Source organism: Brachypodium distachyon, chromosome 2 (assembly GCF_000005505.3).
Source record: "Brachypodium distachyon strain Bd21 chromosome 2, Brachypodium_distachyon_v3.0, whole genome shotgun sequence".
Taxonomy (NCBI): domain Eukaryota; kingdom Viridiplantae; phylum Streptophyta; class Magnoliopsida; order Poales; family Poaceae; genus Brachypodium; species Brachypodium distachyon.
Window position 1 is genome coordinate 22583203 of NC_016132.3, and position 121896 is coordinate 22705098.

The 121896-nt window shown below is 47.6% G+C and overlaps 14 protein-coding genes, 1 long non-coding RNA gene and 1 pseudogene across 25 annotated transcripts; 5 read left to right on the forward strand and 11 right to left on the reverse strand.

Annotated features, from left to right (window-relative positions):
- Positions 1-3483: 3483 nt before the first annotated feature.
- Positions 3484-4145, reverse strand: LOC104583157 (protein ALP1-like). The gene is made up of 2 exons (XM_010234915.1): positions 4016-4145; positions 3484-3935 (listed from the first exon to the last, which is right to left on the reverse strand). The coding sequence occupies exons 1-2, from the start codon at positions 4143-4145 to the stop codon at positions 3484-3486; spliced, it is 582 nt and encodes a 193-aa protein (XP_010233217.1).
- Positions 4146-4878: 733 nt separating this feature from the next.
- LOC104582654 (L10-interacting MYB domain-containing protein-like) lies at positions 4879-12959 on the reverse strand. 2 transcript variants are annotated; one of them, XM_024458972.1, is made up of 4 exons: positions 12513-12959; positions 6151-6227; positions 5618-5948; positions 4879-5539 (listed from the first exon to the last, which is right to left on the reverse strand). In XM_024458972.1, the coding sequence occupies exons 1-4, from the start codon at positions 12759-12761 to the stop codon at positions 4997-4999; spliced, it is 1200 nt and encodes a 399-aa protein (XP_024314740.1). In that variant the 5' UTR covers positions 12762-12959; the 3' UTR covers positions 4879-4996. The 2 variants fall into 2 exon arrangements, 1 of the variants encoding a protein (XP_024314740.1); XR_730515.3 differs by lacking the exons at positions 4879-5539; positions 5618-5948; positions 6151-6227 and adding an exon at positions 12103-12365 and having other exon boundaries at positions 12513-12947.
- Positions 7367-11555, forward strand: LOC100821002 (NAC domain-containing protein 74). The gene is made up of 6 exons (XM_003568359.4): positions 7367-7522; positions 8330-9150; positions 9322-9599; positions 10031-10525; positions 10662-11128; positions 11231-11555. Exons 2-5 carry the CDS (start codon positions 8994-8996, stop codon positions 11124-11126), a joined length of 1395 nt encoding a protein of 464 aa, XP_003568407.1. The 5' UTR covers positions 7367-7522; positions 8330-8993; the 3' UTR covers positions 11127-11128; positions 11231-11555.
- Positions 12960-23248: 10289 nt separating the features above from the next.
- Positions 23249-25157, reverse strand: LOC100828279 (putative clathrin assembly protein At1g03050). The gene is made up of 2 exons (XM_003566170.3): positions 24440-25157; positions 23249-24357 (listed from the first exon to the last, which is right to left on the reverse strand). The coding sequence occupies exons 1-2, from the start codon at positions 25155-25157 to the stop codon at positions 23249-23251; spliced, it is 1827 nt and encodes a 608-aa protein (XP_003566218.1).
- Positions 25158-31652: 6495 nt separating this feature from the next.
- Positions 31653-32436, reverse strand: LOC100822227. The gene is made up of 2 exons (XM_003568363.4): positions 32268-32436; positions 31653-32127 (listed from the first exon to the last, which is right to left on the reverse strand). Exons 1-2 carry the CDS (start codon positions 32341-32343, stop codon positions 31928-31930), a joined length of 276 nt encoding a protein of 91 aa, XP_003568411.1. The 5' UTR covers positions 32344-32436; the 3' UTR covers positions 31653-31927.
- Positions 32437-33706: 1270 nt separating this feature from the next.
- On the reverse strand, positions 33707-34529 carry LOC100821918. The gene is made up of 2 exons (XM_003568362.4): positions 34346-34529; positions 33707-34186 (listed from the first exon to the last, which is right to left on the reverse strand). The coding sequence occupies exons 1-2, from the start codon at positions 34419-34421 to the stop codon at positions 33987-33989; spliced, it is 276 nt and encodes a 91-aa protein (XP_003568410.1). The 5' UTR covers positions 34422-34529; the 3' UTR covers positions 33707-33986.
- Positions 34530-34900: 371 nt separating this feature from the next.
- LOC106866040 (heat stress transcription factor A-2a) lies at positions 34901-36528 on the reverse strand. Its single transcript, XM_014898564.2, has 2 exons — positions 35539-36528; positions 34901-35373 (listed from the first exon to the last, which is right to left on the reverse strand). Exons 1-2 carry the CDS (start codon positions 35944-35946, stop codon positions 35350-35352), a joined length of 432 nt encoding a protein of 143 aa, XP_014754050.2. The 5' UTR covers positions 35947-36528; the 3' UTR covers positions 34901-35349.
- Positions 36529-40907: 4379 nt separating this feature from the next.
- LOC112270723 lies at positions 40908-41526 on the reverse strand (annotated as a pseudogene).
- Positions 41527-42875: 1349 nt separating this feature from the next.
- LOC100823259 lies at positions 42876-43736 on the reverse strand. Its single transcript, XM_003568367.3, has 2 exons — positions 43571-43736; positions 42876-43414 (listed from the first exon to the last, which is right to left on the reverse strand). Exons 1-2 carry the CDS (start codon positions 43644-43646, stop codon positions 43215-43217), a joined length of 276 nt encoding a protein of 91 aa, XP_003568415.1. The 5' UTR covers positions 43647-43736; the 3' UTR covers positions 42876-43214.
- A 7969-nt stretch (positions 43737-51705) lies between these two features.
- Positions 51706-54303, forward strand: LOC100821302 (bidirectional sugar transporter SWEET1b). The gene is made up of 6 exons (XM_003568360.4): positions 51706-51995; positions 52149-52185; positions 52831-52926; positions 53035-53317; positions 53428-53547; positions 53874-54303. Exons 1-6 carry the CDS (start codon positions 51959-51961, stop codon positions 54069-54071), a joined length of 771 nt encoding a protein of 256 aa, XP_003568408.1. The 5' UTR covers positions 51706-51958; the 3' UTR covers positions 54072-54303.
- A 1886-nt stretch (positions 54304-56189) lies between these two features.
- Positions 56190-60730, reverse strand: LOC100821602 (F-box protein SKP2A). Of its 8 annotated transcripts, none has more exons than XM_010233048.3 (6): positions 60483-60729; positions 59324-59329; positions 59038-59250; positions 57636-57984; positions 57420-57561; positions 56190-56912 (listed from the first exon to the last, which is right to left on the reverse strand). In XM_010233048.3, exons 3-6 carry the CDS (start codon positions 59241-59243, stop codon positions 56530-56532), a joined length of 1080 nt encoding a protein of 359 aa, XP_010231350.1. In that variant the 5' UTR covers positions 59244-59250; positions 59324-59329; positions 60483-60729; the 3' UTR covers positions 56190-56529. The 8 variants fall into 8 exon arrangements, with proteins under 8 accessions (XP_010231350.1, XP_024315541.1, XP_010231351.1 ...); XM_024459773.1 differs by lacking the exon at positions 60483-60729 and adding an exon at positions 60333-60476; XM_010233049.3 differs by lacking the exon at positions 60483-60729 and adding an exon at positions 60025-60283.
- Positions 60731-72144: 11414 nt separating this feature from the next.
- LOC100823571 (nitrate regulatory gene2 protein) lies at positions 72145-77270 on the forward strand. The gene is made up of 4 exons (XM_003568368.4): positions 72145-74109; positions 74393-74589; positions 74879-75102; positions 75974-77270. The coding sequence occupies exons 1-4, from the start codon at positions 72732-72734 to the stop codon at positions 76749-76751; spliced, it is 2577 nt and encodes an 858-aa protein (XP_003568416.1). The 5' UTR covers positions 72145-72731; the 3' UTR covers positions 76752-77270.
- On the reverse strand, positions 74117-79472 carry LOC104582655. Its single transcript, XR_730516.2, has 2 exons — positions 79178-79472; positions 74117-74452 (listed from the first exon to the last, which is right to left on the reverse strand). It is a non-coding gene; the product is annotated as an uncharacterized LOC104582655 (long non-coding RNA).
- Positions 79473-83597: 4125 nt separating this feature from the next.
- Positions 83598-87953, forward strand: LOC100823878 (probable magnesium transporter NIPA4). Its single transcript, XM_003568369.4, has 9 exons — positions 83598-84213; positions 84899-84955; positions 85053-85143; positions 85243-85403; positions 85503-85630; positions 85763-85900; positions 86059-86151; positions 87238-87343; positions 87426-87953. Exons 1-9 carry the CDS (start codon positions 84048-84050, stop codon positions 87566-87568), a joined length of 1083 nt encoding a protein of 360 aa, XP_003568417.1. The 5' UTR covers positions 83598-84047; the 3' UTR covers positions 87569-87953.
- A 4616-nt stretch (positions 87954-92569) lies between these two features.
- LOC100829179 (cytochrome P450 71A1) lies at positions 92570-110819 on the forward strand. The gene is made up of 3 exons (XM_003566172.4): positions 92570-93711; positions 109787-110163; positions 110257-110819. The coding sequence occupies exons 1-3, from the start codon at positions 92797-92799 to the stop codon at positions 110525-110527; spliced, it is 1563 nt and encodes a 520-aa protein (XP_003566220.1). The 5' UTR covers positions 92570-92796; the 3' UTR covers positions 110528-110819.
- A 6621-nt stretch (positions 110820-117440) lies between these two features.
- LOC100824189 (amino acid permease 3) lies at positions 117441-120705 on the reverse strand. 3 transcript variants are annotated; one of them, XM_010233053.3, is made up of 5 exons: positions 120555-120705; positions 119431-119553; positions 119104-119337; positions 118903-118996; positions 117441-118810 (listed from the first exon to the last, which is right to left on the reverse strand). In XM_010233053.3, exons 2-5 carry the CDS (start codon positions 119549-119551, stop codon positions 117811-117813), a joined length of 1449 nt encoding a protein of 482 aa, XP_010231355.1. In that variant the 5' UTR covers positions 119552-119553; positions 120555-120705; the 3' UTR covers positions 117441-117810. The 3 variants fall into 3 exon arrangements, with proteins under 3 accessions (XP_010231355.1, XP_010231354.1, XP_003568418.2); XM_010233052.3 differs by lacking the exon at positions 120555-120705 and adding an exon at positions 119703-120122; XM_003568370.4 differs by lacking the exon at positions 120555-120705 and having other exon boundaries at positions 119431-120122.
- Positions 120706-121896: the final 1191 nt, after the last annotated feature.

Sequence of the window (121896 nt, forward strand, 5' to 3'; positions counted from 1 at the left end):
GTGCCAAACGAATCACTGTCAGATTCAAGTCTTTAAGATACTCTATGAGAAAATGGACTAAGATACAATCTGATATTGAATCTCTGATTGAAGATCTGAATGCTCTCATCTTTCTCCTAGATGGCATTGAAGACTCACGTGGACTATCGGATAAGGTGGGGTATCTTAGGAACAAATGCAAAGAAATGATTTCAACAAAGCTTAATGAACAAAAGACTTTCTGGAAACAAAGAGGAAAAATCAAGTGGGTGAAACTGGGAGATGAAAACTCAAAGTTTTTTCATTCTTTGGCCACCATTCAACACAGAAAGAACAAAATTTCATGTGTGAAAAGGGATGATGGTTCACTGGAGTTTGAACATGAAGGAAAAGCTGCCCTTTTCTGGCATGCATTTAAGGATAGACTGGGAAAAACAGAAGGCCACTTGGATGACCTTAACCTTAAGGATCTCCTCACTCACCACCAGGATCTCTCATCTCTGGAGGCTCCTTTTACAACTGAAGAAATTGACCAAGTTGTCAAAGACTTGCCATCCAACAAATCCCCTGGGCCAGATGGTTTTAATACTGACTTTATCAAGAAATGTTGGAGTATTATAAAGGAAGACTTTTATGAACTCTGCTTCCAAGTCCACACTGGACAGATCTCACTTTCAAGCATTAACAGCTGCTTCATAGCTCTCATCTCCAAGATTGAAAATGCTGAATCAGTAAATGAGTACAGACCAATCTCACTCCTTAATTGCACCTTGAAGATAATCACAAAATTATTGGCCAATAGATTGCAGAATGTTATCAGAGACATTGTCCACCAAAACCAATATGATTTCATCAAAACTAGGACTATTCAGGACTGCCTTGCTTGGGCACATGAATATTTGAATGCTTGTCAGAGAACAAAAGAGGAAATTATTCTGTTGAAACTGGATTTTGAAAAGGCATTTGACATGGTGGAACATGGTACTGTGATGAAAATGCTTCAGCACAGGGGCTTTGGACAAAAATGGTGCAATGGATTAATATGATTCTTTCCACTGCCACCTCACAAGTTCTCCTCAATGGGGTACCTGGGAAGATCATCCACTGTAAGAGGGGGCTTAGACAAGGAGACCCACTTTCACCCCTTCTCTTTGTTATGATGGCAGACATTCTTCAATCATGCATCAACATGGCACTGCATGCTGGGCATTTGAATCTTCCCATTGAATTGACATCAGATGCTGAATTCCCCATCATTCAATATGCAGATGACACCCTCATCATTATGAAAGCTGACTTCCATCAGATCCAATGCATCAAAGATTTTCTCTTCAAATTTCATAGAACTACTGGTCTGAAGGTTAATTTTCACAAATCCAATTTGATCCCCTTGAACATTGATCCTATTCATGCACTAAACCTGGCTGAGTGGCTGGGTTGCAAGCTTGGAACACAGCCCTTCACATACTTGGGTCTCCCCCTTGGTACCAATAGGCCCAAGATTTAGGATTACCTCACACTCATCACGAGAGTGGAAAATAGGCTCACCTGCTTTTCTAGCATGCTCTCTTATGGTGGAAAACTGCAGCCGGTTAACTTTGTTTTGTCAGCTCTGCCATCTTTCTACATGAGCACCTTTCTTCTTCCTAAAGGTGTCATTGAACGGATTGACAAACTCAGAAGACATTGCTTATGGAGAGGACAAGACCTCATCAGAAAGAATCCACCTCTTGCTGCCTGGGAGATGGTTTGCAGACCTAAAAAAGAAGGTGGACTAGGTGTCATTAACATCAGCATACAAAATCAGGCACTCCGTATGAAGAATCTGCACAAATTCTATAACAGGCTGGACATCTCATGGGTCCAATTTGTCTGGGAAAAACACTACCACAATGGTCTTCCTCCCAAAAAAACAACCACCGCATCTTTCTGGTGGCTAGACATTCTCAAGCTGATTGACACTTTCAAGCGACTCGCTGTGGCTAAGATTAGCAATGGGGTCTCGACCTTTTTTTGGACTGATCATTGGCAAGGGAACACCCTAGAATATGGATGCCAGTGTCCAAGACTTCGTGCAGAATGAACAAAAGGAAACACTCTTTCATCTCCCCTTGTCACTTACTGCTTTTGACCAATTCACCCAGCTCCTTGTTATGCTGGATAATGTTGCCCAAACTGATGGTCATGACATATGGACTTACATTTGGAACAAGGGCTCATTCATCCCAGCAGAGGCTTATAAGGCTCAAATTAATCACCTGGATTTGCCATCTGATTTTGGATGGCTCTAGGAATCCTACTGCCAGCTGAAGCACAAATTCTTCTTCTGGATGCTCCTCATTAATCGTCTCAATACTCGAGCAATGCTTCAAAAGAGGTCATTTCAGCTCCCATCATATGATTGTGTCTTATGTGGTGTTCCACATTTAGAAACAAGAGATCACCTGTTCTTTCACTGTGCATTTGCAAAAACTTGCTGGGCCTACCTATGTGACAGCTTCACTCCAGTTGCAAATGTTCATTTAAATGTGGAATCACTCAAACGCAAGCTCAAGGTTCCTTTCTTCATGGAGATTATCATCTTGGGTGCTCGGAGCATTTGGAAAGTTCGAAATGACTTCATCTTCAACCAGTGAACCCCCAGCCTCTACAGATGCAGGCAGCTTTTCAAAGAAGAGATGAATTTGGTCTTTCATAGAGCTAAAAGAAAGAAATACTCCAACATTGCCGCTTGGCTGGCTAGCTTCAGATAGCTCTTTCTTGTTTGTTTCATTTTTCATCTGTACAGTTACTCTTTTTTATATATATGACTGTAGGCATTTTTTGCCTACAGTCTTTACCTATAAAAAAAACACGCGGAGCATCATTAGTTCTCAGTCAGGCCAAGTCGAACCGACAAGCTGCCTGGCCGAGCCCTCGTCTCTATCCCCAATCCATAATCTACGTTAGTTTAAGTGCGTTAGCTGTTGTGCTGGTCCTAGCGACGTGTGTAGGACTATGTGTGGAGATGAAGAAGGGAGAGTGACTTGCATGCACGGTGACTTTGGTAAAGGGAATTCAGCCCTCGACAAGGAACGAGCCTGCGGCAGAGCATAGCGACGGGGACAAACATCGTGCCGAGGCTGCCTTTGTTTAGGCTGGAGCTGAACTCAAGCTAGCTGGAGCTGAAAAGGCTAATTTTCTGCTGGAGCAGGAAGGCTGGAGCTGAACCTGACTTGCTGTTCGTTTAGCATGACACTGAAACTGTGGCTGCTCCTGTGTGTAAGTGGAATGTCTGTAATGCCCCTGTTTGCTGCAATTTTTTATTAAACGCTGAGTTTGATGATGTAAGCGAAAATGACGAGTTTAAGAGTTAGTTTTGGCATAAAATAGTATTATTTAACTTTACCAATGAGAAAGATACTACTAATGGATCCATTGTCATAATTAATCGTAGTCTAAAAGTTAACCATACAATGTCATAACAGATAATACTAATATTAAGTACATTTTTCCATATCCTCATTATTCCCTATCGGCCATCAATCCGTTCGCAATAGCTTCACGAGTGGCATTCATGTTCACATTGCCTTGTCCCTCATGGTTCCACCCATTTGTGACAACCACATGCCCTGGTGGCATGTAGTCCTCATCACGGTCACACTTATCAAAATTCTCATCGAATATCTCACTCTCTCTAATGAAGTTATGAAGTGCCATGCAAGCGATGATAATCTTGGTTTGCTTCTTTACTGGATAACTCGGGATATCCAATAAGATGCGCCACTTTTGCTTCAACACACCAAATGAGCGCTCATTTACATTACGGAGTGAGGAATGAGCAAAGTTGAACAACTCTTCTTTACCACTTGGTGGTCGCCCCATGCGGAACTCAGGTAGATGATATTTTTGTCCTCTGTATGGTGCAAGATAGCCGGTGTCATTGGGATAGCCAGAATCGACAAGATAATATTTGCCTGCACCATGATGTATGTATTAGTACGAAAACGCATACATACAAGAATGGTATATGTGTGATGCATCAAATAAATTGTACCTGCTGGAGGGTGTGGAAATCTCTTCTTGTACTTGTCAAGTGTGTCTCTGAATATCCTTGTGTCATGTGCAGAACCTGGCCACCCGACTACTACAGAGGTGAATCGCATGTCGAAGTCACATACTGCCATGACATTCTGAGTAGCATACCCATGGCAACCAATATGGTTAATCATCTCATCAGCTGGCACAACAACTAGTATATGCGTACCATCGATTGCACCAATGCAATTATTGAAGTGTGGATAAAACCTAGAGTCACGAAGGCTGTCATGCATGGTTCTGAATTTGCGATCGAAGGGCCTTATGATGTCTCCTGCCATTCTATTCAAGCATGCCAACACATGGTTGAACTTCCTGTGGATAGTGTCAGTTGATCTATGAAAGCGATTGTGCACTTGGCTCACAGATTGGGGGCCACCAACAGTCCATAGAAACATTGCACGAGCCTCTTCAGAACACATAAACTTTGTCCCCTTCAATCCATAATGTTCTACCAGCCTGTCATGCAAAGCATCAAAACAAGGCCTGGTCATCCTATACATTTCATAACAGTCTTCTGTAGAGCCCAAAGTATCATAGGTCCACTGTTGACCGGTGCACCTATGCTCCCTCCTCTTCCTCTTGTTAAAATATTTTCTAGCATGCAGGTAGAAACCAAAAAGAACAGCCACATTTCGGTTGCGTCTCTTTTTCCTTAACTTCCTCTTCTCGGTAGCAACATTAATATCTCCATCACTTGAGTCACTTGAGTCACTCTCAGCCTCTGTTGATGAACTCATCTAAAAACAGCAGCAAGTAAAATATGTGAGCAGCAGCAGCAACTATACAACAACAGCAAGAAAACAGCAGCAGCAACAAATCTGAAATAAATTGAAGGATACAAATACATTTTTCAGGTCACACACAATATTACGAAACAGTAGCAGCACACACAAGTCTGAAATAAATTGAAGGATACAACACACAAGTGAATGAATTTCTAATGCCTCTTCCTGTCCGCGTACTGCCTCTTCAACCACTGGAGCCTCCCCTCACTAGTCTTCATAGCATAGAAGAAACACCTATTTTCAAGTTTACCAAACAACTTTGTTGCAATATAGTACTCATCACTTGTTTCAGGTGCCCCACACTTGACAACTTCCTCCATGATGGCATCAATATCATTTGCAACGGACACATTGCTTGATGCCTCTGATTTCTCCTCACTAATGACATGATCAACAAATCTTTTGAAATCCTTTCCATAAGGATCTTTCTTGGGCCTCTTTGGACTGCAAGGTATGGCACTTGCCCCCCCACGCTTCATTTTTGGCATAGGCAGAGGACTAGGCTGAGGGGTTCCTTCATCATCAGCCTCCAAGTCAACAATACCATCGACGTCTTGGCGTTCTTCAATGTCATCTTCTTCAGCACCGGGCATCACCGAAGAATTGCCGGTTACACTAGCTTTTTGGAACATTTTCTCTAGCCATTTCAAGTTGTCCGAGGGCCCTTTTCGAAAACGTTTAATATCCTTATGGACCTGCATATACCATTATGTTTTGTTAGTACATAAAAACAGCATAGGAATAAAATGGAAAATTAATCAAAACACAAATACCTTGATCAGGTCCGCCCACTGCTCTTCACTAGCTGTTATAGTTCTCTTCACAGGATCCCATCCAAGTCCAGTAGCTTTTGTCATGTAATAAACCCATGCTGTCCATATGCTTTTCAATTCATCCCAACAGTTTTTGAATTGCTTACGGGTATACAGCCTACCAGTTTGTTTATGAAATTCTTCACTTAAATTTTTATAACCCGTAACGCTCAGAGTCTTGGTAGGCCTATTTCCCTCGTTGACCTCTTTGCAAGCAATCCCACAAAAAATCCGGGCTACATCGGTATCCCACATTGCCTTTTGACTTGTTTTATCACCATCTGTTGTTTCACTTATGAAAGAAACACAAAAAGAAGTCACAAACATGTGTACTGGACATGGATAGAACCTAAAGTCATCTAAACATGTACTGGACATGGACTGATCATATGATAGAATGGAAACAACACAAACAACAATCTAGCCATGGACAAAAAAGACTAAAAATAGGAATACAAGGGGAAATAGAAGGGAAATCGTAGGGAGATGCTCACCTTGGTGCTGAACCGCTTGCTGGTTGGAGTTGGGAATCGGCAAGATAGAAGCTGCAGGCGTCCCTGGGTGTGCTCACCTACGAAGGAAAATCTCAATAAATATGAACACAAAAGGGAAATCGGAGGGAAATCGAAGGGGAGCTACTCACCTTGCTGCTTCGAGAAGGGAACAGAGGAGACCGGCGGAGCTTGGTCGGGCGGACGGAGTAGGAGACAGAGGAGAAGGAGGGAGTGGACGAAATGGCGGAGATCGACGGGAACGGGAGGACCCGACGGTGGACGACGCGGATCCGGCGGAACTCGGTCGGTCGGCCGTCAATGGTTCCCAGCACAGAGGAGGGGGTCGTTGGTGGGGGCAGAGCGGTGGAGGAGAAGGAGGGGAACGGGGGAGGACGAGGTCACGGGCGGACGAGGCCGTTCCGGTGAGGGCAAGCCGACGGCGCGCCGGACGGCGCTGGATCTAGGTCGGGCCGCCGCCTCTGTTTCTCGTTCACGAGGAGTGGGGGTGAGGGAGAGTCGGGGTGAGGGAGAGAAGAGCACAGCAAGAAAACGTTTCGTTTCTTTTTTCATCCTAGCGGCAGTTTCGCCGTAAATATTGATTAAGTGACAAGGGTAAAGAGGCGTGGGATTTTATCTCCAGATCCAGCCAGAACATGCTTCTGCTCGGTAGTACAAAATTGGTCTGAACTGAGCTGGAACTTGTTGTTTGCAGCTAGCTTAGTTTTTACTGTTTGTTTTGGCTTGTTACCTTGTTGACCCTAGAAACCAAATAAACACAAGCCTCGACCTAAACAAAGGCACCCTGAGTCTCCTCCACTACCATCAAAGGATGAACGGACGTTTCCGTGGAGGCACTCGTCGGACGACTGGCTCCACACACACGGACACACCATCGTCCCCACACGTCAGCAACATGCGCCTTCGTGACACCGGTACAAGCAAACCAAGAAAAGAAATCGCATCGCAACTACCCAAACATGGAAACATTACGCATTTAACCCCCAATCGCCAAATTCTCTCCTTTTCTCCATAAAATAAGCCTTTCAGCCAACGGGAGAGGAGTCAAATACCGGGCTTGGACTATGGAGGCTGGAAAATTTTGGCATCGTCGCTTGCAGATGAAGCTTCCTGGAAGCACACGACGCGGGGAAGGATTAAAAAAACTCCAAACTGACCGGACCGAGGGGCCCTATAGTCAGTGGCCCGGCCCAGCACCACGCCCTCGTCGATATAAAAGAGCCCCAGCCCCCAGCATCGGTTTCCTTCCTCCAAAACCTCCCCACCTTCTCGCTCCCCATTGACCAAACGGCGGCGCTCACCTCCTCCCCCTCGGTCTCCCCAATCGTCCTGCTGGCTTCCCTCCGTCCTCCTCGTAAGCGTCCCCGATCTCTGCATGTCTTCGTGCGATCAATCTGATTTGTTGCGGTCTAGGTAGATCGGATCGATTAGGCGTGTTTCGGGATCGAGGATTCGTGTCGATCCGATGTTTGATTTGGGTGCGTACGAATAATTGTCGTCTGATCCGTCGAATAGGCCACGGGAGGCGTCGAATTGCGAAGCGGATCGGTCTGGTCTCCCATCGATCATGATTTCCCGCTGGGTGTGCGCGAATTAGGGTTTCTGTTCGATCTATTTAGGCGACGATCTGGGGGTTGTGGGTTCTCGGTTGTCGATATTCAAGTGGTTCGCAATAGTTCCTTTGATTGGTTTGTGTAGCGTTGTCCTGGGTCTGACGTTCCATTCTTTGGGGACGATTTGGGATAGTTTGGGAATAAAGTTAGATCGTTGAATTAGTGTGGTTGAGCTGATACGTGATATTTTTCTGTGAATTTTCTCGTAGCGAGTTATTTTAGACCGCTGGATTGGTGAGTTAGAGCCGATCTGTGATATGGTTGTGTAGGAAGTATTTGTTCCAAAGGATTGCATTGTTTTTTCACGAATTTCATCCGACCCTACGAAATAACTTAACATTGTTTAGATTTCTTTGTAGAATTTTATAAAGGTTGGTTCTATGGTAGGTTTAGATGCATCACCTGATGGTGTGCTAATTGTATATCTGCTTTTTGTTGCACTATTGTGGGTTCCTTTAGCTGTACTGCATATAGGTAAGTCGTGTTTCAGAAACTAATTGAACAATCTTGATTCATCCCTTCTGATGATGTTTTATTTTTCCATGCAGGTTTTTGATCTTAATCACTCATGTCTCTTGAAGTCAGCGAGGGATCTCCTTATTTCCTCTCGTGCTACTTCTGGTTCATATATTGCATAAAATTCCGAGATTTCACTTGATACAAGTGGATCATCTTGAGTTTTGTGCAAATACTTCCTATCATGTGAATCAGTGGTAGTCGGTGTAATTGGCAAGACTCAGCTTTCTCTCATCTGTGTTCAGAACATTTGTTGGTTGAGTCCTTGGCGTGCTGCTTTCCTTGAGTCTTGCCAAGTGTCGTTTCTCATCAATTGTGTTCCCCGCACTTGCTTTCATTGGGCCAAATATCTCTTTTGGTCTACTCCCATCCAAATCTTCTGATCCTCTCTTCAGAATAGTTGTCATAACGTGAGCTGTCCTACTCTGAGCTCACACTGCAATCTTCTGAAGCCTTCCTGAATTCTTCTGTTCTCAAAGCATTTGAGAGCTGCTCTCTCCTTCCTTTGTTGCGTTGATTTGTGGCCCTGAGTTCTCATATCAGGACTGACCAACATCCCCTTTCTGGTCGAACTTGATATTTCCCTGATTACTGGTATAGATATTGTCTAATCTGGTGAAACATTTCTGCTTGTGTTTCACGTTAAGATCTCTCTGTTCTCTTGTTGGCACTGAGTGCAAGGCACACACTACGGTGATGGCTCAAACTTGCCTGCCACCTGGCTTTCGTTTCCATCCAACAGATGTCGAGCTCGTTTCATACTACCTAAAAAGGAAGATTATGGGGAAGAAACTTTGTGTTCATGCTATATCAGAACTTGAGCTGTACAAATTTGCTCCCTGGGACCTTCCTGGTAATTTTTGTATAATGTTGTTTAAACTTCTGTTGGTATAGGAATGATACACAAACAAGTTGGCTACAAATATAAAATGTCACAAATGTAATAATACTAGCCAAATTTTCTCTCGGTCTTAGTTAAAGTTTTGCTATTAATTGTGGAACATTCTTCTTTCTATACATGCAGAAAAATCCTGTCTTCGAAGCAAAGATCTTGAGTGGTTCTTTTTTTGCCCTCGTGACAAAAAATATCCTAAAGGGTCTAGGACAAACCGTGCCACACCCAATGGTTACTGGAAAACAAGTGGAAAAGATAGAACAATTGAGCTGAACTCTCGAACTGTTGGGTTGAAAAAAACTTTGATATTTCATGAAGGCAAGGCTCCTAAAGGCAACAGGACTGACTGGGTGATGTATGAATATAGAATGGAGGATGACAATTTGGTTTCTGCTGGTTTCTCAAAGGTACTTCTATTGACTTCTAATGCTAACTAGATTACAGAGTAAGATTGTGACAACGCAGTTAACATTTGTGTTTATAATCTTGTTAATGTTTCCCACTCTGCCATGTGTACTTATCTGACTGCTCCTGTTTTCACCTGTTGAATAGATTATATTTGCTCCTGTTTTCACCTGTTGAATATATGATATTTGGTTCTGTTTTCACCTGTTGAATAGAGCAGATCTCTTTGGAAGTACATTTATTTTTTGTTTGGGAGATATCTATTGAGCTGTAATATAGTATTTTAGTTAGTGCACACCCTTCGCCTGGTAACATAGTTAATGCATGATAACAGTTTGCTTCTTAAGATTTAAAAAGCTGCTATTTATTTTAGTAACTCCCTTGTGTGCCCTGCGAGTGGTTCTCATTGGTCTTTATGTTTTTGAACTTTCAGGATGAGTATGTTCTCTGCAAAATATTTAAGAAAAGTGGTCTTGGCCCAAGGATAGGGGAGCAATACGGTGCTCCATTCGATGAAGATGATTGGGAGAATTTGAGTTTTGAAACTTCTGCGTTTGGTTTAGTGTCCTCAGAAATAGAAGACCCCCAGGCCGAGACCTCCGTGATTGCTACTGCCACAGTAACTCAGGAACCTCCTCACCAGCTTGTTCGATTTTCTGGAGATGTAAACATCTGTACGAATGAAGTCAATACTGCTTCAGTGTCCTTGTCTGATTTAGAAGGCCCACATGTTGAGGCGTCTGTGTTGGCTACCGCTGCAGTTTTTGAGGAACAACCTATTCATTCTCAGCAGTCTGCTCAATGTTCTGAACATGTTGACACCAGTTCTAGTGAGTTCAATAATGCACCTCCAGAAGATGGAATTTTTTGGGACGAACTGTCAAAGTTTTTGGATAATTCTCCTCATCGTGACATTCCTTTTGGAGAGGTATTAGCCTTGACATTTCGTAGTTCACTTCTGTATGCTTCTGCTGAAGTAATTCATATCTTCTCATTTTGTAGTTCACTTCTGTATGCTTCTGCATAAGTAACTCATGGCTAAATACTTCTATGTTTTGTCGCAGGAATCTGGTCTCCCTCCAATGTCTGAACTTGAGGCTCAAGCTTTTGAGATAAACACTGCTGATCTCTACAACGAATTGGCAGGACTTGCTGGGTCAGGTGGATTGCCAATTGTGGATTTTGGCGCTATCGATGTTGGTTTTTCTTTAAACAATTTCCAGCACACATCCTCTGAACAAGCTGTTGGTGATGATTATTTAGAGCTGGACGATCTCCTTGCTCGTGACGCAACCCTCTCCTATGAGTTGCCAACACCAAACAATGAATTTTTGCAGTATCCCTTGAATCAGTCGTCTTACGGCGGACACTATCATGATGGTGCTACTTTATCTTCTGCCTTTGCTGCAAGTGGGTCAATTCCACCAATGCCCTGCTTTTTTGGGGATGTGCCTGCTGTTCCAAATAACCTTGTGAATCCCAACTATTCTGACTCAAGTCACTCAACCTTGAAGGATTCGTTCTTTTAGAGGTACAAGTTTGTTATCTTTGTGGTTATTGCTGTTGGAACTCCTGCCATGTCTGATTTGGTTGTTTGAAATCTCTGGTGCAACTATTCTTCATGAATCTTCAGAGTTGGCCCTACCCATAGATCACAGCACTCATCATGGCTTGGAGAAGGCAGACCTGTTTTGGCCCTCGCAAGCACAACACTGGACTCGCTTGCACAGGCGAGCTGTTTCCTACCAGTCTTGGAAGTTCTCTGGATGTTAGAACTAAAATCCATCAGTGTTTTGTTCCTGTAATGACTGCCAAGCTTAGTTTAATATTACTTGTCATCTTGGTAGCTCCATTTGTGTGTACTTTCTTCCCGTCTTATTTACTGTATCAGAATCGTTATATTATGATGATGTATGGCTCTGCCTTATTTCAATTACTTGATGCTTTTCCCTACATAATGGTACATTGTATGGTAGTACTTCGTATTAAAATTATTTCCTTGGTTTTGTGTTGTCGCTGGCTCGAGCTGAAATCATCTTTGTAACAACAGAACGATATGTGACGTCCAAATCCAGTTAACAGGAGTCAGGAGGTCAATTCGAATACCAAACCAATCTAGTACAGACAGGAGCGCTGTGTACCAACTCTTAAAATTTTGAATTTTGTGCTTCTTTTCTCTTTGCCGGACACAGTATTTCCATTTCCTGACTAGTTTGTTCTCCTTTCGTAAACGTGAACTTTGAAGGATTTGAAAACAGAAGGTTCGGTCACCGCGACAGCCCGTAATGGAATTTTGGCCTCCTTTTCGGCAGGTGCTTCTCCAGAAACCTTCTGGGGGAAGCTGCTGCCACAAAGAAGCTTGAGAAGCTGTTATAGTCCCTTTCTTTTCAGCTTCTTGAAATGCAACTTTTTGTCTGGTTTGGAAAAGAATAGTGTAATGTCCCTTAGACATTGACACCAACTGTGTTATTTCGTTCTTAATATCATTATTTTGGACCTTGTTCATATACTTCCACAGAAAATCTTCCCACATGGATTATTACACTTTGTGAACGTAAGAATCGTTTCTGTGCAAATACACAAAGAACTGAAATCTTGGTCTCCAAACAAGCATCTCTGAATACACAAGGAAACTGTTTACTCATTTCTGAACTCATGGAAACAACTTATTCATTTCCATGATTTATGCATTTCTAACTCATGAAAAAAATTATCTCCATAATCTGTCTACACATCGATCTTGCTCATGCATACACACAGCAACCAATCTACACATACAACACAGGAAACATCAAATGTATAAGTTGGGGACGAACACCTCGGCCGCTGGACTGGTGGGCTGAAAAAAGGGGGAGCAGGGTTCTCTGGAAGGGAAGATTTGGGGAGAAGAAGAAGCGATCCGTGTGCTCTCGTACCTGTTGCTGCCTGAAGAAGATGTTGTTGCATCTGCCGACTCCGGCCGGCGCCGTCGGGGTGCACTCGCACGCGAGGAGCTCGGTGCCAGAGGCCACGGCAACGGTCGGCGATGGCGGTGGATACCGGGCGAATCTGTCGAGTCGAGGTGGAGAGCGGTGTGACGGGGAGTGCAACGACGACCGGAGGGAAGAGGGAGGGCCGTGGATCTGGGGAGATGCGAGGGGTGGGGGGGGGGGGGGGTAGCGCATCAATTGCGGGGGAGATGATGGGGGCGGCGCCCAGAGAGGAGATGAGGGGCGGTGGCCGGAGATGAGATGAGGGGCGGTGGCCGGAGATGAGATGGGGGGCGGCCGGAGCCCCAACCCTAGCGGAGTAGCGCAAGCGGGCGGGGGATAGGTGCGGAGAGGGAGTCGGGGCAGGGGGAGGGTGTTGGCTTGGGCGCGATGGCATTTCACGCGTAATAACGGTTCGCTGTAGTGGTATTTTCATAAATGCCATGTGGAGAAGCTCGGGAAGCTGGTCTCGAGCAGTTTCTGGTGGCAGCTCCGTTTACACGTGATTTCAAATGGACTTCTCCGGGCAACTCGTGGGAAATTTTCCCTTCTTTTGGGTTTCACCTTTCTGGAACCTATAAGCTGACCTGGAAGTCCAAAAGAAAGGGGCCTTTATCACCTCGCTGCAGCCGGACTTGGACTGGGGAGGTCCATTCCTCGCCGGACGCCTAAATCCAGGAGCACCATCACCAGGCAACCGATCAAAGAAGATTTGCCAGAAAACCATGAACCCCCAGGCGAGCACCATATGCATCGGCAGAAAAAATGCGTTGAAGGCGTCCACGCTCGTCGCTATGATCTGGACTTGTGGAGAAAAAAGAGACGAGAGAAGGCAAAAAGTAGGGGCAGATGGCTGAAAAGGCTGTGCCGTCGCCGCTCACCCGCTGGTTGGCGGTAGTGGCACCGGCCAGAGCGTAGGTATGGCATGCTCACGCTACACCCAACACTTTTTAGTATTTGTGTACTCACAAACATGTCAATCTTATTTCGTGGATTCCGTTTCGAAAAAAAAAATCTTACTCCGTAGATACCCCAAGAAAGATATACCTATCCCATATCTGATATGCAGGCAACGTATATAAATTTTATTTGTTGCTACAATTTCCCATGTCAATTATATATCGAGTTGTGTGAATGTTCAATTAGTTACCACTAGATGTGCAAATACATGTTTTACCCATATATACGAAATACATATGATCTGTAACGCGGGCGAAGCTGTCATACCCTGTGACTGGTATCCAACAGAAAACTTATTTAAATAAAATGAATTAAGAGGCATTCCCAAAAATCTCCCTAAATGCATTTTGAATTCTCTTATATTTATTGGATTTAAAAAAAATTATTGGACTTTCATTGTTATTCTCTCTAGCTATGAAATTGGCCAAAATCATATAACCAAATAAAACTACTCGACAATGTTTCTCTAATCTTTTGGACTCGAAAATCGAACCAATTATGAATAAACTTTTTTTGTGAAAACAATTATTAGTAAATTGAGAACATTAAACTCTAAAATTTTCTTGCCCCTCCCGACTGCAAAACCTACTTTTTGTATCAAATAAAATAAAATAAAAAGGTTAATTTGATATAAGCTATCGCAATTTTTGCATATTCGAAACATGCCATTTCAATTCTCATATTTCGAAAAATACCACTGCAGTGGCATGTTTGATCTGTAGTGGTATTTTCGAAGAATCTGTAGAGTTGCAGTGGCATGTTGCTATGGATAAAACAAATTAGACTACTGACTAAATAAGACTAAAATCACAATTATATAATGGCACTATCTGATCTGATATCATTCCAAATTAGTGACGAACATCATCACCCTATCAGTCTTTTGCAACAGATTTAATTGTTTGCATTACAAGGAGATGGAGAGTTTTTTCTTTTTTGAAAATAGAAGGCGAGGAGGTGATTTTGACAACAAAAAGAGGTGACGGACCGCCACCACGATCTCTTTTATAAGAGTAAAGATTAGTTCAACTATGTTTACATTGAGTTTGTAGCAGCAGTAAGTTTTTTTTTCCTTTGATCCGAATATTCAGCAGGTTTGGGCATGGATAGTAATTGACTAATTGTGCCCCCATGGATATTCTCTCAGCCGGGCATGCAGCCGGATTTGGGTATGCATTTGCGGAGTTCTGTCAGGACAAACCTGACCCCGTCTCTGTTAGCAGCCCTGTTCACCATCCGACAATAGGCGCGAATGAAGCCCACGAGCCGGCCCACCTCCTAAGGCCCAAGAGGGTCCGCAAGCCCAATACACGCTACATCGGTGGCGACTGGAGAATCTCCACCAAGCTAGTACTTAAGTAGCGATCTTCTTCTTCGACAAAGCATCTGTTTAGATCACGGCTTTGAACTTGGCGTTGGCGTTGTTCCAACTGGCTTTTTTCTTTTTGTTCTTGTATCGGATCTGGATTGTAGTTCCTAAACTCCACCGAATCCTAAAGTAATCATAGTGCATCCCTATCAATTGGTATCAGTCGCCACTCACCACCCTTCCAATTCCCTCTGTGATGGAAACTTGTCGACTTGCGAAGAAGCGTGCGGAGAAGCAGGTTGCGTCGCTGGATCTGGCGATTCAGGCCGGCATCGAGCTCGGTTTGGAGGCAACAACCGAGACCATGACTGCCAGCATCACGTTGGCGGTGAAGGAGTCACTCGGTGCTACGATTGCTGCGGCGGTGCGCGATTCGCTCGGCCCGACGCAGAAGCGTTTCGATAAATTGCCTTCCTGGAAGTCCAATCTTGAATCCCGTGTGACCGATCTACACACGGTGGTGCTCAACATCCAGAAGGCGGGCGCGCCTTCGAGTTTGGGTGAGGTTGCGACCGATCCAGCAGGGTCTCCTCACGGCACATTAGCCGGAGTGGAAGGCGAGCTGGCGCATCTCGCGGGCCTGGTGGCCATGGCTTTGTCTTCATGCAACGGGCTGTGTCATTAGGGGATCAAACTCCTCGTCACACCCGGCCAGTGTACTTCTGAGCTGTGGAATTGTTCTTGGTTTACTCATGGTCATGAGTTTACAACCATTTTCAAGGTTCTGCCTCTTGGTCACTATGATGTGATTCTTGGCTATGATCGGCTTAAAGCTCACAGTCTTATGGAAGTGGATTGGGCCACTAAAACTATGGTGGTCAATGATAATGGCTGGCGTGTCCATTTGCAAGGCATTGTCTCAGCTCGTTCCACTTGCTATGCTATATCTCTGCTACAATGATGTTCTTTACTGCAACATGGTTCCCTTACTGAAGTTGTTCATGTCTATGAGCTCGCACATTCCACTGATGTGGGTGAGGAAGCTTTGCCTGTCAGTATTTCTGCGGTCCTTCAACAGTTTACTGATGTGTTTGCTGAACGTACCATCTTACCTCCTCGCCGAGCCTGCGATCATCGCAACGAGCTGGTTCCAGGCGTTCAGCCTGTCAACATCAAACCATACAACATTCTCCTGAGCTGAAAACTGAGATTGAATGTCAAGTCAGGAGATGTTGTACAATGGTATTATTCAACCTAGTAAAAGTTCTTTTTCTTCCCCTGCAATCTTGGTCAAGAAGAAGGATGGCACTTGGCGCATGTGTATTGATTTTCGTCAGCTGAATGCATTAACAGTGCCTGTCAAGTTCCCTATTCCCATCATTGATGAGTTACTGGAAGAACTTCATGGAGCTGTCTGGTTTTCCAAGTTGGATTTGCGTGCTGGCTATCATCAGATTCATTTAGCTACTGGTGAAGAGTAAAAGACTGCATTTCAAACCCATAATGGCCAATATGAATATAAAGTGATGACTTTTGGTTTAACTGGAGCCCCAGCAACCTTCCAAGGTGCTATGAATGTCACCTTGAAGTCTTGTTTGCGCAGCTGTGTGATTGTATTCTTTGATGACATCTTTGTTTATAGCAGAACTTTGGATCAACATGCTCTTGACCTTACTGAAGTCCTGCAGTTACTGCGCCAAGATCAGTGGTTAGTGAAACGCTCCAAGTGTTCTTTTGCTCAGACTCACATTGCTTATTTGGGCCATGTCGTGAGCTCTGCTGGAGTAGCAACTGATAGTGACAAGATCAAGGATGTTGCAGATTGGGCCTCTCCTTCCACTGTTAAGGAATTACGTCAGTTTCTTGGTCTAGCAGGGTACTACAGAAAATTTGTCAGACAATTTGGTATCATTGCGAAGCCCCTGACCAATTTACTGAAGAAACATGTGCCATTTCAGTGGACACCTCAAGCTGAGCAAGCTTTTCAACTTCTGGAATCAGGTCTTATCACAGCTCCAGTTCTAGCCTTACCTGATTTTTCTGTGCCTTTTGTCCTTGATACTGATGCCGCTGGTACTAGGATAGGAGCTGTGTTACAGCAGCAGAGTCATCCTATTGCATTCCTGAGCAAAGCCCTTGGTCCCAAAATGCAAGGCTTGTCTACTTATGAGAAAGAGTTTTTGGCCATTATTATGGTAGTGGATCATTGGCGTCTCTATTTACAATATGCTGAATTTACTATTCGTACTGATCATCGCAGCCTAGTGCACTTAGAAGACCGGCGTTTGCATACTCCTTGGCAGAAGAAGGCATTTACCAAGTTGCTAGGATTGCAATACAAGATCTGTTACAAAAGGGGCGTGGGTAATGGAGCCGCAGATGCTTTGTCTCGCAAGGAACATGATCTTGTCTTGCACCTTTGTAACATCCCAAAATTTCAAACCTTTACATGTGCATCGCATCCATGAGCATCATGCCACAATTGCATGTTTAAATTCAAATTTGAATCACAAAAAGGCTTTAAAAGATTTTGTTTACACCTATTTGAGCTTTGGATCTTCAAACCATTAAGATTTATATATAAAAATGGTTTATTGCACCTATGAGCTATCCCATAATTCTTGGATAATTATTTGGTGTTGAAAAAAAAAATATTTTACTTAAATAGATATATGGCCCTAAAGGCATTTATAGGGCAAATGTATTTTTTATATATTTTATTTTGAAGAGAAACTACTTCCAAAAGTTGTATCATGGTAGAATATGATTTTAGAAATTTTCTGGGATTTATTTGGAGCAAATTGGAGTTCAAATTCAAAAGATATCAAAGAAATGAGAAAAACAGAAAAAGAAAAGGTCTAAAAGAAAAAAAAGGGGTAAACCGGACCGGCCCGGCCATTTTGGGCCGAATTGGCCCAGTCCGACCTCGCCCGACCGGCCCAGCCTTCCCGGCCGCTCGCGCGCGCCCGCACCCGCTGACAGGTGGGGCCCACCTATCAGGGGCTTCTTCCCTGGAAGGAAAGCCCCGCGCTGCCGCCGCGATTTCCGGCCGCCGTCCCCGCGCGCTCGCCGCCGCAATCTCCTCCTCCAACCTTCCTTTTGCAGCCCCGAGCACGTCGTTTTAATCCCCGCGACCCCCTCTCTCTTTCCCCCTTGTTTCCCCATCCAATCGCGCCGCCAGGCTGCCCCGATTTCTCGCCGGAGTCCGTCCCTGACCGCGCCCGTCTCCGCCATGCCGCGCCGCGTCTCCCCGTGAACTCCCCGCGTCACAGCCTCGTCGGAGCACCCCGCGCGCCGCCATCCGCCGACCGCGCCGCCCGCCCGTCTCGTCCTAGGCGCCGACCCGCGTCGCCCGAGCCCACGCCGACCGCGGCCCCGTCTCCGCCGTGCCGCGCCGCCCTTGCCCGTCGCTTCCCCGACGCCGGAGCACCCCGCGCCGCCACGCCCGTGCCCGCGCCACCGTCTCCTCCAACTCCGGCAGCCCGCGCCGCCCGGTAAAACCCTAGAACCCCCTCGTCCGTCCGATCCGGATCCGAGGGCTAAGATTAGATCCCGTTTTAATTTTTAACCGAACCGGTATGCACCAATTAGATGCTGACACGTGGCACCCGGTTTTATAAAATAAAAATGTAATTTTAATCCCCCGGAATTAATAAAAGGCACTTTTGCAGATAGGCCCCTGTAACTTCAAATGATCATAACTTTAAGTCTGTTTGGCCAAATTTAGTGATCCACACCTTTTTGGAATCCTTAGGAAATTTAGAATCTTTTGGCACTGTCCAATTTCAAATTTTAATACTTGAATCACATTCAAATTACAGATTAGGATTTAATGCTTTTTAAATCATAACTAATTATCTAAAAGTCCTTTTTGAATGAAACCAGTGCCCAAAATTTAATTTTATTGTCCTCTGTCCAATGGGACAGAGAAATAAATATTTTGGATTAATCTATTTGGCTGATGCCAATAAAACCTCATTTTAGGGTTTAAACCCTAGCCATTGCAATTTATTTAAAAATTCTAATTACATGTGCTTAATTATCAATGCCTTGGACCAGTAGATCACCCAAATAAAACCAACCCACTCATGTCACATGTTTTGCATCGCATCATGGCATACATATTCTTTTGTCATGTTTGTATTGTGTGTTTATGTGTGTGTATATGTTTGTTGTTTGTATAGTATTCTCGGAGAGCGAACCTTGCGATTGTGACGAGTGTTTGAACTCCAACTACTATCAATGAAAGTTCACTTTGACCATCATCCCATTATTTTATTATGCACTAGAATTTATTAGTTGCATTGTTAGGATTATTACTGTATCTATGCTAGCTATGATCTGTCCTACTAGTATACGATACCCTTTGTCATGACTTCACCACCAATTGCCATCGTAGTAGTAAAATGCTATGCTATGCTAATATATGAGGGTGGTATTATTACAAGGTGATACTATTGAATTACAATATGATTTTCCTAGTGTATGACAAAACAAGTAATTCAATGAATCGTCCTGTGTGGGCTGCTTTGCGTTTTCGGATGTAGTGACGTTAGGTCCATTTCTATGGGGCCTGCTGAGTCATCTCTCTATGTGATTCGGGAGCGTCCATGGTCGTCTCCCCGTGCGATTCGGAGAGCGCCTGCGTCACAATGTGGGATGCCACTCGAGATAACCAGAGACTGGACTAGTTTACTGTTTAGTAGCTTCTAGTACAACCACATGGTATTATGGGCTCTGCCAGGATGGATGTAAGAAATATGAACCTGGATCCGAGGTGACATCGGTATGTAGCAGTGTAGGTTGGAACGCGTCCCTCAGGTGGTTTGGAGGAATATGTTCTGAAAATTCCTGTAATCGATGCCGTTGCTACTCTACCCTGAGGACAGCAAGGGATTAACACGTCGATTTCTTGTGGGTAAAGTGTACCACCTCTCGAGAGTGTCAAACTAAGTACTTAGCCGTGTCCCCGGTTACGGACATTTTTGAGCAACTAGATATTGGAGCTGTAAGGAAGGTCTCACTCATTCCAATTTCCTAATAAAATGAATGGTTTGAACTAGGTAGAAGCATTGATGTTTCTACTCAATGTGCCTAGGTTAATAGGAGCATGGGTGTTTCTACCCCGTGTCCAATAGAATTCAAAACTATTTGTCTAAAAATGATGGGATTTGAATAATGATGCTTTTATGCTAAATAGCCAAACCCCACTTAGCTAAACTATGCATGTACTTGGTAGGTCCTTTATAACTCTAGTGAGCTTGCCAATACATTCAAATGTATTGACCACGTAGTGGCTGCAATTAATAATGCAGGTAGAACTGACGAAGAGTGAGGTTCGTCGATATTTCTTTGGGTCATGTGCTTACATTCCAACATGCTCTCTCCTCTGGGAGTAGATGAGGCCCTTTTACTCTACCTTTCAGCTGTAGCTTCATGATACATTGTTATCATGGTTTTGAACATTATTTGTTTATGCTGGCCTAGGAGGTCATGCAAGTTTGTAAGTACAATTTAAGTTCTGGATGATACGATGTAATAAAGTACTTTTGATCTTTGTATCTTGGTATTACATCTTGAACTGTGTGTGCTAGTGAGTCGATCTAGCGACTAGCACAAGTAAGCACAGAGATCGAACCCTTGGTGAAGGGGGATCGCTTCAACCTTTCTGTGGTATCAGTGTGCCAGCCTACTTGGCTAGAGGAAATCCAGTTGGGCTATCAACACGATACAGTAGCTACTAACTACTAAGCTGTTATCTGAACTAGCTGTCAGTCCTTCTTCTCATGCTCATTATACTTTGGATCAAGGTATCATTCATTTCAAGGGCAAGTTGTGGTTAGGAAACAATGAAGCTTTACAACTGAAGGTTATTCAAGCCTTACATGACAGTTCTTTTGGTGGCCATTCTAGTTTTCCAGTCACCTATCAACGTGTGCGCCGTTTGTTCCATTAGGCTGGCCTTAAAAAACAAGTGAAAGCTTATGTTCAAGGTTATCAGATCTGTCAGCAAGCTAAACCTGAGCGAGTTAAATACCCTGGTTTGCTCCAACCTCTTCCTATTCCACCTCAGGCTTGGCATACTATCACTATGGATTTTATTTCCGGGCTTCCCTTATCTGATCGCTTCAATTGTATTTTGGTGGTGGTTGATAAGTTTACCAAGTTTGCTCACTTCTTGCCATTGTGTCACCCATTCACGGCTGCTCATGTCGCGCGAGTGCTCTTTGATTGTGTGTATATACTTCACGGGTTGCTTGCCATTATTGTTTCGGACAGGGATCCTTTGTTTACAAGTCATTTTTGGCAGAATCTGTTCAAGTTTGTCGGCACCAACTTGAACATGAGTACTGCTAATCATCCTCAATCTGATGGCCGGACAGAGCGTGTGAATCAGTGCTTGGAAATCTATCTTCGTTGCTTTGTTCATGCCTGCCCAAGGAAATGGTCTCAATGGATTTCTGGAGCTGAATACTGGTATAACACTTCTCCTCGTTCTGCTATTGGTGTTACTCTTTTTCAAGCACTCTATGGCTATGAGCCGTGACAGTGGGGTGTTGACTCTACCGATGCTTCTTCTCGCACTGATGTTCAGCAATGGATCAGTGAGCGATCTCTAATGAATGACATGCTGAAGCAGCATTTGAATCATGCTCGACAGACTATGAAGAGTCAAGCTGATAAGCATCTTATTGCCCGTGAATTCCCTGTTGGTGATCAGGTTTTCCTTCGCCTGCAGCCTTATGCTTAGAGTTCAGTGGCAAATCGTTCCAACCATAAGCTCTGTTTCCGGGTTTTTGGTCCTTATACCATTCTGGCTCGCGTGGGTCCTCTCAATTATCATCTGGACCTTCCTGCTGCTGCTAAAGTGCATCCGGTGTTTCATGTCTCTCAGTTGCGTCGTGCTATTCCTCCATACAGTCAGGTATCTTCTCACCTGCCTTCTGTCACTGATCACTTGTCAGTTCCTATGCATGTGGTGGAGACACGTTGGTGCAAGCGTGGCAATGCTTTGAGGGAGCACGGTCTGGTGCAATGGTCTGGTTCTATGGCTGCTACACTAACCTGGGAAGATCTAGCCGAGCTGCGTACTCGGTTTCCTGCTTCCACCGCTTGGGGGCAAGCGGTGTTTCAAGGGGAAGGGAGTGTTAGCAGCCCTGTTCACCATCCGACAACAGGCGCGCATGAAGCCCACGAGCCGGCCCACCTCCTAAGGCCCAAGAGGCTCCGCAAGCCCAATACACGCTACATCGGTGGTGACTGGGTGAATCTCCACCAAGCCGGTACTTAAGTAGTCATCTTCTTCTTCGACAAGGCATCTGTTTAGATCACGGGTTTGAACTTGGCGTTGGCGTTGTTCCAACTGGCCTTTTCCTTTTTGTTCTTGTATCGGATCTGGATTGTAGTTGCTAAACTTCACCGAATCCTGAAATAATCATAGTGCATCTTGAGTCTCCAACCTAGCGTTTCTTTCAAAGTTCTCGACAAATTGACTACCTGATCTCCGAATTTTTTTTCTAAAGCTCTTTTACGGTACCCGAGTTTAACATGGATCGTTCATTTGTCCTGATCTAGTGGCCCGTATGATTTGGTACTCCATTGCTGATCCTACGGAGTACCGAGTTGAAAACGGATGGAGTGCCCTGATTTGGAGGGCAAAGTAGTAATCTCGTCAGTGTATTTTGTGCCTAAAAAAACTGAATCGTTGCTTTCAATAATAAAAATCATGCTTTGACCTGACCCACCCGGCCGCCGCGGCAGAGAAGACGAAGGATGCGCTAGATGGAGCAGCAACCGACCTCTCCGACCTTGGTCATACGGCTGAACCCATAGTTGTAGTACCGAGGTCACCTAAGTCCTGACACCGGCAATCGTTGCGTGCCCCTTTTGCGGGAGGAGCCGCCGCCACCCACCGATAGAAATCTGGGCTGATTCAGCCTGTTTGCTCTGGTTGATTCGTTGGTCATCTTGATCTTGCTCTGCGTGCGTGACTGTGAACAAATTCAGTTCAATTGCCCATATGTTGATGGATTATTTGCCCCGTGGATGCGATTGATCTGTAGGAAATCGTTGGCATTCTAACATGCATTGATTCAGCTAATTTGATTCCTTAATCATATGAGCTAGTTAGGCTCCCTAGCTATAGCTTTGAACAAATCCGAGCATGACCTTCGTCGTTCAGTCCATGGCGACGAGGGATGAGACGGTTGTATTAACAGGGATTACCGGAATAGTTTAAGATGGGGTATTACTACTAAATTAATTAGCAAAAGATAATGACTAAAATAGCCTTTAGAATGGACGTCCAGATTTACTTGGTACTTCCAACTCTAACTTCGGAGTATCAGGTACGGTAAAAATTACCTTTCTAAAAATAAACACGAGGAACATGAAACAGAGCAAGAACATCTATCTAAGAAGGATGATGATACGCTGCGTAATTGCAAACGCTAGGAGGCATAAACTGCTGCGGCCGCTGCTGCGGCGGCTGTAGCATTGCCAGGCCCCTCTGCCCCTGCATGCCGTTCTTGCCGTACTGCTGCCACGCCATCTGCTCCTCCGTCAGAAGCCGCTGCTTCGTCTGCATGTCGGACATCTGCACGAAGGCCGGCGGCGGCACCGCCATCGACGCCGCGAAGGGGTCCGCTGCCGCGCCGCTGCACATCCCTGGGGGCGCAGGCAGCGCCAGCAGCATGGGAGCCACGGGCGGCCGCAGAGTCACGCTGCTCGCGCTCCCGGAGAACGCCTGCGCGTTCGTGGATGCCGTCGCGTGGCTGTACATGCCGTCGAGGACAAGCATGTCGAGGCCGCCGCCGAGTACCGCCTGCTGGCTGGCCAGCGCGCTCGCTGACTCGACCAGGGCTGTCTCCCAGTCCGCTGACGATGAGGGGTCGAAGAGTTCGCTTGTTGGCGGTTTGCCGTCGAACAGAGCCAAGGCAAGCTGCTGGCCGTGCTCTTCCCCGGACATGGCGTCCGCCTTCAGGTTCAAGAAGTCTGCCTCCTCCTCGACTGTTTCCGTGGTGAGCAGCGGAAGCAAATCCACTTCTTCCTGCTCCCTTTGCACCGCAACGGGTGGCGGAAGGGCCTTGGTGGCGTTCATGGCGTGCTCTTCCTCTTCCTCGGCAGGTGGCTCCTCGGGCTCTGGGCTTGGCGGCTCTGGCGATGGGGAATACGACGGCGGCAGCAGCGTCTGCTGGGACAGCTCTGCGGCGCGCCTGTCGCGGACGAACTCGTCCATGAGCTCGAGCTTCTTATGCGTGACAGGCTCCACCTCGGGGACGTCGGACTGGCGGCAGACGTAGGCGTCCTTGCACCAGGCGTAGAAGGCGTCGAGCTCTTCGATCTGCTTGGCGAGGCCGCAGAAGACGCCGTGCACGCGCTCGCAGTCGTCCGCCGCCTCCATGTCCGGGAACCGCTCGATGAGCGCCGCCCTGGCCTCCGTCAGCTCGAGGTAGAGCTGCGCGCTCTCCTTCACCAGCGGGTACAGCGACACGGTCACCACTCGGTTTGTCCTCGCCGCGCCTGCGTTCCATGAATTTCAAGTTTCAACGCGTGTGCTCGATCCAAGAATCGGTGACGTGCGTGCGCTGCGGGCTCGGCTCACCTACGGGGCGGCAGGCGATGAAGCGGTCCAGGAGTTGCTGCAGCTGCTGGACCTTGGCGAGGAGCTGCTCCAGCGTCATCTCGCTCGCCGGCTTGTCCCTCAGCACCAGCGCCACGGCCTTGCCGGCTTGATCGCCATGATCGGCATCCTCCTCCCGTGGTCTCCCGGGGGACTGGCTGTAGAGCTCGTCCTTGAGAAGCTTGCAGAAGCGGTTGCTGCCGTTGGGGCCCTGCCTGGCCTGCATCCGGTACTCGAGGCGGTCGTCGAGGTAGGCGGCGTAGGTGCGCACGAAGGCCGAGAAGTCCCAGGCGTCGCGGCGGGAGCGGTCGCAGAAGTCGGACATGTTGAGCATGCGCGTGCCCCGGCGCGTGGCGTAGAAGAGCTCCTGCTCGAACGCCGGCCCGCCGTCCGCCAGGAGCCGGTGCACGATCACCAGCGCCTTGAGCGCCACGTCCCAGCTCCGGGTGCGGCCCAGGCGCCTGGACAGGGCCGCCACGCACGCGCCGACTTGAAACGACGCGCCGGAGGTGGAAGAGTGGTGCTGAGTGAGCGCGAGGACGTCGCGGATGTGGCGCTCGTCGGCGGGGAAGCTCTCGCAGTGCTTGCTGGCCTTGACGATGGCCACGTCCAGCTCCGAGGAGGACGCGACCTTCGCGAGCCCGATGCTCGTCTGGTCCTTCACCGCGCCCAGCGCCTTCCGGAGCTTGCTCGGCGCCATTGCGTTTGTTCGTCGTCCGGACGACCGGGAGGGGCTAGCAATTGCCAATTGGTCGATCGATTTGGGAAATGTGGGGAGGGGAGCGTTGCGTTGGTGTTTGAGGCGAAGAGAGGATGGTGATGATGGGAAATTCGCGCGCGTGGGAGCTGGTGGCGGAGAGGAGGCCCGAGGAAGGTGGGCGCCATGGACGGTACAGAGAGACCATCGACTCCAAGGCCCAGGGATAGTTCGTCTCTTCGGCTTTCATGGCTCAAGGAAAAGTCATTACTGCGGAGCAAGTGGGCTGTGGGCTTCGGGTTTACCTTAAGGCTAGATTCTTTTTGCTCCTGATAGCTTACATGGGCCTCAGGTTAATGCATAGCTGCCGCAATCGGAACTTTTATATGGGTGTGGCTATCGTTTAAATCCCCTGATTTTTATGCTCTAAATTTTTATACGGCTGTGGCTATCTTTTAAATCGCCTGACTCTTATGCAAAGGACGTTAAATCTCAGTTGATGTATCAAACACACTGGATTAAGATCTGAGGATCATCCTCACTCTTCCTTCTCTCATGTGTTACTGTTGGATTAAGATCGTCAGCCAAGCACGTCATCAGATCTCTAATTTAAAAACACGCGACTTCTCAATAGACAAATCATTTTATATAGTCGCACACATGCGTCAGTTGCGCGATGATCTGATTTAAGTCATGTTTTTAAACCTGGAATCCTTGCGGTAAAATAATAACAATCCACACTCAATATTCTTTTTAGCCCCCATTTGATATCTTGGTATTTTCAAAGTATTGTGAGAATACCACAATTTTAAAAAAGGGAACAAATAGGGTGCGAACGTTCGCTCCCTAGCTATTTGGCTTGACGGTTGAAGTTGACACTCTCACAGAACTAAAATTGACATCTTCACGAACTAAAGTTCCACCTCCGCAGACTAAATTGCCATTTATGCAGAACAAGCTGCTAGCCGGGAGAGTCAAGAGTTGGAGCTGCAGGGCATCTTCTGCGTCACGACGGCGTGGTGCAGCGGGGTCTCGGTGACGGGCACATGCTGATGGGCGTGTGTAGGGTGGTGTCACTGTCTGGAATCGTGGCGACGTTGATAGTAGGTCTGACAAGGTCACTGCTTTGATCCATGTCTGGGTCAGAGAAATTAGACGGCGGCGGCTAATTTTAAAATGTGCGATGCGGTGTGCGTTGAGAATCTGTTGTGTCCTGATGCGGCTTCCGATTTTAGATGATGTTTGTTTGTGTGGACCTAGGGCTTTCGAGTTTGTAAGTTCGTTTTGTGAGTTTGTTGAATAATAAAAAAAAATTGTGTGCATTATCTTTAAAAAAAGAAAGAAAAATTGCCACGACAAGATGCCACAGGACACGTGGCTCAGTTACAACCACGCGTTTTCCGTTTGGACGATCAACAGAACATTCCATAAGATAGATTAATCAACCACAGGTACTTTATTCATATGGAGTGCTACAGCACCGGCGAGCTTATTATTGCGTGGATCCAAGCAACAGCGGCATTTTCTCGAGGAAGAAACAAGAGCTGCTGCTGGATGCCTGGATCAATTCTTGCACGGCGGGCCGCAGGAGGCGGGGCCGGTGTCGGTGTGCATGTCGTCGCACCGGAACTTCTTGACGGGGGTGCTCTGGACCTGGACGCACTTGACGCAGTCGCGCTCGCACTTGCTCACGGTGTCCTTGCAGGTGAAGACCCCCGCGAAGAAGTTGCAGAAGGAAGCGACATTCTTGAAACCCCGCCGCCACCCCTAGTCCTCCCTCTCCCCGCGCCCCCCCCCCCCCCCCCCCCCCCCCCCCCCATCTCCTCCTCTCCCCTCGCGCGGCACAATTGCGGCGGCGGGACGCAAGGCCCGCGACGGAGTGACTCCGGCAGTGGTGGCTCCTCCTGTAGCTGCGCTGGCGCTTGGGCAGGCACGTGGTGGCTCGCGTGCGGCGGCGCTGGCGCGCAGTGGGGCGTGCGGATCTGTGCAGGCACGATTCCGGCGGCGGTGGCGCGCAGACGTGGGGCGGAGAGCCACGCGGTGGGCTTGCTGCTCGTTGGCGGGCCTCGAGCTGCTCCCTGGTGGACCTGTATGGCAGAGCGCCGCTGCTGCAGGTGATGCGCTATTGATTGGACAGTGCGCTCTGCGGCAGGGCACTGCGGTTCTCCGGCCGCGGCCGCTGTTGCTGTGATGCTGCTGAGATGGTGCCTGCGCCCCAGGGGCCGCGGGGGGTGTGGAGGCCTAGAGGGTGCTCGGCCACCGGTGTGTTGGGTGGTTCGGGAGGTGACTCAAGAGACGTGCTTGGGACGTGTTGGCCGGCTTGGCTGGCCACTCGCGGGTGGCCGACGCTCGAAGGGAGGCGGGCATGGGCGTGTGGCCTGTTGGGGTCATTAGTGTTGTGCGGCTGGTTTGCGGCACGCTCCTTTGCACCCCTCCGGTGGCACCCCGTGGCTTGGCGCTTGTTGGACTCTAGCTTTGGAGGTTGTTGTGTGCACTGGTGCCTGACCGCAGATCAGGACGTCCTCGCCGTTGGTCTGGGTTTGCCAGTGCACAGGTCGGTTGGGCCACGCGCCAATGCCTCATGAGGTTGGTATTATGGCTGGCGTGTGCACCTTGATGCGTGGCGAGTGGTGGCCTTTGATGACAGTGTGACGGGCTATCTAGGTCCTCGGACTAGTACGGCTGTCGATGGTGCTAGGACTTGGTTGCTGTTCCTTTGCGAGGTTGTCGCGGTTGCATGAGTGTTGATCGTGGCACTCCGGGCAAAAGCCTTGCCTGTCGGTGCCGGCGGCGACGACGCTCTCGAACGTCGTTTCCTCCTTGGTAGCGTCGTGGAGGAGATTTGATCCACCTCCGTGCCTTGTGTTCTAATTCCTCGGGTGAAAACCAAGATTTGGCTTGCCAGATCGGACGACGGTGGCGTTGTTGATGTTGCTTCCTTGTTGGAGGTGTTGTTTTTGGAGGGTAAACCCTTGACTGGAGCATCTTCCTGCGACATACGCCTTGGCTTTAGTGGCCGGGTCTTGGGCACGCTGACATCGTGATAGTGAGCGACCTTGGATGGCATGGGTAGTCGCCAGCAGAGGATCCTTTGCCGCGGCATCTTGATCGCATGGGTGCACTCGATGGGTATCCGGCGGTTGTGAATGTTCGTTGCGACCAGCAGGGGAGCGGTGAGATATGGTGGCGCAATGTTCGGGACGAGCGCGGCGATCGGCGGCATGAGGCTTCTGCAGTTGACGAGACGCCTCACGGGCTTGTCTTCGAGTTCTGCAAGACCAGCGGGCCGCGACGCTTTCTTCGCTATCCTGTACTTTTGTGTTTTTGGCATTTAGACATGCGGTTGTTTGGTGGCGTTGGTTGTAGAGATAGTTTTGCGGCCGTTGGTCGTGTTCTTGTTTCGAATGTTCGGTTATGTTGGTCTGTTTTTGGGTTTGTAAATATATTTTTTCTATCAATGCATCGAGATACAAGTTTTGCGTTTTCTCGAGAGAAAAAAAAGCTGCAGAAGATCTTAAAAGAAAGAGAAAGCTTTTCTCCAAACGGAGATGAAATCAAATGGCCGCAAGCATCCGCAACGTACCGCTTTCCTCGACAACGCCGCGAAGGTCCCCATGACCAGGATGGCCTGGAGAACCAGGATCACCAGGAGCGTGCTCGTGTCCTCGTGGCGGGAGGGAGGGAGTATTATTCTGGGCGCGTGAGTTGGTTGGGGCAAGGTTCGTTGGAGATTTAAAGCTGTCATGACCCCTGTCTTGGACTCTCCTAGCATATCGTCTCCATTCTTCTGTGTCAACACTGTGGTGGCGAGCTCGTGTCCTCGTGGCGGGTCCTCTCCGAAACAGGCGGCGCTGCCCTTTCTGTGCTACGTGCTGACCCGACGACGATGCCTTCTTGCACCATCCTGATCTTTTTAAAAGAGGCGTGCATCAATTTGATCAGCTCCTAACGTCTGGACTGTAGAATCGGAAAGTTGTCCCTGCGCGGGATGAAACAATGCCCATTACATTAAGCTCTGTTCGGTTAAGCCCATTCCGTCTAGTTCGGTTTCGGTGAACCATCCTAGCCAGAAATTAATCTCGACCTCTGCAAATTTTGAAATCGAAGAAACTGCATCTATAAACTCTATAAAATTGAAGAACACTAAATACAATAAATGTAGCAAGCTGCACATGCAGCCTATCCACGTCAACATTTCATTTAATTCTAATTTTCATCTAATTCATGTTCTAATTTCCAAATTTAATTTCCGTGTCCCGTTCCGTCCCCGCGACGCCGGTGTTTCCCGCAGCAGTGCCTTCATCTGGGCTTCGCATGGGTCTTCGCAGCCCACCAGAAGAAGGGGAAAACACGTCCTCAGTGTTGTGGCCTGTGCGGGAGGGGGGAAATCCCTGGCGCGGCGCTCGCTGCTTCGCCTGCGCCGCTTACGAGGCGGACCCCCTTGCACGTGCGTTAGGCCAGGGAGCCGGAGGAGGACGTGACGAGGTCACCGACGGCCAGGAGGTGGGGCCTGTCCACCTCGGAGGGGTGAAGCCGAGAAGGTTCCCGCGGGACAATTGAAGAGAGACCAAGAGGGAATTTAATTGGATCAGTTAGCTTTCTCCTTAATTGATTCTTCAGTTTTTCTCTTTATTGCTCCACAATTCCTCTATGTTGGATCCACTTCTCTGCCAGTCTATTTGCCCCTTCTCCTCTGCCTCGAGCTCGATCATGGCCGAGCCCCTCATCCATCCACTCCTATTCCACTTCGGTGTTATGGAGTTCATTTGAGAGAGATTGGGAATTAGGACTCTCAAGTATTTGAAAATTCTCATGAAGATTGGACATAGGGACTCTCTCCCTCTCTCATAATTGGAATTTCTCATGGATATTGGGAATTGGAATTTCACTCTCTCAAGTTATTGGAATTCTAATGCAGATTGTGAGATGATTCATGATGGAACCACGTCAATTTTCATGGCGGTATTTTATTTTCAGGTATGTAATATGCTTCTTCATTACTACCTCCGTTTCTAAATTCTTGTCGCTGTTTTAGTACAAATTTGAATTAAAACAATGACAAGAATTTATGAACGGAGGGAGTAGATCCCTAAAATTGTACATTTTAATATGCCTAGAATTCCTTTTGGTAGTTTGTTCGATCAACAGCTAATGAATTGCTAATTGCTCATTTGATAAAAATTGTAGGAGAGGCTCACACCGTACAAAACTGATTGCTAATTGTTAAACTTGAAGATCCATAATTAGCTACAAGAACAAATTATGAAAAAGAGGGTTCTGGTGACCACTTTGTATCACCTTCACTAATCCTAGATTTTCTTAGCCTGATAAGTCCTCTGAGTTTTTCACAAATGCGTAGGTTTATTATATTAGTGTGTTCTGGTGAGTCAAGCTACATAGTAGGAACCATGAAAATAGAAACAGGTACTTATCCAATCAGGCACTCAAGTACCCGATGTCTGATAATTTCTTACACTTGCGTTAAAAAATATATTTTTTGTTCTTTAAAGATGTTGTTCCATTCAGAATCTAATATATATAAAAGCAAAACAAATAATTTAGCAAAGATCATCAGTAGGCTTAGCAAAATAAAAATACAAACGGATTAATAGAGGTAAACATCATTCTTAACAAGAATTTCCGCAGCAACACGCGGGTATCATCTAGTTAGATATATTATACAGACCACAGCTCGCGTGGTCAGTGCCAAACTACTGGTAGCTTCATGATCTCGTGCTGATTAGCTAAAAAATCAGTTATACTTCATTAAAAAAAATCAGTTATACATGAAAAATGAAATTTTCAATTCGCGGTGCCAGAGCGTACAAACATGGATCAGATCGTCAAAGTTGCATGTGCCTCGTTTCGCGTGATATTATTCACTGGGTGTGACAACGTGGTACTACACGTCTATACTAGCCCAGGTATCTTCAAGCAGTTTTCTAATTTTTGTTCTTCGTCTCTCTCTCTGTATAATTAAGAAATCTCCTTAAAAGGTCCCTCCTAAAATCCTATTCCTCTCTGACAGATTTTCAAATTTTATTTCTTATATTTTCACTCTTCATTATTTTGTTAATATCATGTATACTAAACGGCAATTTGTAACATAATTAAGTATTCTCTCCGTCCCATATTAACTGACTTTCTATTATATGTATCTAGACGTTTTTTAATCATAGATACATCCATATTTAGACAAATTTGAGTCAACTTAATATGAGACGGGGGAGTATATACTAATGACACTGACCCAAGCAACCAATCGACACCATATTACTAGTTACAACTAACATAAGTTTGAGAAAAGAAGGATTGGCCCGATCGAATAAATTGCATGGATTGGATTAGCAACAATTGCAATCGACATTAACTATCATACCAGGCTAAGATGGATGCCAATGATGCTAGGAGAATTGAGTAATCAATATACTTTGTATAAGGGAATGGAGGGAATACTTCAACACAGGTAAAACGTGTAAAGCAATTAAACATGCTTAATGTGAAAATAACGATGCCGCCGCACCACAGAACAACATTCCACATGTGCACCGATTTTTATTTAACTGGGCAGAGACGCATACATTATTATTTATTAAGACATATGTTTATTCACTGAGGTTACGACATGCAACACCGACCAGCTGATCGGCCATCGGCAGGCAACAACAGTTTTTTCTCTGGCAGAAAAGGACAGCAGTAACAAAGGCGACGATGATGGCAATTTATATATTTTGTGGTCTGCATCTCGTTGGGCCATCTCATCTGAGATCTGATCAGTGGTGCTTGCAGGGCTTGCGACCGCAGGTTTGGTCTTCGGTGAATTGGTCGGCGCACCGGAACGTCTTGACGGGCTTCTCCTGCACCACGCGGCAGGCCAAGCAGTTGGGGTGGCACTTGGCCATGGCGTCGTCGCAGACCATGACCCCCGAGAAGGTCCTGCAGTTGTCGCAGCACTTCGGCCAATACCCCACGGCTGAAATCACATATCGGTTAATTAATCAAATCACTTGCTTACAAAGACATCGTTATCTTCCTAATTGCATCAGTTAATCATTCAAACTCTGTCCTGGAACAGATAAAGAGTGGCATCAAGCATCAGCATCGTATACGTACCATTCACCTCTGCAAGGATTCCCATGACCAGGATGGCCTGGAGAACTAGGATCGCCGTGAGCGTGCTGCTCTTCATCGTTGCTTCTTAGATTTCCGCGCAAAGCTGCCGCGCCTTGTCCGGTCTACTTGGGGAATGCTTTTAAGTTGTAGCTAGGTGCTTCTGGCCAGAGTTGCAAGGAACTCTTTATATAGACATCCATTTGGTGACGTGGCAGTTTGAGATATGCTTGAGATCAATTATGTTTTGGATGGGTGGGTAGGCGGGGATGAACTTGTTTGACTCCTCTCTTGGACTTGGACTTCTCTTTCTGGGACGTGTTAGGCGTGAGATTATCTCCTATCATCAGATATTCAGATGAACTTACTACTTGTAGTATTCACATGAACTTTCAGATATATATTCTTGGTCAAAGCTCAGCCAAATGATATATAATATACGTCCTAATTTAAGAAACTTGGGGAGTATGGCTATTATTTTCTTTTGTCTTTAGGAAAGGCAGCGGGTTAAAAAACTTAACCTCAAAATCTATCATCTATCATATACTAAAAGCAATATAAGGAGTAACGAGGGGAGGCTCCACGTTGATCCACATCACCTCAATTATTCAGGACGTTAGATCTGAGATCTAACGATGATTTAATGAGTGTGGTATACTAGATGGGCTATGGATAAAACATCGAATTAGTTTAAGGCCCACATAGGCCCATATGTTATGATTAATGGTAATCAAGTTAATAGTTATTTTCATTGTTTTTAAGGCCCACATAGGTCCAATATGTTACGATTAAAGGTAATTAAGTTAATATTTATTTTTACTGTGCCAAACGAGTTAGTTGATCAATATATTACCGACCTTTCGATTTTATTTTCCATTATTTTTCTGCACACGTCATGTAAATATTAATTACTACTCCCTAAGACAGCGCGTTAAGAAACCATGCATTGTGAGTGACCTCAGGTTCTTAAAATTTGTACATGAAGTAGGACCAATACACCCTTTTAGGAAAAAAAACAAATAAGTTGGAGGAGCAAATTGATGCTTGGTTTTCCCTCAAAAAAAATTTGATGCTTGGACTTTTCTTTTACATTCTCAATACCGTTAATTTTACGGTTTTGCTATATCTAAATTGACTGATTTTTAGATATGATTTGTACTTTAAGATTTGAAACAGATGACGAAAAAAGAAGTGTAAAATGAGATCTAGATACTAATTCAACAGTTCGGATTCGTCAACTTAGATTTAAGCTTTTGCTTAAAAATTAGGCAATTTAAATATAGCCACACCATTAATGTTATCAACCATTGAATTCTCCTCCTCATCATATCTTGCCTCACCCAATAGGATGATAGTGTATTAAAATTGTTTGACTAAAAAATACACATGGTTAGTTATACCATGACTAATTATGCTTTGGAAATCCAAAGAAGCAGAAAAGGTATTCCACAAGTGCACTGGTTTTTATTCCATTGTTGGGCCCGCCAAAAATAATCCCCACAAGATTATTCGAGTTTGCGCCGGCGAGAGACGCATACATTGATGTGTTTATTCATGGATGCTAGGACATGCAGCACCGACCAGCCGATCGGCACTGATTTTTATTTTGTCGAAGAAAAGTACGACAATAGCAAACACGGTGACAATACAACGATTGCAGTGCACATATTTTTTGTTGGTGTGCATCTCGTTGGGTCATCTCGTCTGAGCTCGATCGATGGTTCAGTGGTGCTTGCAGGGCTTGCGACCGCAGGTGCCGTCGTCGGCGATCCCATCGGCGCACCGGTACGTCTTGGCAGGCTTTTCCTGCACCACGCGGCAGTTCACGCAGTCCGGGTGGCACTTGGTCATGGGATCGTCGCAGACCTGGGCTCCCGAGAAGGACCTGCAGTTGTCGCAGCACTTTGGCCAGTACCCCACGGCTGCAATTAGAAACAGTTCATAAATCAAATCACTCGCTTCCAAGTTCCAAGTCACATCGTTCATTCATGTTGCTAATTGCATCAGTTAGCAGTCACTCAACCGCGAGGACTCTGTTATGGAACAAATAGAATGGAAATAAGCATCTACCGTATACGTACCGTTCACGTCTGCAAGGATTCCCATGACCAGGACGGCCTGGAGAACTAGGATCGCCTTGAGGGTGCTACTCTTCATCTTTGCTTGATTGCTTCTATTAGACTTTCCGAACAAAGCTCTCGGCTTGTCCCGTCTCTACTTGTAGAATTGCTTTAAGTGACGTTGTTGCTGGCCAAAGCTGCAAGGAACTCTTTATATAGATGTCCATAAGTCGACTTGGTAACATGGCAATTTGAGATGTGCTTCATATCAATTATGTTTTGGGATGGGTGGGTGGTGGGTCAGGGATGAACTTCTTTGACTCCTGTCTTGGAGTTGGACTTGGCCTTTTGAGATCAAAGGTGGCTGGGACGTGTTAGGCGAGCGAGCATCTCCGTCGTCAGACGAACCCACTACACGTGATATGCCAGCAAGGAAGCAAGACTATTATTTTGTGAGGATAGAGTTGTCTGACTCCAGAGATTGTGACATGTGACCGCCGCCTCCGAGCTTCGACGGTGGCTTCAACCATCACGGCGTGTCTGCGTCCTATGAGCATTTTCAATGGATCCCTCAAATTTCGTCCCAAATGTTCTATTTTTGTTCGTCTGGAACAGCGTTTTCCAAATTTTTCTCCCAGACACTTTTATTTTTGCATTTTCTCCTTTTCCCTTTTCACATCTCCCTCGTAGTTTCTAAACTGAAGATGAGGTTTCTGAACTTAACGATCTCACTTCTGATCTGAAGCTATGCTGCAGTGATACGAGTGATACAAAATAGAAAATCTCATCCCAAGCCTCCACCTCCCACGCGTTGTTCTTCGTCTTCCACCCGAAGATGAACCCCACAGTCGCGCCCCGCACAAGCCGCAGAAGGAAATGGACTGGAGATGCCCTGTAGTTTCTGAATTGAAGATGCTGGTTCTGAACTGAAGTAATAACTAGCAAATCTTCTGCTTGAGGCTTGATCCATCTCCCTTGCTGCAGCCAGGAACGAGGTTCTGCAGTCCTACAGAAGCTTAATCCTCTTAACTGATCTTCTCCCTTCTCAGCTGCACAAAAAAATTGAAAAACATCCGGAGTTTCAACACCACTCCTGCACTCGATTGCACATTTGCATCCGCACCAAATTCATACTAGTAATAAAAGAGAACGGTGGCATGTCGATCAAGTAAGCAAGGAGATGGAGCAGCCACAACAAGCACGAGCACGTCCACCTCCTTGTCCGTCTCGGCGCCGCTCCCTTCCTCGCTGCCGCCACCGCCCCCTGCTCCTCGTCCCTGCTTCTCCTCCAAACCGAGGCTCAGCAGCTTCATCCAGAACCTCTCGGTGTCCTCGCTGCTGCCGTCGCCGCTTCGGCCATCCGCGCGCCTGCTTCCGCCGCCGGCAAGCCCGGGCGCGTAATCGTGCGCTGCAGTCGCCGCGGGAGAGCTGGTTTGGCCATTGCAGCGAAGGAGGTAGTCGATGGGGCGGCGGCGACCAGGGCACGGCTCGGCCTGCACTTTCCGTCCATGGTGGCTAGGTGGGACGTGGGGGATGGAGGCCACGGGGGACGAGGGCATGGAGGTGACGGGGAGGAGGAGATTCGTTGATTTTTTTTCTTTTCGAGAGGACCACTGTTGCATTTCATTAAGCTGAAATGCTGGACAAATCGTCAGCACACAGCTTCAGTACAAACTGAGTTAAATGGCCAACCCAAATAGTGCGCTCCCATTCCTAACAGAGCGCGTGCGCAACACCATTACAAACTCATGAATATACAGAAATTTCTACATTGTCAAAAGCACTAAATAACATGGCATTAATTTTCTGGAAAAAGACACCAAGCAGTGACGATCGTAGTCATTTGACGTTATAGCCGGCTTCAGTATAGTGGCATCCGCCTCCAGCATCACTAGGCTGCATCGCATGGAAGAAGTGATATGCACAGCTAAAATGCAAGAGCTTCGACATGAAGAGCACTGCTAACCTGCTACTGCCTCTTCGCAATCATTCCTGACGATGAATCCCTATAGAGATTTTACTGTCGGCGATCCTAACACCCACTTTTGAGGATCTTTGCACACCACACTACTTGGAATATCAAACTTGTGGGAACTCAACACTTTATTCATTATTTCAATGTTGGTACAACACTCTCTTTAGTGGCTACCCTACATACAACTCTACCATGATAGCTCACTTCTCTACTTGGTATGGTGATACACTACTTGTGACGATTGTGGTACACCTATGAGGTGGGGGCACCCCTATTTATACTTTGTACAAGACCATGTGGTATATCCACTACAATTCTCTAAAATACTCTACATGTATCCTAGTTCTAGAGAATTCTCACTTATTCTTAAAACTTACCCTAACTATGTCCTTCTATGGTAAATTGCAACACTCTTCAAGTAACCTCTCCAGCCTTCTAGAATATTCATATCCTCTCTCATGACACTAGATGGCTCCTTGTAAATATCTTCTTCTCTAATAATCCAAACTATTCTAGAATCTTCTCAAATATGCATAATTAATTCCCAACATTCTCCAATTATCCAGAATGTTCCAGAATATTCTCAAGGATGTATTGCTATTTCTCAACAATCCCCAACCTCCTGAACCTGAAGCTTCCAAAAAAAAGCGTCATCGGTGTTTATTTTCAAGTTGTTATGCATTGGCAACATCCACTTCTGAGCATGTATTTCCTCTTAATGACAAGTACTCCATGACATGCACAATAATAGATGAAACAATTTCATCCGATGTCCTTTTCTTCTCTCCTACATTTGCCTTGTTTCTTTCAGCCCACCAAATCCAGAGAAGACAACAAATAGTAATTTTCTTCTCTTCTTCCAAGTTAAAGACTATATCAAGAAGGGAGAGAGCACTTGGGAAATCAGCAATCAGAATTCTAGTTTCTTCTAAGTTTAGTAATCTCCAGATGGGTTTTACCATCTTCATCGAATCTGAAACAGACAGGGCATCTGGTATCAACATCCATTCCTCTTTGCTTATGTTTCATTCGCATAGGTAGATTGTCAGTTGCCACTCTCCATAGGAAATGTAAAATTTTATTTGGTAGTGGAAGGGACCACAGCTTCTTCCAATCGAATTCCCTTTGAGAGCTATTCATGTATGAGCTTGCTGGGAGACCTTCAAGTGATTCTTGGGTTTCAAAATCTCTAGCAATTTGATATGCAGACTTAACTGAGAATAAGCCCTTCTTGTCAAAGTGCCAGGCGGAGAAGTCCTCAACTTGATCATGAATTGGAATCTGCAAAATAACGTGTACATCTTCTTGAACCAAAGATTGATTTAAGAGTTGCACATCCCAGCTGCTGGTTGTAGGATCTATAAGCTATTCGACCCAAGTGATTAAATTTCTCCCTTGTCTCGATATGACACGCCTTGATAGTCCGCTTGGGATCCAAGGATCTCTCCATATATTAATGTGTCTTCCATTTCCCACTCTCCAAATTATCCCCTTGTTCAAAAAGTTCACACCCTTCAGTATACTTCTCCACTCATAGGACATACCTCTAGTGGGTTTAGCTTCCAAGATGTTTCCTTGTGGATAATATTTTGCTGCAAACACTCGGGCATATAGAGCATGGGGATTCTGAAAAAGTCTCCAAGCTTGTCTTGCCAGCATTCCTATATTGAATGAGTGGAGGTTTCTGAACCCCAAACCACCATCTCGCTTTGGTAATGTCATCTTCTCCCAGCTTATCCAGTGTATTTTATTGTCTTGATCTATCTGACTCCATCAGTACCTGCAAATCATTGAGCTCAGCTGATCGCAAAAGGTCTTGGTGAGGTCGAAACACGCCATGGCATAAACTGAAGTTGCCTGAGCTACAGCTTTGATTAAGATTTCCTTCCTTGCCTTAGATAATATTTTTTTCTTTCCAACCTTGGATTCTTCTCCAAATTCTTTCCTTCAGATATGCAAAGGTTTTTATTTTTTATTTACCAATATATACTGGAAGCCCAAGATATTTTTCTCAATGTCCTTCCTTGTTGATGTTTAGGAAAGATTTTACTATGTCTTTGTTCCGTTGAATAGTGTTCTTGCTGAAAAGGACAGATGACATCAAGGATACATTGGATCTCCTTTGCGCTCCTCTCCTCGGCTTCAATAGCTAACAAAGAATCATCAGCAAACAATAAATGGTTGATACTAGGTGCATTATTCCAGATTTTAATACCTTTCAGCCTCCTTTTTCCAGAAGAGAGCAATACCTCCACTTTTACCATTACAGTTTCGAACCACCATTCCTGTCATTCCTAACTTCCACCTAAATTTACAAATATTAGCCTCCACCATTTTGGTCTCCGACAAAAATAAAACATTTGGGTCCTCCCGCTTCTGGAGATCCAGAAGCCCTCGATCTGCCAGGCCATTTCCCAATCCCCGGCAGTTCCAAGCCACTAGCCTCATTGGGGCCCGCCAAGCTATCCCTGCAGCCCAGCGTTCTCATGAGGTGATTTGGGGGAGGCTTGTTTGGTAAAAGCCATGTCGTTTGCCTCTGTTTCTTTGTCTATTTCCATTTTGGACTTCTTCACAAATTCAAAGTCCCCATCAATTTCCATGTCACTAGCCCCTCTTTTCTGTCCTGACAGGTTACCAACAGATTTTGCTCTTTCCACTTTGTTTCTTGCGAACCTCTTGAAAGTGCCATGTTTGCCATTTTTAGAAGCTTTCTTAGCAACATCTTGACTCTTTTTTTTAGTCTCCTTAGCTTTCTTGTTGCTTGACAAATTAGTTGCGTTCGCTTCCCCACCTTCTTCATGTTTTTCAGTTGTTCAGATGTCATTCTAGTTTGTGTTGGTGGTGTCTTTGTCTCTAGATTATTATCTTCTCTAACATTCTGCTCCGTTGTCACCTTTGGGTCTAGCGACATAGGTGTTGATTTGGAGGTATCTTCTTCCACAGGTTTGGGTTGAGGCTCTGACAAACTATTCCTTACGTTTCCACCATTTTCCTCGCTACTAATCAGCTTCCTGCCATCTGCATTTAGTTTTTCTTCTCTGCAAGCAGACGTCGTGCCTTCATTTTCAGAAGAGGTTTTTCTCCAGGAACCAGCATCACTTCCTTTACTTCCCCCAGTAATACTCCTTCCAACGTCCCATCTTTCTTGTGACCCTCTGCCTCTATCTTCTTCACTTGAAGATTTTCTCCACACATCTGCTCTTAACGGCGGGCCAAACTCTTGCTTAGTTCCTAGCTTTTCTTTATTTGGACATGCTTTATGGCTGTGTCCAATCATCCCACAAATGTAACAAAAATCTAGGAGATGCACATATTTAAAAACCAGAGGCCGTCCTTTTTTTTCATTTTCTCCTTCCTCCCCTATAATATTGTGTTGGTCAGCCTCTACATGCTCTTCCTCATCTTCCTTCACAAGGATAGTGAGTCCCCTCATTAGTGGTTTTTTTATATCCATCCTTACTTTAACTCTCATGTATTCTCCCATAGCCATTTCACAATCATCAACATCTCCATCTAAAACTTCCCCAATTTCCTTTCATACGTCCTCAGTTGATTCCGTATTCATATCCCCCCATAAGAATGCCATACACCCTTACCCAGATTAGTATGAGCCTAAATTCATATCCGTCTAAGGTTTTGGCAGGATTGAAATTCACTAAAACCAACAAACACTTATTGAGCATCCATGGCCCATCATTGAGAGATCTCCTCTTTCCTGCTACTTCACGAAAGGTAAAACGGAACCTGTTCATACCTAGCTCCTTGCAATCGATTCCCTTGAAAGGGCACCAGATCCTGTCGAGGGTGTTTATCAAAGCATCCACCCTCCTGGGCTTGTCAGACTTCAGCTTTCCAACGTCTTGGAGCTTTCCAAATTCTAGTTGGCTTGGATTCCTTCTCCCTAGCTTCGCTTCTTTCTTCTCTGCGTCTGAGAGACGCATAGAAACTAGTTTCTTCTCAACACCCTCCATTGTACCAGACCACCTCCGGAGCTGACCCCGCAGGGCGCCGCCCACAACGCCCGGGCGTCACCCTATTGGCACCTCTCTCCTTCTCCTGCCTCCTTGCTAGGGTTTGGTGCTTTAGGGCATCTCCAGCCACGCGACCCAAACGAACGACTATTTGTGGTCGTTTGGGTCGCGGGACGTACAGAATCCGGCCTCTAGTCCGTTTAGGTCGGGCGGTGCGGCCAGCGGGACGACCCATTTTGGTCCGGCAAACACATGAACTCCAAAATAGTGCCCATTTCAGATACAAACATAAAGTAAACAAAATTCAAACAAATGTGCCGAATTATTACAAATCATACAATACAAATAGTACAATTAAACAAATATTGTTTCAAATATAGTTGAAACACTCAAATAAATAGGAAAAATCCCTATTGATTTCCTACATGTTGCCACATATGCTCAACCAAATCATTCTGGAGTTGGTTGTGGGCTGCCCGGTCTCGAATTTCATGATGCGTGTGGAGGAACTGCTCGAATGAAGTCAGTCCATGTTGGGGCTCAACCAAATCCCCACGGAAATCCCACTCCTTATCAAAGATGGAATCATCTCGCTCGTCCTCAACAATCATGTTATGCATGATCACGCAAGCAGTCATCACATTGGCCATGATCTCCACATCCCATGTTCTTGCAGGATGTCGAACAATGGCCCAACGAGCTTGCAGCACCCCAAATGCCCCTCCACATCCTTCCTAGCACTCTCTTGCTCTTTGGCAAACCTGCACCTCTTCTCTCCTTGAGGCCTGCGGATGGTCTTCACAAATGTCGACCACTCAGGATAAATGTCGTCGGCCAGGTAGTACCCCTTGTTGTACTGGTGCCATTGATCTCATAGTTGACCACCGGAGCTTGGCCTTCGGCAAGCTTAGAAAACACCGGGAAACGTTGAAGCACGTTGATGTCATTGTGAGAGCCCACCATCCCGAAGAAAGAGTGCCAAATCCAAAGATCCTGAAATGCAACCGCCTCTAGATCACGGTGCACCCACCGGCATGTCCTTTGTATGCACCCTGCCAGCCGAATGGACAGTTCTTCCACTCCCAATGCATACAATCGATGCTTTCAAGCATCCCTGGGAACCCCCGGGACTCATTGATAGACAACAAGCGGGCTGTGTCCGTGGCTGTCGGTGCTCTTAGGTATTCAGAGCCAAAAACTTGAACCATCGCGGTGCAGAATCTATACATTGATTCAAGGCAGGTGGTCTCGCTCATTCGCAAATACTCATCGAAACTGTCGCTGGCAACCCCATATATGACAGCATCTGAATTGCCACCGTGCATTTCTGATAACTGGAAAACCCAATCCTACCGCAGGCATCCGGCTTGCAAATGAAGTAAACGTCGTATCCGGCCACGCCTTGCATGATACGCTTGAACAGCGGCCGCCCCATCCGGTACTGGCATCGGAACAGGTGGGCAGGAAACACAGGATTTGTGCGATGAAAGTAATCATTGAAAAGAAGAAGATGGCCGGCTTGTTTGTTGCGGGCCAACGCGTAAGCACGGCCCCTAATCGACCCCCGACGAATTGGACGCCGGATCTGATTATGCTGACGGCACCAGAGAGCAGCACTCACCAGCAACTCGGTGTCACCGTCGGAGTCCTTGCCGTCGCTGTCCATGAAGTGCTTGAAGAAGAACTCGGAGTCGTTTTCGGCCATGGCGTAGCGGCGGCCGGCGGTGGCGACTGCTATCCCCGTTGCCCGCCGAAGGGCGGCGAGAAGAGATGGTTGTGGAGGAGAAATCGGGCGGCGGCAACAGCAACAACGAGGGCGGTGGCGACGGGGTCGAGAGCAGGGGTCTGGGGATGGAAATGGGGATGGGGCGTGGGAATGTGCTCTGTGGCTGACGGGCAGGCCACTATGACGCTAGGGCGGAAGAGACGACGCTCCGTCCGCGGTCCGGGTCAACGCAAACCCGGACCAAATTAGGGACGAAAATGGGTCAATCAGGACGAAAATGCGGATGCCAGTCCAAATGCGTCGCCCCGCAGGACCACGCTTCTGGTCCGTTTCCGGCAAATGGACCGCGCCGGCCCAAATGGGTCGCCCCGCTGGAGGTGACCTTACGATCGTGAGCCCTAGCTGCACACGAAAGTCTGCGAAATGGATGGGGAATGGAAATAAAATGGATGGGAATGGAAAAGGATGGTGGATTTGAGCGAGATTCAGTAGGAGATTCGTGGATTCGGGAGAAGGTGGACGTTGCGCGTGGGGGGAAAAAGGTGGGCCTGGGCCGGACAAGAGGACACCGGACACCCCAAACCACTCCCAAATTTGAGGGAGCTTTGGGGGTGTGGCCGGACAAACAGGATGAAATGTCTGTTTGGGGTAGCCCATTGGAAGGTGTTTTTCTGACCAAGATGTCCGTTTGGGCTAAAGTGGACATTTGAAATAGCTTTGGAGAATTCCATTGGAGATGCTCAGCCACGCCTAAGCTCGCGACTAGCGTGGTGGTAATACAAAACACGCGTATATTTTTCTAGATAACTCCAGCTAGGATTAGCTGCACACACAAAAAAAACTCCAGCAGGTTGATTGGTATCGAAAAGAGACTCCTCATTGATCACATCAACTTAATTATTTTAACCGTTGGATTTAATACCTAAAAAGTAATTCATGGCTTAGTGCAAGTGCATAGGGCAGTTTAGTTAAATCAGAATTAACCGGCAAGTGCCTTATTAATTGCGCACATAGGAGTTGACAGTTGTGCGCCATACATTTTCAACATCACGGAGGCTACGACACGCAACATGCACCGACCAGCCGATCGGCATCGATTTTTATTTGTGGAAGAAAATTAGAACGACAATAACAAAGACGATGAGAATGATGATGACACTGCACATATTCGTTGGTGTGCATCTCGTTTGGTCACCTCATCTGAGCTCGGTCGATCGATCAGTGGTGCTTGCAGGGCTTGCGACCGCATGTGCCGTCGACGGTGATTGCATCGGCGCACCGGAACGTCTTGACAGGCTTCTCCTGCACCACGCGGCACTTCACGCAGTGAGGGTGGCACCTGGCCATGTTGTCATCGCAGACCTGGACCCCCGAGAAGGACGTACAGTTGTCGCAGCACTTCGGCCAATACCCCACGGCTGCAATCATATCAGTTAATTTAATCAAATCATTGACTTCCAAGACCGTACATAATTAATTCATGTTGCTAATTGCATCAGCTAGCTAATCACTCAATCGAATAGTCTGTTCTGGAACAGATAGAATGCCAATAAGCATCAGCGTCGTATACTTACCATTCACCTCTGCAAGGATTCCCATGACCAGGACGGCCTGCAGAACTAGGATCGCAGTGAGCGTGCTGCTCTTCATCGTTGCTTCTAAGCTCAACCACCTTTTCGGAAAAGAAAAAAAGTTGCTTCTAAGCTTTCCGCGCGAAGGACCTATACTTGTAGAATGCTTTAAGCTGTAGTTGCTGCCGGCCAAAGTTGCAAGGAACTCTTTATATAGATGTCCATAAGTCCATTTGGTGACATGGCAATATGCTTGAGATCAATAAACGTTTTGGGGTGGGGTGGGGTCGGCAGGAGATGAACTTGTTTTTTACTCTTATAATGTTGGATCCGGACTTGGTTTTTTGTTTTCTCCAAAGGTGACTTGGACATGTTAGCCGTGCCAGCATCTCCTTCCCCATCGTCAGATGAACCTACTACTTGTGGTATTGGAGTACATGACTACCTTATTTTGTGGGGATAGAGTTGTTTGACTCTCAGAGATTGTGACATGACCGCCGCCGCGAGCTTCGACCGTGGTTTCAACCATCACGGCGTGTCTGCGTCCTAAACCACGCTAAGATCTCGCGACTCGTGTAGTGGCAAACACGCGTATAATTTTTTAAGACAACTATAGAGCTAGGATGATCTTCCTCCCTGCAAGTCTGCATCACAGGGTGCACACATTTAAACTTTATATCCCACCGAGGCACAAATTGATCGTTCATCATAAATCAGGGCCGCTAGGGAAACAACGGGCCTCTCGTTTGTCCCGCTACCTGTTTGCTAACAAAAGGCCCACAATATTTTTGTGGCTAGCCCATTTATCCCACGTGAGCTTAACTAGGAGAAAAAAGGGCTCCCTCCATAAAATTTAGTGGGGCTGCCGGCCGGTTAGGCCATCTGCAATAAGCAGTTACGTGAGTCATTACGTAGAAGAGAGAGAATACACCATTCCATACGGAGTATCGATCACTCCAATAAATGATTTCTTAGGCTCAGTATTCCGTGATGCCCTTGCATTGTTTGTGATGATATATAATTTAGTGGGGCTGCCGGCCCGTTAGGGCATCCGCAATAAGCTGTTACGTACTTACGTAGGTTGTTACGTAGAAGAGAGAAAACACACTATTTCATGCGAAGTATCGATCACTCCAATATACAATTTCTTAGGCTCAGTTCTCCGTGATGCCCTTGCATTGTTTGTGATAATCTAAAATGGAGTTTAACTCTGTGGCCTTGCTCTATCTGACAAAAGAGTGGCTGAGAGAAGATGTGAGGTGGAGGAGAGAAAAAAGGACAGCACAATTGATCCCATTCATTTTGGTGGGTCCCGCATCAACGAATGAGCAAGTTTTCTTCAGCCTACCTTTTTCTTGGTTCCCGAGCTGACGGCGTCTCTTCTGCAACATACGGTTTCTTCCCTTCTCGTGTGCTTTTGCTTGCCACGTCATACTTTTGCTGATGTGTACTTGCATAGTAACGGTTAAGTTTTGTTCCTGGAGATGCCCTTAGACGGCGGGTCGTGCCGGCATGTGCGGAAAAAAATAGCCAGAGTATACCCAGCATCGATGGATGTCGGGCCCTGTTTTGGCATGATAGCTGGCTCCATGGGAGGCGTCGATGGATGTCACACCGTTGATTTTTGAGATCTCTCGCCGGAAGAACCGTTTGGTGAAGGATGCGATGCTTGAATTTCGATAGGTGCGATGCGGGAGTTTGTGAACCTTTTTGGCATGATTTGCGATGTTCGCTTAGTTCCCGACACCCCTGATCTTACGCGGCGGCCTCGGCGTACATGGCCCAATTCCAGGACATGATTAGGCAGCCGTTCGGGGAAATCTTTTTGGAAGTGCTGGGCACCGGAAAAATGCAAGTTTTTCGGTTGGTTGCTGATTCAAAATAGGATTCTGACGGCTAATCTGCTCGAGAAGAAGGGCATCCCTGCGATCCTATTTGCTCCTTATGCTCAAGATCGCCGGAGTGTGCACACCACTTGCTAATCCAGTGCGACGTCGTCAGGAAGATCTGGGCTGGGGTTGCTGCCTGGTCGGGCTGCACTCTGTTTTCGTCGGCTACTTGGACCCCTTCGACCAGTGTTTGGCAGTGGTGGCTGGACAGATGGGAGGTGTCTCGCTCGTCGCTCTGCAAGCTGGCTTGTCGCGGCGCCTCCTCCCTCTTCTTGCTCTCGTTGTGGTCCGCTTGGAAGGAGAGAAATGCTAGAGTTTTCCAGAGAAAGTTCTCCCCGCCTGGCGATGTGAGGCGGTGTGGTGGTGCAGGGCCGGGAACATTGGGTTAGGGAAGCTCCTGTCCGGTGTTGATGATGTTCCTTGATTTTTTTTCTTTCAGAATTATATGCCTTAGGGCAGTCTCCTCCCCCGTAACTTCCCTTTTCTTTTTGCACTCTTTTGTATTCTGGCAATATAATGGCACGCTGTGTCATTTCGTCAAAAAAAAAACCAGCACCGATGACTATCGAGACTCAAATGACATGATACCCAATTGCACAATTGCACGGAACATCATTCTAGTCAGTGCTCAAAGTGAGGACCACCAGTTGCGCTGCGCAGGATGCTTTGACAAATCACGTATACGCACACGGCCATTTTATCCATTTTAGTACCGCGCGCGTGTGCGCAGAGATTAAGTTAGCATGGCCGTCGTCAATGGATCGTGTAGCTTCCCGAGCTTATATGTTACTGTGTGTACCGTATAAATATAACCCTCCGGACAACAAACAGCCGTTTATGATAATCACATTTTTAGGTTTTTAGCCTCTTGCAGAATATGTTAGATTTAACAGATCATGGCCAACTTGCCGTCTTCCTCCATCGTGTGGCGATCGCTTGTGTGCAGTTCCCTTTCAGCCCAAACAACAACTAAACCCGGAAACGCACGAAAGCGATTTGCACAATGCGAGCGTGCGATGGCAAGAGATAACACGTACGTATATTCTCGCCTTAATTAATTTGACGACATAATTACGTGCGCGACGCGGCTAGGAAAAGAAGATTTGGACGCATGCAACATGCGGCAATGCCTATTTGGCTAGTACCGTAGTACGTCGATCGGTAGAGTTAGCTAGAGCCCCTTCATGCATGGCAATATCCAACTCAAATTAACTAGCTTCATCTGTATCCACAAAACAAAATATTGAGAGTAATATATATGCTTTTCTGACCAGGATCAACCGTATGAATCAGGGTGCATTTATGTATCCTTTGCTTATGTAGTCCACCAGGATAACTCAACCTTGTTCGTTGCCATAAAGGGGAGGGAACTGGTGAATTAGCTTTGGAAAGAAATGGATTCAGTCAAGGGCCTATGTGGCTTCATTCAGGCTTTGTTTTCCACTGATTCATGCATGCTCGCATGTACCAGCAAGAGCAGCTAGTGGAGGAGCTTGACAGGAATGTCTGCTGCAACGAAATAGCTCGTACTCCTTCCGTTTCATATTAATTGTCGTTAATTTAATATAAAGTTGTACTAAATCAGCGACAATTAATATGGAACGGAGGGAATATATTTTTTCTAAAAATGAGGAAAAACTTCTGATCTCTGCATCGATCAATGCACGCAAACTTTATATTATTAAAGTCTCAAACATTGTGCACGGTAACAAATAAGTTTGCATCTCATAAGTCAATAAGCTGGAAAATATTACGCCCTTCCAAGCCTATTGCTGGCGCGTCACGCCCAAACCTGTTGAAGAAGCCTATTGCCGGCGCGTCACCCAAACCGGTTGAAGAATTCTAAGCCTATTGCCGGCGCGTCACCCAAACTGGTTGAAGAATTCTCATGCGATCGTATCCAATCAGTTGCACCCAATGACCCAAACTCCAAAAAATCCCTTCCATCCGTCTGATGCAGTAGGGAGACCAAGTACGAATCTAATGCACCACCGCTCTGAGAATAACCTGCCAAAAATAGAAAACTTTTTCTTGTTAAAAAAAACAAATCGTTCCTGCAATGCCAAATTGCGAAACAAATCACACCAGCACCCACAAGGATAAGCGATTGGGGAGATTTTCCCATCCCTAAGCCATTGAACAAACAAATTGGTTATAGAACTAACAGGTACTAGGAGATTGAAAGTCACAAAATCGACTCTCCATACTAAGCTTTCCATGTGACAATCTAAGAAGAAATGCTGGATAGATTCATTATGCTCAAAGAAAACATATTTCTTACAACTATTTCAATTTCATTTAGCCAAATTATCATTTGTGAGCACCGCGCATCGGCAAAGATACTAGGGCAAAAAATATTTTAAGAGGAACTTTAACAGCCCGTTTGGCTCACATCCTTTCATTTCATTTCGTAGAAATGATATTAAATCCAATTTTTGATAGGATTTCATTTGGTTGAATTTGAATTCCGGGTTCAAAAAGCAAGTTTCACTACACGACGTCCCAGTTTTGGAGACAGACAAACTGCCGGGAAAAGTCACTTTTGCTGGCAGATTGCCTGCCAGGATCTACCACTTGGGTTTGTAGAGTGAGAGGCAATTCCAAAAAAATGATGGCTTTTAGAGAGAAATTGGTGTTAGTTATAATGTGATTCCATGGTATGTGAAATTGAATTCATATGACCAAAATAGAATTCAAAATGAATTACAGAATTCTAGGCCCAAATGATGATCGCCAAACAGGTGTACGTAAGCAGTTTTCGAATGACTTTGCGATGAAAATTGCTGCTTTTCAATTTTTTGTTTTGGCATGCCACGTTAACAAGTCGAGGAGACACCAAGCTACTCCCTCTGATTTTAAATTTTTGACTCAAATTTGTTTAAATATGGATGTATTTGTTCTTAAAGAGCGTCTAAATACATGTAATATTTCGACAACAATTTGGGATTGGAGGGAGTAGATGCCAAAATTGCTGCTCAAACACTTTATGCGTGCAAGGATCGCCTGTCACGTACCAGCAGGCTGACCCGGATTGCTTTCCACCTCCCCGCGCCCGTTTGTCTTACTTCACGGCCGAATGCGATCGGAATCTCAGCCGTGTCCCAATTGGGAAGCAGACCGTCGATGCTGGTGATCCAGACGATGCTGATTGCAGTTGGGTGTGTTGCTTACCTGCATATATACCTGCACTGATCGATCAATTCGCTCAAGTGATTGAGTGATGATTGTTCTATCTGGATTCGATTTTCTTGGTGCGGTTGTGCACGTTTCAATTGCGATGGCGAAGGAGGAAACTGTGTTGGAGTGGCCGGACGGGAGAATATTCTGACATTGCCATCACGAATGCAGGTGGTAGATACGTGCATCAATAGAGATTGGAGAGTACCGCTTGGCTTCGACAGGACAGGGTTCGACACAGAGTCGGACGATGTCAGAACTGCTGCAGCTTCAGCCAAAAATCATCTAGTTTTTGATGGATGAACGGATCCAGCTTCTGTTAAGACTGCGAAGAAACTGGTGGCGACGAAATGGCAGCAATTCATTCTCTAGACTTGCATATATGGAGGTCCATCGATTGAGTCAGTTTTCGACGTGACCGGATAAAATTGCCAACTCCTCGCAAAAAGAAAAATGCCACCTGGGCTAGAGAAGACACGTTAAGCCGTTTATGCCGGCATTGGGAAGCTCGGAGTTGCGACGTTACGTGCATATATCCTCACATATTTGACATTGCAAAACGCCAAGAACAGCTAGCTAGCTGACTAGCGGCTTATAATTTGTAGCCTGATCCTTCTGATAATTAAGTTCCAGTGTTCCACCATAGCTTCCTGGCCTTCCTCGATGTCTGACAGCTTTGCAAACATGGGACACGGGCATGGAGTATTTGACGATTTGTTCGTGCTTCGACGAACATCAGTCGTCACTGACGTTATCCGCTGGCGATTCTTGGTGGCTAAGTGTACTTCCGTAGCGCTTATATATAAAACAATTTCATACGTCTTACATACGCGACATACACGCATACGGTATATCTTTACATGTTTCAAAGTTCGATACATGCTCTCAGCCAAAAAGAACTTCGATGACGGACAAGCACATTGTCTGCATTCATGCATGGCTACGTACTAGGCACCCACGTACGTACACGGACGGTAGCTAAACGTGTGAAGCCTGGTGTAAACATAAGTACGTCTTGTCGCTGTCAAACAGTCTGAGCAGTCAGCGCTCGAGTAAAACGCACACACCTCATCCTCATGACAGGCGCATATACTCCTAGAAATAGCGTATGGTCGAAATACCGTCGAAACCTAAAAAGTAGATGAGCTTTTTTTTACCCGAGGCGGGCAAAGGATGAGTTTATTCTCGTTTAACTCATGTATTAATTCTAGCATGCACGGTGATACCTTGAATCACATTTTAATTATTGCAACATTTTAAACAACATTTTGCACACATACTTTTATCTTGAAGACTTGAAGCACGTTTTAGTAATCGATATAGGAATGCAAGCAGGATCCCACTTAACTAATTTGTTAGTTAAAACATGCTCAAAATTTGACTAGAATATTTAGAGTTCGGTCTAGAACCGAGATATAGGCGAAATCTCACTTTCATCCCAAGAAATCGAGGCGATTTGGTGTATTACTCATTAGGATGGACCACATATGCCACGCCTAAGATGTACTGGAGAAAGGTGTATTCCACATGGCAAGTGGACCTAATATATATGTCGAATATCCTCAGTTCATAATTTAGCGTCTTTTATATTTCCCGTTTTCGTGCCATGGATGAAATAGTGTGATGAAAACAATTACTTCCCTTGAATGAAAATAAGTAAAAAGAAGAACGAAACTACAACTAAAGTACTGCTATTTCCCTCGTGTTTAATCGTAAACTAACAACTCGTTGGCACCCATATTTGGGCCTAGAATTCTAGAATTCATTTTGAATTTTAGACCAACTTGTTTGATTGGCACCGAACTGGCCACATGAATTCAGTCTCAAATTCTATGGAATCGCACTATAACTATCCCCAATTCCTCTCTAAAGCCATAATTTCTCAGCAATTGGCTCTCACTCTACAAATCTATGTGGTAGACAAACATGATTTTTGAACCCTGAATTAAAATTCAACCAAATGAAATTCTATGAAAAATGAATTTCATTTCATTTACCAAACGAAATGAAAAAAGATGGATGCCAAACGAGCTGTAAGGGATGTCTTGCCCTATATATGATTAATTACTTTGTTGATAGAACTAATTAAGCTCCCAATTGGAATGCAATTCTTGTAGTTTGAGCAACAAAGTAATTAATCAAGGCCTTTCTGATACTAATAAAAAAAGGCACAAGTAAATTCTCTAGTCTTTTTATGCTCGTAAACTGTGGAAAAAGTATTATTTTTTATTCTAGCTTGAGAAAAAAGATCATTTTTTAGCAGTTCTTTCATCTTGCCCACTGGGAGTTTTATTTTAATTAGGGTAAAAAATGATTTATTTTTACAAAAAAATTATAGGTATTGCTCTGTGAAAAAGGTGCGTTGAATGTCCAAAAACATGTTTGGTGCATATAATTTTGCCATTTAAAGCACATAAAGTTGCTTACTGTCGGCCCTAAGTTCTCTTTTGTGTGAAAATTTACAAGCAATTTCAGACATGGAGTCCTGTCAAGTTTTGTTTGGAATTTTTTACACTTCAATTTTGTTTTGAATATACTGTGTATCTGAGGGAGCAGGTGTTTCTGGGACCATCTAGCATCTCTCCCTTAGCTAGCTATATTCTTCACTCTTCTTTTCTTTCCAAAAGTAAGCATTGGAAAAATATGTTAGATCCTTCCAAACACAAAAGGCAGACCATCTCTACACAACAAGCAAAAAGATACTAGCACCGCAAATATAATCTGTCAACCGTGTCCACTTATCTACTGGACCCCGAGTACCGTCTGGTCCAATGGCAGAAGCGAAATTCTGAATTTGTGTGATGACAATCAAAACAAGATCGTTCTCACATATCGTAGTGCTAGAAAACGTTACTCCTCCATTTCGAAATACTTATCGTGGTTTTAGTACAAATCAACAAGTATTTAAAAACGGAAGGATTACTGTTTGCTGCCCCGGAACTCCACGTCTAACAGGGGCACTGGTGTTCAGGGAGAAGCCAAGATAAGAACGTAATCAATAGGCCGTCACACTCTCCGGTCTCCTCAAGCCCTTACCCTCCTCTCCCTCCAACTCTGGGTTATATATACATACCAAACGACCCTTTAATGTATCCATCCATCCACACACACACAAACACGCACAGCATTGTCTCATTAAGCTGTGCTAGCTTCTTGCTTGTTTGTTGCTGAGGCGTTGAGCACTTGCACGCTAGCTTCACATCCTGAAGAAACAGAGGCCTGGAGGCTGGAGCAGCTCTGTCTTTTCAGCTTGGTTCTGGTTCGGGTTGGTTGGAGGAGAAGCCACTTTCAGAAGTGCAGCCAAGGAGCTGAGAAGGAGTAGGAGATGGAGGATGTGGCCAAGTTCTTGTTTGGGATTTCGGGTGAGTGTTGCTGATCTTCAGTTTTGTGTGGTAGTGATCAGCTACCATATGTTTAATTCTTGTAAGTTTGTTAGTTTTGCTTTGCCTTACTAGTGAATGTTCCCTGATGGGAAGTCCCTTCAACCTAATTACTGCTCGGTTTTGTTGTTTCAGGCAATGTCATTGCTCTATTTCTCTTCCTATCGCCGGTGTAAGTCTTTCATGTATCAGCATCTTTTTTGTGCTCAGTGAATAGTTATGTTCTTAAAAAGAGAGGATGAAAATGGAGGTGCAAAGATAGTAGCATGGTGTTGCTCGATTACACTCCTTTTTTTTCCTTTTGCGGCAGACAAATGCATTTTTTTCCTCTCTTTCTCTTCTCCAGTGAGTCCAGAAATATATTATTTCCGAGGTGAAATTGTAGACTGATCCAAATGCACAGAAACCCATATGAAAGACATGTGTCATCCTTTGTCTCAGGTTCTCTACTAAAGCGGCTATTCACATGGACTACTTCATACATATAATATGATATGATCATAGAAAACAGTCAAGCTAAAATTTGTCTGGCATCTCTTATATATCTTACTCTACTTTTATAATCTATCAACCTAGACTAGAAACTTCCAGCGTCCACCTACGTATATTGCCACCTCCAGTTAATTCCACACGAGTCCTTTTCTTTGTCCGACTCCGGACAATATTTTATCCCTGCTGAGGAAAACACAAGTGCAATTCCACTATTGCTGCCTGAAACTGTCTCACTGATCAACATTCAGGCATGCATGCATGCATAGCTGCTTTCAGCACACATCTAATTGGTTTCTAAAAAAAGCAATATCTTTCTTCTTCACAGGCCAACTTTCTGGAGGATCATCCGGAAGAAATCGACGGAGGAGTTCTCCGGTGTGCCATACAACATGACGCTCCTCAACTGCCTCCTCTCCGCATGGTGAAATTAACCTCTCAAACAAAAGATTCAGACAAAGTTAATAACGGGAGGACAAGCTAATTAAGCACGGTGGGTTGATTGTTAATTATTGTTGTTGTGAATCTGAAGGTACGGGCTGCCGTTCGTGTCGCCCAACAACATCCTGGTGTCGACGATCAACGGCGCGGGCGCGGCCATTGAAGCGTGCTACGTGGTGATCTTCCTGTGCTTCGCGTCGAGCAAGAAGGCGCGGCTCCGGACGCTGGGCCTGGCGTCGGCCGTGGTGGCGGTGTTCGCGGCCGTGGCGCTGGTGTCGATGCTCGCCCTGCATGGGCCGGGCCGCAAGCTCCTCTCCGGCCTCGCCATGGCCGTCTTCTCCATCTGCATGTATGCCTCGCCCCTCTCCATCATGGTACGTATATTAATCTCTCTAGCTTGTTTGCTTGGCTTACAACTCGATTTGTACGTACTCCGTAATTAGTAGTCAATGGATTGGTTTACTTTAATTTTGTATGCATGCAGAGGCTGGTGATCAGGACGAAGAGCGTGGAGTACATGCCGTTCCTGCTGTCGCTGGCGGTGTTCCTGTGCGGCACGTCGTGGTTCGTCTACGGCCTGCTCGGCCGCGACCCCTTCGTCGCGGTAACTACTTCTTCCACGTATACCAGTCAAAGAACTGCACAAGAAGGAAAACTTGTCACTGCACTTTCTGCGCTATGATGCCCTTGCCGGCCGGAAGGTGCACGATATGCATGGACGGTATGCGATCCATGCATGAGTAATGGCGCTGACGGCCACATGCACGCAACGTGTTCGAGTAAATGGGCCGTGCCGAAGAGGCCGGGCAGCGCCCAAGCACGCACGCCGCCCTCGCGTTTTTTGCCCGCCTATAGCTATGTGCTAAAATAAACGTAGTACTACGTGCCTAGCTTGACCGATGCTCTATCTGTTTCTTCTTTGCGTGGCAGGTACCCAACGGGTGTGGGAGCGTCCTGGGCGCCGCACAGCTGATCCTCTACGCCGTTTACCGGAACAACAAGGGCAAATCCAGCGACGGCAAGCTGCAGGGATCAGACGACGTGGAGATGTCCGTGGACGCGAGGAACAACAAGGTCGCCCATGGGGACGACGCCGGTGGCTCCCAAGACGTCCAGCAAGATTCCTAGCTCTAGCTAGATCAAGATGATCCAAGAGACTTGTATACGTTTTTTATGCCATATATCCATATAGTTTCCCATATATTTTTGTACTGTAAGACCCGTGTCCACCCTGTATAATTAGCTAATAGGGGCTTGCCTTTTCCCCCGCCTTCCCCTGTCTGTTTGTAACCTAATGCTGCAACACATGCGTACTGGAGCTACCTTCACAATGGAAATACCGTGGCCTTGTTTTTCTACAGCTGGCGCCTAAGACTGGATCAGTACTAATCAACTTGGTTTTTTGTGAATGCCCAAGAGAGACGAAGCAATGGCACGGTGAATTTGTTATATATTAGCTAATGATTTTATTTTTTTGCTATATAGTGGTACTATCTGTCTATCTCCGCTTCTAAATAACTTTAGCTTTGTCATAAGCCAAACTTCTTAAATTTTAATCAAATTTATAGAAAAATATACTAAGTAACTAGTGGCCGAGCTAGGTTGAACCTCCGTGTTAAGTTATCCGAAAAATAGATAAAAGTTGATAAAAACAACGTACACTAGTGCAAGTATAAATAAACATTCCCTAGTATAAAATCATTGGTCTACTTGATCAGAGCCACCCATGATGAACACATCACCAAATATAAAGCAATGATTTGTATATTAGTGAAGTACCTAACGATTTAACATATCTTTATTGAAGCGCATAAGTGAAAATGCTTACCAAAAGGAAGAGTATAACTTGATACATAAGTTCATCATTGAACAGCAGAGCATTCCGCGCCAGGCCATCAATTCCAAAACAAATGCAACTATAAAAATTTCTTTCAGAAATTCCAATGTAAATCTCCACTTCGCGTTCCATGTCAAATTAATTTATCTATCCAGTCATCAATACAATTTGAAACCCTAGAATTAGTACGGGTGCCCTGCGTGCTGATATGTAGTTTGAGAAATTGAAGAGGTAAGATGAATAATTTGAGAACCATTGGAGAATCATTGGCCGTGCCTAACATAATCCCTTTTTTATGGGAAAAATACCAGTTTTGCCAAGGATCCGAGTGATCCGGCGCGCAAGAGTACTCTTTCCGATTCATATTACTTGTCGAAATATTAGATGTATTTAAACACTTTTTAAACATAAATATATCTATATTTGTGCAAATTTGAGACAATTAATATGGATGGGAGTCAGCAGCAAACAGAGGGGCGCTGGGGAACGCGCTCGTGTTCGAGAGATAGATGGATGGATGGATCGATTCTCCAGAAGTCCAGAACGACCGATATCCTGTCCCCGCGTGGGCTGCCTCGCCTCAGGCCTGCTCGCCACTGGGCTGCGCGTGGACGGAAGGAGGAGAAGCCCGGAAGTAGTTTTGTAGTTGGGCTGTTGGCTGTGGGCTGTAAATGTGGGGTGTCCACCTAAAATATTTGAGTGTGCATACCTTTTTTTAGAGGAACATGATCTTTTCACCCTGTGTCTTGTGCATCATGTTTTGCCAATTCTTCACTTGACTCCTCATGCTAAACCGTCTATGGTGTGCCGACTGCCGACTGCCTCTAGCGAAGAGACTGGCCGAACTGCTACTTCTGCCGTCTCTGCAGGCGGAACGTGGAACCTAGAGACGCCGGTGCATTTGTTGATTTGTTCGTCGCGTGCCCCGTTACTCGTTGGCTCTGGTACCGTGGTGCGAGGCGTCTGCTTGGAAGAACTATGTTGGGTTGGTGATCGCCCATCGAGCGGACGCCAGCTCCATTGCCTCCCGTCTGTTTCTTCAAAGATGGAGCTCAAGAATGGGCTTTTGTCGGTGCACAGGCTCTCAGAAAGCTTCTTTCCCTGAGCTTTCATCTTTTCTCTATCTGGCGGCCCTGCACATTGTTTCTCCCTGCTAATACATGAAAGCCAGCTTTTGCTGGATCTTTCAGGGGGGAAAAAAGAGCCGAACCCTCACACCAGAGATACTACAAAGATTAAGCAGAAAACACTCTGCCTAAAATGTATGCTTGCCTCGCAACCACATTCCATGTTTTACCGCCAGCAGCAAACTATGACCAATAGATTTCAAAGTACTACTCCCTCGGTCCCATATTAAGTGACTTTCTGTTACATGTATTTAGACGCTTTTAAACATAGATACATCCATATTTAGGCAAATTCGAGTCACTTAATATGAGACGGAGGGAGTACATGAAATAAGAAAAAGTCCATAAAATGTTTGCACGAGCTTCTTTAGAGATATCCACTACATAACATACACCATTTTTTCTTGCCAGACTTCCTGAGTAGCATGGGAGAGAAACTCCTCCGGACATTTTGGACTCCATGATCATCAGTTCATCACAAAGAATCCTACTGATACAACAGTCCTACTACATTACATTACCAAGTTCCGAGTTTATGCGCATGTCTTCCTCGAGGTTGGAAATGAACTTCCCTCACCAGGCAGACTGACGTTTACCAGAACAAAGAGCGTGAACACCACGATCAGTAGGCATGGTTGGGCTGTAGGGCTCTTCCAGCACTGCGGAGTCGTTGGATGCCGCAGGCGCAGTGGACAGACGTCAGGCTGAGGCAGCCACTTATGATGAGAGAATGCCTCTCAGGACACGTGTGGAGTGACGGGAAGGAGTCGCAGACCGCCTGAACAGCTGGAGGTGTCAAGGCCGTGCATTGGCTGATGTTCAGGTTTGCCAGCCCCACAATGTCCTTTGAGCTGCTGGTCCTCACTGAATCCCACTTCCCAGGTTTGCGCTTCACGCAGCTGTTTGCAAGGGAATACATGGCACGGTCGGTGATGTTCTGGCAGTAGTACAGGCCCAAAGATCGCAGATGCCGGCACCCACTGGCAAGAGCAACAACACTCTCGTCTGCAGTGAAGGATTAGGTACAATCAGCATTCAATATACTTGGGGAACACTAGGAGAAGTACGACTTGTCAGAATTCTGAAACAGTGACAACAACCATTGCTATCTTTAGGTCCCATAGGTGTTACATTGGATTTTCAAAAGGACTTACTTATTTCTGTTTCAGTGTTTTGTATGTAATAGTTAGTTGAGAACCTATCAAAAACATGTACAAGATGTAATAGCAAAATTTACTATTAGTAGCAATGATTGTCCTGGTTGATTGAATTCCACAACACCGCACAAACAACCGCAAGTTGCTCCTACTATGAGTAAATTAAACTGTAGTGTACATACTGTAAAGCAACCAAGTGCCTCAAAATGTTATTTTCATGACCTAAAATGGCTATCTAGAACATTATCACATCATAATACAAACAAACACACTAACAGCTTTGTTAATTCTCATCAATCAATGAAGAACAAATGGTTATCTAGAGAATCAGCTCATAAACTGATGTGGTAAATACCTGTTATAAGAACACAGCCACACAAATCCAGGGCCCTGAGATCAGGGCAACCTGATGCCAAGCTGGTAACTCCCTCATCTGTGATGTCCTCACACCAACCTAGGTTTAGAGATTGCAGCTGCACGCAGTTACGGGCTATGGCCTGCATCAAGATATCAAGGAATAAATAGAAAAACATGAAAACACTCTAACGAAATCATGAGATCAGAAAAATACCTGCAAAGCTCCGTCGGTCGCTGCCTTCACACACCCACACAGATTTAAGCACTTCAGATTTTGACAGTGGCAACTAAGGTAGATTAAGGCACTGTCACTGAAGCTGGAACATCCACTAATGTTCAGTCTTGTAAGCCGGGGACAACCTTGGGCCAATGCATACAAGGAGCGGTCAGTAAGCCTAAAGCTTCTGCTCAGGTCTAGCTCACGTAGATCATAACAGTAGTTGGAAACAGCCTCTACTGCACTGTCTTCGAGCTGAGGTTTGATTTGGCGAAGAGTGAGAACTTGAAGCTTCGTAAACTTGTGAGCAAGTGATATCATTAAGCTATTCATGTTCTGCTGGCACCTGCAGTTGATACAATTTTTAGTTCCAAAACTACAAATCACCAAAATTATAACTCATTTGTAAGTCTCAGCTGAGCCTGTTAAGTGAAAATAGCAGAAAATAATATCTGAAGAGATACCAAGTTCTAAAAGATATATTACCAATCAAACCAGTAGGAAGTTCGAGAAGGAAAATAAAGTGTTTTTATGGGAAATATCAAAAGTAGACACTGATTGACTAGGACTAAATATGACAAAGAAAGTCACTTATTGGTGTTTGACAGCAAAAAAATATGCAGTCTTTGTAAAATTTACTGACCAATCATCATTCATGATGTTCTACTCTGTTTCACTTGTTTTCTGGTATAGCTAGTGTTATACTCCCTCCTTCTCAGTTTGTAAGGCATGTCTCAAAAATTATAAAGAACCAAGGAGCAGTGGAGCACCTAAGTGCTAGGCCAAGTAGTAATGCAACATGCATTGCCACATCTCTCTTTCATGCATTGGTTGGTTGCACATTGGGAACAAATATTACAAAGAAAATAGTGTAGATGTAATTAAATTTTCTTATTGCCAAAGCAAATGGGCCTACAAACTGAAATTTTTGGATATGATAACTTCCATAAACATAAATTAGCTCCAGAGGGCCAGCAGTTGATTCATACACACAACTGATAAAATGGACAAGTTGCTTTCAGAACTGATAATAACAAAAAAGGATTAGGTGAGAACTTTTCCTCTTTCCAATGACAATCAAACATAGGGCTTCCAGCATCATGGTGCATAAAGAGTTTGCCCATATGGGATTGATTACTTTTTCTAGTGCAAAAATGTGATTGAATAACAGGAAACTGAGTTGAAGACATTGTCGTATCCAAATTTCACTGGTTGAAGAGCTACTCCACCAACGCTTAATAACCAGAGTCAGATTGAAGTATTTCAACCAATTTAACTAAGGGATCTCCTTTTACCTAATGGCTGCAACTGTTGTGTTGAGCAAATTCAGCCCTCTTTACACACAACGAAAGAAAATACTTGTCGGCCTGTACAACTAGACTGAAGGATACAAACTTACCATGAGAGGGAAAGATTAGTGACCCCCCATCCCAATGCATCACGCCAGCCAGTGCAAACACCAGATGCCACAACAATCATCTGATCATCTCCGGCTACAGATATAATCCGCATTAGGAGCTCCATTGGGAGGTCCTTCCAACCTGACAACGTAGGCATAGCGCCACCAATTTCAGCCTGCTCCCTTCCACTGCCTGTAGACACCATGAGGTTCCTGAAGCATGCATCCAATTCCCCATTTAGTGGCTTTCCACTAACCATTTTAAAATATTACTTCAAGCACCAACCTAGTCCTGCAATTACCGGCCATCAAATCAATTGAGTGTAAGCTTATACAAAATTGCAAAATATGGTAAGATTTCTACTTATAGCTTCTTCAGATAAATGGCAATCAAGAAAACCTTATAAGGACCGTGCTAGATTGTTTTGTCGTGCTAGTTTATTGGAAAGGCACATATAAGACCAAAATAGTTGCACGGGAAGGAACCAAAGGTGAGACCTGAAACAGCACGAATCTAGCAAAACTTGTTTCAACACACGAAATTCATTAGACTCAAATTCAATTGCGGTAACGAACCGCCAGATGACCAGGAATCGACATGAGACGATGAGATTGCATATGTACCCCTGTCTTAGGAAAAAAAATAACAGAAAACTTCTCCAAGATAACATGAATGAGGGTCCAAAACAAAGTTACACAGCCGCAACTACGCGAAGAACACGCGAGATTTTCGTCTAGAAAAGAGCACGCGAGGTACTATGAATGGAGATTCTTTTCGTCGAATGGAAGAAAATTCGACGGACATCACGGACAGAGAACCTGAAGACACGGGCGGAGGACCCGGTAGGGCAAGGTAGGGCGGCCGCCCTACCTTGATTTTTGCCTCAGTTACGAATTGGGGAAGATTATGACGGGGAACTAAAGGGTTCGTGCCCTCGTGGGGTGATGGGAGGTCGGGACCGAGAGAATCGAATGGGAGATAGATACCTGCGGTGGAGGAGACGAGGCAAGGGTCTGCGGCGCCCGGCAACGGGATGGGGAGGGAGGGGCGGCGGCGGTCGCGCGAGGAGGAAGATGAGGGATGGAGCGAGCCAGCGAGGGGGGGCGTCAGGGCCAAAGCAATAAGCCGGATGAGCTCAATTGCAGAAATCGAGGCCCTGCGAGGCTAATCCGTGAAAGGGCGGCGAAAAGGGGCACATTGGGGAAGAAAGCCGAAACTTCGGGGGGTGGGAAACAATCCGGCAAACAAGTTCCTTGAAAGTCCAACCAGCTGAAGAAAAAGAAAACAACCCGACCCGGTGGTAGCAGGCGAGGAACGATCCGAAAGAGGCCAGCTAGCTTCTTGCCGCAAGATGCGCAGGGTAATGATCCTCCAAAGTCCAAAACACTCAATTCGGAAGGCACTAACAAAGAAATCCGCCAAAAGAAGAAGAGCCGCGACTCACCCAGCCGAAGGCGGAAAAGCACACGCCGAAAACGGAGCACACGAGGGCCTCTCTCACCGGACCCGGAGCCAAACAGGAGACGCTGCTGGGGTTTTTTAAACAGCGACGCTTGTGGCCAGGACAGCGCCCGAGGCGGAGGGGGAGGCTACGAGGTGGCGAGGAGGAGGAAGAAGAAGGACCAGAAGCAGTGGCGTGGCGTGGCGCGGTCCCGGGTGATCCGGGTCAGCCGGTCAGGACTCAGGAGGCGGCCCTGAACGTGACCGGCCGAGTTTATCTTATACGGACACGGGCGCCGAAGGGTGTGAGCGTGACTCGCTGATGACGATACGGAGCGTGCCAGGCGGATAGGGGATGCCGGCTGGGCGCGACGGCGCGGCCCGGCGCTTTTCCTTCTTTCGCTAGGACAACTCAGCGGGGCGATCCGGACTGGTCCGTTCGTGTTGAAAGGACACGCATTTCCGCCAGCGCCCGCACTTTTAGGTCTGGCTGGAACCATGTCTCTCTTAAATTTGGACCGGTTTTGCGTCTATCTGGACCGAACATGAATCGTACATCTCGTTCTTCCTAACTTCATAGTGGCTCGCCTGTCAGCGACTAGAACAAAGTCGTCCCCTCCCCATTCCTATCTCCCGACTCAGACTCCTGCCCCAGAGCCGTTGTCTATCTAACCACCCAGTCTCGCCGCCGCCTGCCGACATTCGAGTTGTCCCGGTGCGCACCATGGATTCTACGCCGCCGAAGCCGTGCCCGAGTTAAACTTTGGGCTGCCCGCGGCGCCCGCCATGGCCAGCTACGAGGAGTTCTTCTTTCACCATTTCATCGACACATGGTCCAATGAGCTCCGACGACGAAACCGAATTGCTGGTGACTGCGGCTCTTCTCATCCATCAGCACAACCAGAACCAATGTCCAATTCGTAGGGGTTCGATTAATAGCCGTGTGACGGCACTAGACCGCAACAGACAGGCCGACTATTTTCTTCTTTTCAGTGACTACTTCCATCGTGCCAACCCGTATTTCCTGCCCATCTATTCGGGCGACGGTATTGGATGAGGAGGCCGCTGTTCAGGAATCTCATGAAAGGGGTGTCTAGATATGACGATTGCTTCATATGCAAGGCGGTCGCCTGCAGGAGGATTGGCTTCTCCACATATTAGAAATGCACGGCAATGATTTTTGGATGTTGTTTTATGGAGTTGTCGGTGACGCTCTTGATGAGTATTTGTGCATGAGCAAGTTGACATGCCTTGAATCAATGTATAGATTCTGCACTGCGTGGTGGTTCAAGTGTTTGGTCCACAATATCTGAGAGCACTGACAGCCGCAGACACAGCCCGTTTGTTGTCGATCAATGAGTCCAGGGGTTCCCTGAGATGCTTGGAAGCATCGATTCTATGCACTAGGAGTGGAAGACATGTCCATTCGGCTGGGAGGATGCATATATGCAATGGACATGGCGGAGGGTGCATCGTGATTCTTGAGGCGGTTGCATCGCATGTTCTTTGGATTTGACACTTTTTCTTCAGAAGGGCAGGCTTTCACAATGACAAACGTGCTTCAGCGCTCCCCGGCATTCTCTAAGCTTGCAAAAGGCGAAACTCCTGTGGTCAACTATGAGATCAATGGCCACCAGTACAACAAGGGGTGCAACCTAGCCGACGGTGTCTATCATGAGTGATAAACATTTGTGAAGACCATCTGCAGGCCTCAAGGAGAAAAAAGATGCAGATTTGCTAAAAAAAACAGGAGAGTGCTAGGAAGGATGTGAGCGGGCATTTGGAGTGCTGCAAGCTTGTTGGGTCATTGTTCGGCATCCTGCAAGAACATGGGAAGTGGAGATCACCCTGAGGTGATGACTGATTATGTGATCATGCACAATATGATTGTTAAGGATAAGCGGGATAAATCTATCTATGATAAAGAGTGGGATTTCCGTGGAGAGTTAGTTGAACCTCAACCTGAACTTGCATCCTTCCAACAGTTTCTCCATACGCATCTTGAAATTCGGGATCGGACAGCTCACAACCAACTACAAAATGATTTGGTTAAGCATATGTGGCAACATGTAGAAAATCGGTAGAGGATTTTCCATTTGTTTCAATGTTTGAACTATATTTATTTATTTGTACTATTTTGTATTGGATGATTCGTAATAATTCGAAACAGTTGCTTGAAGTTTATTTGCTTATGTGAGTTTGTATCGAATGGCCACAATTGCGAAATGCTTCTCTATTGTCGAACCGAATGGGTGGTCACGTTTAGGGGCACTGTCCGACCCCGACGAATTCAGGCTAGACTCGCTCGGCCGTTTTTCTGTCCGACCTGTGATTCAAACGGACCCAAACAAAAACTTTTGGACACCAATTTGGGTCTCCGTGATGGAGTTGCCCTTGAAAGACAAATCAGGGCGGCTGCTGCCGTGCCGTCCGTGGAATCGGTCGCCGAACGGATGAGTTCCCTGGCTAGCATTCGCCCTCGTTTTCCTCATGTGGCGCGCGCGTCTCCAATGTTCACGTCTCATTGGTCCATGCTCTGTTACGGCTGAAGATACTCGGCCGTATGTCATGTTTGATGATGTAAGATAAGCTTGTGCAGTGGTGATCGAAATGTGGCTGTGGCCTGTGCTCTTGTCACTGTGTGTCGTCGTGGCAAGGCTCGGCAGCCAGCTGCTTTGTCCATGGTGAGTATACAGGCACACTTGCGTGGTCCGATCGCTAGTAAGACGACAGGAAGATGCACCAAACAGAAGTATGGGTCAAGAATTGCAAACAATCGTACTACCAAAATACTCTTCACTCTGAAAGTGTATCTCAGGAAAAAAAATTCTAGGACTGGGTACAGTTTCTCTAAAACGGAAGTACACTAAAAGTCAGCATCCGTGATGTGGGAAACGAAGAGGACGTATGATCCAAACTTCAAAAAGTGCTATCAGGAGGTAACTAAAAGTTGTTCGTTAGTGATTGTAGTTTGGGCAACATATACACGAGCCAAGGCAGATAATCACTAGGAGATCAGACGGATACGACACATCGTCCGTGACGGCCTGACGGCTTGTCTCGGTTCTTCGCAGCGAGCATGCGGATCGTGAATTCGTGAGTTGGATCAGGACGCCCCATTGACTGATCGACGAGGTAGAAGCCAGAAATAAGCACGGCCTTTTTCTTTTTTGGCGTGTCTATATCTAAGTTGTTAAACTTTTAAGCAAAATGCTTAAATCTAAGTTGACAAATTAAAACCATTGAATTAGTATCTAGATTTCATTTTATTTTATTTTTTTCATCATCCGTTTCGAATATTAAAATATAAATCATATCTGACAGCTGAAAAATCAACTTATCGCTAACAAAATATCTGACAAATTAGGTATAGCAAAAACCTTTTCTTTTTCCCACAGAAAAAGAAATCTTCAAGGACTTTCCGATGGAGCAAGCAAAATTATGAAACGCCTTCTGTCTCGGAATGACCCACTTTCCATGCTTTTCGTAATAAATGAATGAAAGGAATACTGCCGTGCAAGAATAAATACTTTACGTGTCATGCTTGAATGCCAAGAGAACCAGAGAAGTGACTATTGCCGTTCTTCGCCCAGCTGTCTTCGGTTTCTGTCTTTTTCATTAGTGCTGTGCATGACGAACTCAGATGGTTTACTAATAACTGCGGTTTCATACGCATCTAACAAGACACATTCGCCAGGCAATTTGTCAATATAAACCAATCGGATTATTATTCAGGCTGAAGCTATCAAGCATGGCTCCGACTGGCGGGAGCTATATTTTGATGCCCGATGGCTGAGATGACACAGTTTGATAGCTGAGATGACACAGTTTGATAGTGATATTTTTTTTTAGTAAATTTCGCAAAACCACACCTTTGGGTAGTCGTGTCGCTGAATCATAGTTAACGAAAAATCTTTCACAGAATCACACGTTTTGAGTCAAATTGTATCAGTCAGCCCGAAACCGCGCAGTTTTGCTTGATTTTTCAGCGGTGGGGCCCACCCGTCAGACGCCACGTCGGCCCCGAAAACTTGCGGGAGTGAGAAAGAGGCTGGGGTTTTAATCACGGGCTAACGGGTTAGGTCAGGTTGGGGCCGATGTGGCGTACAACAGGTGGGCTCACGTGTAAGAAATCAAGCGAAACCGCCAAATCACTCACTTTGGAGCTGACTGAGACAACTTGATTTAAAATGTGTGGTTCTGTGAACGATTTCCATTAACTGTGATTCAGCGACACGACTGCCACAAAAAATATGGTTTTGTGAAAAAAAAATCCAGGTAGTTTGACAGTGATCTTTGTTTCGCTCTTCCGTGTCCGAAGCGGCCGATGGTCCGTTCAACTGACTTTCTTTTGTTAGGGGTAACTGACAATTCTTAATCCATCGACGGAAGTAAAGTTCCTAATCTGCCCACGATGACAGTACGGTCAAGCTTTGGCTAGTGGAGTATCGTCCAGAGGAATTTAGTTCTCCTGGGGCGGCCGGATGGTGGTCGATTAATAAATTTCCGAGTACTAATCTGTACTGTAACTTGTACTCCTCATTCTTGTTCTTTGCACGCAATCGCTTTTTCTCTTTCTTTATGCTTATGCTCGGATGTATTCTGTTCGGTCAAAATAAGTGACGTGGATTTGTATGGACTAGAAAGAGTATCACGACTGTTGCGAGTGTTTGCGTACGATCGGATATGAATGTTAGAGAGCAACCCATTCGTATTATACGTGTTTTGACTTGTCGCTCCATTAGGCTTATGTAACTCGCGCCAATCCATGCCGAAGAAGTGTTTTTAATTTGCAAGAATTCTTGAGATATCCTTGGTAGATTTCGCAAGGCTACCTTGCTTAAATGAAGATTTCATCCCGTGAGGTAGACCGACGCCTGACGGCTCCATAGCCAACGTGTTATGACTTAGAATGGGCACCGGCCACCGGAAGAGAAAAGGTGGCTTAGTTCAGCTAACCGGTCAACCTCGGCCTACAGTTGCGGGCGTGTCCTTGATTTCGGTAATTTTTTTTTGGACATAGTCATGTCGAAATTAAAAAAAGAAATGGTCGAAATGGACCTTGTGCGCAGCAGGTGCAGATACTCGAGAGAATCCATGGGATCAGACGAGCATCCGGTTCGATCTCTGTTACGGTTTAGGGACTCCTCTCTTATCTTCGGTTCATGTTTGCTGTTCGTTCGCTAGCCTTGATTCATCTATCATTTTCTTTCTCAATGGTGTCTGCGTGCCAGCCCACAGGCTCGGCTTGTCCCAACAACGGGCTGCAATAGGCCCATCCAGAATTCTAGGCCGAGTCCATGGTCCGCAAAACAGAACATCTCGATGCCACAGCCTCCTCCATCCCCAACGAGGCTGCTCAAAGCGAGCGCACAGCTCCGTCTACAGTAGTACATTTCCGTTCCGGAAGTTGCCCCGTCAATAGAATTGTCAGAAATGGCCCCTCATGATAAAAGTGGCCTGGCGGAAACGTCCGGAAGGCGTCACGTCCAATTTCATTGGTGGAAGGTAGTTAACTCCAATTGCATTGAAGAAAGGACCTTAAGTCCAATTTCATTGACGGAAACCCTATGCATGGACATTTTAGGACAGCGGGCATGTCCGATTGATTTTCTTTTTCGTTTTCTTCTTATGTTTACTGATCTGGTTCTGATATTTGTAAAATTTATTTGAAGATCCAAACAACTCCAATCTTTATGAAATTTTGATGATAAGTTTAAAAATGTTATTATCCACTTACAGTAATAGTTTCAATTATTTTGGAGCAAATTTGACTCTGCGATTTATTTGAATTCAAAACTTGTTTAATTCAAAGTTGCTCCAAAATAATCGAAAATTTTATTGTAGGTGGGTAACACCATTTTAAACTTACCTTCAAAGTTCTGTATAGATCAGAGTTCGTTTGAATTTTCAAATAAATTTATAAATATCAAAAGAAGTAGGTGTAAGAAAAAAAAAGGTATAACAATCTTGCGGGCTCATCTCCTCTAAAGTGTCCATGTATAAGCTTTCCGCCAATGCAATTGGATATAAGACCCTTCCTTCAATGCAATTGGATTTAAGTACATTACTCCAATGACATTGGCAAGAAGTGCATCGTGGCGTCTTCCGGACGTTCTGACAGGCCACTTTTTTTGTTTGTTCGGCAGGTGGCATTTCCTGACATTTCCGTTTGGCACGAGGGCCAATGGTGCAAAAATTTCTCCGTCCCGTGACCGTGAACAGTAAAACTACCTGCAAACCTCAATTTACCGAGAAACCAAACGTACGCACCAGCTGTCCAGCTTCAGTAGGCGCGGCAACTACCCCCATCATCGGAAAGAGGCAATTTGCTCATGCCGCACAAAGGCTTCGTACACCGCAGCCCACTCCGTGATGCCGGCCTGCGCTTATTAGACAGGCCTGCGACTGCGAGTACGTGGTACCGGAAAAGTGCATTAATAATAGAGCGAATGTACCTGCTGTCAAAATAAATAAATAGAGCGAATGTACCCACGGTGCGGTTCGGCTCGGCACTGCACGCCGCCATGCTTTGCCCTCCGTAACGCTGTCGGTGCAGCAACACAGCACCGGCTAGTCTGAGCCAGTGATGAGGGATACGAGTAGTACAAATAATGGCTTGCGGGGGGTCCCACCTGTCACAGGTCCGATCAGTCAATGCCTGCTTTGACCTGTCCCCAGTCCTTTGGGATCTATCCTCGCCACAAAGCTCGATCCGCCTTGGAACTTGGTCCGAGCAGCAGTATAACTAGTCCTCGTCCATCCAATATACAGTATGAGGTATGCAGGTATGACAAGATTGTAAATTTAACTAACAAAATATAAGTTATACTATTTCATAAAAAAATAATTAGATTTTTAATCAAATGAACATTCCAATGATATGTTTTTTACGTCATATAATTTATATTTATATTGGGAGGGAGGGAGTACGGTCCTCTTGTCTTTGGAAGGGCTAAACAACGTGTTCCGAGCACTCCGAGCGGCGAGGAGAGATGGACAAAAGGTCCTCCCTTTCGACCCGGCTCACATGCCCCCTCGTTGTTCTCCAAGCGCCAGTACGTAGTACTACATCTCTTGTGCATTGCTCTCGGGACCCTGATTAATCTAATCCTAAACCCCGTAACGCTGTGCCGTAACAGCAGTGTTTATACTAGTAGTACTCCTACTCAATTTAATTAATTCTAAACACCTTGATGCCTACTCCTCGATCTTGTGCGTGCGACATGAGCCATGAGCTAGGCTTCTTCCTGTTGTCTCTGTTCCCCCCATGGCCAGATCTGAATCGCGAGCAGATGCAGCTTGCACAAACCGCAATGGCCTGGCCCTGGCCGCCGGCATGATGAGATGCGAGCTAGTAGCGATCGAGCCCTATTCGATTTGGAAAACGTTATCTCACCATGTGTTCGTTGTTGCTGGCTCACTCTTGTCTTGGCTGCCTTTTGCTGGTAAGGATCGAGGAGCCATGAGTGAATTAGCGTGACACGCACATGCGTGCCCGGTGCCCCACCTTCCAGATTAGCCGAAAGGTAAAAAAAGCACCGGGAATTGCAATGCAGCGAAGAGCGAGAGCATCAGATCAGCGCGTGCCTACGGTCTGGAGTACTAGCGGCTGGCCACCTACGGCCATCTCTGCGAGTCTCTCGTCTAGAATCTAGAACAGTGCCCTTGGATTTACTGCAGGGTGCAGTGCACGGAGATGGCGCCCTCGATGCGCTCTAATTAACGGGCCACGTGATCCCGTTTAGCAAGATGTGCGTGCGCGTGCGTGAGAGAAAGAGTGTTTGTGCGTGAGAGAGAGGCAGAATCTTTGACCATCCAGTGCCACGGGCCACACAGCGGCCTTGCACGATGAAGACTTGTAAATGCTGCCTCTGTGACTGTGAGGAGTAAAATTAGACGAGGGGCAACATGAATGGATGATCGTATCAATTACGCGGGATTACATGCACGTACTAAAGCTGGTTAACCTGGATCTGCTCGTTTGACAGTCGAGTCGAGCAGTGTTTGTTTGGTTCTCGGCCGAACCTAACTTTAGTTTCAGTCGTGCTAAGAAAATTTAATTTATTAGTATTGCTAAATTAAATTAATTAGTATTGCTATGCAACGCTTGGACAGGGTGTTTTCTACGGTGGATTGGGAGATGATGCTTCCTAATGCTTATCTCTCGGCGTTCAGCACGGCCACCTCCGATCATAGCCCCTTGATCCTTGACTTGGCGGCTGATCTGAGGGTGAGCAGGAGATTTCATTTTGAAACTTTTTGGCCCAAGGTTCCGGGCTTTTTGGAGGTGGTGACCACGGCGTGGTCTGAGCTGGCTCACATTGTCAAACCCTTGCAGCGGATCGCTGCGAGACTTCGGTTGACCGCTAAGCGCCTCAAGAGTTGGAGCGACAAATTTGTGGGCAACACTAAGTTGCAGATTCTGGTCGCGACCGAGATTATCATGCGCTTCGATGTGGCTATGGAGGAGAGAGCGTTGTCTGCTCAGGAACGGCAACTCGGCTCGCTTCTGAAGAAGAAGCTTCTTGTCCTTTGTTAGCTGGAGAGGACGATTGCACGCCAACAGTCTCGCTTGCTGTGGATCAAGGAGGGTGACGCCAACACTAAGTTCTTCCATCTTCACGCCAACCAATGGAGGCGCAAGAATTTTATTGCGTCTCTCCAGGTGGACGGGCGGCTAGTCTCAGACCATGATGGGCTTTCCTCGGCGGCTGATGCTTTCTTTGGCAACCTTTTGGGCTCTGTGGAGGACCGGGAGTTTGCCTTGAACTCCCAATTCTTGGGCCTTGTCCCGGGCCAGCCTCTGGGCCTCGATGAGGATTTCTCTGAGGAGGAGGTGTGGCGGGCGGTGAGGGAGCTACCGCCCGATAAGTGCCCCGGGCCGGATGGGTTCACAGGCCGGTTCTTCATCTCTTGTTGGGGGATTATTAAGGCGGATGTTTTGGCCTGTTTCCGGTCCTTCTCCTCCCTAGATCGCAGGGGCTTGGAGGCGGTCAATCAAGCCTACATCCGCCTGCTCCCCAAACATCAAGTTGCGGAATCTATTCGGGACTTTTGTCCGATTAGTCTTATCCATGCGATTGGGAAACTGATTGCTAAGGTTTTAGCTAATCGTCTTGGGCCGGAGCTTCCTCGTCTGGTGGGGCCACACCAGGGAGCTTTCGTGAGGGGGCGTTGTCTACATGACAACTTCCAGTTGGTGCAAGGCACGGCGCGGTGGTTACACAGCGCGAGGCAACCGGCGATTCTCCTAAAGCTCGACATCACTAAGGCCTTTGACTCTCTCAATTGGTCCTTTTTGTTTGATGTCTTGCGCTGGCTCGGCTTTGGGAGAAGGTGGATTGGCTGGGTTGGTGCGCTGCTCGGAACGTCCTCTACCCGTGTGTTGATCAATGGGATACCCGGGGGTGATATTCTGCACCAACGTGGTCTGCGCCACGGGGACCCACTTTCTCCTATGCTTTTCATTTTGGCCATGGATGTCCTCAATGATTTGCTGAGGAAGGCGGAGGACTGTGGGTTGTTTTGGCCTCTGGTTCGTCGGGGGCTCAGACAAAGATCTTCTTTCTTTGCGGATGATGCGGTCATCTTCCTCAAGCCGACCGACCTGGAGTTGATGTCCTGTGTGACCATCCTTGAGGACTTCGGGAGTGCTTCCGGGCTGCGTGTTAACTTTGGCAAGATATCTGCCCATCCCATCCGTTGCACGGCCGATCAGATGTCGCTTGTGGCGCAACGGCTTGGTTGCGTGGTCCAAGGTTTTCCTTGTTGTTATCTAGGCATTCCTCTTGGTTTGCAAAAGCCTTCGGCTGCCTAGTTGCACACCTTGATCGACAAGGTTTCGGGCAAGTCGAAGATGTGGTCGGCCCCAATGCTCTCCTCCGGGGGACGACTAACTCTTGTTCAGTCGACGCTTTGCGCTATGCCGGTGTATGCGATGCTCTCCATTGACCTCTCGGTGAAGATCATCACGGACATTGAGAAGATTTGCCGTGGGTTCCTATGGAAGGGTAGGAAGGAGGTCCGTGGGGGTCACTGCCCGGTGGCTTGGGACGTTGTTTGCTCGCCAAAGGCCGTTGGTGGTCTCGGGCTACCAAATTTGAGACTACTCAACGCCGCTCTGCGTGCCCGATGGTGCTGGCTCCAAAGAACCGATGGTGGGAGGCCCTGGGTTGATCTCAATCTCCAGGTTTCCGACTTGTCTACCCAGCTGTTTCACGCAGCGGTCACGGTCTTCCTCGGTGATGGGCGAAGCACTCTCTTCTGGAGTGATCGCTGGGTTGATGGGGCCAGTCTTGAGCAGATTGCCCCTAACCTTGTGGCTAGGTTAAACGGCAGGGCACGATCGATTTCGGTGGCCGACGCTCTTGATGACAATGCATGGGTGCACGGTGTGGGCGCGACCATGGTGGTGCAGTTCTTCAACGAATTCTTTGCGGTCTGGGAGGTGGCCCAATCGGTGGTGCTTGGTGATTGTGCCGACCGCTTCCGTTGGAACTGGGGTGGCTTTGGTGTCTACTCGGCTTCTTCCACCTATGGAGCCTTCTTCTCTGGGAGAGAGATGGCGCCCTGCGCCGATGAGCTTTGGTGCTCCAGAGCACCTAGCCGTTGCAAGGTGTTTGTGTGGCTTGCGCTCCGAGACAGATGTTGGACGGCTGACCGTCTGAGTCGGCGTGGTCTGCCGCACCCTGCACGGTTTCCCTTCTGTGATCAGGCGCCAGAGACTATCTCCCATCTCTTGATCAGTTGTGTTTTTGCAAGGCAGGTCTGGACCGTGTTCTTGGGAAGGTGGCAGCGCCTGGACTTGATGCCGGTCGGAGAGTGTCTCTGAAACGGTGGTGGTCTGGACTTTCGTTGGCCAATAGGAAGGTGCGCAGGGACTTCGCTACCGGAGCCATTCTCCTTTGCTGGTGCCTTTGGAGACATAGGAACTCGATTGTGTTCGATGGAGAGAGGCCTAGCGTGCACTTGGTGACGCAATCTATCGTGCAGGAGGGCGCGGCATGGATGAGTGCGGGGCTCTTTAAGCATGAGATCATGAGCTCATTTGTAGGTGTGCGTGAGTTGTGGACTGTAAGTGAGTAATTCGTGAAGCGTTGGCCTAGGGCCGTGTAACCGCATCGCGGTAACTCTTCTTCAATATATGATACACCTGCTCCGGTGTATTCTAGAAAAAAAAGAATTGCTATGCTCCGTGCGTCCCGTTTTCTCTCAGCCATGCTTTGCGACGAACCACGTCTTACCTAAGCTTAGCCTTACTTTCAACGGAAATACGGAAAAAAAAGAAGTTTATCCAGCTTTGTTGCGACAAAAGTAGCTATGAAACAAAGAAGCTCCAAGTCTGAAGTAATTTTTTTACATTCAGTAGGATGAAAGCACTTACGGAGTACAGTATCTGATTAAATATGACTGCAGCAAGATCGCCACAATGTGCAATCAGGGTAGATTAATGCGTGAGTTTACTACCATTCAGGGCGAATTATCACGAGACAAACTTAAACGCATATAGGAGTACTCTGTCACAGACTCACAGGCACGCACAGAGACGGACAGTAAGAAAACCCAACGATTTACTCCTGCCAGGCCGAAAACTTACCTGGCGTCCTCCTCTCCTCCGTGTGAGTCCCCTCGCCACCGTAAAACACGATCTGCCAGTTTTACTTTTACCAAATCGCCAACCCGCAGTTGAAGTCTACGGGGCTGTTTGGTTCTTACCAAATCGCCAACACTCTCAGGCTCCTCCCTCTTCTCATTCCATTCACCATGACCCCAACACAGGACTGAGCAGCGCCCCTCGCAAATCCATGGCCCCCCTCGTGTTCCGCATCCCCGGAACATCTTTCCGGTGATGTGAGCGAAGCGCAAGCAGCTTTTGCACATACTGGACTGAGTGAGCAGTGCATTGCATCCGCTTTATCTCCCAGCTAGCAGCTCCACTGCTGCCATTTGCCACTGCCAGTGTCAGTCTCAATAATAAACGTACCTCCACGCAGCTCGTCCACGTGCCCCGCGCCCGTGTCACGCTCCCGCGCGGGCACCGCTCCGCCTGCCTCCGTCGTCGCCATTCGCCTCGCTCACGAGTCCACGCCACCTTTAGCTCCCGCCCCGTTTGTTTTCTTGCTCGTCATCCTTCTTTCCGGTGGACACAACAGTGGCTAGTGGCTAGGCGGCGTCGGGGCTAGCCGGGCAATGCCGACGACGTCGCGGGCGTAGGGTGGCGCGCCGCAGCCTGCAGTGCTAGCTGCAGGGGATGGGGTGCCGGAGCTCGCGGCTGGACGCGGCGGACGTGTCCCCGGCGGCCGCGCTCTGCCGGGAGCGGCGCGACCTGATGCGCGCGGCGGGGGACCGCCGCGCCGCGCTGGCGGCCGCGCACGCCGCCTACTTCCGCGCGCTCCCCCGCGTGGCCGACGCGCTGGCCCGGTTCGCGCACGAGCACCACGCCGCCTCGCCGCCCGGGTCGCCCGTGCTCACGCTTCCCCCCTCCGACCCGGACGACGAGCACGAGCCCGCCACCAAGAAGCGGAGCGCGTCCACCACCCCGCACACGGAATCCGGCCACTCCCACCTCCACTTCCGCTCCGACTCCTCCGACTCCGATCCCGACTACTCCCACGACGCCTGCTCCTGCTGCGACGGCCCCGGGCACGCCGAGATCCCGCCGCCTGCCCAGGAGCAGCGCCGGTTCCCAGACCCAGAGCCTGGTGGCGGAGCGGCAGCTAGGCCGCCGCCCGAAATGCCATGGGGGGAGTACGCTTCCTACCCTTCTTCGTTCCCAAACGTCGCATTCCCCAATTACTACTACATGAAGGCCAGTTCGGCCCCGCCCAACACGGTGTACCAAGAACCGTACGGCTACAGCAGCTTCGCCGCCGGCAATGTGCCGCCTTACATGGGGTACGAGTACGGGTACAGCAACCCGATGTACGGCGTCCCGGTGGCGCCTCCGGAGGGGATCGACCGTGGCCAGGAGGCGGCGGCGGCTCCGGCACCGCCGCCGCCGATGCCGGTGACGGAGGCGTCGCCGTGGGATTTTTTCAACCCGTTCGACTCCTACGAACAGGAGCTGCCGCGCTATGAGGGGAAAGGGTACGCTTTGAATGGGTCCTTCTCGAGCAGTCCCAACTCCAGCGAGGTGAGGGAAAGGGAAGGGATCCCGGAGCTGGAGGAGGAGACGGAACTCGAGTCGATGAGGGAGTCGGCCAAGGCAAGGAAGGCGGTGGAGAGCACTGCGTCCAACCGGATTGACAATGTGGATGTCGGTGCCAAGGTGAAGGTGTCGATGGAGCACAAGGAGTGCGAGATTGAGAGCTTGGATAGTTCTTCGGTTCTAGGGTCCGGGGAGGAGAGCGTGTGTAGCTGTGACTGTGACAATGCCAATGCTGGGGAAGACAGGGCTGTCCCGGTAGGTGATGATCCAGGGAAGGTGAAGAGGGTAAGCTCAGAGGAGCACTCCTCCATAGTAGTCAGTGAGAATGTGCATCCGCCGAGCTTTGGGACAAGGGATGTTGCAGAGGTTGTGGATGAGATCAAGGAGCAGTTCAACTCGTTGGTCGCCTGCGGAGAGGATGTGGCTAGGATCCTTGAGGTGGGGAGTATTCGCTATAGATCGCGGAATAGAATCTTAAAATGTGAGTATGCATCTCTTTTCATTTGATTACACGGACATGTTCAATTCCTATCACACTGCAAGCATACTCTGAATTTCTAACAGTGTCAGGCTCTAAAGCAACCACAAGTCAGCTTAGCGTTAATTAGCACGAATGAATCAGTAAGGTTGATATAGTATTATGTGGTTTCTTCTAATCAATCATGTTGGTCTATGAACAAGAATTCGTCCTCACCTTCCTTGCTCTTTTCCAGAGATATTTCTTACTCCACACTAGGTTTAATCCGGACTTACCCTTCATGCAGTGATATTTTCGCGGATGATGGGGACCTTTGCCATGCTATTTTCTTCCATATCTGAGCCGCCTGTGAAGAACATGGAACAATCAGCAATAAGCACATCCAAAAGAATCGATAGTGCTAGTGATGTTGAGATTAATACCCTTTCTTCAATAATGGATAGGTTGCATGTGTGGGAGAGAAGACTTCATAAGGAAATTACGGTATGCTACATTTTGTTATAAGAAGTGTCTTTATTCCTGTCCTGGTCTGAATTCTGGTATTGATCTACTCTCATAGTAATATGCAAGCCTGACAATGCTCTCAAGACGACGTAATGTTTTCCATCCGTCAAACTTGTATGCTAAAATGCATTTGGTTGACTCGATATGATTAAACCAGGGCCATACGGTGGTGCTAAATTTAATTTTGTCCCTTTCTATGGAGCGACTTTACATGTTGCATGCCTTCTTTTGTGAGCATCTTATTAGCATATTTCCTTTTTTTTGTTAGGAGGAAGAAAGGTTGAGGATTACATATGATAAAGAATGGAAGCGCCTAAAAGAGTTGGATGAGGCTGGTGCAGAGCCATATAAAATTGATTCTACACGGGCTTCAATCAGAACACTGCTCACCAGAATCAATGTTGCCATTAGATCAGCTAAAGTCATTTCTAGGAGGATCCACATCCTAAGAGATGGCGAGCTACATCCACACCTCGTTAAGCTTATTCAAGGGTAAGTGAAGTCAAGTTGTACCCTTTTATCCCATTGAGTGAATCTTGAAAGGTAGTAGAAATTTTCAAGCAATCATTCTGTCTGTGAAATTCATTGAACCAAGTTTTTCTTTATTTAATCCCAGAGAGTTCGCCTCTAGAAATATTAGAGATTTTTTTTGGTTTGCTAAAGTACATGTGGGATTCTTGTTAACAAATCTTTGGAATGCTAACTTGGATTACTAATTTCATGAATTCATTAAAAAACTCGAGTTCTTCGATTGAAATATTGCATCTTTTGTCAGCACATGATAATAAAAGATGAAAATCGTTGACAGACAATCAATCAAATCATGAATTCCTAGCAAGTAGCAATTCAAAATGAATCTATAAATTAGCAGCTGACCAGCTGTTATATAGTCTCTTTGTGTAAGAGAAAATTAGCTGTGCACAGTTGCAAAGAGTATTAGAGAATACATTCATTGTGAGGATGACATCCAATTAGATGATCTTTGTAATGGTACGGAGGAATGTTGCTCTAATGTAAAATACACAACAGTGTGCAGTACAGCATGTTTTTATTGCAATATGCTGAATGTTGCAATAGCCTAAGATTAGCTTATAATCATGAGTAAATAAAATTGCTATCGCACCACTACATATGCCAATGTTAGAAAATCCTAAGTTTAGGTTACCTTAGTTTCTTCCACACAGGTCTTGCCAGCAAATAAATATGGTCTCGATGTGTCCTTTGTTGTTGCTTTCTTAAATAAAGTTTGTCTTGCTAAGCATTTTAGTTCATTTATTTTTGAGAATCCCTAATTCTATTAGATCTATATTGCAAAATATATTTCCGGGTGTACAGACTGTAAATTGTTGTCATTATGGTGCAGTCATGTTCGAATGTGGAAATTCATTCTCGAGTGCCACAGGAAACAATTTCGTGCCATACTGGAAACTAAATCTCATATTCTCATCCCTAAGAATGGACCTGAAAGGAACTCCTCCAAGGTTACACTGGAACTAGAAATGGAACTTTTGAACTGGTGTTCCTGTTTCAGAAATTGGATCATATCTCAAAAGGCATATATTGAAACCCTCAATGGCTGGTTAGTCAAATGGCTTCCTCAGGAAAAGGAGGAAACATCGGATGGCATCGCACCATTCTCTCCTGGTAGACTTGGAGCTCCTGGTGTGTTCATCACAGCCAATGATTGGTGTCAAACGATGAAAAGGATACCAGAAGGTGCTGTTGTAGATGCAATGGAAGCTTTTGCTGTTAATGTGCACATATTATGGGAGCGACAAGACGAAGAGCAGCAGCAGAAGATGAAAGCTGACTATTTATCTAGAGATTTTTCAAAGAGGATCAAATCTCTCCATAAGGATCACGGCTTGCCTGGACATCCTGAAGCTGGTAAGTCAGTGTTACCCAACGCTGACAATGGCAGAGCAGTTGACAACCGCATGGTTTCTTTGGATGCATTGCATACAAGGTTGGATGAACAAAGAGCTAGGCATGAGGAAACCGTGAAACAAATCCAAGAGTCAAGCGCAACTGATCTGAAAGCAGGTCTGGCTCCAATATTTGAAGCATTGGAATCTTTTACTCAAGAGACACTGAATGGTTATGAAAATGTAAGAATTCCAATAGACAGTAGTAGAGTTTGATACAAGGTCTTCTCGTTTTGCTTCTGAATTCTGATGGGCTGTACATTGAGAAGGACATGATCTTGGAAGTCACTGGCAATAATCAGAAAAAAAAAAGTCTTCGCTATGCCAACCACAATACCGTTGTACTTCCAGGTCACATTCTCTTCGCTTCATCTGCAAGAAAGGAAGGTGCATGGTTTCTTGCATGATTGTGGCATGAGCATTATCTACAAATTGATTTCAGATTATTCTGAAGCAGTACTCAAGTATAGCTTCCTCATGAGCTATTGCTGCTTATACCCAGGAGCCTAGGAGCACCTCAAAGGAGGGCAGGCAATTTTGTAGCCATCTTCAGCTTATGTACATATTAGTTCAGCTAGTGATTTTGCAGAATAGCTTCTTATTTATGTAGAATTTAACCTGTACATTGTAACAGTTGTATTTATGCACTGTTGTCCATTGGAAAAAAAAAGTGTACTGCATGCAGATGTTCTCGCCTTCTGTGGCGTTGTCTGCTGAAGTACAACTTAAGTGCTACTAGTATGGCGTTTGAGAAACAATGATGCATGTCAAAGTCTTAAGTACAGTGTCCTTTGTGTAAGTCTTCTGCAGAAACAATGATGCATGCGATGCTGGAGTGTTCCCATGCTCGACAGTTCTGGACTGCGGCGAGAGATATGCTTCATCTTCATATTCCACGGCTGCACCCGGACACTTGGGCGACTGGCATTATGTGCCTTCCTGTTTTTGATCAAAGAAAGAGGGAGTTGATCATCTCGATCATGGCAGCGATTGGGGATTCCAGAAATCGCTGGGCGCATGATGATTTGGGTTTTGACGCGATTAAGTCCGTGGAAACAATTATGGAATCGGTTTCTGTGTTGGAGAAGAAATCGGCTGTGAGCTTGGTGAAGCAGTCAAAGACCGGCTTGTACCTGGCATGGTCCGTCTATGGGGACTGTTAAAATTAACCCGTGGTTGTTTTGGATTCATAGCAGCCCGATGTCGTGTGTACCAGAAAATTGTTGATCCTCCGGTCATTGAAGCTTTGGCTCTACGGGATGCTTGTACTTTTGCCAATGAGAAAGGGTTTGCGCAGGTCATCCTTGAATCTGACTGTTCGGACCTTGTGCATCTTTGGACAGAAAGGGTAAACATCGAGCAATAATTGCTCCTATCTTGTGTGAGATTGAGGAGTTGAGTCAGGCTTTTACTAATTTTAAGATTTCTTTTGTTAGGCGTGAGGCGAATTCTGCGGCTCATGAGTGTGCTAAATTTGGAGCTTTGAACGGTGACATTGGCGGAGCTACATTGTGGCCAAAGTGGGCCGTGGCCCGCCCTGGTTTTTGGCAGAAACAAAATCTACTGTTACTATTCAGGCCCAGCAGCCCGGCCTCCTCCCCATACGCTGCACGACGAACTGCGACGGACCCAAGCTCATGGAAGCCAGGGGTGCCCAGCACGCCCCCGCTGCTTCGCCTGGCCGCGCCCGCTGCTCGCCCCGCTGCGCCGCCTGGCCTCGCCCGCTGCGCAGCCGCCGCCGCCGCTCCGTCGCGCGCCGGCGCGCGCTGCCCCGCCCCGCACGCCTCGGCTGTTCGCCCTGGTCGGTTGCTGGCTTGGTGCCTTACCTCTTCTTCCCCAATTTTAATCACAAATGTTGGTTCATTGCTGCCCTGCGCCTGCTGCGTGCTGCCCCTCCTCCGCTACTGCCCTCCTCTATCTAGATATTTTTCTTTCTTTCCTCAGATCCCTAGTTTGCAATTTATAAATTTCATGAATTTTGCTTAGTGTAGTGGTACGATTCAGAACAAAATTTTATGTACTCCTTTAGTGTGGCCCGTCCATGAATTTTTTTATAGCTCCGCCACTGAATGGTGTATCTGTAGATTGGGCTGATAGTGCCCCGAGTTTTCTTTATCAGTCTTAGAACTGATTGTAAACAAGTCTTAACAAGTTAATAAAGTTGGCGGTTTAACCTCAAAAAAGTACGGCGTTTGAGATTATAGAAGAACTAAGCAGGACGGTTTCTTCTCTGTTTTTTTTCACCTCTTCTGTTACATAACATTTTGTGGCATCATTGATAATGTCAGTAACAAGCATATGCTACCAATAATTACAGTTTGTTAGCTTGGTTTAGAATTCTCAGAACTACGTACGCCGTTCACATTACTGTCTTTTTTTGCAAAAGAGAGCGCGCATCGAAGGAGTGCACAAGTGAAGTACTTTTCTTTTTTGGATAAGAAGCGAAGTGTTTTTCTCTTCTGAAAGACCCATATACACAATCAAGCACGCATGGTAGGGGTCCCCCTAGGATTTAATCCCACGTTAGCGACTTCTGAAATTTTAATGTGACCATGAACAAGTCTGGGAGCTGAAAAACGATGTCAGACCAGTCTGTGCTAGAGGGACAAGTTTCACTACTAGATTGCAAAACGGGAGGATACCTGATTGATTGGTTTCGCCAGTGAAGCGAAGAACTTGCAGTACGGCCTAGCCGACGACCCAGACAGAACGGAGGAGTGGGAGGCCTTACCGGCGGCCAGGGCGCGGCAACCTTCTCTTGCAGCTTGGTGAGGGGGCGGAGGCGCGTGCGAAGGGAGAGTAGGCGGCGGCTCGGCGGGTGAGGAGGCGTCCGCGGCGCGCCTTTGCGCCGGTTGGCGATGATAGAGAAGTTGCAGGCAGATGTGCGCTCGATCGCAATAGATCAATCAAGGATAATAAAGGATAAGACTGTCAAAAGAATAAATGTCTAAACTACGGCACTAAATACTGTTCATTTCTCTTCCAATCCTTCTGGATTGAAGGGGACTGGAAAGGGTCGAGGGGAAAATGAACTGTAATTCCCGTCAATCAGGGTTTGGGTTCAAACAAACAGGCCCCAAGAGCATCTCCGGCCGTTTTCCTATTTGGCGTCCGGTCTGCTACATTTTTAGGCCTTATGGGGGTCGCCGGCGCAAATAGAAATTTGGGGGCCTGCCGGGCCCCGATAATAAAAAAACTAAACTTGCAAAATTTCATCAAATTAGGCAAACATTCATCAAATTAGGTGACATTTCATTAAACTTGCGATAATTTACATAATAATAAAAAAAAACTAGTCGTCTAGGTGGTCCATCCACGAGTCGCCCACGCCGTTGTCGAAGTTGAAGCCGGAATCATCGTTGGAATCGATGACGATGACTCCCGGCTCCTGCTTCACTGGCACGAGTGCCGGCTTAGCCATCTTCTTCGCCGCCTCCTTGGCCGTCTCGTCGGCCCGCCAGGCCTCGACCTCGGCCTCGGAGGCGTAGCTGAGGAGCCAGCACCGCTCCGCCGCCTGCCGCTCCGCCTCCTCCTGGCTGGTGCGCTCGGCAGCATGCTGACCCAGGTACTCCTCCGGGTCGTCATGGCGGCGGTCTCCTATTCCAGAGGAGGCGTCCAGTCCGTCGGCTCCGGCTTCGGCCGGACGAGCGCCGACGTGGCCGTGCTCGGGCCGACAGAGAAGATGAGCCGGGGTCTGCACATCGCCGAGGTGGACGACGAGGAGCCGGAGCCACCGCCCAGGTAGCGGTGGCGTCCGGCCGGTGGAGGAGGAGGGAGGGCGGCGCCGCCGTCGAGCCGAGGTTGATTGCCGGCGGCGATGTGGGAACAACATCGACGGACAGCGCGCTCGTGCTCGTCGGTGAAGCGACTGGCCCATGCCGTGCTGGTCTCACGGTACCGTCTCACGGTACCACTCCGGCGAAGCCTACTGCTCCGGCGTGACATGGATGAAGTGCGTCCAGATGCGCTCCCGCCGGCGCGCCCCAGTCGATACCGAGGCAACGGGCCTGCTGCCCCAGCTGAGTTGCCAGTTGTGGGGGAGGCGGTAGTCCGGTGGCGAGAAGTAGCCAGAACGCCAAATCGCCTCGGCCTCATCGAGGCGAAGCCACAGCCGCTCGCCCCAGTTGTTGCCGGCCATCTAGTGGACGAGGGAGAGGAGAGGGCGAGGGAGGAGGGGTCGGCGAGGGGATTGCCGAGCACCGTCGGGGGCGACCGCTTTTATACCGGCAGAACGCGAACCGGCGCGGGTGCGAACGCGGCGATAATGGCCGTCGGGAATGCGCGGGGGCGGCCGCGGGGCAATCGGCGGGCCTTGACTCGGCGACCGACATTAATCTTCTCAGGGAAGCCGGTGGGATACCGGTGAGGGCGATTAATTGCCGCTGACAAGGCGGGCCCGCCGACCCCGCTCGCCTCCCCGGGGGCTGGGTTCGGCCTGTGAGCACCGGCTAACTTTCTGAACTGCGCCAGCTAAAAATCAAATTGGGGAGGCCGACTGGGTCGGATTTTACGCGCCGGCGCCCCCCAAGCCCGTTTAGGGGGCCTTTAGGGGGGCGGTTGGAGTTGCTCTAAAGGGATTAAATTTGTGGAAAGGGTACAATAAAAATAAATAAATTCCAAAAGACTATAAATAAACACAACCATGTTTTGCTCCCTGTTCGAGAAAACCATGGTTTGTACCCGAGGAACTTGATTCATTTGATGACGAGATTATAAATCCTATTTTAATAGAATTTGATTATGGCAACATTTGTTTTTCCTCCATCCGGAAACAAGTGATTCGGATTTGTCTAGATTCGCACATATTTATACACTAAAATGCGTCTAGATACATACAAATCCAGACAAATTCGAGTCACCTATTTCCGGACGGAGGGAGTAAGGTATGTTCAGTTCTTTAGTTGTTCCTAAAAAATAAATTATGTTTGGATGCCATTTTGTTTACGGTATTTACAATTTCAAACTTCTGTTTACATTATAGAATTTGCTTGAAATCAAATAAAATTTGACAGGCACCGTATGCAAACAACCGAATTTTTACTAACAAAAAATGCAATTTTTTTGCGGGTAACAAAATTGCAATTTGACAGGCATTGCATGTGCTTAGTGGTTAATTTGAGTTTATTGGGGTACCAAGTTGTGGAACTGGATCCCACATTCTTGTAGAGGTGCTTTCATAAAAGTTTGATATTTGCAATTTCAAAATCATGCTCACGCTGGAAAGACTTCCCAAGCAACAACTTCCTTTGGTTATCCACGCAGAGCAAAAACCGAAGGACACCCAGTTGTTTCAAGCCAACATACAAATCTATGCAATCCTCTTTTTTGCCTTCACAAATATATTTTTGTATATTTATATAATATAGTGGGATACTGCCTAAACAAACATCATATCAAAACTGATTTTTTTTTCTTGAAATGGAATGAAATTTGATGTGCAATTGTGCATTGTTTATGTGTGAAAGAGATATATTGTTTAAAAGGGGAAAGTAACATCTTATTGGTATCAAATCATAGTTACATCCTTGGAGAGTGTTCCAAAGAGATACTTGTTCTTATTGTGCAGACTGGGGGGGGGGGGGGGGGTGTATCGGTTCCTTCACTTTACCTGTAGAGGTAAGGTTAGCTCCGACATTTTGTTCATACCATAAAATTTCATGTAGTTTTATTTCTTTTTTTTCTAGGCGACCTGGTGCATCGAATACCAGACGACACCAACCGTTTAGGTCTCTAAAAAAGAATCAGTGGGCCCCGACATCTTGTTACGTGGACCTCTCTAAGACTTCAATATTTGGAATTTATACCATAATTAACTTGTTGGGGATGAATACACATTCATAACATAAGCTTTGTACATTTTGGGAGGCACATAACGCAGGTTGGTCCCACGAGTTTGTGAGACCGACATGTTTCATTTGAGTCATGTTCTCACCAGTTGAAATGAAAACTGAAATTTCGACAGCTGGACGCCATTTTTTTTAAATTATTGAATGCTAGGCACTAGGCTCAAATCAAAAAATCACCCAAAGAAGTTTGAGTTTTCATATTGTAATCAATATTTTGCTATGAATTGCTGGTTAGCGAATGTGGGTTTTATCTCTCCCCATCCAAAAAAACAAACCCTAGGTTTGATGATCTATGCCTGTTGCGTTTCATTCCTAGTAGATGACATACTATGACGGGCATGTGTGCTTAGTGGACGTACTATTACATTGAAGTACCATCAATCCATCATGGTTGATTCCAACATTTATTGGTTGTTTAGCTGTAAAGCCACCCCCGCCTTCGGTGATATCGGTACCGCCACCGTTTTCTTTGCAGGCAACCTACGGCCATCATTGGCCTACCTGGTTGTCTACCATCACCCGTGTCAAGAGTCAAAGTTGCACCGTCTTGCCGCTCTGCCCCAATGGCCACCACCACCACCACCGTATGTAGTTGCAGCGGTCATTTCAGTAATCCCGACACGACGTCTTGTTCGGCATCGACGTGCCAACCCTTCAACCCCCTAGGGAGGTTTTGAGCAATCCCACGGGCACTCCGTGCTGGTGGGGCCCACGTGCTGAATGCACGTTTCACCAGGGTGTGACCCCGCATTATGTGCAGCTGAATTGAAAGTCTCCGTGTAACAGTGGCTGATGAGAGGGAAAATCACATTAACCAACACTAATCCCTGTGGGATGTTACTTCATACAGCAAAACACCTGTCCGATCGAAAAGAAAGGAACATCTTATTACCTATGCTGGACTCGCTAACACATCACCTTACCCCCAAGAAAGCAAGTTCCCTCACAAAAAAAAAAAGCAAAGCGCACTACGCCTGCATTATGCAGCTCGTGAAAATGAACTTTCTTTTCCCCCTTTGGTCGTGAAAATCAACCGTACAACTCGGCACATCACCTGCAATCAATCGTACGTATACACAAATCAGGGCTGTGCACTTTGGGAAAAGCGGCGACAATCGACGGCTCCAGCCAGTGGAAACGGACCACCGCCTGGGCAGAAAGCTGCGAAATCCACCGCATTTTCGGCCTCCTAAACCGTGCGGCGCAGAGCGAGCGACCGGCCGCGGCCCAGCCACACTCGCACCGTATTGCCGCACCGTATAGCCAGGAGCGGACAAAGAAACGGCAGCTCTCAGCTCCGCTCTCTCGCGAGTAAGATCACACGGCACGAGCCCAGCACGCCTCCTGGATTGCCCGGTGCCCCCCCTGCCCCGCTTCCTTCTCGACGACGTCGTCGCCGTAGTCGTCTTTCTCGGCTGGTGGTTTTGCGGCCTCTGCCGCGCACGAGCGGGCGATACCTTCTTCTCCCCCCCGCAAAAGCTCGCAAAGGGCCGCAGCAGCAACTAGTAGAGGGGCTAAAAGCCAAGACACCAAGAGTCCAAGAGAGCAAACAAAGGCACTAAGCAGCCCTCTGTAGATCTCGCGTGCGCGGCCGCCTCAGGAGGGGGGAGGCGGAGGGGCAGGAACTAGGGCGGGTCGGTGACCGGCGGCGGCGGATTTTTCCAACATGGGCGGAGAGCGGCTGGGGAGCTGGGTGGTGTCGTACACGGGGATGTCGGCGGACAACATCAAGGGGCTGCTTCTGGCGGTCTCCTCAAGCCTCTTCATCGGGGCCAGCTTCATCGTCAAGAAGAAGGGGCTCAAGAAGGCCGGCGCCTCCGGCGTCCGCGCAGGTGGGACTCACCTATCTCCCCTCTCTCTCTGCTCGACCCCGTCTCGTCTCGCACTACCCAACGAACATCAGGAGGCCCTTCTTGTGATGCTGCCGCCGCCTCGCCGCGTTGCTGTGTCCGTAGGCTAGATCTGAGCGGAGCCGCGCGAGATTTGGATCTTGCTTGCGTCGTCAGTGCGCCTGGACCCTGGATAGGTGGGGGAGTTGGGACTTTGGAGCAGTAAGCCACATTGGAGATCGGGACGGTTGTTGAGCATGGATTGAGACTTCCCTGGAGTAGGTCTGGTGGTGGGACTCGTTCTTGTATGTCACTTGATCTTGTTACAGTAAGATCATGCTAAGCAAAATTGATGGGGCGGTGGTGATGCGGTGACAGCACCCCCTCTCCTCTTGTTGTTTATAATGATGTTGCGTTGCAAGTCCTTAGTTCTTGCTCCTGCAGTTTCCACCATTTGATCAATTTGAACAAGCATATGCAAATATGATGGGCTTAGAAATACAACTCATAGAGTTTTTTGCAACCAAAACAAATATGCAACGGACTCCGTCTGTTGGCTTGTTACCCTTTAAACTTCCGACATCTTCTCACGATCGTATCCTATGTTCAATTAGTCTGTATCATGTACTGGTTAACCGAATGACTGCTGCATAGAGAATTTTGTGCTTACTGTGCTAATTTGCTACAGGTGTTGGTGGCTACTCTTACTTGCTTGAGCCACTGTGGTGGATAGGAATGATAACAAGTATGTATTTTTCTTGATATAGTGGATAGGCATTTCCTACATAGTTATTTTCTTCCATTATTGTATGATGTGGTACTAATGATTTGGCCCTTTGCAGTGATTGTTGGGGAAGTTGCTAACTTCGCAGCTTATGCTTTTGCTCCTGCTATCTTGGTCACTCCACTTGGCGCACTTAGCATAATTATCAGGTGAGAACTATATTTAATATGATTTACAACTACTTAAGTGAATTGTGTGCAGCTTATATTTCAGTAGATCTGATATTTCTAGCACGTCTCTCTTTTTAGTGCTGTTCTGGCACGCATTATTTTGCGGGAGAATCTACACATATTTGGTATACTCGGGTGTATTCTTTGCGTTGTGGGTTCGACAACTATTGTGCTTCATGCCCCTCCGGAGCGTGAAATCGAGTCTGTGGCGGAAGTATGGGATCTTGCAACTGAACCAGGTTTATTCTGCATTCATATGATTGGCATAGTAAAGTAAAACATTACATGTTGGATTTTTTTTTATCAACTATACTAAGGCTTAAACTTCTATGTTGCAGCATTTTTACTTTATGCAGCCGTTGTGCTTGCAGCAGCTTTTGTGCTCATATTCCATTTTGTCCCACAGTATGGTCAGACACATATTATGGTGTATATTGGCGTTTGCTCACTTTTTGGGTCTTTATCGGTATGGTCCTCACCTCATGATCTTTTTTTGATATATGTTTACTTAACCCTTCATAAGAGTTCTGTAGAAGAAAAAACCCTTGTTAAGTTGTTTTGATATGATTTTTCCTTCTGTACCTGTTTGGTTTGGCAGGTCATGAGTGTCAAAGCTCTTGGAATAGCCTTAAAGCTGACATTTTCAGGGATGAATCAGCTAGTCTATCCACAAACATGGGTGTTCACACTTGTCGTAATTGCATGCATATTAACACAGATGAACTATCTGAACAAGGTATGGTCGTTGACTGATGTTATGTTCATGGTAGTTATGGAATTATAAGAGAATACTTTACATACGTAGCATAGACTGATTAATATGTTTCCATTGATATATCATATATGTAGTTATGCTCCACATTACTTTCAGCTTGACATAGTTCACTCTTGCAGGCCCTTGACACATTCAATACCGCAGTTGTTTCACCCATATATTATACGATGTTTACATCATTGACCATTTTGGCTAGTGTAATAATGTTCAAGGTAACAGCTTTGGAGCATGATATTTTTATTTGTGTACATTATTGACCTCGAGCATTGCTTTCCTTCCGTCTTAAACAATGATCTGGACATAAATCAGTTCACCCATATAGTTTATTGTGAGAATGTGCAAGAAGTAGTACTACATATCAGTCTTTACTTTGAATGAGTCAGCTACTTGAATTGATACCAGTCAATCCTTTACATTGTTCATTGATGTGACAGTTGCACATACTTAATTAATGTTGAGTTATCCTTCGTATTTGTTAAAGTGTTCGACCTATAACTTGGCAATCTTTGCGTTATAGAGAATCTTGGTCTTGCTCCATTAAATTTTGCAGTAACCTTTCCGATGATCACTCAAGTTTGTGCTCTCCTTTGCCTTGCAGCACCAGGTGGTGCTGTTAATTGTGGTTTTGTCTTTATTGATATTAGTTTCAAATCCAAATTTCCGAAAGTTTTGGTTGTTAATTCCTTCGGACAAAATTCTACTTTAGGACCTAACTTATTTAAATTTCTACCTCCATTCCTAAAAATAAGGTGTATTTTGTTTCCTTTGACCAAGCCTTTGATCAAGGATTACTCCATTGATGTGTGACTTATGTGATACAGATCATAACCATAAACAAGTACTCTTGAATACGAATGCAATTGTATCAGTTTGATCAAGGATTCACACAAAAAAACACATTAATAGACTAATTACGGGTCAAATGCTTGGTCAAAGGAAACAAAATAGGCCCTATTTTTAGGAACAGATGGAGTAGTAAACTTTTGTTATCAGGAGTCAGGACTTTGGATTATATCCTGCAGTTCCAATGCTCATGAAGTCCTGCTTCTCCATTAGAGGGAGGGCCAGTTAACTCTTGTCAACAGGACTAAATAGAGCATGTATAGGTCAAATGGATGACTGATAACACAATAAATGAAATATCTGTTGATAGGATTATAAGTTTGTGAATCATTATAATCCATGCCTTCCCTATTGGCTAACAAATATTGTCCAGTGGTGCATCGGCTAACAAATATCATTTATCCATTAACAGTGTTTCTGGGTCATTTATTAATATCAACTATAACTTCATGCAGGATTGGGATCGTCAAAATCCAACGCAAATTGTCACAGAAATGTGTGGTTTTGTTACTATCCTTTCTGGAACATTTCTTCTTCACAAGACGAAGGATATGGTTGATGGTATGACTAAATGTCCTCCCATTTTGACTACGAATGACATCTGTTTTTTTTGTAAGTTCTTATTCCATGGCTTCATGCACAGGTCTCCAACCACATTTACCTATTCGAATCCCTAAACATGCGGAGGAGGATTCATATGGGGCTGAAGGAATTCCTCTCAGGTCTGCTGCTGATGGCATTCCTCTCAGGTCACCGAGGAGCACAGAATCATTTCGCTCGACGTGATGAATCATGGATGCTTGCAACCGTGCTCAGTTCATGACGCCTGAAAGGCGAATTTCCTCAAATCATGATGCTTCAAGGCTTAAACTCGGGAAGGGAAGAATCTCCATTCTTTCATTGGATACAACTCATAGGTTTTGACTGTAGGATTGAAAGGTAGCGGCTTGGTGCCCCTTGTAATTTTCTGAGGCATTGGTACAGAGTTTCAGGGGTTATATCAGTTATACATCTCTGGGTAAGAAGATTACTGGAATGGCCAAGGATCCAAGTTTTGAACATATCGCGGTGAGCCATAGAGGTCACCTGGAACTGTTGTATTCTTTCAAATACAGAAGTATGCCATCCGGAATACAAGGTGAATTGAAAGAGCCCATTGTGTTATTAACCATATCAAGCTATCGGATATAGCTAGAACGGTGCAGTTGTATGCAGGACTATAGGAGTTCCTCCTGTAGTCGATCCGAGTTCATCCAGGAGTTTTTTGCACCCGTTGAAAAAAATTCTCATGAGTTCTTTCTGTTTCTTGTTGAATAGGAGTACCCGGCTATAATATCAGATGACGCACCATAACGTTGAACGACTGATTACTCTGGCACGTTTGTTCGGTTGATGCACTAGCCAGCAACCTCCGAGTGACGACGACGTCTACCCTCTAATCCTCTATGCTAACGTCAAATTCAAAGGTCACACTGCAATCTAAGCAACTCTGGAAAACAAAGGCAACCGGTAACATTCAACTACTAAAACCGCTTTAATAATCAAGTAGTAACAACAAAACTCGCTAAATTTGCTTGCTTATCTTCTTTAACTTCACTTGACTCTTTCAACTCCAAAGATTTTCTGCTACTCCATTCATTAACCAAACAGGGTGTAAATTTTTTCCATACTAAGGTCATGCCCAATGCATGGTCTTTTAGCATCGTCTCTTAATGCATTTTAGTTGTTTAGATTAGATACAAACTATCCCAATTTATTACAGTGGGCTACATTTTATTGAGATTTGAGCCTAACTAGATGATTATTATTCCTCAAGAAAAAAAACTACTCCCTCCGTTCCTAAATACTTCTTGCTGTTTTAGTGTTGCACTAAAACAGCGAGAAGTATTTAAAAACGGGAGGAGTAGATGATTATTATAAAAGTAGTACGGAGTAACGATATAGGAGTATTGGATTGATTGTACAGAAGGGATCTAACAGAAGCGATAAGTTCATCTCTTATCCTTATTAATTATTGACTACGCAGGCAAAAAATTATGTGGAGGGTTAAAGCCTACGGGTGCCCAATGCACCCATTGTGTACCATATTTAAAGCATTGACAAGTAAGCAAAAATCTGACGTAACGCCGTACTAGAAGAAGAAAGAGAAATAACGTATCTTAATCTAGATAGTCCTGTTGTTGAACCCAAGAAAACTCATAATTTTCTCACACATTACATATTAAATGACAGCTTATTTAGATACGACACTAAGGTACAAACTATTGGAAGGGTTATATGTACTATAATGTATCTACTCATATGTAATGCATATGATATAACTTAAGATATGGTGCATTGATTGTGCCTTAAGAGACAATGTCAAGGTGGAGCACGGAGAGAAGCCTAAGAGCATCTCAGATAGCTTCTGGTCACCTTAGTTTTTTCACGCAAGACTTTAATTGCTATTTAAACTTTTAGTATGCTGTAAAAAAAGGAAAGTATGTAACATAGAATACTTTCGCAACATAAATACAACACTAACATAATTTTTACATGATCAAACTATGTACACTTGCATATATTAATGGTTTAAATTTTGTAACATTAATTGTATGCATAGTAAAGCACCTCCTTTTTTTACAAAAAAAAAGGTTTTGACTTATATGTAAAGCCTAAACGACTGACCCAACAAATTTCAAGGATATGCAGAGTCTACCAACTTTCAAGAAATAGCACAAAAAAAATCTACAAGTTCCACCACCCTACACAAAATAAAGACTATAGGCCCTCAACATGTCGATTCATTTGTCCGTTTAAGCAAGGATGAAGCGACTTGACCGCTGCTGTGATCCCTCCCAACACCGCTGGCATCCAGAGCTAAAAGAATATAGCAAATTTGCACATGCAGTCAATCAGATGTTTTTCTTAGGTAGTGACCTTGTTCCGGACATTCCATGACGTCCAATACAGAGCGGCAAACTCCAAGCACAACACAGAACACACTCTCAGAGTATAATGAATGTCCGTGGCTATATTTTGAAACAGAGGGGTCATGTCCACGGCCTCCTATACAACGAGAATGGGAGCCTCATATGTCACCATCCGTGGTGGTTAAAATAAGATCAATAAACCTGATATATATGGATTCTTTGGATTAGACTAGACTACATGCCAGCCGTGCGGTAGCAGTTCTAGCTACCGTACCCTTCCTGCCATCCCCTTCTGGTCCGTTTCGCAAGACGAGTGCGTGGTGTCTTCCTTGCATGCATGCAAGTAAAAAACAGGAATGATGATGCATGCTCATGTCAGCTAAGATTCTTTTGTAATTCGAAAATTAAAAATGTCTTAGCACTCAAACGACGCGACGGATTTACGATTAGTTTCACCGTTGAGTTTGTGATGACGAGGGCTTCAAAACTAGATCCCGATCGGGTATGTTTCAACAAAAACAAATCGAGATTCAAAGTTACCAACCACAAATATGCGAGTTACCAAACGTATGCGCAAGTAGTTACCAGCTTAAAAACATGATCATCACTCGAACACCTGGGTAACTTAGACAGCTTGATAATTATAACGGTACCATGATCGTGACCAGTAACATGGACAACCTGTTAACTACAACAGTGCCATGGTGAGTAACTACATCACAATACCACATTTGTAAGGCATTTGTAGTTGTAACACAAAACCTTGTTAACTACATAGTGCTATGATGCAAGTGGTAACTTCAACGCAAAAACATGGGTAACTCTATTAGTGATATGGTGGTAACTAAAACCTAGATAGTTGGATAGATATATCGATTACACGTTGGTAACTTTAATCTAAATGACTGGATAACCACATGAGTGTCATGATGGTAATTATAACCTAAACGACTGGATAACTAATGTGTGTCATGAAGATAACTGGAAAATAAACGACTGGGTAACTACATGAGTGTCATGATGATAACTGTAAAAGAAACGACTGGGTAACTACATGAGTGTCATGATGATAATTGTAACTTAAAAGGCATCAGATCATGATGGTAACTGTAATCTAAACGACTAGATAACTTAATGATGTTCATGACAGTAGCTATAACCTAAATGGTTGGATAACTACATGAGTGTAATGATGGTAACTATAAACTAAATGAATGAAGAATTCACTTAGCGGCTTCATTTGAGATTAGAAATTAACAACCTATAATATATGAGTTACCAGACCAGATTATTCACAAGTAGATACAATATGTTTGGGTGAATTTCTTTGAAGTCAGTAGTTACCAACGAGTAAATATACCGGTTACCAAGCTTTTTAATACATAGCTATTGGGTTCAAAATAGTAGATCTCACTTGATAACTACATCGGCGCCATAGTGATAACTCTAGCATGAACAAATTGGTAAGTTCATAAGTGAGATGGTGGTAACTATACGCCGGACTATAGTGGTAATTACTACCTTCATGGCTAGATACTACACCATAGCTTTAGTGGTAATACCTACTCCTCGGATTCATATTAATTGTCTCAAATTTGCCCAAATATGGATATATCTATGCCTAAAAAACATCTAGATACCTGTAGTATTTCGATAATTAATATGGATCAGAGGGAGTACTAAACAATAAGCTAACACAACAAACAAAGTTGTCCAATAAAATCCACCAAGGAATCTAATCTAGCAATCAAATGTAGCAACACAAAAATAGCTCAACTAATTTGCAACATGATCCATATACATCATAAGAGTAGATGTAGCATAGAACAATTTTCATTGAACGCCATACCTTGTTGAGCACATTGCAAAGACGTATCGCCATTTCAGAAGTGCCTTTCATGAGAAAGACAATGAAGAGAAGAAGCCATGGATCAAAATAGCCACTCACTGCAGCTAAAAAAAACACCCACGCCATCGTTTCATCGAACACCTCAGATGCATAGAATTAACCCGTGCCGCCATTTCATCGAACACCTCCAGTGCACATGCTAAAATAGCCATCCTCTTGCCGCAATGTCATCACCGCCTCTAATGTCGCCTGCGTCAACTCATGGATGCCCGTCGTCTGCATCGTGCGGACCATGGCCGCCCTCGTCACACGGTTGCGCTCTACGTCTCGTCCCAACATGCACGCTGACGCTACCGCACACCACCCTTGCCCCTTCGCCATCGCCGTTGTCTCAAATCCGTCTCCTGTCTCCTGGCCCACGCCTTCACGAGCGCAGCCTGCTCGATGCCGACCGCGGGAGCACAACCCGTGCACTCCATCGTCTTCCTCAACTTGTTCCTCACCTCCCTCCTCCATTCCGGGAACCTCCCGGCTTTGCGCACCCAGTTTGACCAGTGACCGTGGGAGGAGCAGCGAGGGAGGAGGCGGGACATGAAGGAGGATCTCAGGTGCGTGGAGCAGCGCGGTGGAGAGGATTCCTGGAGTGGAATCACGTGGAGAGAGATGAGAAAGCAGCGTGGAAGTAGGAGAGATTGCTGGAGAGAGGAGAAATAGAGACATGGATATTAGAGAAAGAAGGAGACGTGTGATGCAGATCCGACGACGCGCAACGCGTCTGCGCGTAAGCGCAGTTGCCGTACGGCAGGTAAATAGATTTTTCGGGATTCTTTACAACAATTTTCTTTAATTTATAGCTGAAGTCAGTAGTGCAACAGTTCACGGCAAGTTTTCTTAACCAACTGCACATGGGAAAACAAAATAATAATAATCTTAAATTTTTACCAAAATATTAATAATATAATGACGTGTTAATGATTTTTTTGCAGGGATGTGTTAATGAATTTTAATGGTACATCAATGTAACAATGACATGTTAATAGAATGATTTTTGAAATAATAATACTCTATTAACATAAAATTGATATGTAATAAATTTGATTAACATTGAAATTTTAGGTTTTGTATCCGGTAAAAAAACGCTGATATCCCAGCTGTTCGCCATTGTCCATTGAGCTGGTGCGTGCACAAAAACTCGTCAAGATACACCCAAGTGACCCAAGAAGTCAAATTCAACGATCCAGTCAGTCGCCACCATGGAGCTCGCAGCCCTGCTCCTGCTCCTCCTCCCCTTCCTCCTAGCCGGCCTCTTGTACCTCGGGAAAGCCCGCGGCAGCGGCGGCGGCGGGAACGGGCGGCGTCTCCCTCCCTCTCCTCGGGGCCTCCCCGTCATCGGCAACCTGCACCAGGTGGGCGCGCTCCCTCACCGCGCCCTGCGCTCGCTCGCCGCGTCCCACGGCGGTGCCCATGGCCTCCTGCGGCTCCGCCTCGGGCAGGTCCCCGCGCTGGTGGCCTCTTCCCCGGCCGCGGCCGCCGAGCTCATGCGCGCGCAGGACCACGCCTTCGCCACGCGGCCCTACTTCCGGACCGCCGAGATCCTCACCTACGGCTTCAGAGACCTCGTCTTCGCGCCCCACGGCGAGCACTGGCGCCACGTACGCCGACTCTGCTCCGCGCACGTCCTCAACCCCGCCCGCTCCCGCCGCCGCTACTACGACGCCATGAGAGAGCGAGAGGTCGCCGCGCTCGTCCAGGCCGTCGCAGCCGCTTCTGCGGGCGGCGTGGTGGATCTTAGCGGGGCTCTGTACCGGTTCGCGAACGGCGTGATCTGCCGGGCGGTCTCCGGGTCAAGGAGGCCGGAGGAGGATTTGGGGAGGAGCGAGGTGTTCAGGGAGCTGATCGAGGAGAACACGGCGCTGCTGGGCGGGTTCTGCGTCGGGGACTACTTCCCGGCGCTGGCGTGGGCGGACGCGCTGGTGTCCGGCGGCGGCGCGAGGGCGCGGAGGAACTTGAGGCGGTGGGACGAGCTGCTGGAGGAGGTGGTCCGGGAGCACGAGGGGAGGACCGCCGAGGGGGAGGAGGATTTCGTGGACGTGCTGCTGGCCTTGCGAGGGGAGGCGCAGGAGGACGGGTTCGAGCTGAGTAGGGACGTCATCAAGTCGCTCTTGGCGGTATGTTCTTCGCCACACTTTTAACTCGCTCTCTGACGGGCGTGCCGGCGCGCTAGAGGTAGGAGCTGTGAACGCGGTGGTGCTCACCGAATCACTAGGTCGGGGTTTTTTTCGACTCGGTCTCTAAAATATAATACCCGGACTTTACGGAGAAATTTTGCTATCTGAAATTTCGGTTACCCGAAGTTTCGGTCTTTAGTTTGGTCACGACCGAAATTTACAAAGATGGGTGATAATTCCAAAACAAAACATGATCCGGTACAAATTTTAACAACGTTTCACTTATATTTCCAACGATATTTTCATATCAACGTGGGCGCCAGGGGTTTGCAAAGTGAAATTGTCGATTGTCCCTGTTTTGTCGTGATTTTGCATAGGGAGTGGTTTGGCGCCTAGGTTCGGTTAGGAGAATGGGTTGGTTTTTATGAAGTTCGGTCCTATTCGGTCTTTCGGTCTTTGTGAATTGATACCTGAATTACTATGATAAAATTCGGTCTATAAAATTTTCTACCCAAACATCTAATTGGTCTTTCGGTCTCGGTCTTTCGGTTTCAGTCTCGGTCTATTCGGTTTCGGTTTTCGGTCATCGGTTTTTATTATAGTAATTCAGGTATCAATTCACAAAAGATGCCGATCTAGCTGCCCTATGATCGGTTTTTGTTTCGAACCAAAACCAAAACCTAGTGCTAGCACGTGTCGAACTAGGTGCCCTATGAGCACTAGGTGCTGAACTGAACATCAGTTGGGGCTACCTCGTCATACCCAAACTAAGGGTTTTCGACTAGGGAGAGCACGGGTGTGTGTTGGCGATCTCGTCGGCTAACAAGGACACAGGGGACACGATTTACCCAGGTTCAGAGCCCTCGAAAGATAATACCCCTAGTCCTGCTTGTCTGATCTGGTATTGATGGAAAGATTACAAGGTTGCCATGGAGGCGTGCATGAGAGATGAGATCTGTGGATCCATCCTCCCCAGCTCCCCCCCTAGTGCTTTATATAGGAGGCGTGTATGAGAGATGAGATCTGTGCCCACCGTGCCGCGCTCGCCGCGCCCGCATGCCGCACCTCACGGAGCGTCGGGCCTCGTTGCACCCTGCCGCGCTCCAGCGTGCCCCCGCGCCCGCTCCGTCGCGCCTTGCCACACGCGTCTGGGCCACCCGCGCCGTGCCTCGCGCACCCGCGTCAACACCAAGGGTGCCCGCGGTCGCGCCCGAGCCACGTCGGGCCACGTAGGTCCTCAATCGTGCTCCGCACGCGTCCTTACCACGGCGCCGGCGGCACGCTCCGAAGGTGCTCGACAAAATGACCAAGGGGCCGGCCGGCATCAAAGAAAGGGAAATTCGCCACGGTGGAGCTCCTCTCACCTTCGCACAAGCAGGGAGAATGGCGAAGCCGGCGTGGGTCTCCCTGGAAGACTTGAAGGCACCGCCTACACCTTGCTCCAAGCGGCCTCGTCCACGCGCCTCGTCCCCATAATGCCTCAACAACGACGAGCTTCCGCAATGGCTCCTTGGCTGCCAAGACCACCTCCGTCGCAACCAAGAAGTGGCCAATGCCCCTGCAAAACGCCCAAGAACACCAAGTCCCGAAGAAGTTTCGGGCGCCGCCAAACGAGGCTTCGGCGCCGGAAAAATCAAACAAGACCGGTGTGAAGCTCCACCACGAGCCTTGAGCTCTATTTCATAGACCACAGGGAGCTCTTTGGCGTCCGGGCCGGCGAATGCAAGGCCGACACCTCGCCGTCCTTCCTACTGCCCAAGACTAGCAAAAATAGAAGGGAGAAGAGGCGCCTTTTTCGAAAAGGAGGAAAGAGAGGTGGGGGGAGCACCCCTGCGCAGTCTCGACCAGGGCTGAGCCCCTCCCGTCACCCATGGTGACGACGGCGCCGCTGGAAAGGTGGTCGGTTTGACCACCTCTTCCCTGGACCGTACCAAGGAAGAAGATGAAGGAGAGCCGTCCGATCTAGGGCGGGGAACCCACCCTGGCCGTCAGATCTTCTTCACTAAAGCGAACCGGTATCGGGCCCAACCAGGCCTCGGTCCCGAAAACGACCCAAAATAGGCCCAGGTAAAAAAAAGGAGACGGCGCGCCCAATAGCGGCCCAAAACAACCGGTCCAACTCGCGCCCGCACGTGGCCGGCCCAGCTGGCCCACACGGTCGGCTCGGATCGGAAAAATTGCGGAAAAGCCCAGGAACTTTCGGGGAGGCCCTCGGGGCCCCTGATTTTTGCAAAATAGTCCTTCGGGACACCGGTTTTTTCGCAGCGAGACCCCCGGGTCCCGGTTTTTGCTAAATAACCCCCGAAATCTGATTTCTCGCAAGGAAGATCACCGAAGACATGTAATTTTCCCACCAAGGCTCCTATTTTTCGCAGGAAAGCTATCAAATACCTCAGCCTCACGCAAAGGAAGAACTCGGAAGTCTCTCGCCGAAGGTTGACCCGAAGGCATTCTCAATGCCTCCAGCTCAAGGGGGCTACTGTTGTAGTAAATAAAAACCACTATATGGACGGGGCCGTAAATCCTACGTGGCGACGACTAGGTCAACATTTCCCAACGTAAGTCAAGGCGCCAACGTGGTGTAGTCAATCCTACATTGCAACGGAAGACAAGTCAACAAGTAAAGCCTCTTATACCATGGTCAAAGGGAAAGATGAGCTTCAGTAGGGGGCAAAAAAGGTGTGGGAAGGGGACCCTTGGTCCATGGTGGACCATGGACCAACCTTACTTTCCGCACTTGGTGCACACAAAAGTTATGGACCAAGGAGTTACTTTTACCATTTTGCCCCCACTTTTCTCTCTCCCTCGAGGGTAGCCATGGTCTTTTGTCATGTACTCCTAGGCTATAAATACCCCCCCAAGGAGGCATGTACCATTCACTCTCAACTTGAATAAACTCAAGGGGAAAGAGCTAGACAGCCTCTTTGAGAGGAGCTCTGGTTTCGGGATCTCGGAAAGCCTCGTTCGGCCCGAGCCCGAAGGAGAGGGAATCGGGTTAGAGTCCTAAGGGCATCTCAACCTCGCTACTTGGGAAGCCTCGCTCGGCCCAAGTACGAGGCGGCCCCTTTCGACCTCTAGCTAAGTGATTCGGGGAGCCTCGATCGACCCGAAACACTTTGACCAACGATTTCCTCGAAGCCTCTCCTAACATAGGATTAGGTCGCACCCGCAGGGTCGACTGAACCTATTTAAAAAATATCGACATGTCAACTTGTCCAAGTGTACGGCGACCTTCGCTATAAGGCCGGCGTACACGTCCTACTTTTATGCACTTGTGCCATCGAGCTTTGGCACCCCTTACTCTAATTGTTGTTGAGAACAACAACAGTGGTGCCGACCGTGGGGAACCCTCGCCGCAATTGAAGATTTAATGGCCCCGACAAAGCCTACTTTATCGGGCCCCAAACTTGCCACGGAGTCTACAAGGTTGCAAACGAAGAAAGCAAGCGCCTCGGGGGCTCCCGAGGAAGAAGGAATCCTCCCCAATCCAGACGTCACCGCATGCATGGTCGCTACGACAGAAGTCGTGGTGGCTCCTTCGCTCCCGGCCGTCCCTGAAGGAACCGAGGTGCTCGAAACCATCATAGGCGGTTCCTCGACACTCACCGACGTAGTGGCAAGGTTCGGCGAGCTTCCTACAGTTGCCGACCCTGCAGGGGATACGGAACTCGGCATGCCTCGCTCGATGGGCTTCGCGCCGCCTTCCCTACAACCGGTAATGACCCTACCATCGGAACCTACAAGAAGAAACAATGTGGCGTCAGGAGGATCCATGCCAGAAAACCAAGGAGTCCCGGCTTACGACCCCTCCAACCCGGGACTGCCTCCACTGGCGCTCGCCGCCATCGCCCATGGAGCTCCTTGGTATCATCCTTATTGGGGCTTCCGCCGCAAGGCGCTCTCCAAGTCACGCACGTTCAACACCAACCTCGCTTTGCGAGCGCCCCTTGCAAGGTGGCAACCAGGTACCGCCTCAGGCTGCACCTCGTAGGGAATGAGACCCCAGCGTGCATGGCAACGAGCAAGTGGCGGAGTCCGGAGACCGTGCCGACGGCGAAAGAAATTCCCGTGGACGCTCCGACCCCCCAAGAAAACTACGAGATCATTCTCCAAACGCCCCTTCTAGCAGCGAAAGCGTCTCCGACAAGGGAGGACCTCGCCGTCGAAGGAACCGGAAGGACCGGCCGACTTGTAACCCGCTCACGCGGGAGATTCAAGACGCGCTTTTTCCGCCAAGGTTCAAGCTACCTACAATACGGCCGTACGATGGGGAGTCGAATCCTCTTCAGTTCCTGGATGTCTACTCCACCGCCATACGGGCCGCCGGGGGAGGTCCCGTCTAGATGTGCAACCTTTTTCCGCTCGCGCTCACCGGGATGGCGCAAACCGTGTTTTATAACCTGCGGAAGAACTCCGTGCACTCGTTGGAGCGCCTCCAAGAGGTGTTCATCGCCAACTTTCAGGTAAATTTCAAAGAACCCGTGCAGGCTCACGAGCTATACGCCGTGAAACAAAATCCGGCGGAATCCCTCCGAAGTTTCTTCCATCGCTTTGCGAAGATACGAAGCCAAATCGCCAACCCATCGTCGACCACCATGATTGACGCATGCATGCAAGGCCTTCTCCAAGAAGAAGTGAATCGGGCCCTAGGTTGCAACCCCCCAAAGATGACCGAGGAGCTCTATCGAATCTTACATCAAGCTGGTAAAGCAAAAGCTTCGGAAGCTCTCCACCGAGCGAAGCGAAGTCATCAAGCGAGAAATCGCCAAACTCTTCGACACCGGGCTCATTCGAGAAGTTTGCACCCCGAATGGTTAGCCAATCCAGTCTTGCTGAAGAAAGCCAACGGCAAGTGACGAATGTGTGTCGACTTTACAGACTTGAACAAGGCGTGCTTCAGGGACGACTACCCGCTCCCTCGGATCGACCAACTGGTCGACTCCACGGCGGGATGCGAAAGGTTGAGTTTCTTGGATGCCTATTCAGGATATCACCAAGTCCACATGGCAAAGGAAGACGAGGAAAAACCCAGCTTCATCACTCCCATCGTCAGCCTTCTGCTATCGCAGGATGCCTTTTGGTTTGAGGTACGCCGCCGCAACTTTCCAACGCCTCGTCAGCCTCATCCTCAAAGAACAATTGGGGAGGAACGCCGAAGTATACGTTGACGATGCCGTCATCAAAAGTCAAATTGCGAAGACCCATCCCGAGGACCTGCAAGAAACCTTCGACAATCTACGCAAGTATGGCGTGAAGCTCAATCCGGAGAAGTGCGCATTCAGAGTTTGAGGAGGAAAACTCTTAGGCTTCCTTGTCTCTCAACGAGGGATCGAGGCCAACCCGTAAAAATCATGGTGCCAACTATCTTCCCACTCAAGGAAGGCTTCGGCAACAAGGAGGTCACCGGAAGAATCGCCAAATGGGCAACGGAATTGGCTCCTTTCTCGTTGGAACTCATGGCAAGAACGGCCATAAAATCCCAAGTCCCGGCTGATTCCGTGACCGAGTGGCACACTCCACTAGTACCGCCCAAAGAAATCACATCCAAGACCGACCCCCCCGAACCACATTGGATAATGAGATTTGATGGCTCTAAGCGCCTCGACGGTGCAAGGGTTGGAGTCATACTCATCAGCCCCGAAGGCAAGATCTTGGAGTACGCCGCCCATCTTGACTTCAATGCCACCAACAATATGGCAGAATATGAGGTGCTCCTTCTCGGACTTCAATTGGCCAAGGCCATGGGAGTTCGACACCTTCTCATCCAAGGAGACTCCCAACTGGTAATAAACCAAATGGACAGGTTTGGTCAAAAAAAAAATGGACAAGTCATATCAATGCCTTGATGAAAGGATGAAGAAGTATATCGAAGAAGTTCGCAAGATGGAACGGTATTTCCTGGGCATGGAGGCGCGACGCATTCCACAAGGAGAAAATCACCTGGCTGACAGGTTAGCCCGAATGGCCGGTTCCAAAGAACCGGTGCCACCCGGTGCATTTTTCGAAGTAATTCACGCCCCATCCATAAAGTAAGAAGCCGACGCCCTTAACGAAGTTTCAAAGACCAGCATGGTCATCGACACTCCACCCTTTTGGATGACACCGATTATCCGCGCCTTGAAAGGCGATCTGGATGAAGAAGCAGAACGCCCGGGTGCCGAAACTCTGCCTGCAAAAACCGAGATGTACGTCCCACTCAACGGCATCCCACACAAGAAAGGCGTCGTCGCTTTGCTTAAGTGCATGTTCCTTGACCAAGGAGCCAAATTCCTACCCAAGGTCCACATGGGAATATGCGACGAATTTTTTCGCCAAGTGCGACCGTGACAAAAGCTTTGCACCGGGGGCTCTATTGGCCAACGATGATGCAAAGCTCAAACTGAAGGGGAGAGGGCTAAAGAGCCTCTTTAAGGAGCTCTAGTTTCGGGATCTCAGGAAGACTCGTTCGGCCCGAGCCCGAAGGAAAGGAAGTCGGGTTAGAGTCCTAAGGGTATCTCGACCTCGCTACTTGGGAAGCCTCGTTCGGCCCAAGAACGAGGCGGCCCCTTTCGATCTCTCACTAAGTGATTCGGGGAGCCGCGATCGACCCGAAACACTTTAGCTAACGATTTCCTCGAAGCCTCTCCTAACATAGGACTAAGTCGTGCCCGCAGGGTCGACCGAACCTATTCAAAAAAATATAGCCCGACGAAATGGCTATTTGCCCGCAAGGGAACGGACCTTCTCGGGCCCTCCCCTTGCATGCAACGGGGGCTGGGGACATGTTATGGTGACAGGATAATCAATTTCCACTTCTCCGAGAAGATCAAGGCATAAACACTTCCCTGAAGGATTTGCGTCGCAAGTCATCCAAAAGTTTCGGGAAAAACGTCATTTCACCAAAATGATGTCCCGCAAGAATTAGACTCCACGGAATTCACAAAATTATGTGACCATCTGGAAGATAAAAGTACACTTCACCTCCATGGCTTATCTAAAGACAAACGGCATAGTCAAAAGAGCCAACAGACTCACCCTCTATGGGGCTTTGCCAAGCAGTCAAAATTATGATAAGCAAAGAGGAATGAGAACCAATAGGCCCGTCAAGGGTGTTTAACGAGTACACGCCTCTGCAAGCCACTCCACAGGCCGAACACCGTCATTTTTGGTGCATAGGAGCAAAAGCAATGCTCTCGGTCGACGTCGAGCGCCATGCGTCACATCAAGAGGAAAAGGCTCCCAAAAACCACTGCCCTCGCCTTCGCAAAAAATGAAGAGCAACAAATTCAGGAAACTGCCGACAGAGACCTCAAGAAGCATGCCACTTATAAGCATAGTGCAACTCGCTTATACAAAACAAGGGTACGAGAACGATTCTCCTCCGAGAAGACCTCAACCCGAAGCTCTGGCACAAGCTCGGCCCTTAGTGGGAAGTACCTTACCGCATCGCGGCCAAGAGGGACATAAAGAGAGCACGCGTGCCATCGTGAAAGCATAAAGGGATAACTCCTCATCAATGTATGGAGCCGACAACAAGCTGCCACTTCTATGCCTAAAAAAGGCCGAAGTAACCAAGGACGCGCCTCCGACCCTTCGGGCGAGTATAAGTGCCAAGCCAGCCATCTTCGCCAAGGGATTATAAGCGCCCTCGAGGCCATCTCCTCAAAAAGAAGGGAAAGGGATGTGAGCACAATCATCCTTGGAAAAAATAAGGTAGCACATTATCATATGTGTTACCTTGGTATGTGTGAGCACTCTAAAGAGGCTCACCGTCACCGAAAGGAAAACCTTGTCACTTGGCATCACCGCGAAAGGTTAATCCCCCCAGTGGAGAGTTGCTACCCAAGTGCCGCTCTCCAAACTTATCATGGGAAGCCTACACCGGCCTAGGTACGTATTTCCCGCGCGGCATCACCTCAAAGGAGAACCTTATCAAGCGGCACCCCCGCGAAAGGAAAATCCTCCTCAAACAGAGTTGCTGCCCCAAGCGCCGCTCGCCAAGGAATGCTAGGAGGCCTACGTTGGCCCAAAGCATCTCCCAAAATGTCTCCGGACATAATTGCCTCATTGGCAACCCGTTCCTTGGTGGATCCTAGTGTGCCCCGAGGCCATCCACCAAGCAGAACCAAGTCCCTCAAGGACCGGAAGCTCCTTAAAACGCATTTAAGGAGAACCGTAAATAAGCGAGTTATGCATGAGTTTACTTACCTCGGAGAACCATGCTACCCGTGTGCGAGACGTCACGCACGGGCCTGCGTGATAGTAACCGAGTTAAGGCTCCATAATAATCGCGGGAAAGCATAGCTTCCTGAAGTCCGAAGAGGGAAAATTCCGCATGAAATTTCCCGAACGGCAGGTCGAAATGTCCGGATCACTACCGGCATATCGATAGCGACCCTCACAAGGGTACCAAGATCCATGGCTCATAACCATGACCTAAGGCACCGAAGCCGAGTCGTATCCCAACGGCGACAGCAATTGAAAGCACAATGTGCAAGTAATAGCGATCGATCGTGAGCTGTATAAACTCGAGGAAACATAATATTCTGCAAAGGAAGAAATGTAGTATTCACAAACACATGTTGAGCTAAAGTAGACATTTCCGTTAATGTTAAAAACATAGCGATACATGGAACAAAACAAATGGATGCATTGCAGGCATATGGCTAGCTACACGCAAGTCAAAAGGCTATGTCAAAAGGACAATATGCAAAGCACATACGCAAGCATCAGAGGTGACTTGCCGACTCCAAGGGCGACAGAAGCTCATACCTCACAAACACCCTCCGGAAGGGTGAGGTCGGAAACCCATCATAAAGTGAGGAATTTTGGACCACTGAGTACCACCGTGCTCCCGAGGAACTTCCTTGCCCAACAAGGTCATCACAACCTTAGGGCTCGCCATGTTGGCCTGACTGACAAAAGTGCGACGAGGTTAACAACCTCCAGCAAGCCTCGAACCTTTCGAAGGTTAAAGGCGCATGCTAAGACTTTATGGCTCAACAACAAGAGTTTGAAGCAAGAAAGCCGCTCACCAAGTCTCAATCTTGGAGTGGGTAGCCCACGGCAACCTACATGGCTTGGAGAGAGCCCGAGGCCTCCTCCTTTTTTCGTCGGCACCAATGTCAACTCCAGAAACACCGGATACAACTATCACGGTACCTGGAAAAGAAGACAAGTATGGTGTCAAAATAATCACCAACGGTGAACGAAGCAAGAAAAGGCAAAAATGCTCACCAAAGATAGGCAAATGAGCTCGAGTTTTGTGCCCAAGAGCGCCAATAACTCGAACGCCACAAAGGGCGTCGCCTGCTTGCAAAAGCTTCGGTGACATGGTTGAAACAGCATCTTTGACTGGATTGCCAATCGCAAACAAAACCCGTCACATGGTGCGTAACCAAGTTGCGATGGAAACATTTAGAACTAGGGAATCTCGCCAAGATTCGCTAGGGGGCTCACCTCCAAGATTGCCAGACAATCAAGGTCCATGCTTCGATGCGATTGGACTCCGCTGAACAAATACCTCGGCAAACAAGACCTCGATTCCTTTGAGGCAAAATACCACCAAGAATGTGGTCAACGAAAGTTTGCATCCCGAGAGGATTGGACTATATCGAGATGGTCCTTGAGCAAAAGGAAACCCTAACCTCCGCCAAGTCAAGGTGCCATCATCTCGGTGATAAAAAATCCACACCTTCTATCTTACCTGCAACATGGGTAATGAGGCGCGTGAGCAACACTAAAGAACCCAAGGTTCAAGGTTTGTTGCTGCAAAAAATCTTCAAGAGTTAGGGCCCAAGGCTCGAAGGCCGTCGCAAAGTACCATAGCTTCAAGACCCATGGTCGCGACAAAGAGCCTAAGGTACGAAAGTACCACTTAAAGTCTAGCTCCAAGAGCTAGCACGGTGAACCCGAGGTTCGGGGCCGTCGCGAAGCAGCATCGCTCCAAGAGCCATGGTCGCGGAAAAGTCTAGCTTCAATAGCTAGCATTGCGAACCGGCAAAGGGACTAAGGTACAAAAGTACCACTAAAAAGTCTAGCTTCAAGAGTCCAAGGCTCAAGGGTCATCACAAAGTACCTAACTCCAAGAGTTATGGTCGCAGCAACTCCGTAAGTTTTCGCAAATGTATCCTGGCTCCAAGAGCTAGGGTTACTAGTATAAACCCAAAAGCTCGAGGATTGTCGCTAAGAGTACTAAGGGTATCTCAACCTCGCTACTTGGGAAGCCTCGCTCGGCCCAAGTACGAGACGGCCCCTTTCGACCTCTCGCTAAGTGATTCGGGGAGCCTCGATCGACCCAAAACACTTTGGCTAACGATTTCCTGGAAGCCTCTCCTAACATAGGACTAGGTCGCACCCGCAGGGTCGACCGAACCTATTTAAAAAATATCGACGTGTCAACTTGTCCAAGTGTACGGCGACTTTCGCTATAAGGCCGGCATACACGCCCTACTTTTATGCACTTGTGCCATCGAGTTTTGGCACCTCTTAGTCTAATTGTTGTCGAGAACAACAACAGTGGCACCGACCATGGGGAACCCTTGCTGCAATTGAAGATTTAATGGCCCCGACGAAGCCTACTTCATCGGGCGCCCAACTTGCCGCGAAGTCTACACGGTTACAAACGAAGAAAGCAAGCGTCTCAGGGGCTCCTGAGGAAGAAGGAATCCTCGCCAATCCGGACGTCACCGCATGCATGGTCGCTACGACAGAAGTCGTGGTGGCTCCTTCGCTCCCGGCCGTCCCTGAAGGAACCGAGGTGCTCGAAACCGTTGTAGGCGGTCCCTCGACACTCACCGACGTAGTGGCAAGGTTCGGCGAGCTGCCTCCAGTTGCCGCCCCCGCAGGGGATACGGAACTCGGCATGCCTCGCTCGATGGGCTTTGCGCTGCCTTCCCTACAACCGGTAATGACCCTGCCGTCGAAACCTACAAGAGGAAACAATGTGGCGTCAGGAGGATCCGCGCCAGAAAACCAAGCAGTCCCGGCTTAGGACCCCTCCAACCCGGGACTGCCTCCGCTGGCGCTCGCCGCCATCGCCCATGGAGCTCCTTGGTATCATCCTTATTGGAGGCTTCCGCCGCAAGGCGCTCTCCAAGTCGCGCACGCTCAACACCAACCTCGCTTTGCGAGCGCCCCTTGCTCCCCCCGTCGGGGTCGAGCAAGGTGGCAACCAGGTACCGCCCCAAGCTGCACCTCGTAGGGAATGAGACCCCAGCGTGCATGGCAACGAGCAAGTGGCAGAGTCCGGAGCCCGTGCCGGCGGCGAAAGAAATTCCCGTCGACGCTCCGACCCCCCCAAGAAAACGCCGAGATCATTCTCCAAGCGCCCCTTCTAGCAGCGAAAGCGACTCCGACAAGGGAGGACCTCACCGCCGAAGGAACCGGAAGGACCGGCCGACTTGTAACCCGCTCACGCGGGAGATTCAAGACGCGTTTTTTCCGTCAAGGTTCAAGCCGCCTACGATACGGCCGTACGATGGGGAGTCGAATCCTCTTCAGTTCCTGGATGTCTACTCCACCGCCATACGGGCCGCCGGGGGAGGTCCCGTCTAGATGTGCAACCTTTTTCCGCTCGCGCTCACCGGGATGGCACAACTTGGTTTTATAACCTGCGGAAGAACTCCGTGCACTCGTTGGAGCGACTCCAAGAGGTGTTCATCGCCAAATTTCAGGGAAATTTCAAAGAACCCGTGCAGGCTCACGAGCTATACGCCGTGAAACAAAAGCCGGGGGAATCCCTCCGAAGCTTCTTCCATCGCTTTGCGAAGATACGAAGGCAAATCGCCAACCCATCGTCGACCACCATGATCGACGCATGCATGCAGGGCCTTCTCCAAGGAGAAGTGAATCGGGCCCTAAGTCGTAACACCCCAAAAACGACCAAGGAGCTCTATTGAATCTTACGTCAAGCCGGTGGACCCGAAGGGTGGCGGGGTCGACTTACCCGAAGAGCGATGCTGCCAAAGTACCGGGTGCGTGGCCAGCGCTCCGGGTGGGAGTAGCCCCCGAGTGTCTAGCCGAGTCGTAGACTCGGATAGAGATTCGAAGTCACGGGCCACATATCGTGTAGTCGTAGTTGGCGTGTCGGCGGAGTCGCGTTGGACGTAGCTGCGCAGCGGATGGCGTCGATGAGCGACGAGTCGACGAATCGGCGAGCCAAACAGACGCGATGAGCACTTCCGGTGGGAGTATCCCCCAAGGCTATGGTTGACTGCTGGTAGTCAAGCATAGGCTCAAATCTTCATGGCCTTCGTGCCTGGCTTGATGTAAACTGCAGTAATTGCAAAACAGTTTAAAGTATATAGTCCTGGTAGAATATCTTATTAGCTTATGTTTATTATCTTAACAATTATTGTGTTATTTGATCGAACTCGACGTGCTATCTCGTACGCAGGCCCTTTCATTAGCCTGACGCCCGTCGTCTCTGTCCCATGCCAACCTGTCAGTTGGGCTGCAACTGGGTTGGAATTCATGGGTTTGACTTCGTAGGCAGAGTCAGCTACTCAGACGGCATGTTTGTTAGCACGTGGAGTCGAAGGTTTTTCGACTACGAGGACTCGGAAGTGCATCAAGTCGTCGGAGCCGAAGAAGGTCGGCTATTCGTAGTCGATTGAGTTTTAGTTGTTTGATCAGAACGTGTCATATTTAAAATTAGCAAATAAATAACAATCTTATCTGCAGGGTGTAGTTATAGTAGTGTAGTTTTGCGCGGCGCAGCCCCGGGTATCGGGTACGAGGAAGTCGTTTCGCCTGCGGTGCGGGGACGGTCAAGGCGTTGTGGCCTATACGACGCAGCCCCCCCTATCGGGTTGGGGCTGGCAGCGAGGCCGCGGACGGAGCCGACGTCGCCGCGGCGGACTGTCTCGGTGCGTGTAGCGTCAAATTTTCCTGGCATGTGGCGGCACAGAGTCGATGTCTTTTGCGCAGATGATCACAGTGCTCGTCGGTGTCGTGCACGCGTTGCCGTGGAAGAGGTAGACATGTCCTCGAGTTGCTGAACCTCCGCGAACGTGTGCTGACATGCTGGAGGGACTTTTCTTTGTGTTGAAATCCAAACCTGCTCTGGACGGCTAGTCTTCTTCTGGATGTTGCTTGATGCTGATCATGCTGACTTCTCCACGTGCTGGTGTTGCTCGTTGGATTAATCAATCAACTGGCATGGCCGTGTGTTGCTCGGCTGCTTTGGTGTTGTGGTGAATTGCTCCTTGGATTAATCAATCAACTGGTATGGCCGTGTGTTGCTCTGCTGCTTTGGTGTTGTGGTGAACGCGCAACGATACGGACCGCCTGGCTAATGGGTCTGGACGTGGCCGCGTGATGTGCTCCGTGTATCGGTTTGCTATGAGATTGCTTTCCTTTCTTTTTCTTCCAGCGCCTTCCTTTCTTTCTCTTCGCTTTCCGTGACTGATTGATCTGGCGAGATTCCCGAAAACGGCTTTTCCCTTGTTTTGCTTCTGGATGGATTCACGAGTAGAACGGACTCGCTGTTGCCGCCGCCTACGGTCGATGGATTGGCAAGCCACTGCGCCATGGAGGCCGATGTAGACGCGCTGGATGTGGCCAGATCGGCGAGTTGATCGTCCTGATTCTTCGTGAAGAATTCGCTGTAATCTTTTCAGGAGCCGGTCGATTCGATCTGGGCCTGGACCGCGCGGATGGACAAGGCAGGGCGGCTTGGTGCTTGGTGTAGACGATCGGTCCAACGGCCTCGCGTGCGTTACCGTGTAGATGTAGAAGCGCCGTCGCGCGCGCGTTAGCAGCCGGGGACAGCCACGAGCCCGCGATAGACACGAAGGTTGCTCCGCGCTGTTTTCAGATCGGATCGGTTCTTGCCGCAAGTCGTCGGACGAGCATCATACTCCGGTTGATGACGATGAGGCCACCGAAATGGTGAATCCAACACACGTTGTCCTCACGGTCGGCGCCAATGACGCAGGGCTACCTCGGCATATCCAAACTAAGGGCTTTCGACTAGGGAGAGCACGGATGTGTGTTGACGATTTCGTCGGCTAGTAAGGACACAAGTGACACGATTTACCCAGTTTCAAGGTCCTCGGAAGATAATCTCCTACGTTCTGCTTGTTTGATCTGATATTGATGGAGAGATTACAAAATTGCCATGGAAGCGTGCATGAGAGATGAGAGATATGTGGATCCGTCCTCCCCGACTCCTCCTCCTAGTCCTTTATATAGAAGGTTAGGTCTCGGGCGTAGAGTCCGGGTCGGTTACAATTAGAAATAAACCTTGATTTGGTTTCCTTAATTATATGTTCTTATCTTGAGCCGCAAGCCGAGGTAGTTGGCCTTCACGGATTGTAGTGGGCCTTCGAGTGGAACCCCTGTTAGGCCGTAGCAGGTATACCAAAGGTGAGAACCCGATGGGTCATTCCCTCATCAATTACCATTTCGAATGATTCGAAGCCAGCACCTTATCATCAAACGTCGCGTTCAGAATCTCAGATCGATTTGGAATGATTTTACCGTAACCGTTCCCCCATAACCGTTCCCCCACAGTGCAATCATAGAGCATCTCCACTCAGCCCCTCCATATGGTATCCGCGCTAGGCCATATGAGGGCGCCGGCATACACAGTTCATTTGAGCCCGAGTCGTGACACACAGCCCCAAACAGCAACCTCAAAATACAATTCAAACAGAAGTTTTGTCTCAATTTCACAGGCCGGCCCAAATCTCAACAAATCGTCCCAATTCAAAAGTCTCAACGAACAAAATAACATCAAATTCAAATAAAATAAATATGTTCGTCGGCCGTTTCATCCTCCGCCGGGGTTGAAGGCACTTCCGAGCTCGCCGGTGGTGTAGAGGTGGCTGGAGTTGCTGTGTTGGGCGCCGATGGTGTAGCCGATGTCGCTGGCGCTCTCGCATCTCCCGTCGTACCATTCTTTCACCTCGTCGTCCGTGCCGGAAGTGTCGCACATCAAGATCGCCAAGTCCTCCCGCCTCTTCTTGCTTCTTGATCACCGTAGCCCATCGTGAGGCCGCGACCTCTTCACTCTTGGCGGCGAGCTCCTCCCTCTTTGAGGCTTGTGCGGCAGCGTCAGTCATGCACTTCTCGATGCATGTGTAGAAGCGCTCCGTGGACGGTGCGGCATCCCTCACCGCCTTTGCCTTCTTGTGGCCGATGTGTCGGCCCTCCGCCGCCGCCGAAGGAGCGGCTTTTGGGTGGTAGGAGGCATCCTTGGACTTGGCGAGAGCATTCCGCGTCTCCATGCACTTGTCGCACGTCTCAATTCTTGTGAGGACGTGGATAAACTTGAGCTCGACGCCATTGTTGTCCTCTTAATAGGCGGTGAACATGACGACCATCTACAAGACGTCAGCGGGCAAATGTAAAATCGGCGACACAACAATGAAGGAAAAAGAAAAGTAAAAGACGTCGACTTTACCTGATAGCGATGTTGCTGCCGCTTTGGGGTCACCGGCGGGTCAACATCTGAAACTCCCGATCCATAAGCCGGGGCTCATGACGCCGACGTTTTGGGCAGCAGCGGCGGTGTCATGGCTTTGGGCGGCGGCGACGTCTATGGAGAAATGCCGGGAAATGGCATGAGTAGGGGGGGGGGGGGGGGGAGGGAAAAGGAGGGGCCAACAAAAATTTGGACGCCGACAAGGATTGGCCCGCCTTGCTTTGGTTTTTCAGCGCAGACGCCCTCATTCCAATGAGATGTTACCCGACAAAAAAATAATCCAATGAGATGTATATACAGTGAGTCAGTGAGTACTAACTACTAACCAGTACCACGGTAACACCAGTGAGTCTTGATCAAGGATGAAGCTGATGAAATTTTGCCTGCCGGTGAAGCACGAAATCAGGAAAGGAAAGAACCTGCAGCTCCACCACGGTTGTTCTGCGGCTCAGCAGAGTGCAGTTATGCACGTCACGAAAAGCGAAATTTGCTATTGAGAAGTCGTCTCTTTTTTTAACTAGAGATCAGTTAATACTCCAGGGCGAGGTTGCCCCAAAATTTTGCTTCAACATTAAATGCAAAATATAATTAACTGTTAGGCTGGAATTTGGGCTCAATGTATGCTAATATGTGTGATCCTGAATTTCGATCACGACGCATATGCAGGACATGTTCGCGGCAGGAACCGAGACGACCTTCATCGCGCTGGAGTGGGCCATGTCGGAACTGATAAAGAACCCCGCCGCGATGCGGAGGCTACAGCACGAGGTCCGCGGCGGGACGACGGCGGCAGTGGCACCTCACGCCGGCATCACGAGTGCCGACGCGCTCGGCACGAGCGCAACGCGGTACCTGAAAGCCGTGGTGAAGGAGACGCTCCGGCTCCACCCGCCGGTGCCGCTCCTCCTGCCCCGCGAGTGCATGGGGGACACCGACGTGCTGGGCTGCCACGTCGTCAAGGGCACGAGGGTGTTCGTCAACGCCTGGGCCATCCACCGTGACCCGGCCACCTGGCACGCGCCCGACGACTTCCTCCCCGAAAGGTACCGCCAACTCATATACACCCTTCTTCGGCCACCCGATGGTGTTTTAACGGGTCCTTTGATCCTTTCTGTGTTGTTTGGGGTGGTCAAAAGGTTCTTGGAGAGCGAGGTGGACTTCAGGGGCGGGCACTTCCAGTTCATACCCTTCGGCGCGGGGCGGAGGATCTGCCCCGGGATGCAGTTCGGGCTCGACACCGTTGAGCTCGCGCTCGCGAACCTGGTGCGCATGTTCGACTGGGACCTGCCGGATGGGGAGGCTCTCGACATGTCGGACGCCCCGGGCCTGACCACGCCAAGGCGGGTGGCACTCCGCCTCGTCGTGAGGCCGTTCCAGTGCGTGGGGCCGTTAAACCTGGTTGATTAGCGCGCGGATGCGTTGGTTTTGTCCCTGTGCTTCGGTTCAGTTTGCTCAGTGATTGACTGATTGTCCATTTTGGTGTAAATAACCTCCGTATAAGATTTTGGCGTCCAGTCTAGTCGCTCTCGGTTTTGCAGCAGCTGGGCATCCAGTCCGGCCACCAGCATCAGCGGTCAAACTGGAACAACACACAGTTCTAGGGGCAAAAGCGTGTGGTGTAAACAATGTTCGGTTCCACTGTTCCAATTGTTCTCTCCCTCTATTGCAGCCAATAATAATGCGACCTCATCTCATCGCATCGGACAGTAGTGGTCGTACTACTAGCAGTAACTAAAGCATCTCGTACCGACGAGATAAGAAGCGAACAACAAGTAGCTAATCTTCCTCCGATAATTTCCATCTCTCGATCGATCTGTTCCCCACCGATAATTACAGATACAAGGTGCCATGCATACCCTCACCTCGATCCATCGCTCTCCCGGCCAAAATAAGTCTCGATCCAAAAGACCGATCACGCACCCCTGTAATGACTAATGACCCTATTGTTCTGCTGATCTCGAATCATTCCTTTCTGCTCTTGCGCGTGGGCTTGCGTTCGATTTTCTCCGGCTACGGTTTAAGATTTCCATTCAGGAACATTCAAGTACTCCACTAACGTAGCAGCAGGAATTAAAGGTGGCTTGTTTTTTCCCAGCTGCTCCTGGTGGACCAGGGGCAACGGGGCATCCCGGCAGTTGCTATTTACAACATCAACATGACACCGAATTTCTTTTATCGAACTGTTTTAGAGAAGAGAACCGTTTGACGAATGTAGCCTTTGTTTGAGACCGACGGATGCTAACAAACGCGGTACGAATCCCATCAGTGAATTGGAGGTAGGTGTACACGCCGCATCACAGCATCTCAGGAAATCAGCCTAAAAGAAAAACAGTACGAAGCATAAAAAAAAAAGATCATTTCGTCTCAGCAGGAGCCCCTTATTCCAACCCCTATTCTATTTTGCCATTAACAATGACATATGGGTCCCTTCTGTCAGTGACACAGCACACCTTTCTTCTTCCCCCAACCCTTCTTCTCCATGGAGGCCGGTGTGCCAAAAGGAACGGCAGGCGAGGCCTTGGGAGGCGGAGACGGCACATCCAGTGGCGGCGGCGGACCGCGGCCGAGGGCGGCGGAGGCGGCGCGGTCAAAGGAGGCGGCGCGGCCAAGGATGCCGAGACTGCGGCCGTGGGCGCCGCAGCCAAGGGCGCGGGTGGACGCGCACGGTGCGGCGACGTCGGGCCGGAAGCGAGTAGCGACCGGCGGTGGAGGTGGCGGTCAGCAGGAGCAGGCCGGGGCATCAACGGAGACCGGCGAGCAGAGGGGAGCGGCGGGTAGGGGAAAGGCCGTAGGCGGCGTCCTGGCGCGGCGAAGGAGCAAGGCGACGGTGAGACAGCGCTGCTGGGGTGGAGGTAGGCGGCGGCGCTGCTGTGGAGCGACGGGGAGGAAGGACGCGCGGGCCGGCAGCGCGGAAGCAGAGCGGGGATGCGCCGCGGCGGCGCTGTGCAGGTGAGGAGAGTGGCCGAAGGAGGAGGGGTCGAAGGGATGAACACGGGAAGAAGAGAGGCGCGGGGACGAAGAGGTGACGTGGCACGGGATAAGGGCAATGGGGGCTTGGGAGATGTGGGGCTGGGGAGATGTTTCTAAGGGCCTAACTAGAATAGAGGCTTTAATAGGGTTCCCGTCGAAAACGTTTTTTTGGCTACCGGTCTTTAAAACATGATAGGATCCTGTTTAGGGCTTGGAAGATGTTTCTAAGGGCCTAACTAGAACAGAGGCTCTAATAGGGTCCCTGCTGAAAACGCTTTTTTGGTTACCGGTCCATAAAACATGATAGGATTCTATTTAGGAGCTTTGCTGAAGATGCTCTTAGTCGCGCAGTCAAGCATGGTGTGGCAGTAAGCAATAGCACACTGGCAAGGGCAAGAACGCCATGAGTGCAGCCGCGCGCAAAGTTCCAAGAGTTCTCACAATCTGTAGCCTGCTTCTAATTAACTACCCTACAGAATCTATTCTTTGTTGCTCGTAACGTGATCGCGCTAACTTCACCCAAACACGACAGAGAGCACAGAGCGTGTAGTGCAGATTTTGATCCCAGGAGCTCAAACCGTACTGAAGTCTCCCAACAACGCATCATCCAGAAGACCAGAACGGCATCGGCATAAATTCCAAACCACGCAGTACGTACGTAGTTCGTACGCACACAAGTACGCAACAGCCGCTACGTTCCGTATGTGCATTCTCCGAGTGCAGGCCAGCCAGCTGCTCGCAGTGCCCGTCTTATTTGAATAGCCATCGATATCGATGGAAGTAGGAGGCCCGGAAGGGGCACGTACTGTTTCTTTCTTTTCTCCGGCGAGGCGACGGCAGAGGAGGAGGGCGGCCGAGGCTGAACCTAGCTACTACCAGACCACCGCACTCCATGAAAAGAAAGACTCTTGGAGGAATCTCGCGGGGAAGGGGACGTGACGAACTGACGATCACGATCAGCGGGCGACGTACCACGTTGTGGGATCGGCGGGATCATGCTAGCTGCGAGATTCTTCCGGTCCTTCCGGGATTCCATCCTTTTAACACAAAACTTTGGCTGGAATGCAGCGCCAGAACGTACCGGCCGATCTCCAAAAGCAGCAGAGGCGGGTGGGTGATGAGACCGTTGAGACGAGATCACGAGAAGAAATGTAGTGCCAGAGGTTGGAGACGAGGTTTTGCTTTTCATTCGATTTATTAATCTATCGGTGGGCTGTTCATGCATGAGGCATGCCACGTCACATCCCAGGAGATATATCCTCCGACTGTGATGTGACATACTCTAGCAGTAAAATCTTGGGTCATTTTTAAATCTCACGCTTTCTTTTGTCTTTTGACAGTCTCCGGATGCTTACGCCGGTCTTAGTTAATTAAATCTACCGCAAAATCAAATTACTACTCCGTAGCATATATGCGAGAACGGATACGTCGACGAACCTTTGTTTTGACACGTAGAACCGGTACAGAACTTGCAGTGATGAATAAACGTGCGTGCAAAGGTGCGGCAGAAAATTACGGGTTGCCTCTTCTTCTCCTTTGCGCGAATCTTGGGTGCGAGTACGACTGTACGAGCTATTGGACTGGCCGGGGGCGCGCCAGTAGCTCGACACGACGACCACCCCTACCTGACTCGGATTTGACCGATTTGTCACTACTACAAAAACGGTCATTAGTAACGGTCGAAAAAGTACATCACTAACGGGCTGGACACCCATCACTAACTTCCTGCCAGTGATTCCACCCGTTAGTGATGATGCCATCATCAGTGACGGGCAGCCCACCCGTTACTGATGGGGCTATTCATCAGTGGTGGTCACTCTCCACGCCCGACACTGATAAGAATTTGGAAAAAAAACGTGGCCGGCCCTAGGCCTGCCCCAAATCCACACGGCACCCCTACAATTTTATCAATCAATCATGGATTACAAATCACAGATCAATCACGGATTACAATTCACAGATCAATCAATCATGGATTACACATTGCAAAAAAGGCAGGAGTCTCTGCATCAATCAATCACAGATCAATCAATCAGATCTCACGGCGATGGTCGTGGCCGGCCACCAAACTTGCTCCCCGAGCCTGACACCAACAACAGAGACGGCGAGAAACAGAGAGGGTGTGAGTGAGAACGAGAGGTGCGGAGAGAGAGAGAGAGAGAGAGAGAGAGAGAGAGAAACTATACCTGCGGCGGTGAAGGTCTCGGCCGGAATCATCGGCTGTGGGGCGGGGTTGGCGGCAGGGAAGGCCGGATCCGGCCGCTGCTGGGCCGAGGGTGGCCGGATCCGGTGGAGGCGGGGCCGAAGACGGCTGGGTCGACGGATCCGCAGCGGGTGGGTCGAGGCAGACCGGATCCGGGCTCAATCTTGGAGGACACGTCACCTACGAGGGAGCTAGAGTTAGAGAGAAGGAGAGGGAGAGAAAGTTAGAGAGAAGGAGAGAGGAGGAGATAACTAACCGCGGTGGGGAGGCGATCCGGCTACGGGCAGGGTCGTGGGCGCCAGATCCGTCGGTGCCGGTGCACGGCCTCCAAGCACCGCCGATCCATGGTGCAGGAGCTCGGGCACGCGCGGTAGGAGAAGTTATGGCGGCCATGGCAGAGACGGCGGGATTGGGGGCTGAGGCGAGAGGGACGGCGCAAGGGGAGGAGGCGCTCGGGGAGGGGCGGCACGAGAGGAGGAGGTGCTCAGGGAGGGTGGAGAAGAGAAGGGGGGAGGCGCTCAGGCCAGTGGAGAAGAGAAGGGGGAGGCTCTCGGGCCAGTGGAGAAGAGAGGTGGCGGCGGTAGGGAGAACGGAAATGGGAGACAGGTGCGGGTTAGGGTTTGCCGCGGGGCTTTTATAGGCCAGGATTTTTTTGGGCCTCAAAATGGGTTGGCCGGCCCAAAAATGACATCAGTGGCGGGTATAAAAGTTAGGCCTGACACTGATGAGGACAAACAAATTTCTTTTGTATTTTTCATATTTCATATAATGTAAAGTATTTTATATAACTAAATTGGTCTATAAATTATACATATGGTCTACTTTGTGTGAAAAATGGAAATTTTTCATTTTAAACCATAGTAATTGCAAGTTGCTTCACAAAATATCTCATTTGGCTTGAAAGCCATATACATTCATATTTGATAGTCCACTTTGTAAGTATGTAATATGACTAATTTGGTAAACATCTTTGGCAATACTCTTTGACATGGCAAGATGCACTTCTCTGAAAAAAAATGGATTCATGAAGTTTGGCATAGAAATGGACAAAACTTTGGTTATTTGGCTTCAACTATGGTAAATAACAAGATCGTACTACATATGTCATTTTTTAAATGTTACCATATGATATTGATATTATTATTCCACTATGTTAAGTAAGAAAAAAAATAAAACTTCAGCAAAAAGAATCATATTTTTCTATTTTTTTATGAATTAGTTATAATTTTTTCTACCTTCAAATGTCTCCAAGGGTCATCAGTGGCGGGCCTAAATGTAAAACCCGCCACTGAAGTGTGTTTTGTTGAAATTTGCGATTTTTCAGATGTGGCTATGAGTGATGGGCTTTCCTCGCCCGTCACTGATGAGGGTTCATTGACGGGCATACCACGCCCGTCACAGATGATGGGTCATCAGTGACGGGTTTTATGCGCCCGTCACTGATGGGTGATACGCCCGTCACCGATGAACCTCCTGTCACTGATGAAGGTTCATCAGTGACGGGCGTGGTACGCCCGTTACAGATGAGGTTCATCAGTGGCGGACGGGGAAGGCACGTCATTGATGACCCGTCACTTATGTTGTGTTTTGTAGTAGTGTGTGAGTCTGCCACCGTGCGTGTGTCGTGTGGTCAAGAAGACAAAAACGCATGCATCGGTGCAGATTGTTGTGGGTGGATCCTGCTGACGTGGCCGGTCTAATTCGAACACAGGGGGCTTATGGATGTTGTGGGTGGATCCTGCTGACGTGGCCGGTCTGATTCGAACACAGGGGGCTTATGGATGTCCTTCCAGAAAGAGAGATAGCTACTCCCTCTTGATTGTATTTCAAATTAGCCCAACTAAGAGGTGCTCCCTCTGATCGTAAATTCTTGACTCAAATTTTTCCAAATATGAATGTATCTATTTTTAAAAACCGTCTAGATACATGTAATATTTTGACAACAATTTAGGATCAGAGGAAGTACTACTTAACAAATTTTTAGCAAGTATCCCTTCAACTCCATGCATGTAGCCCCGCTAATGCGGGGCATTACCTCAAACTTTGCAGATCAATTATGGTATATCAGTCATGATATCACCTCAACTTCGTGAGTCAAAGATCCTAAACCCTTGTTCTGGTTGGTCGAGAATAAAGCTCGTATGGAAGGAAGACATTCTATGAGATTTGGCACACCCTAGATCTACGAGAGAGACTGATCTCATTAGCCCATCACTAACAATGGAGGAAGGCTTATCATGTCGATGGGGAAGCCAGAGCGCAATTATTGCAACCATTGTCTTAGTCCATGCCATGAAGGAACAACAAACTGAGATGAACCTAAACAACAAAAGATAAATTTAAGGGAGTGTCCATTTCTTAGTCGCCTAAGAAATACTCTCTCCATTGTATAATTCTTATCTCAAATTTGCCCAAAATGAATGTATCTATTTCTAAAAAAACGTCTAGATACACGTAATATTTCGACAAGAATTATGAAACGGACGGAGTAGTTATTTTTCAGTCGACAATCGTAGCCATCCAATGAAGATTTTCTTATCATCAGACCTACATTAATCTTACATAAATCTCAATGATTGAATCAAAAGGCTGTTACCATCGACTAATAAATAGTTATTTCTCAGTCGCCTAAAAACTAACAAAACTGTAAATTTAAGTGAAATGAGGTTTATCCAAAGAATGAGTCCCCATTCCCCACTTCATGACGTCAAAAAGGATGTCAGATGAGGAGGAGAGGCGATGAGATCTTTAGGTAAGGAGGGTGCCAGCTAAAGGTCGGAGTTATTTTTTGGCAAAAAGGATTTGAAGATAAATACTCCCGCAACTTAGAAAGAACATATCCGTAATTAAAAATGAGGCGGTTCTATATACATAGACAAGAAGAAGTGGAAAGAGAAATTAAATACTACTCCGTAGTAGAGTTGCTGAATTAATATCTAGTTCGGGCCGTCCTTGACCGTTACGAAGAAAAATCATGTACTCCCTCCGATCCATAATAAGTGTCAGGACTTTAGTACAAATTTGTACTAACTATATACTAAATCCACGACACTTATTATGGATCTGAAGGAGTGCTAATCAATATAAATACAAGCTTAGGGCATTCGATCAGCAGTAATTTTAGAAGAGCTAGCTAGCACAGACACCTGCGAAGAAAATTATCATATGAACTTGCATTTCTCATCACGTAGTTACAAGCACAACACTTGACTTGAAATTAAGTACTCCCCCGTCCCAAAATAAGTGACGTGTATTTGTATCCACGTCGCGTCACTTATTTTGGAACGGGAGTACAACATTCTTTCTCCTTTTCAGTTAACGTAGTGAATCGCAAACAATGAAAATTAGCAGCAGCGCGTTGTATACAGAACAAGCACACTTTTCTCCTTTTCTTTTTTCGAGCGAACGTGTGATAACGGATTGATTAATTAATTAGAGCATGCAGGTAGCCAGGCATCGTCTCTTCTGTGCATTCATTTGTGACGGCCGGCCACCGGTAGATCTATCGGTCAGTCAGTCAGTCACTGGTGGAGAACGGTTTGTAGACCTTGAGATCGGACATGATTCCGGCGACGGATCCGGCGGCGGAGGCGACGGTGATGACGAGGCAGGCGAGGCTAAGCAGCTGCAGGCAAACCCACTGCGATCCCCACCTGGGTATCTTCTTCTGCACGATGTACATCTCCACGGGGAAGTATACCGTGAGCGGCCAGAACCCGAGCGCGCCGAGGAAGCCGACGACGTCGTTGAAGAAGGGCAGAAGCATGGACACGACCGTCGTGGCCACCACGAACGCCGACCGCCAAGTCAGCCTGAAGAGGTTCACCTTGAACCCAAAGGAGACCTCGATCTCCCCAACGATGAAGCTCGACTTGGGCCATCTCTGCTGCGCCCACTTCTCCACGAACGCGAATAACGGCTGGCAGTAAACCTGGTAGGCTCCCACGAGGTGAACCACGATGGCGGCGTTGGCGACGTCCAGGAGCCAGAAGGGCTCGTAGAAGCCGAACCCCGTGAGGAGGTTCCCTGGCGCCTCGTCCCCGAAGGCCGCGTACCCCATGCAGCCGCACAGCATGTAGAAGAGCGTGGTGGTCGCCACGCTGACCACGGTTGCCCGGCGCATGACTTTGGACTCGGACGGGGGCGGCGCCCGGATGGTGTCCTGGATCTCGATGAGGATGAGGGAGTAGGAGTAGGCGAAGGCGATGTCGCCGAAGGCCTGGAGGCTTCTCCAGACTTTGTCCATGGGTGTCACGACCCCGATGCTGATCCCGGTAAGGCTGCCCTTGACGCCCCTGTTGGCCACCACCTGGACGATGCCCAGGCCTAGCCCGATTGTGGAGTAGGTGAAGGACATGATGGCGGCGACGATGGATAGCCAGGAGATCTGGTCGAAGTCTGGGATTTGGGAGAAGAAGATCTGCGCTGCCCCGAAGATGATCATGTAGGGCGTGCTCGAGATGTGGCACGGGTTCACGTGACCCTTGGCGTGGAAACAGTTGGCCCTCTTGATAGCTCTGCGTAGCAAACGACGATGGTATGTATATAAGCTCATGACCAGCGCTGACCATGCAAGAAGTTGGTTATGGGAAGTTCTTGCGGGACTCACAGCATGCTGATGGAGGCGGCGATGGTGTAGCCGATGGCGACGCCGACGATGTTCGCGTACTGCAGGAAACCGCAGATCTGGACCTTGATGCCACCTGTTCGACGAAACGACAAGGCAAAAGCAGAGTAAGTGAATCGTTGCATGCCATGCCAAGGGTGGCAGAAAGAATGAATTCACAAGGAGCAAAACTGCAAAACGTACTGAGGTTGGCGTTGACGGCGTCCATGTAGGTGTAGTTGCGCTTGCCGGTGGTCTCGTCGCCGGAGCGGTAGCAGTCGGAGAGCAGCGCGGAGGTGTAGTAGGTGACGAGGGAGAAGAGCAGCATGACGGCCGGGCCGGCCACCCAGCCCAGCTGCGCGATGGCCCAGCCCAGCGACAGCACCCCGGACCCGATCACCGCCGTGATGATGTGCGCGCTCGCCGTCCACATCGTCCCTGCAAAATCAAAAATCCATCCATGCACCTCAGTTTACGCTCCAACACGTACAACAGCAGTGCAGCATTGGGTGCTGAAGCTTAATTCCTTACCGGTGCGCTTGAGGCGGCCGTCGTCGTCGTAGCACTTGGAGCCGGCCGTGTGGCCGTTCTCCACGCCGGATACCTCCATGGCCGGGTAGTACGGCTGCCTGCCCACACCGTTCTCCCCCATCTCTGCACCAGCCGTCATAATACCCGATCCAACAGTGAGACTTCAGCTAAAGAACACACACAGCTCGGTATATCTCAAATTCTCAAGCACATATGTTTCGTTCTAGCCAGCATGCACCGTGACTACTTGCGTAGATATCTCTATTAGCTACCTGAGGACCGGAGATCGAGCGCCAACAAGACCCCGGCGTGTGGAATTCAAAGGCAGTACTATGTTTACCACTCCACTAGATCAATCGACTGAGTGACTGCACTGGGAGGAAGAGAGTGGGGGCTGCAAATTTATAGGCGCGGTGACTGCCTGGGAATTATGGTGGGTGGCTGCTACTGCTCCATCGCGGGAATTTTCTGAAACCATGGGCATCTATGATCTAGTAGAATTTGTTCTCGAGATCTTTAAGTTGAAATGGATGTGAAGGGTTAGTAATCAATGCAACGGTGCATCCATGCATATGTGTCCTGTCCTGGCTACACTACGCACGGCTCTATTATGTGAAGAATATGCGTCCCATGTCTCGCCCACTTGGTCGATCGTATCGCATATACTCCCTCCGTCCAATAAAAGATGTCTCAACCTTGAATAAATTTAAATGCATCTATACAAAGTTATGTCTAGATACATTCAAAATTTGACAAACTTGAGACATCTAATTTTGTTGGACGGAAGGAGTATGTGCATTGACGATGGGGCGAGTGTTTATCGAGCAATTTTGAATTCGAATAAATTTACTCCAAATAAAAGACTGTTTATTCCGTATATATGCTCCAGATAGCTAGCCAGTACTCGGATCACCTGCATGCATGCATGTGCCCGAAGATCACTAGCTCAATATCTAATTAAGTCCATGGCTAATTTAAACCTTGAAACAAAGACATGCACCGATATATCGAAGATAGGATAAGATATCGCATGCAGCAGTGTACTACTCGATCCTACAGTACTAGCTTGCCGATGCATACATGCATTAAATAACAACTACCTTTTGATGCATTGTGGTTTTTACCTGTGTGCAAAAGTCTCCTCTTCTTGATCTCCGGCCTCTCCTCTTGGGAGAGAGTTCGAAGACAAGTCGAAGGCTATAATGTATGTCAAGAGATGGGGTTAAACTTGGTGTGGTGTGTCAAGTGTGCACACTGGCATGGTATTTATAGGGGGTGGTGCTAGCTAGCTTTAGCTACAGGGTACATGTGGTGTGTTATACATGCGTGCATGGAATTAATGGATGGTACCACAATATTATCATTGAAGGGAGGTCCTAGCGTGTTTGTACCCCACAGGTTCTCGACCATCCTTTTGGCTCCTGCAGGGAATATGTTCGGTGTTCCTCTCGGCCATGAGATTAAGTAAGTTGAGTGCCCACTAGCTAGCTAGCTAGGGATCATATCATGATCTTGTTCCCAAATGGATCATTCCCCTTGTATCGCATCGAAAAGGGAAGACTTGGTGGAGCTGATTTCGCAAATTTTTCGCTAACGTTAAAATGCGCCTGGCTCTTAAGGGCAAGTAAAGAGGTAATAAGTGATTACGTGGTAAGAAATGGAATGATAGAAATTTACTGCGCTACTATGTGGGCCGTCCAAGGTCCTCCTGTTTGCCTTTTGGGAAAACATCTTTTCTAATCAGTTTTCCTGTTTCCCCTAAAAAAAAGTTTTCCTGTAGCAATCTTTTCTAGTCAGTTTGCTTACATATATGTATTTTTTTCATTCTTCAATTGCACGAAGTATACATTTTGTGTGTGATCTTTTTTCGTAGATATTGTATCCCCAAATTATCAAAATCGAACAATGTTGGTCCCTCGACCTGCCCCAAAGTGATATTGGTACCAATGTGAGGGGGCTGCACCTGACTTGCCATGTGGTTTGTTCCATTGTATACCCTGTCTCACTCACACGCGCTTGTTGTTTCTCTTCCTTGGGGGACCTCTTTATTTTCTTGGCGTCTAGGATCCGGAGTGTGAAAACAGGTCTTACAAGTTTTTCGTTGTTCTTTCATGTGTGCATCTCGATGTACAGGCTGCCGTTTAGTATCAATAAAATATCCATGTGAGCTAATATAGGCAGACAAAGAGTGAGCATGAGCAAGAAACATATGCGTGTTCATATCATTTTGTAACCACTAGCAGACATGCCTATAGGCTATTAGGACCTTCATCCTCCAAGGAGCAGAACCAACAATAATCAGTGTACGGATTACTTTTAAGCACTTCTAAAGAAAAATATGAACCCATTCTGTCACTCGAACAATGTTCTTTTTGTGCCGTGAATTCAAACATTGTTTTTGTAGATAACAAAAGAGGACACTATTTCAGCCTCTCCATTGTGAGATGCAACTTTTTATTAAGCTTG

Bases quoted from the DNA above. Each gene is read 5' to 3' on its own strand.
- LOC104583157 (XM_010234915.1), bottom strand. From the start codon at position 4,145: ATGGCAGTATGTGACTTCGACATGCGATTCACCTCTGTAGTAGTCGGG. The intron at 3,936-4,015 runs GTACAATTTATT...ATCATGGTGCAG, and splicing joins ATTTCCACACCCTCCAGCAG to GCAAATATTATCTTGTCGAT.
- LOC100821002 (XM_003568359.4), top strand. From the start codon at position 8,994: ATGGCTCAAACTTGCCTGCCACCTGGCTTTCGTTTCCATCCAACAGAT. The intron at 9,600-10,030 runs GTACTTCTATTG...TTGAACTTTCAG, and splicing joins TTTCTGCTGGTTTCTCAAAG to GATGAGTATGTTCTCTGCAA. The intron at 10,526-10,661 runs GTATTAGCCTTG...GTTTTGTCGCAG, and splicing joins GTGACATTCCTTTTGGAGAG to GAATCTGGTCTCCCTCCAAT.
- LOC104582654 (XM_024458972.1), bottom strand. From the start codon at position 12,761: ATGCGCTACCCCCCCCCCCCCCCACCCCTCGCATCTCCCCAGATCCAC. The intron at 5,949-6,150 runs GTGAGCATCTCC...TTCTTTCATAAG, and splicing joins GCAAGCGGTTCAGCACCAAG to TGAAACAACAGATGGTGATA. The intron at 5,540-5,617 runs GTATTTGTGTTT...TGGTATATGCAG, and splicing joins AGTGGGCGGACCTGATCAAG to GTCCATAAGGATATTAAACG.
- LOC100828279 (XM_003566170.3), bottom strand. From the start codon at position 25,157: ATGGCGCCGAGCAAGCTCCGGAAGGCGCTGGGCGCGGTGAAGGACCAG. The intron at 24,358-24,439 runs GTGAGCCGAGCC...CATGGAACGCAG, and splicing joins CATCGCCTGCCGCCCCGTAG to GCGCGGCGAGGACAAACCGA.
- LOC100822227 (XM_003568363.4), bottom strand. From the start codon at position 32,343: ATGAAGAGCAGCACGCTCACGGCGATCCTAGTTCTCCAGGCCATCCTG. The intron at 32,128-32,267 runs GTACGTATACGA...ATGTGATTTCAG, and splicing joins AATCCTTGCAGAGGTGAATG to CCGTGGGGTATTGGCCGAAG.
- LOC100821918 (XM_003568362.4), bottom strand. From the start codon at position 34,421: ATGAAGAGTAGCACCCTCAAGGCGATCCTAGTTCTCCAGGCCGTCCTG. The intron at 34,187-34,345 runs GTACGTATACGG...TTCTAATTGCAG, and splicing joins AATCCTTGCAGACGTGAACG to CCGTGGGGTACTGGCCAAAG.
- LOC106866040 (XM_014898564.2), bottom strand. From the start codon at position 35,946: ATGCAACAGTGGTCCTCTCGAAAAGAAAAAAAATCAACGAATCTCCTC. The intron at 35,374-35,538 runs GTGGACGTGCTC...TTTTTTGTGCAG, and splicing joins GCGCCGAGACGGACAAGGAG to CTGAGAAGGGAGAAGATCAG.
- LOC100823259 (XM_003568367.3), bottom strand. From the start codon at position 43,646: ATGAAGAGCAGCACGCTCACTGCGATCCTAGTTCTGCAGGCCGTCCTG. The intron at 43,415-43,570 runs GTAAGTATACGA...ATATGATTGCAG, and splicing joins AATCCTTGCAGAGGTGAATG to CCGTGGGGTATTGGCCGAAG.
- LOC100821302 (XM_003568360.4), top strand. From the start codon at position 51,959: ATGGAGGATGTGGCCAAGTTCTTGTTTGGGATTTCGG. The intron at 52,186-52,830 runs GTAAGTCTTTCA...TCTTCTTCACAG, and splicing joins TTTCTCTTCCTATCGCCGGT to GCCAACTTTCTGGAGGATCA. The intron at 52,927-53,034 runs GTGAAATTAACC...GTGAATCTGAAG, and splicing joins AACTGCCTCCTCTCCGCATG to GTACGGGCTGCCGTTCGTGT.
- LOC100821602 (XM_010233046.2), bottom strand. From the start codon at position 59,297: ATGGTTAGTGGAAAGCCACTAAATGGGGAATTGGATGCATGCTTCAGG. The intron at 57,985-59,037 runs GTAAGTTTGTAT...TATCAACTGCAG, and splicing joins ACTAATCTTTCCCTCTCATG to GTGCCAGCAGAACATGAATA. The intron at 57,562-57,635 runs GTATTTTTCTGA...ATCTTGATGCAG, and splicing joins CGACCGACGGAGCTTTGCAG to GCCATAGCCCGTAACTGCGT.
- LOC100823571 (XM_003568368.4), top strand. From the start codon at position 72,732: ATGGGGTGCCGGAGCTCGCGGCTGGACGCGGCGGACGTGTCCCCGGCG. The intron at 74,110-74,392 runs GTGAGTATGCAT...CCCTTCATGCAG, and splicing joins GCGGAATAGAATCTTAAAAT to TGATATTTTCGCGGATGATG. The intron at 75,103-75,973 runs GTAAGTGAAGTC...ATTATGGTGCAG, and splicing joins CTCGTTAAGCTTATTCAAGG to TCATGTTCGAATGTGGAAAT.
- LOC100823878 (XM_003568369.4), top strand. From the start codon at position 84,048: ATGGGCGGAGAGCGGCTGGGGAGCTGGGTGGTGTCGTACACGGGGATG. The intron at 85,404-85,502 runs GTTTATTCTGCA...TCTATGTTGCAG, and splicing joins GGATCTTGCAACTGAACCAG to CATTTTTACTTTATGCAGCC. The intron at 87,344-87,425 runs GTATGACTAAAT...CTTCATGCACAG, and splicing joins GACGAAGGATATGGTTGATG to GTCTCCAACCACATTTACCT.
- LOC100829179 (XM_003566172.4), top strand. From the start codon at position 92,797: ATGGAGCTCGCAGCCCTGCTCCTGCTCCTCCTCCCCTTCCTCCTAGCC. The intron at 93,712-109,786 runs GTATGTTCTTCG...ACGCATATGCAG, and splicing joins TCATCAAGTCGCTCTTGGCG to GACATGTTCGCGGCAGGAAC. The intron at 110,164-110,256 runs GTACCGCCAACT...GGTGGTCAAAAG, and splicing joins GACGACTTCCTCCCCGAAAG to GTTCTTGGAGAGCGAGGTGG.
- LOC100824189 (XM_003568370.4), bottom strand. From the start codon at position 119,569: ATGACGGCTGGTGCAGAGATGGGGGAGAACGGTGTGGGCAGGCAGCCG. The intron at 118,997-119,103 runs GTACGTTTTGCA...TTCGTCGAACAG, and splicing joins CGCCGTCAACGCCAACCTCA to GTGGCATCAAGGTCCAGATC. The intron at 118,811-118,902 runs GTGAGTCCCGCA...TTTGCTACGCAG, and splicing joins GCCGCCTCCATCAGCATGCT to AGCTATCAAGAGGGCCAACT.